At 44.7% G+C, this 119,369-nt stretch overlaps 6 protein-coding genes, 2 non-coding genes and 1 pseudogene across 16 annotated transcripts; 4 read left to right on the top strand and 5 right to left on the bottom strand.

Annotated features, from left to right (window-relative positions):
- The first annotated feature begins 9,123 nt into the window (after positions 1-9,123).
- Positions 9,124-19,257, top strand: SERHL2 (serine hydrolase like 2). Of its 7 annotated transcripts, none has more exons than XM_065855596.2 (13): positions 9,226-9,241; positions 10,379-10,538; positions 10,687-10,921; positions 10,994-11,107; positions 12,217-12,258; positions 12,983-13,002; positions 13,205-13,279; positions 14,948-15,057; positions 15,331-15,410; positions 15,751-15,785; positions 16,533-16,609; positions 18,059-18,152; positions 18,449-19,257. In XM_065855596.2, exons 3-13 carry the CDS (start codon positions 10,774-10,776, stop codon positions 18,563-18,565), a joined length of 912 nt encoding a protein of 303 aa, XP_065711668.1. In that variant the 5' UTR covers positions 9,226-9,241; positions 10,379-10,538; positions 10,687-10,773; the 3' UTR covers positions 18,566-19,257. The 7 variants fall into 7 exon arrangements, 6 of the variants coding, with proteins under 6 accessions (XP_065711677.1, XP_071657273.1, XP_065711668.1 ...); XM_071801179.1 differs by lacking the exon at positions 9,226-9,241 and adding an exon at positions 9,322-9,543; XM_065855605.2 differs by lacking the exon at positions 10,379-10,538 and having other exon boundaries at positions 9,124-9,241.
- Positions 19,258-20,167: 910 nt separating this feature from the next.
- On the bottom strand, positions 20,168-23,980 carry RRP7A (ribosomal RNA processing 7 homolog A). The gene is made up of 7 exons (XM_065848307.2): positions 23,870-23,980; positions 23,654-23,796; positions 23,341-23,466; positions 22,432-22,555; positions 21,697-21,794; positions 21,112-21,310; positions 20,168-20,630 (listed from the first exon to the last, which is right to left on the bottom strand). The coding sequence occupies exons 1-7, from the start codon at positions 23,919-23,921 to the stop codon at positions 20,545-20,547; spliced, it is 828 nt and encodes a 275-aa protein (XP_065704379.1). The 5' UTR covers positions 23,922-23,980; the 3' UTR covers positions 20,168-20,544.
- Positions 23,981-25,339: 1,359 nt separating this feature from the next.
- On the bottom strand, positions 25,340-42,376 carry POLDIP3 (DNA polymerase delta interacting protein 3). 2 transcript variants are annotated; one of them, XM_065840097.2, is made up of 9 exons: positions 42,225-42,376; positions 36,674-37,061; positions 34,207-34,284; positions 32,336-32,431; positions 30,310-30,492; positions 29,364-29,441; positions 28,604-28,733; positions 27,670-27,736; positions 25,340-27,346 (listed from the first exon to the last, which is right to left on the bottom strand). In XM_065840097.2, the coding sequence occupies exons 1-9, from the start codon at positions 42,329-42,331 to the stop codon at positions 27,172-27,174; spliced, it is 1,302 nt and encodes a 433-aa protein (XP_065696169.1). In that variant the 5' UTR covers positions 42,332-42,376; the 3' UTR covers positions 25,340-27,171. The 2 variants fall into 2 exon arrangements, with proteins under 2 accessions (XP_065696169.1, XP_065696180.1); XM_065840108.2 differs by having other exon boundaries at positions 34,207-34,281.
- Positions 42,377-42,643: 267 nt separating this feature from the next.
- On the top strand, positions 42,644-42,791 carry LOC136097392 (U12 minor spliceosomal RNA). The gene has a single exon (XR_010650781.1). It is a non-coding gene; the product is annotated as a U12 minor spliceosomal RNA (small nuclear RNA).
- Positions 42,792-58,905: 16,114 nt separating this feature from the next.
- On the top strand, positions 58,906-64,319 carry LOC136099794 (heat shock 70 kDa protein 12A-like; annotated as a pseudogene).
- Positions 64,320-69,814: 5,495 nt separating this feature from the next.
- On the top strand, positions 69,815-73,259 carry LOC136114208 (cytoglobin-1-like). Its single transcript, XM_065859535.2, has 3 exons — positions 69,815-70,069; positions 71,384-71,615; positions 72,827-73,259. The coding sequence occupies exons 1-3, from the start codon at positions 69,975-69,977 to the stop codon at positions 72,953-72,955; spliced, it is 456 nt and encodes a 151-aa protein (XP_065715607.2). The 5' UTR covers positions 69,815-69,974; the 3' UTR covers positions 72,956-73,259.
- Positions 73,260-80,075: 6,816 nt separating this feature from the next.
- Positions 80,076-113,917, bottom strand: LUC7L2 (LUC7 like 2, pre-mRNA splicing factor). Of its 2 annotated transcripts, none has more exons than XM_065838989.2 (10): positions 113,605-113,917; positions 103,676-103,770; positions 95,585-95,683; positions 94,597-94,707; positions 93,768-93,911; positions 92,502-92,678; positions 90,178-90,269; positions 89,288-89,317; positions 88,090-88,284; positions 80,076-80,989 (listed from the first exon to the last, which is right to left on the bottom strand). In XM_065838989.2, the coding sequence occupies exons 1-10, from the start codon at positions 113,663-113,665 to the stop codon at positions 80,797-80,799; spliced, it is 1,197 nt and encodes a 398-aa protein (XP_065695061.1). In that variant the 5' UTR covers positions 113,666-113,917; the 3' UTR covers positions 80,076-80,796. The 2 variants fall into 2 exon arrangements, with proteins under 2 accessions (XP_065695061.1, XP_071657251.1); XM_071801150.1 differs by lacking the exon at positions 113,605-113,917 and adding an exon at positions 105,430-105,500.
- A 2,907-nt stretch (positions 113,918-116,824) lies between these two features.
- FMC1 (formation of mitochondrial complex V assembly factor 1 homolog) lies at positions 116,825-117,451 on the bottom strand. Its single transcript, XM_065839010.2, has 2 exons — positions 117,200-117,451; positions 116,825-117,075 (listed from the first exon to the last, which is right to left on the bottom strand). The coding sequence occupies exons 1-2, from the start codon at positions 117,335-117,337 to the stop codon at positions 116,881-116,883; spliced, it is 333 nt and encodes a 110-aa protein (XP_065695082.1). The 5' UTR covers positions 117,338-117,451; the 3' UTR covers positions 116,825-116,880.
- Positions 117,452-117,913: 462 nt separating this feature from the next.
- On the bottom strand, positions 117,914-117,986 carry TRNAR-CCU (transfer RNA arginine (anticodon CCU)). Its single transcript has one exon. It is a non-coding gene; the product is annotated as a tRNA-Arg (tRNA).
- Between the last annotated feature and the right edge of the window lie 1,383 nt (positions 117,987-119,369).

Genomic DNA, 119,369 nt, shown 5'->3' with positions numbered 1-119,369 from the left:
CAGAAAGGAAAAGAGGTACAGAAAAGGAGAAGAACATAAAGGGGACTGGGGTGGGAAGATGGATGAACATGCTAGATGTGTCAGTACTGCTTTGCCCTTCAGCCCACAAACCTGTGAGTGGAAGCTCAGTATGGGCTGAGCTATCATCTCCAGATGATGAGTGACCAATTATTTAGGGGCTCAGTGCCTCACTGGTCCCCCAGCCAGACCCAGATGTGCTGTCACCCATCAGTGTGCACACTGGCTTTGTGGATAGCATGTAAGTAGGAGGTGACACCATCCTGGTGATGGGGCGATCCAAGTAGCCCAGACATAACCGGGGGGTTCCTGCCAGGTGGTCAAATGGGAAGACAAGGAGAGAAGAAAGCATAGGGCAGGGCTGGGTACCCTGGCATGAGAGATGATGCAGGCAGTGCATGAGATTTGGTACAGAGCGAAGAATGGGAGGATGCTTGGGGGGTGGGTAGGAAGTGACTGCCACAATCTCCTGATGTGCTGCAAGTCCAGCCTGCAAACAGTGCAAAATGTACAACCTTTTACTGCATACAGTCATAGGTAGTTTTCCCTTTTGACCCTTCCTCCCCTTTCTGGTGGTCCCTCTCATAACTTTCTTAAAAGCCTCCTTTTAGGAGATGCTCACAGTGAAGCATTCAGAAGAAGAAAAAAACCCAACACCACCACAGAAAGAGAAAGCCAGGAGGACAAAACCAACACACAAAAATCCTCCAGCCCCCTTCTTACCCTGCCCCCAGAAAAAAAACAAACAAACAAACAAAAACACCTTTCTGTGGTTTAGAGCGAGCGGAGGCTGTATTAGTTCGACTCCTATGAGAAAAAATTAGCACTAGTAGTGGTCCCTTTTCATGAAGCGGTGGCCAGGCCCCTCCTTCCCCTCCAAGAGCAGGCCTTTCTCAGTAATGAACAGAAACTGCTTTCCAGGAAAGCGAAGGTACAGGGGCTGCTCAGAGCTGAGTGGCCTAGCACAGCTGCGGGGAGCTGTGTGCCGCTGCTTGCAGGCTGCCAATCCCCGGCACCGAGCGGCTGTGCTCCTGTGCCCAGCAATGCTGCATGTCGTGGAGGGTGTGGGGCCGTGGCCAGCTGTGCAATGTGCACCCCACACAGTGCTGCCGATGTGCCTTCATTCCGGTCTGCAACACCATCTGCTGTCCTGGCTTCCCCCCACAGCTGTGGAGGGCACTGTGCTCGTGTGCTTCAGCCTGTGCTGCCAGCCCAGCATGAGGCTCCTGCACAGCCCTCGCTGGGCCTGAGGCTCGTGGAGCAGTGGGGAATAGAATCACTGAATCATTTGGGTTGGAAAAGACCCTCAAGATCATAGAGTTCAACCATTAACCCAACACTGTCACTAAACCATGTCCCTAAGAATCTCATCTACACATCTCTTAAACACCTTCAGGGATGGTGACTCAACCAGTTCCCTGGGCAGCCCTTTCCAATGACCAACAGCCCTTTCCGTGAATAAACTTTTCCTAATATCCAATCTGAACCTTCCCTGGTGCAACTTGAGGCCATTTCCTCTCATCCTATCACTTGCTACTTGGGAGAAGAGACCAACACCCTCCATGCTACAACCTCCTTTCAGGTAATTGTAGACACAATAAGGTCTCCCCTCAGCCTCCATATCTCCAGGCTAAACAGCCCCAGTTCCCTCAGCTGCTTCTCATAGGACTTGTTCTCCAGACCCCTCACCAGCTTCGTTGCCCTTCTCTGAACTCTCTCCAGCACCTCAATATCCTTGTAGCGAGGGGCCCAAAACTGAACACAGTATTTGAGGTGCATTCTCACCAGTGCCAAGTACAGGGAGATGATTGCTGCCCTGGTCCTGCTAGCCATACTATTTCTGATACCAGCCAGGATGTTGTTGGCATTTTTGGCCACTTGAGCATGCTGCTGGCCCATGTTCAGTCAGCTGTTGACCAACATCTCCAGGTACAGCAGGACAGAGAGATGCTTTGCTGGTGGCTGTTCAGGCTGCTGTGCCAAGGAAGGGTCTTCCCCATGCAAAGCAGGGCAGGTGGGCACAACCAGCTCCTTTCCCCACAGTCATGTAGGCCCAAAAAGCTGAGATGAAAATGTCCCCAATCTTCCACTTTGGGTTTTTATAATATGCACGGTTATTTCTGTGAGGACACAAGTCTAGCAACTCCTAGTATGTTTATTATTGCCAAACTCCAAAAGCAGAGGAGTGGAAAAAAAGGGAGGGCAGTTCCTGCTTGTTGCCAGTGCAGTTATGGCTCCATACATCCCCCTGGTTCATTTGAGGGAGGAAGACCCAGCAGTCAGTGACCTTCTAGGTTTTCAAAGAAAGCACCAGGCTGCATAGTCTGGAAGGTATTAAGGTCAGATTTAAGCAGCTGCAGATTAAAAAACCAGCCTTTTTTAACTGTACAGCGAACCACTCCCCCACCTCTGAATCTGGCCTGCAAGTGAAACACCCCAGAGCTGTAACAGAGGATGATCCATGACAGGGAGAGGAGATACCTTCACCAGTGGACTCAGTTGTGAGCTCCTGGGGGCTTTGTGTCCCCATAAATCTGTTACCACCTCAGCTAACTCCTCCTAATGTTGCTGCCTACCAGATATGGAGGGAGAAGCTCAGTTAGGAGTTTCTTTGTGCCCATGAGGCCTATTGCTACTCCAATGTTATCCCACATTTTCAGACCACATTCCTGGAGTGCTGTCCAAAAATGGTGGACCTTTCTTGGAGCACCCCTGCCCTTGCTTCCCCAGAGTTGTTCCCCCATGCTGAGATAGGAGTTGATGCTGAACCCCACTCACAGGAACCAGGCACTGAGTTCTGACCTGTGCCCACTGCTTTAGGGTTTTTCCAGAAAGAAACAAAAAACAGATGTCAAGAGGCCACCCCGAAGGAGTGCAGGGAGCAAACTAAGACACAGAACCCATGGCAGAAAGGTCCTAAGCTGGACCCAGAAGCTGGGGCTTCCTCAGCTGAGTAAGCTGAGCCTCTAAATGAAGAAAAACAACATTGAAGGCAAGAAGGAGTATAGCAATGGGCTATAATTTTGAGAGCGGTTGTAGCAGAAGCATTGCAGGCTGGTACCATCTGACAGCAGTGTCTGTTGAACTAGACTAATTTCCAGACTGGTCTGCTTTCCTGATGATCACAGGACAAAAGACTCTGTCACATTAATCATTGTTGTTTTGTTAAACATCCCGTCTTAATTCAAAACCTGCCAATGGCTGGGAATTTGCCACCACCCTAAGTAAACTGGTCAATTATTTAATGGCTTTCTTCACTATAAAATGTATATCTCATCTCTACACTGGTTTTTTTTGTACCATTGTTGGGCAGAGCAGCAATCTGAGGAGCAAAAACTTAATCCTACATAGGTGTATTTAGTCTTGGATCATATCAGTCCTAAGTGCTTCTCCTCCATAAGATGTCTTCCAATCCCTTAACAGGCTTTAAGAGCTCTTGCAGGAAGCCTCTCCAAGTTGTTAGGTTCCTCCTTGAATTGTAGGTGTCAAAACTGGGAATCCTTTCACACAAGTAACCACATCCATGGAATTAGCAGACACAATATAACCTCCTGCACTCTAATCTCATTACACCTGCTCCACATTCCCTGCTTATACATCTGAGGGTGGAATTAGACTTTCTGACTGCAGGGCTGCATGGGGAGCTCACAGTCAGCTTGCTCCTACACCATGAGTCAAGCCTTTGCTGGCGTCACTTCTTCCACAGGCAGAGCTGCCAGACCAGAAGTGTGGCCCACGTGGAATAACTTACCATTGGGCTTTTTCTAAAACACACGTTATGTGCTTGTACAAACTTAAACATTTTCTCGCTTGCAAGTCAATTTTCAATCCAATTACTACAAAAATTGTTAATTTGTTATCATTTTTTTAAATAAAAAATTGTATCATATTCCTTGCTGCAACCCTATTACATCAACAGCTATTACATTTATCAGCCAAATCCATAGCCCAAACCTATAACTTACATCTTCAAAAGTTACCAAGCAGTTTTATGGATTCTTTTCCATAAATACATGAGACTTGGTATTAACTAGAACTCTTCCCTTGTTTTAAATGATTTCTCTATGTGCTATTTCCTTATTCTGTCTGAGGTCACTAAGGAGCTGGTAGGCCTGTAATTACAAGTGTCAGATTACTTCTGGTTTTCGCTATTATTTTGTCTCAGCATATGGGGAATCTGCCAGATTTTCCAAGTGAAAGAAGGTTAAGCCTAGACAAGAGCTGGCTATAAACTCCTCTTCTTCTCCTGCTGCTTCAAACATTAAAATAGGTGCTTACTCTAAAGGTGTGTATGGGTTTTGGAGAGACCTGGGGAGTAGCTTGCTAGTTAACCAAAACAGGCCCAGGAGATGTGCACCAGCAGGGACTCCTGAATCTGTCCCAAATATAAAAGACTTTCTGATAAAGGAGGAAATGGAAAGCTGAGACAGGAGTTTATTTGTATGATGGGTGCTCATATATAATTTATACGCAATAAATGTTTCTAGCTACTTCATTAGTTGCAAATAAAGTGATACAAATGTGCACCACTTGCAGCTGATGGCGTGGTGTGTGCCTGAGGCTGCTTCCAGCTCAACAGCGGTGGTTCACGTGGGGATGATTTAACACTCCAGCAGTCCCACTATCCAAATTCTGCTGCAGGTTAATCCCTGGAGCAGATGCACGCCACTTTTTCAACTGCTCATAGCTTGGCTTATTAACTTAAACAAAGATTTCCATTTAAACTATCACATTGGCCCCAGACTGTGCTGGGTACAGAGCCAGCATCCATTTGTCTCTCTCGCCTTCTACAGGGCTGGAGAGCTCTGGGACAAGGAGTGCAACAGGCACCTGCCTGGAGCAAGAGGAGAGAAGCCAACTTAAGCCATCACAGCATTTTCTGAGCGTAAAATGTCAGCAGCTATTTCAGTCATCAGAAACTCATTCACCTCAGTGAAATTCAACATGAAATTAGGGAAAAAAAAAAAAAAAACCCACAAAGGAAAAGTGCACAACATGAGGTACCTGGATGAGTCTGCTGCTGTCGAGCAGACCCTTGGGTGGCAGAACCTCTTGGTCTGCAGAATATTTATATGCTACCTTAATTCTTCCCATGTGGGCAGCTCATTTAAACCCTTGTGACTCCCTGGGACCATCTCCAAGGCAAGCAAGGCTAGTGGATGGGGGTCAAGGGAGGGAGATGTCTCCTGAGAAATGTCTGCAGCGTGCAAACCTGTGGTTCAGCCCCTCATTGAGGTCTCTCCTTTTCACAAGTCCTGTTCTCCTTCCAGAACAAGTCAAATTAGGGGATAAAGTACGCAACTCTGCAACCTTGTGCAGGGGGCATGTGTGAGCAGGGAGCTTTCATCAGGCAAGGGGATATCAAGTAGTGTGCATGGCAAAGGGAACAAAATCCATGAAGGATCCATGCACTGGGGAGGTGGGGGCTTCCCTCTGGTCATTAAGTGCTGCTCTGCTCCCACCAACCCCACTGTGGGCTGCACAGGCAGTGCCTGCAGCCAACACCAACAGCTCGGCACCTGCCAGATTTCCCTCGTCTCCTTGCAGGGATCCTTGAGGTTGCTGGAGCAGGGAAGGTGCTGGTCCTTGTCTCAGAGGAGGAACCGCTCTGTGGGCCCCGACAGCACCCCAGACCTGTCTGCTGCCTGGGAACCAGGATGCTGGGACTGGTTATGTGATACATTTTGCCCTGGGATCACTTATTTTCCTGTCTGCAGCATATGCCCACAATGTCGGGCTTTATATAGAGGTACATAAGCCTCTATATATCCTCTGGAAGAAATCAGTTAGGCTGGCAATAGCATGGGTTTTTACTTGTATAAATGCACAAGAGAGTTTGGGGTCCAGGGCTATTACTAATAAATCACCATAAATAGATCAATACGCCAGTACTTCAGTGCTTGAATCCAACCAGCTACAGGGAATTTGTCCCTTGGTAGCAATCAATCTGCTGTACTTTAAGTTTCCTCACCAAATCTGCAGCTGGCACAAACCGATCAATGCTGTTCCAAGTCAGCAGAGCATAACAGCTTTGCATGTCCCAGCGTTCACCCTTGCAAGTCTTCTCCTCATTTGCAAGGACACAGAGGTTAAACTACCCTTTGCTAAGTACATGGGGTATCTCTAATTCCCAGTTCTTATCACCAGGCCAGTGCAGTCCAGCCAACACCCCAGCACCTTGCCAGGTGAAGTCTAATTTGCACGTCCACAGGCAGCAATTCCACTGCAAGTAGCCTGCGGCACTTCTTAGAAGTAAATGCAGCAAAATGCATTTTGTGAGGCACCCAAGTTTTGCCATGTATCTTGCACAGGGCTCTCCTCCTGAGGGGTGGTTTGCCAGTGATGCTGGGGGAGATACACAGTATTGTAAGATGCTGGGCTGCTCTTTTGGAGGGGTAAATAGCACTGCTGGAGAAGACATGAGGGACCTGGAGAAAATTTCAACAACCTGGCATTGGCTTATAGGATCACAGTCCAGGGCTGCATCCCAGTGCAACCTTCTCCACTTGGACCTCTATCCCCTATCACCTATTGCTGATGATTTCCATGAGGAATTTCTTCTTTTCCATGAGGAGGCTGATGGAGCTTCCTATGAGAAGTGACTTGGGTTGCAAGTCACAGGAGTCAGAATTCACTAGAGAACACACGTTTCCTTTCTGTGTGACCCAAAGCAAAGAGAGCCCAGACCCTACTGGCTGCTGGAGTAGGGAAGAAGGTCCAAGACCAGTGAATAATCATGCACATACTACCAGGGTCAGCACTTACAGCAAGATCCCCGGGTTATCCCAAACAAGGCTTGTGCCTGAAAATTGGTACTAAGCAGAGGTCAGGGTGCCAGATGAATTTGGTGACTACCACACATCCACAAGCTCTATCCGGAGCTCCAGGCTGTTAACAAGCTCCCTGGGACAGCTCTCAGCATGTAGGTCTCAGAGGATGTTGCTTGTGGGTACCAGTTCTCAGAGGTGATGTTCCCTGTGCCCTGGGGACATGTGGCAGACAAGGCCTTGAGGACCCTGGCGTGATATCCTGCACTGTTGCTTGCATGGCTGGCTGGAAAATACCACTGCCTTTGGTGGGTTCATTCTGCTGCTCGCCAGAGGTGGGCCTGGCTCGCAAAGATAGGCTGTGGTATTGTGCTTCAGGTCTATGTGCCTGATGCTCTCTCCTTTTCAGATTGCAGTTAAGTGGCAATAGATTTTCCCAGCCAGGGCCTGTTGTCCCACCAAGTGCAGAGGTTTCTGCAAGGGGTCTGCATCACTTCTGCTGCTGACACAGCATCCTCTTCCTCAAAATCCATGCCATAGACAGAAGAACTGCAGGCCTAGCAGCCATTGCCTAACAATCACTCTGCTTTCTCGTGGCTTGTTGTGAAGAAATCCCAGAAATTCACAGGAAGACCCTGACTTCCATAACAGCAACTGATTATTGAGCGCATTTTAGAAATCTGTTCTACCAAAAAAGAGCTGTCTTTTGCTTTTCATTTTCTGTAATCAGACACCCACCTCTGACTGTTGTAGGAAAGAAGCTGTAGATGGTACTGTGGCCTCTTTCCCTCCACATGGTTCTCCAGTGCTTCTGGTCTGCTTTCCTGCTCCTCCTCCATGAAGGCCTAAGAAAAAGCAATGCACTGGACTTTCCAAACCTATAAGAATTTATGTTCTGATTTTCTTTCTAATGGCTCACCTGGAGGGGAGGTTGTGAGCTGCACAGCTCTCTTATTTCTTCTCTGTGTTGAGTCCCCAAGGTTACCTTTCAATTACTGTGGTGCAGAGCCTATTTTTGCCAGGATAAGCTTGAGCTAGGCAGGAGAAACAGGCCTGTAAGCTTCTGTGCTGGTTTCTTTCAAGCTCTGCAGGCTGTTCTGAAAATGTATTGTGTAATTTAGGAGACTGATGTGCTGAACTGAACAGAGAGATTTCAAATGCCAATATAAAAATGACTCCCTGAGAACAGGCATTTGTTCTGCTCTATCCATCCGTTCCGGCGAGGCATCACACCGCTCACAGCGTGGTTTGACTTTGCTTCATTTGACTGCAAAGTCCTTGACTGAACGGCAATGGTTGTGGTCTGCGTTAGGCCTGGCAGACTCTGACCACTGGAGGGAACATGAGGCACCAGCAAGCAGTATTCCCAGCTGCACCAGGGCATCAACTTTCTTGCAACCTGGTCTACGCAGCCAACCCCTTTCTGGGCAACTAATGATGAAAGCTGTGTAGAAACCTCTCCAGCTGAGAGGGGTATGTTTTTTGGCAGATGAGTGGAGTGGCTGAGGCAGTGCTGGGTGCTGTGTCTCTGCCACAGCTTGGCCTAAAGCGCAGATAGTTCACTGCGATGGGTCAAAGTACAGGAGTGTGATTCTCGCCCCTGGAGCAACTTGATTCCAGCAGGAGTTCAGAAGACTTTCTCCATCAGAGAGTGACAGAAGCTCACCACTGGTGTCAAGCACTGAGCTTGTTTGATGCCACTGCAGTGCTCCTGGGTCACAGTTAAAACATCTCACGCTGCGATGCTGCAGTACAGGCAGTTTCCATTATCAGTAATGTGTCTTCTGAAGGTAGTCGAGGACACAGCCGTACCTCCATGACTGTCACTCCTCACAGGCCCCTGTCAAGGTTGATCATAGTTCCAGGTCCCATGGACATCATTAACAACTCTTACAGAGCCCCATCCCAGCACAGGCTCTGTGCGAGGCACCAGCTGCCTCTCCACATTCCTCCCTGCCCCAGGCACCCAGGGGACAGCTTGCAAGAGCTGGGTCAGGCCAGGGACTCCCGGGCCAGCTGGAGGAGGTGGAGGCTGCCATGATTTCACCGGTTTGTATGGGCAAGAGGCTTCAGGGTCTGGAGAATGGGGCAGGCTGGGTGGTTGCGACTGGGGAAACAGCCAGGCCAGGAGGGAAGCAAGCAGGAGCAGCGCTGTGGAGGGTCATGTGTGCCAGGATGGTCCCTTGCTGTAGGGCCAAGTGGAGGTGTTCCCCATACCCCCACTGCCCCGTTTCCCCGCTGCACCCCCAGCGCCGGGAGGTGATGCTGGCAGACAAAGATGGCGGCGTTTCCCCCTCCCTCCCCGGGCCGTGGGGCTCCGGGCCGGCGGAGCGGCTGGAGGCCGAGGCGCCGCGGGGAGGCGGGGAGCAGGGCGGTGCAGCCGGGCCGGCCCGCCCCGCCGCCGGGCTGCGTCCTCCTGCCGCGGCCTTGCCCTGCCGGCCCGGGCAGACGCCACGGTAGGAGGGGGCTGGGGCGCAGCGTGCGGGTGGCGCGGGGAGCGGGGCCGGGGCGGCCGCCAGCAGCCGCGGCGCTCCGGGGGATGCTCTCGGCGCCGGGTAGGGGTCGGTCTCCGGGCAGCCCTTCCCCTGGGTCCGGGCCAACTGCCCCAGGGCGCCCTGAGGAAAAAGCCGGGGTGTAGCGGCGCTTCCCGCCTGCCTGGCGAGGCCCCTACCCCGGAACCGCGGACACCCGAGGGCCGGAGCCCCGGCGGGCCTGCGGAGGCAGCCGGGCTCAGCCGGTAGCCCCGGTCGCCAGGCAGGTCTGTGCGGAAGGGGCAGCTCCGTGGTCACAGCAGGAAGTCATTTCAGGGTTGTCAGGATTAGGGCCGGCAAGGGCAGCCGGGGTCAGACACAGCCCCGGGGTCAGGCAAGGCCGCTGGAAACCCACAGCATTGCTGGGGCTGGTCCTGGTCCTGGGCTGAGCTTAAATAGAGCAGGAGGGAAAGGTGTATGGGAGGCCCCAGGGTGGCCGATTGGGACTCTTAGGGCCTGTAAGTGCTCCCAGGGCCCTGACAGCAGCCTCCCCTCTCCGCCCACCTCTGTTCTCACACCCTACAGAGGTACCAGCTCAGGAGGGACTTGCTGTAGAGTGATTTAGTCACTGTGGGGCCTCAAGGGGCTAGTTAAGGGAGCAGAGACCTGAGGTAACTCTCTGGGAAGGGGATATGGTGAGAGAGACTTGAGTATGGGGCCTCAGGGGTCAGAAGGGCTCGAGGGTAAAGGGAAGATATTCACCCCACCCCTGGAAGATCCCCAGAGCCTGGGTAGTGCTGGGGGGTTCACTCAGGAGCCTTGAGTTGTGTTAAGGCCAGATGTAGCCCAGTGATTGCCAGGCAGATCGGCAGTGATGAGCCACATTTGAGGTTGAGCAGGTGTGGGTTGTGGGCCTGTATCCTGTGCAGGGTCTCTAGCCCTGCAGAGTGCACAGGAGGGTGGCAGCAGTGACCTGCTGTGTGGCATCCAGCCAGCTGCTCTCTCAAAGGTGCCGACTGGTGGTGTGAAAGAGGAGAAACACCAAGGGAAACAAGGAGAAGGTGGTAACAGTCTAGTAATGGATGCAGCATCCTTATTCCAAAAATTGTCTTTTTGGTCCAGGACAGGTGCCTGTCTGACTGCAGCCAGCTGGGGGAATTCCGCATGGTTCCCTCTTGCCAGATCTCCTGCGCCTTCTGGTTGGGTTGCAGCTGCTGCAGAGACACAGAGAGGAAGGTTTCCCCTCCTGTGTAGGGAAAGCTTGTTTCTTCCTAGAAGCACTGTGAGTACGTGCTGGGAGGAGGATTCCCCAAACAGGCAGGCAGGGACAACAGCCTGAGATGCTGAATGGGGAGCTATAAATCACCAAGCTGCTAATTAAGACCACAGGAGGCTGGTGAGTTACTAAAGACCTTTATTACTGTTTTCAGAGCTCTGGGCCATTAACAAGATCCCTGGGACCTACTCTGAGCACGTGGCTCTCTAGGGGCATCACTTGTGAGCACTTTATTTTGGGCATGTTCTCAGAGTTGAAGTTCCCTGTGCCCTGGGGCCATGTGGCAGCCAAGGCCTGGGGACCGTCGGAGGGACACCCTGTGCTGTGCTTGCATGGCTGGCTGGACAACGCCAACACCTTTGACAAGCTCATTCCACTGCTCCCCAGAGGTAGGTCTGGCTTATCAGGATGGTTCTTGTTGTGTTGCAGGGCCTGCACATCTGATACTCTCTCCCTTTCAGATTACTATTATGTGGCAATGGATTTTTCTGGCCATGGTTGGTCATCCCACCGACCTGCAGGCTCCTCTTACCATTTTCTGGATTACGTGAGCGATGTGCGCCGGGTGGTGGCAGGTGGGTAGTTGAAGGGACCCTTGAGGAGATGTCTGTGGAGGGGGTGCTATATTGCTCCCGCTCCTTGGAACAAGCAGGCAGCATTTACTGCCAGGGGAGGGGTCAGTTCCCTCTGCTTCTCCCCAGCCTGATTTTAGCTGGTGATTTGTGACCACAGATAAAATAAGCATCCTTGTTTCTTACTATTTTGTGAGCAGAAGAAACAGTAAGCCCTGGGAAGCAAGTGCTTCTATACTAAAAAGCAGTAGCGGCAAAGTGGTAGATCCAGCTAAATAGTTCTGCTCGACTGACTTTTTGTAAGCTGCCAGTGACCTCTAACAAGTGTTAGGTGTAAGTTGGAGACTCTTCTGGTTCTCTCTGATGGCAGCTTGCTGCTTGCTTTGATATCATACAAAGAAATCTGAAAGCCAAGGTGTCTTGGGCTCCTGATAACTCCTGACCTAAGTGACCATCTATACGCTGATCTTGTGGGAGTTTGTGGCATGTGCAGTTTTGTATCCCTCATTCTGCATACAAAGAACCTCTGGAAGTTCTTTGACGTGCCAGAATGTAAAACACATCTTTCAGTGAGGCATATTCCGGATGAGCAGCACTGATGAAGCAGTATGTTCCTATAAGCCTTTCAGGGTGCCCTAAAAACAGACTGAAGAGCCTGATGTGCTAAATTGTGCAGAGAACTTTTACTTGTGAAATAATCATACTTTCCTCAAGGCAGCAGACCTGGCTCTGTGTCCTCAGGGCTCTTGCAGAATGCCCTGCAGGAGACTGCTCTGTCAAGGTCTCTTTCTTCCAGCAGATGCTGCCCAGTCAGGCTCTCTTGGTTCGTTCCAGTCTCGTGTCTGGCAATGAATGGGGATTTGCTGTAGGTTGTTTGCCGTACAAAGAGAGCTTGAGAGCTGCGTGACTTAACTACCAAGGAAATGAGGTGGTGGATGCTCTTTTTTCTTTAAAACTGGCCTACTTAGACACCTTGTTTCTGGATTAGGAAGCAAATTAAGCAGTGCAAAAGCCCTCCCAGGAGAAGGGGCCCATGTTGGTGGAGAAGCAGCGAGATGCTGCTGCTCTGGTTTCTAACGCAGCTCTGTCTGTTTTTGTCTGTTGCCATTTAGCCTTGCAGTGGAGACGGTTCACCCTGATGGGTCACAGTATGGGTAAGTGGCTCTTGTCCTTGTAAGCTGTGAGATTTATGGAAATAGGAGTAGATAATTAATTTACAAGACATGCTGCTAGGAGCTGGGTTGGAATATTTATGATGTTGTGTCAAGTAGCAGGTTCTTGCTTGCGTGGTTCAAAAATCTGTGCCCTTGTTTGAAATGCCTCTGCTTTCAAGACCCCGTAGTGGACCTTTCCCCTGCCCCAAGGAGAGAACAGTGGTGGGCGAAGAGGGGTGGTCTGTGGCAGGAGAATTCACAGCAGGCCTTTCTGGCTGATTCCCACAAGGCCACAAAGCCCGGGGACATCAGGGCCCTTCTTGGTGGGTCATGGAGCTTGCTGAGGGAAACGGGACTCCAGGCTCTCTCCCTTTGTGGCTGGGACATGATTGGGTTTTGCTGTGATTTGGGTTCTGCTCCTCAAGGCTGCTCTGGCCACAGCTCACAAGACCTGTATACCACAGAGTTTTGAGTAGTAACTCCTCCTTGGCTTCTGCTGCCTGAGGGAGATGTGGATGGTGCAGGACATGGACTGCAGCTGGGCAACAACCCTGCTCTCTGCCTGCATCCTGCCTGCTAGGCCGGCTCTGCTCTGTAGCTGAGGCTCTGTCCCTTGATACAACGTGCATTTCTGCTTCTGAGGCAGCTCCTGCTGTGGGGAAGGGGAGTTTCTGTTACTGGTGGGTATCCTGTGCATAACTGAGCATCCTTCTCTCCTTTGCAGGTGGGTCTGTGGCAGGAATGGTGAGCAAAGCATCCTTTCTTCATGGGATTTGTAATTTTTGCATCTGGAATAACAAATGGGAAAGGAATGGACAGGCTGTGTGGGATTTGGATCTCAGGGAGGAGAGGCCCTTCCCTGACCCTATCTCCAATGTAGCTGGACAAACACATCACTTGATCCTCGGCTTTTTTCTTTCCCTCATATTATTTCATCTCTCCTCAGTTCTGTTTCCTTTATCCTGAGATGGTGGACAAGTTGATCCTGCTGGAAAATCTTGGCTTTCTGCTAGCTCCAGAGGTTAGATTTCATGTTTCCTTCCCCTACCTTTCTAAAATAAAAAATAGATGTATTGTTTTCTTTCCCTCATTTGTTCAGAGAAAGCACTAATGTGACCAATTCCTGGCAGGTCACACAAGTCTCAGGACTCTTCCGTTTGGCAGGCACAGATCTGTTACTTCTTGCATGGACTGAGGTCCCTGCTTAGGGTGGCCCTTCAGAATAGTTTGGGTTGGAAGGGACCTTCAAAGGTCATCTAGTCCAACCCCCTGCCATGAGCAGGGACATCTTCAACTAGATCAGGTTGCTCAGAGCCCCATCCAGCCTGGCCTTGAATGTCTCCAGGGATGGGGCATCTACTGCCTCTCTGGGCAACTTGTGCCAATGTTTTATCACCCTCATTGTAAAAAATTTCTTCGTGTCCAGCCTGAATCTCCCCTCATTTGGTTTAAAACCGTTACCCCTTGCCCTGTTGTAACAGGCCCTGCTGAAAAGTCTGTCCCCATCTTTCTTATAGGCCCCTTTTATGTACTAAAAAGCCACAATAAGGTCTCTCTGGAGCCTTCTCTTCTTCAGGCTGAACAACCCCAGCTCTCACAGCAGAGCTGTTCCAGTCCTCTGATCATTTCTGTGGCCTCCTCTGGCCCCTCTCCAGCAGGTCCATGTCTTTCCTGTACTGAGGGCTCCAGAGCTGGACAGAGAACTCCACATGGGGTCTCACCAGAGTGGAGTAGAGGGACAGAATCACCTCCCTTGACCTGCTGGCCATGCTCCTTTTGATGCAGCCCTGGATACAATTGGGCTTCTGGGCTGCAAGCGCACGTTGCCAGCTCATGTCCAATCTTTCATCCATCAGTACCCCCAGGTCCTTCTCCGCAGGCTGCTCTATATCCCTTCACCTCTCAGCCTGTATTGATATGGGTGGTGCCCCAACTCAGGTGCAGGACCTTGCACTTGGCTTTGTTGAACCTCATGAGGTTTGCATGGGCCCAATTCTTGAGCTTGTCCAGGTCCCTCTGGATGGCATCCTGTCCCTCAGGTGTGTCAACTGCACCACTCAGCTTGGTGTCATCTGCAGACTTGCTGAGGGTACACTGGATCCCACAAGACACTTGGTAGTTCTCCACATCCTGCAATCCCCTAGCACCAAAATTCACTTTTCTGTGCCATGCCCTTGTACAAAGGGAACTGGAACCTCTGTCAGCTGAAGTTGTCTTTTTGCCAACAGCTTGTTGGGTGACCTGGGTGAAAGATCAGTGGATTTCTTTTTCTGTTCCTGGCAGGACGTAAAGCTACATTCCCAACCTGCCATCATCGCTACCAGATGCTAGGGCTTTGATTGGCAGAAGTGGGACAGAAGCTCAAGGTCAGAGAGACAAAAACTACCAGATTTTCCTTGTTCTTTCAAACAGTTGTCCTTTAGTCAAAAGTGAAGTAGGAAGGGGTAGGAAGATCGCAAAGTTAAAAAGTTACTAAGTTCTTTACAGCAATGCTTAGCTTTCTGTTCCTACCTTGCCTTTTAAGTATTGTTCCTTTTTCCCCAGAAACAGGCATTTTTAATATGATGTCCATAACTGGTACCAGTTCTGAGGGATGTTGAAGGGTGAAATGCCCTCTTTTACCCTCTGATAGGGGGTAAAACGATTCAGAAGAGGGGTTATTCCTGTTCCCTACCTCTCTTTGTTTCAGGACACTGAGGCGTGGCTGAAATCAAAACGGATCATGATTGACAGATTACTGAGTCTAGAGGCAAAGCAGCAAACTCCCAAAGCACGCAGCCCTGAAGCAGCATTGCAGAGGTGGGTTCCCATCTGTCCTCTTCACCTGCTGCTGGCCCTCACCTTGGACAGAGTTACAGCTGTATGAATGAGAAGTGGAAACTGTCTGTGTGCTTCCCCTTTCGAGTCCTCTGGAATCTTTGCAAGACCTTTTGCTTCTGCTGCCAGAAGCTGCTGCTTCTCCCTGCTCTTTTCTGAAGCAGCCCGAGCGCTCGCTGTCACCTTGTCATGCCATTTTCGCTTCGCTTCCTCCCTTTTCCAGCAGCACAATCTCTCTGCCGTGTCTCCCCCCAGGCTCTTAGAAGCAAACAGACATCTGACAGCAGAGGGTGGGGCAATCCTGCTGCAGAGAGGAGCAACTGAGACACCCGCTGGTAAGGGGCTGCGCGGAGACAGGGCTCATCACAGCACTGGGTGTGGGAAGGGAGCGGTGCCACCAGCCATTGTCCTCCGCAGGGTACAGGGTGCCCTCCCTACGAGTTTACACAGCCCGAATGGGATAAATTAGGTCTGGAGGGAGAGCTCTCCACTCCCAGCAACTGGCATTGAAAAAGAAAAAGAAATATGAAAAGGAAATCTGAATTAATCCTATTCCGCTCATTTTAAATAGTCTTGGGCGTATCCCAAAGGTGAGGAGAAGGAGAGCAACTCCTGCTTCGGTGAGACATGAAAACTTCTCTCGTTTTTTGTTGTTGTTGTTTTTTTTTATTCCAGGGCTGGTGTATAACAGAGACATGAGAGCCCGTACGGTGAGCATTGCTCTTCTGATGTGTGCCCTGCTGCTTCTGAGCCCTGAGCTTACAGAAAGCTCAGAGATAGTGAAGGCCCCGCTCACTGACCCCAGGCCCTGCTTCCATAATTCCCACGCCTCTTTTAAATGCCACTTTTAGAAGAGCCTGCACTCAATCATTAACTGACTCAGCTTACAGAGTCACTGGAAAATGTTAGGTTTTTTTTTTTAGCAGTTACTCTGTCCCAGGGCCTCCTGGCCACATTTCCCTGCCATTATAACTTGTCAGGCAGCAGATGGATGGATGCTTTCAGTCAGCTGCTTTGTCAGGTCACCCATATAAGATGGGGGGAGAGAGTGGAGCAAAGTCCTTACATTGGATATTTTGATAGCTTTGTGCCACTTTTGAGCAAGTAGAGTCTCCTCTACCTGTGCTACTGCCAGGCTGTGAAACTCAGGGTAGTGAACTGTCTCCTTTTTAGTAAAAGGATTTTTGAAGCTTTTCTCTGCTATGAGATCATTCCCACATGTGCTGCATCCCAGCAGGCAGCGTTGTTGGCAGCCCTGAAACGCAGCTGGACAGAAGGAGCCTTTGCAGAGCCAGCTACTCTTCCACGCAGCCTGGCCGCCTCTCATGTCCCAGCACAGCAGCATCCGGGCCGCGGCTGCTTCTGCCTTTAGAGCCACTAGCGCAGCGGGGGTTTGGGACGCCCTCTGTCCCCAGCTGCTGTCCCTGACCATTGCCGCTCTCCCTTTGCACCTGCAGCAGAATCAAGAGTTCTTCACGGTGGAGCAGTGCCTGAAGCTCCTGTGGAAGATTCAGGACCGTGTTCTCATCATTCTGTGAGTGAGGCGCAAGCCAAATCAACTCTCCCTGCAGCCCTGGGTGGAGGGGATGAAGGTTAGAAATGAGTCCTCTGCTATTCCCTCCGCAGCGGCCACCCAGACCTTCAGAGCAGTTGGCACAACAGTACAGCCTCATATGAGAGAAGCATTTCCCAGTTCCCCACCGCTGCCCTGGGCTGGGCTGGCTCCTGGAGCAGGCAGAGAGCAGCCAGCACGTCTTCCTCCTAGCCTGGTGCTGCACTCTGAGGCTGGGCCTCCTTGGTGCAAGGCTGGCTGAGGAAATGCTGGACCTGCCCTGTCCTCCCCGCAGTATCCCACGACTTTCTGTCTCTTGGCCCTACAGCAAGGGGCCATCCTGGCAAACACGTGACCCTCCACAGCATCGTTCCTGTTTGCTTTCCTCCTGACCTGACCCCCCAGTCACAGCAACCCAGCCTGCCCCTTCTCCAGACCCCAAAACCTCTTGACCTGAGCAAACAGGTGAAATCCCAACAACCTCCACCTCCTCCAGCCAGTCCTAGAGCCCCTGGCCTGACCCAGCTCTTGCAAGCTGTCCCCTGGGTGCCTGGGGCAGGGAGAAGCTGTGGGGAGGTAGCCAGTGGCTTGCACAGAACCCTACAAGCTGTTAAGCTGTCTGGGTGGGTAGCTGGTTCTGTCAGTCCTCTGCATTTTTTTCCATCTCCTTGGAGGGCAAGGTGTGCCAGGCTCTAGCTACCTTAGGTCCTGCATAGTGCTGTTAAAAAAGATTCTCTAGAAAATGAGAGGAAGTGCTGGAAGTTGAGAAATGAGGCGCAGTTTTGGATTCCCTGGTCTGTTGAAATCATAAGAGCTTCAGGATTTTCCTACTTGGCTAGAAATGCAACATCACGGTGAGGACAAGTCATCTAGGCCATAGAGAGTACCCTTTGAGCCTGCAATGTCACCTTGTCCCATCGCCTGCAGCATGGTAGGCGACAGCATGATCTTAGCTCTGCAGGAGGTCTAATGCTGGCTTTTCCTGGAGGACCTCCCTGGTACCTCCCTTTCCAAGCAGGGCACACCCTGTTCAAAGCAGCAGCACGGAGTGAGGAAAGGGACAGAGGGGAGATGTTGAAGCTGGCTGGAAGGAAAAAGAGCAGAAGACAGGGTGGAGGCAGGGAGGGAAGTACTCAGACCAGTTAAGGAGCAACTGGGGGGATAATGTTTAACTAGTCTCCACTCTGATACACTTAGCAATCACCCAGGGTTTTAAACAGATGGTTTGATAGAAAATGGCTGCTTGCCAAAGCTGTGCAGTGGTCCTCTGGCTACCAGATGTGACCCTGTGACCCTGTTCATGAGCAGCCCGGAAAGGGCAGTTGGGTCTGTCACCCCACTGTCTTGGGGACAATGCTTCTGCCCCAGAGAGCAGCAAAGACAAAGGGAGGCACGCTGTGTGCTGTATTGAGCCTTGCCCTTGCTTTTCAGAGCACGAGATGGACTCTTGGTACCACGCAAGCTAGACCGCAGCAGTCACTATGTGAAAGCCCTACAGGAGGCATTCGAGTCTACCCTCAAAGAGGTGAGAACAGACTCCATCCTTGCATCTCCACTTTATGTACCACCAACCTGGGAGCTGCAGCAAGGAAGCAGCTCACCTTGGTGGATGTTGTCCTGAACCGCACAGCCTTCACATGGGGGGAAGCCAACTTTGCCCCTGCTGCCGGTCTCAAGTCAGTAACTGCCCCCTGGACCCAGCTCTTCCCTAGTCCCCCATCCCTGTCCTGCTTCACCCCCCACCAAGTGTCACACAGCAAGCAGAGCTTGCCTGAGGGAACACCTTCCTGGTCCATATCTTATTGTGTCTTCTCCCTCCAGCACATCCAGCTCGTAGAGGTGCCTGGGACTCATTTTGTGCATCTGAACGAGCCTGAGGTGGTGTCTGGGATCATCAGCAACTTCCTGACAGCGCAGAACGCCAGAGCCAGGCTCTAGGAAGCCCTCACTGCTGCAGCAGTCCAGGAGAACAGGGAGCTACAAAGTTGGCTCTGGAGAAATCATCACCATTCCTACCTCATATCCAACATCAGCTTCATTATACCCTTCCCTAAGCTCACCTCACTGTCACTGCAGGGTGGAAACAAGCCTGCTGGGGGTTCCCTGGAGGAGAGCTGAGCAAAGTATCTCAGTTGTCAAAGAGAAAAATGAATCCCTCCTCCACTTGCAGCTCTGAGAGTGCAGGGATAGATGCCCAGAGCAGCCTTGGCAGTTGCTCTCTCCTAACTTGCACCCTGAAATGGAACAAGAATGAGGCAGGGGAATCCTCTGTGGGGGGAGCAGCACCAGCTGTAGCATTGTGAGAGACATGGCTCATGTCACCTCCTCCCTTAGGTTGGTGTGACCTGTCTCCTTAAACCTACTGAAAAAAAACAAGAAAGTGTTCTGCTTCTCTCCATGGGTGTCTGAGCTCAGAGGGCCTCAGTGTCTGTTCTGCTCTGAGAGCTGCTGCTTGTTTAAAAATCTTCTCAAATAAGAGCTCACCTCAGCATAGAAGGCCATTTCAATGAACTCTGAGAGAATGAATCACTAATCCTCTAGCTGAGGCAGCTAGAGAACTACTAATAATGAAAAAGGTGGCAGAGATGATTTCTGTCCTTCTAAATAAAGATTAACCTCCCAGTTGTTAACTCTGTCTTCTTGACTGTATAGGAGTGAGAGAACCTCCTTTTGGGTTACTCACCCAAGCAGCTACAACGCCAGTCTTCAGACAGTGATTTTTACATGCATTCTGCTTTAGATGTGTCATATTAAGGATCCATCTGTCTCCTTAGTTAAACTGATGCAAAAACATAACTGAAGCAAGTAGACCTGGCAGTCTCACCCTGCAATGGAGGGTAAATGCATTTTAGCTCAGGTCTGTGGAAATTACCAGCATTTCCACCTTAAACTTCCTCTCAAACCCACATTGAGGCTGCAGACAGTAAAATGAATGAGTAAAACTTGGGGGTGAGTGGGTTACAACCCCTTTCTGATCACAGTGTATGCTGGGGTGAGCAATCATTAGGTCCAAGGCTGCACAGATGTTACGTGGGCAGAACAAAACCACTGCCCTGCAGCTGGATGTGTCCATTGCCATCCCTACCTGCCTTCCATGAGGGGCTGGTGACAGGTTAAGTGGAAACAGGCCTTGGAGAGGCTGGTTTCTCCCTCCAAAGCCAGGCTGATACCTCATTTTTTTCTAGTGATGGTGTTGAACAGCAGAAGTTCCCATAGGCCACGGCAGACATGGCTGTAGAGGTCCAGGCACAGCTGCAAGGCTGGACACCTCAGCACCTGGCTGAGAAGTAGCTACCTGGGAGGGAAAACCCGAGGGAAGGGGTAGGGCTCTGTACCACACCACTGATCTTGGCTTGTGACAACAGGTCTGAGAACTCCCCAGCTGGGCTTTTCCCAAGGTCACTTCCCTCCTCTTCTTCCTCACCTCCAGAGAACATGAGGAAAGGAGCTCTGGCATACAAGCCATGGCTTTAATCACCACATTGGCACGCAAGCAGCTGTCCCCCACAGCACACCAAGGGCAAGAGAGACGCCCTCCCCTGTTTTTAAAACATAGCAGCAGTTTATTTACAGTTCTTTCAGCCATTCCCTGCCCCTGCAGAGGCTGTGCTGGGTCAATCCCAGCTCTTGCCACACTTTAGGAGGCTTAAGGTGGCAGGGAGATACAGGTTGTCACAGGATGTGCCTCAGCCCCTCGACCTGAGCACTCTGGGCAGTGGTGCTGCAGGGCTGGACTGTGGCCAGGAGAGCAGGATACTGGTGTGAGTGAAGAAAACTCCCCCTCCAGCGGCAGCTGCTGGGATCTCCTGTTTCAGATCCAAGTGAGGGGACAACATAAAGCTGCCTCAATTCCTTGAAATCCTTTGGCACGTGGAGTCCATAGGCATCTCTCCAGCACAGGTCTCTGAGAAAACAGCTCAGTACGGCCGGAACTTGCGCTGGGCTCGCATCAGTGCGATTCTCTGCTTGTCCTCCTCAAATTTCTTCCTCAACTGGGCAATGTCTGCAAAAGGCAAAAAGAGGACAGGTCACACAAGAGCAGTAGATTTCCCTCTCCTGGGGAGCTTCACTTCCATGCACCGGGAGGGGCTCAGTCCGAACACTTGCAAACATGCACTGCCCAGAGCAGGTCCTTTTGTGCCAGGGCTGAGTGCCAAACTGGGGCTCTGGCTGTTCATCTCCAGCAGTGCTGCAGCTCCCCCTTGGGGACCAAACAGGCCAGTTTTCCCTTTCAACTGCTGCCTTCGTGCAGACTGAAGAAACACCTAATTGGAAAGCCACGATTTGTGCACCCTCCTATAAAATATTCCAGCAGCCTTTGTGAGGAGAGGTGGTGGCAAAGTGTTCCCCAAGAGCTGGTGAGGCCATTCGCACAACCACCCAGCCAACCGGTCACCTCCACTGAAGGAAGAAGGAGGCTCTTAGGGACACAGGGTGAAAGACAAGAGACATGGGCAGGGGTAGGAGAAGACTTGGACACTCACGCTCTCTCTTGGACTCGCGATGCTGCCAGGCATAGAAATTGAGCAGCTCTTTGCGGGCCCTTTTCTGTTTCTCCCTCTCCAGCACCCGCAGGTTGGCAGCCTCTGTCCGGGGCAGGCCAGGCTTCCGGCCCTTCCGCGTCACCTTCACCCAGCCTTCCTCATCTGGGACACCCTCCTCCTCGGCAGCTTTGGCTTCTTCCTGTAAAGACAGGAGGGTGATGCCTGAGGCACGCTTCCCACAGCCCTCCTTATAGATGTGCAAAGTTACAGCTCCTACTTCTGCACAAGATTTGAAGGAACATGTAGGACCAAGGGTGCAGGCATTCAGCCCTCAGTCACAACACTGCACACCAGTCAGGACACTGTTTATTTGTGATATCTACTGTAAGCCCTGGGTGGAAGGGTCAGGTGTTGTGGACCAAACCAGGGCCTGATTGCTCACCAGCAACTGGGAGCAAATCAACCCTGGCAACCAGCGTGTTTCCTTCTGCCCTTTTCACTGAGGCCAGGGCACCAAAAGACCCTGTCTCCTCCCTTCTCCCCAAACCACCTGTTCAGATGGGCTCCCCCTCAGCCTGGCCTCACCTCTGCTATCTTTTCATCATAGTCTTGCATGTAGGCGTCCACCTCAGCCTTCAGCTCCTCCTGATCCACGACTGAGGCCCCATAGTTGGCAATCCACTCTGAGACAGAGAGGGCAGAAGTCAGCAGTGGCCCCTGTTGCAAGCAAGCCCTGGTGCGATGCCTTTGGACAGCTCTAGAGAGAACCGCTCTGGGGATGACACACTCTGTTCCCATTCCTGTTCAGCCTCCTCAGTGCCACAGCTCCATCAACTTGCGGCCCAGGCCACAGCCAGTAAGCGGTGGGAAGAGCTTGAAACCTTCTCAAGCAGGAGTGGACCAGCCTTGAGCCCAAGAGATAAAACATTCAGGGCTGCACTCCTGTCAAGGGGTTACATCTGAAGTGCTGTCATCTTGACAGACACCTGGTGCCTGTTATTGAGGCCAGATTCCATTCTGAGGGCAAGACACAGCCAGTTTCTTTGAATCTATGTGATACTGAAAAGATGTCAGGCAAAACTGCCCTTCTGGTGACCCCATTCTCCCATAGGGTCACTGGACCAGACTACAACATCCAGTACAGCAAGATTGCTACTACCTTGTGAATAATAAAAGCAGAACAATGAAATGCTGGATGTCTCCTGGCTCAGTACAAAATGGTGAGAATTAATCTGGGACAGGCAGGGCAGGATTCAGCAAGGAAGTGGCATAGTTTTCCCCCAGCACTAGCTATCAGGACAATAGCTAGGCCTGACTTACTGCTAATGCCAGTTTTCACGGGGTGACTCTCTGTTGATATCAGCAAGGGACCTTCCTGTGACAGGGCCTTGGCTGCCTGGACACCAGATGGCTTCCTGAACACCACGTATGCTACGTGAAATCCCTAGAAGAAAAAGACACCCAGGCCCATCAGATACACCAGGGAAACTGATGACGCAGCAAGAAGCTGCAGTACAAATAAGACACAAATAAAAATGAAACCACAAGTTGTAGTTGGATAGAAAAAAAAAAAAAAAAGATGATATAAACTCAAACAAGTAATCATGTCACCCAGTCCCCCAGATGGTTTTCCCGTATCGCAGAATCACAGAATGTTAGGGATTAGAAGGGACCTCAGAAGATCATCCAGTCCAATCCCCCTGCCGGAGCAGGAACACCTAGATGAGGTTACACAGGAATGTGTCCAGGTGGGTTTTGAATGTGTCCGGAGTAGGAGGCTCCACAACCCCCCTGGACAGCCTGTTCCAGTGCTCTGGCACCCTCACTGAGAAGAAGTTTCTTCTCAAATTTAAATGGAACCTCCTGTGTTCCAGTTTGTACCCACTGTCCCTTGTCCTATCTTTGGTTGTCACTGAGAAGAGCCTGGCTCCATCCTTGCGCAGCTCGCCCCTTACATATTTATAAATATTAATGAGGTCGCCCCTCAGTCTCCTCTTCTCCAAGCTAAAGAGCCCCAGCTCCCTCAGCCTTTCCTCATAAGGGAGATGCTCCACTCCCTTGATCATCTTTGTTGCCCTGCGCTGGACTCTCTCCAGCAGTTCCCTGTCCTTCTTGAACTGAGGGGCCCAGAACTGGACACAATATGTTCCAAACAGTACCAATCAGTTCTTGTGATCTTTTCCTGTTTGACCATTAAAGCATCAGCATCCCGTCTTCTGCGAGCTTTACCGTTACTGGTTTGCGGTTGAAGTATTTGGATGTCAGTTTTTCTTTTTTCTCTCCTGGCTCTGGCTTGTCACAGACATCCACTGACTGGACGTGCCCGCAGCGGGCAAACAGCCTCGACAGAGCGTCCTTCACACAGAGAGAAGAGAAAACGAAGCGCACAGTAAAGCAGGAGGCATTCCTCCATTCCCACCCAGCCCCCCAGCACGGACTCCAGGGGCACCGGAGGTGCTCCGGGACCCCCGCCCGCAGCCTCCCCGGCCCGCCCGGGCCCTGGGGCGGTGCCCTCGGCCTCCAGCCGCCCAGCCCCACTCACCGGCCCGCAGTACGGGGGGACGTTGAGGACGAAGAGAGTGCGGCGCGGCGGGTGCCCGGCGCCGGCCCCTTCCCGCACCTGGTGCTCCTTTACCAACAGGTAGTGGGACGCGCGCTGCCGCTCTCCGAACTTCACCGCCAGAGCTGTGGGCGACGCACCGGTTAACGCCTCTGCCGCCACCCCGGTCCCTCCCCGCCGCCCCGGCCCGCTCCTCACCCGTGTACCCCGGCGGTGCCGCTCCGGCCACACGCGGCACGGCGGCCGCCATCTTAGCGCGGCGGGAAGCGGCAGTGCGCAAGGGACGCCGGGAGATGTAGTTCCCGGCGGCGCTAATGGCGGCGGCCGCGCCCTCTGGGCGGGAAGAGCCGTGACAGACTCGACACCGCCCGCTGCGGGAGGGAAGAGGAGGCAGGCCCGTTCCCAAACAACGGTATTAAAACAAGACGTACAAGGCGAAAAAACGTCAGTGAAAGTAATGAATTACACAGAGAGCTGACTCACCAAATCAACACTATCAGAAGAAATGGTACACGCAAGAGCCATGAAAACGCACCAGACAAACTCGCACGTTGCAGCATTGCTTTCAAGTCGGCATGTTTTGGAAAAAAACAAAGGAAAAAAATAGAGAAATGCTGTGACAAATTACCACCTGTCCTGACCAGACATATTGAATTAGTGGAAGCAATCAGCACTTCATATGCAGGTTTATAATTTCTAACAGTCCGGGGGAAAAAAAAAAAAAAATCACAAAACTTTACAAACTTGCTGCATGAGGGCAAATGTGTACAGATGTGAGGGCAGAAAGTGGTAGGTGAGCTCAGGGGAACGCAAAGAGATCATGGTGACAGCCAGGACAAAGGGGAACTGCTGGAAAAGGACTGGGAATAACTGGTTCCCCTTCTGTCGCTGCCCAAAGCCACCTTATCAGCTATTAGAAGACCAAGGTAACTTTCCAGACCTGACTTTAGGAACAGGCAGAACAATGCACACCAAGACATTGCTGTACGACAAATCATGGAGTGGTGTTTAGATAACCATTGACTTCACCAATTAAAAAAAAAAAAAATACTGCCATGACCACAGAGCTAGAGAACAGAGCCATTCCAAGGAAGTTTGTCAATGTCATCGTGATTTCTCAGATCACTTAAACACAATGCACAATTTAACAGTAAGTTACAAAGTGCATTTTGCTATTTGGCTTTTGGAATGGACACACAAAAAAATATCCTGAATGCTCAAATCTCCCCATTCTCTCAGATACATGCTCACAATACATGCAGTCCTCACATTTTCACAGCTTTCTACACAGCTGATAATTATAGTACCCTACTTCACTTAGAACAGTTATCTTCATTTTACAGCTCTAGTTTTGTTTTATAAAATTACTTTAAAAATTACTAAGTTGTCAATAACAAAGGCCATTCTTTATTTACTCTAACAACAAAATTGGAAGCAGCTGGGGACACAAATTGCTCCCACTTAGTAGCAAGAATCAGCTACTAATTTCAATGATCCAGACCAAGAGGCTTATGAGTATCAGTTCTCTCATCCATATCCCTCTCACTCTTCATGACATTGTCCGTTTCAAAGTTCCTACATTGTTGTAAAAGCAGGCTTGATTCAATGTGGAAACAACTCCACCTATCTTTAGTTCCTTCACAGCATCTAAAAAGGCTTAGAGTCCACTCTCTGTATAACAAATGTTTATTCAGAAACAGATAATACATTATCTCCTCCAATCCCTAAGTTTCCTCCCCCTCCCCACATTTTTTTTTTTTTTTAATTAAAACACAGGTGTTTGATGGACAATCTAAAAAAGGAGAACAATAGCTGTCTTGGGTCCCCTCCCCTACAAGCATCTGTTTACATGAAGCACCTTACCACTAATGATGGTGTTGGCTTCCAAACCAAAGAGAGTACTCAGGAAAAACAAGTCCTGCCAAGTCCTCAGTTATTTCCATGGCTAAAAGGGATGCAGTGAGATAGAGGAATGGTTTGCACGAGCTAGATAGAGCAAAGGGTTCATACAGAACAAGAAAGCAAAAGAAACAGAGGGCTGACCAAGAAATGGAATCTGGACCTACAATGGTTACAGGGAATTGATTAAAGTTCAGTGGAGCTGAACAGAATGAATCAGGTTAGTCTCCCAGCTAGAAGGATCAAATTCAAACCCCAACTAAATTCTGGAAGTGGCTTTTAGCTTTCCTCTCTTATAATACAATTTGAACAAGTACAAAAAATGGGGAGCTACTGGGACTCCAAATAACCAATGGCAATAACGTTGTGCTAACAAAGTACTGGAAATGCCATCTAGTGGCCTGTGGCCCGTCACAAGACACTCACTGGTCCAAGGAACATCCTTGCTGCTCTGCATGAGACTTGCTTAATGCTCCTCTGCGTGTTCCTTACAGAGCGCTACCTGCTCTCCTCTGCAAAACCTCTCCCTGAAGCCATGGAGTGCAGCGATCATCCTCCAAACCCACATGTGAGCAGCATGACCGCACAGCAGCCAAACGCTGTCCAAGTGACATCTCAAGGAAGTGAGTTCTCAGGTGCAAGGGAAGGCTGCTTCCGACACACTAGCATCTGAAAAAGGCCCCAGCTCATTCCTTTGTATAGGAAACTGGGTAGGTTAGAAGGTAAGAAAAAGATTAACATGCCAACATGAGCAGGAGGATGCAACACAGCCTAATGGGAGCGAAACACCTGGATTTCCTCTAACTCTGAACACAAGCCTGGTTCTTGTTTTTCAGTCCAGGAAGAACTGAGCTTGATCCTACAGGGCTAACATACTCATTGTACAAATGCCAGGGCCTTTTTTGCACCCCCACACCTCTGGATTACCAGAGTTGAGCCATCCCTCCCACAGCACAGCGAGGGGTGCACTTGTACATATGTCCTGTCTCTCTGATGCCTCCATTGGCTGGAATACACAGCAAGAAACTCAGTGTTTCACACTTCTCAATGTCTCAGCTGCTGAGCCGAAAAACATCCAACAACCAAAATAAAGTAGTATGTTACTGAGTGCACACAAGTCGAAGTCGCAAGATGGTGCTTCCTGCATGAAGCCACACCTGACTTTGTACCCAGTGCAGCAATTTCAAAACCACCGTGGTGTTCTTGCCTGTCAACAGTCAAGAGGATGCACCTTTTAGTTAAAGGTCAGTCAGAAGAAAAGAGAAGAAGGTCACTGCTCCTTCCCTCTCAAAGTCTATGTGCACTTTTAATGGCCACTAAGGGCTTTGGAGTAAAGGAGGGAGTTACATGGTATATGCTTGGTAATACATTACTGGCAGAAGGGGGAGGTTATCCTTTTGGAAAAAAAAAAAAAGTCATGGAAGAAAACTCCAACTATGAAAACAGAAAGTACACACACAAGAGGAAACACTATTGTACAGTAAGGTAGCGATCATAGAAAACAAAAAAATTTAAAGGCAGGCAAATGCAAAAAACATCTGCACTCCTGCACTTCTCTCATTCCCCAACTTGAATTCCAGTCCACTGCTCGCTCTCCCTTCTCAGAGTTTAATTTTGAATTCTGTAGGCTGCACAGAGGCAGAGACCCCTGAGGATTTGAAGAGTGCCTTCAAGATAGTGTCAGGGTCCACCTCAGCTGGGGGATTTGAGGCGGTGCTTGCACTTGACCGGCGTGGTTCCCCTTCCTTCTTCACTGAGGGGGTATCACTCAATCGGCTGGAGGATTAAAAAAGAGCAGTATTTAACTTCTCATTATGAAATAAAATCTAACACTATGTCTGCATTTACTGTTCTCAGTGTTGCCCCCTTCCTAATATTAGAGATAGAGGTTTTAAATAGTCTTTCCTCACAAGAAAACCTCCTTGTCCCAGGCTTGTTTTAAGTTTCAGCACTGACAACACTACAGAACACTACACTGCACCCAGCTCAACATATTCATGGGACAATAACTTGCCAACAGTTTTCCTTTCCTCAGGTTCTTTTCAAAACAGAACCTGCAAACATGTTTGGTTCTTCCCCCCCATCCAAAGGACACTTACAGCAATATAGGTTGATCTGAGGTGATGACATTCCCATTCATATGAAGATTGCATTTCATTGGTTGACCTAAACGAACACAATTAAAAAAGCCCTTATATCAGAATCGTGGTAAGGCAAGACCCCAGAATTAGTACACATCAGTGTAAGCAACAGAGTTTCACATGCAGGGGAAACATGGGAAAGAACACCTGGTAACATCTTCTGTTGCAAAAAATCACAGCAATACAAGAGCCACTGAAACACTCAGTACATTATGAAGACTCGTGCTAATTAAGAAGTTACATATAGCTGCAAAACCCTTAGCAAGAACACAAGAGAATCTCCCATTCAACTGTCTGCTCCTCATCTGACATTTATAAGTCGTCACTCATCTAAAGAACTAAAAAGCATCTATTTCCAGCTAAAGATTAACACCAAATTTCAGCCTATAACAACACTGCAGGTGGATCCATACTAAAAACTGCATTGTTCAAAGTTCATGGAGAAGCTGATACTAACTGTTTTACAGGCCTGACTCCAAATGCCTCTGACTACCCTTTGAGAGTTTTACAAATATTTGTTTTACTTGTACCTTGCAAACAGCTATTCCTTAGGCAGGTAAAGCCTTCCTAAGGACTATCTAGCTCTCAGTACTAGATTAGAAACAAAGGAAATTTAATCTGGAAGTCACACCAGTGCAATCAGCAGGGCCTTGCCTCTAGCTTTGCTCACTCTAGGAATTTTTTTAAAAATTTATTTCCCTTAGATAAACTGTGCATATATTCAGCTAGTTACATGGAAGCACATTACATTCTTTAGCTCTTGAACTGATTTTCTGGCAATCTTCTCTTTTGGTAGCATATAGGCATTTCAGATACTTTTAAACTCTCCGTTGAGGTGGAAAAATCTTTGTTGATTTATCTATCATAAACCCAACTCTGGTCTCAAACTTACCATCTAAACACCTGTTGTTGTATTTCTTATACGCTGTGATAGCATCTTCTTTCTTCACAAATACTACCTCAGCCACTCCAGGGTGCACCAGCCGGGCTCGCTTCAGAGCGCCACACACACAGAATAGCTCCTGAGGGCAGAGAGTTCATCATGACCATGGTCACGTCAAAGGCACCACCTCAACTGAAGACACTGAGTGAGAAAGGCTTCGTTTCCTAACTGCACTGCTTATCCAGCTTCGTAAAATACATGGCAGAATCTTGCCACCTGTTTTATTTTATGTTTGCTACGGTACAAGTACTTTGCATTAGTAATACAGGTTGCACAAAGCTCCATACTGCTACCAACACAAACAGAAAAGTTCAAGGCCAGTAGTCTATACTTTTTGTCATACATGAAGACCAGGTTCATTCTCAGCCTGCTGAGAATGGAAGAAATTAAATAATTTGGACAGAGGTATAAATTCAAGGACAACACCAAGCATAATTTGGCATAAATTATTCTAAGTTACACCAGATATCTCAGTACACCCTAGAAATGGTATTTTGTCCCAACTTCTTAAGTATGCACTTTTTAATAAAATTGAACAAAAAACAGAAGAAAAAACAAACCAAGAACTCTCAAAGTTTTTGCAAGGAAAGCAAACCCATGTCACACCCCACTTCACTGCATTCACCATAGATCAAGTGATTTATCAAATGAGGTAGGATAAGGGAAGAAAGCTTCACTCATCCACAGTTCGGCAGTATGCAACACTCACAACAATGTCTTCCTCTGTGACTCGAGGATGCAGATTGTTTACGGTCATCTTTGTGCCTTCCAAAGGACTGAACGCCAGCTGCCAACACAAACAAATGCATCACATAAAAAAGGTCAGAAATGCAGCAGGCAAGACAGCACAGCAGAGACAGCATAAAGAAGTCACTAAAGGGATGTCTGGAAATTTCTGTACACACACACACAAAGGAGTGAGCTACAGCTAGTAATGGGAAGTGCATCAATGCTTACAAAAGCCCAGATCATCTGATGGTGAAGAGGTGCCCCTTTTCCGTGCAAATTTGCTTCTGAAGTAACTTTTCTCTTTCATTCTCATAATCCATATACACACACAGGACTCTGTGGTCATGCTCACATTTTTAAGCACACATCTCTGCTGCACTCTAAACCAGCCAGCAAACCCCAAAATATGGCTTTAGCCCCTCAAGAACATGCCGAACTCATCATGCCTGGGAACACATGGTGGGTTACCTGTACCAAACATCAAGCAGTTTGGCAAAGCAATTCCAGGCAGGCTGTCTACAAATTGCCCAAGAGGTCTTGTGTGTACAGCAAGAAGCTGTATTTGGGAGAACTGTGCTTTTCCCCTCGCTAACAGGAGCAGACAGAAGACAACATAGCTAGTAGTGTTAAAACATTCTTCGCCACCAATGACAGGCCAAACAACAACTGCCACAACCCAGTAACACAGATGCCTCCAGGATCATGTGCTAGATAGTTGAGAGAACTTCCCAGTCTCAAACACTGAAGAACAGGATGTTTAAACAGGTTTTGAACTCTCAAGACACGGGTTGCAGTTATCAGAATCAGCTTGATGGAGTCCCAGAAATAATGGTGGAAGGCAGGCAGAAATGAGTTGCTTGCATAACTGACGAACAGCAAGTTTCAGGGACTTCTATAAAGAGCATCTCTCAATTCCCTGAGCTCACCTCAACAGGCGCCGGTTCTTTTGGAGGCTCCTCCTTTGTCACTAAGGTTCGGGACATGTTTGTCAAGGCCTTCGTCCTCATAGGTGAGGGAGGTGCAGGTGGAGCTGTGTACGTATCATTCTGGACCACTTTAGTCAGGGGAACAGTCTTGGACAGAGAGAATTTATTGCCACTCAGCCCAGTCTGCAGGAAGAAAGAATAATGTACCTCTGAGAGCTGCAAGCTACATGAATCATCCTTCTTTTTCAAGCACCAACAGCAGGAGAGCATTACTAGCATGCACTAAGAACTGCACGTCCTTCCCAGTGCCAAAACCACTACAGCACTGGAGACTTTCAGCTTTGAGACAAAAATCAACTGAAGTTTCTAGGCACTAGTTTATTCCAAAAGAACACTTCCCTCGGTGACAGAGCACTTTTTAATTTCATATTCTACTTAGATGAACTTTACTAGTGGGACTTGAATCTGAATCCAAAGATTTTTAAGTTATTTACAAAGAGTTCACAAAAATTGCTCATTAATGATAAGATTGAGCTGCCCTAGTACAAACAACAATACTTCATCAGAAACACCAAGCTAGGGTACACAGGATACAAAAAGACACAAAGCGTAACCTTCTAGCTGGAACTACCCAAGTTTAAAGCCAGACAAAAAAATTATGCTTGGTAGCTGCTGTGAACACTGGATATGACACATATACTCCTGAAGTAAAAAAAAGCAAAACAAACCCACAAGAAACATAAGGCTGTTTTTAAGCACGACAAATGACCAGGAGCTCTATTCCAAATAACCACAGGAGAAAAAAAACCCACCACAGGTTAATCATTGCACTAGACTGCCTGTGAGATGGTAAAACCACATGAATTTGCTTTCTCAGAACCACAGAACAATTTAGGACAAACCTATGTCCAATCCCCATGTCTGAAGCAGGGCTAACTTCAAAGACACATCAGGTTGGCTCAGGGCTTTATCCAGTTAACTCTGAATAGCTGAGAACAGCTATTTCACAACCTCTCTGGGTCCCTGTGCCAGAGGCTGACCAATACCCTGAGAACTGCACAACTCCCCCCTCTTCCATAAACAACTAGAATTTCTTTTGCTGCAACACATTTGTTGGCTCATCTTCTACCTGTTCACTCCCAAAACAGACGTCGGTTATGCCTTTTCTATGACCACATGTTAGACAGCGAAAAAGAGTGGACAGATCTCACTACAGCCTTCTTGGTGTTAGAAGACACTGCTCTCTCACCCTTCCCCTCACACATCATGCGCTGCGGTCCCCTGACCACTCTGTTGTGGAAGCTCCAGCCTTTCAGTGTCCTTCATGTATCACAGAGCCCCAAACAGGCACAGTACGCCAGCTGTATTCTCAAAATACCAAACAGATGGGAATAATCATCTTCTTTGATATGATGGCTATGATCTTACTAATACACAATCTATAGTTGGTCTTGGTTTCTGCAAGGATGCACTACTAACTCAAACATATCACCCACCAGGACCCCCAGCCTCTTTTCCTACAAAGCTACTTTCTAGCCAGTCAGTTCTCAGCTCAAGTTGGAGAGGGTTATCCCACCCCAAGAGCAGGACCTAGCATTTGTATTGAAATTTCACTTCTCCAGAGTACCACTACTCCCAACAAGCTGTCAACTAAGATTTTGCATGGCAAGAGATTTCCTGCTTTGATGTCCAGTCTCTAGAAGCAGCAGAAAGCTTCCCCTGCTTGCCTGCTCAAACAATAATGAGACAGGTCCAAAGCACCTCCCCAACAAGAAGAAAGTCAGGAGCTAACATGCAGCAACCTGCCAGCAAGGAAGAAAGCACAGATTGTTAGCCTAAAAGAACTCTGGTCCAAAAATAACACTAGAAGCACGGGCACAAAGGGAAGGCTGGGGTGAAAAGCAAACATTTCAGGAGAAAGCACTGTTTACATACTTAAAAAGAATATAAGCCCTGTAAAGCCGCAGCCTGTGTGTCCACCCAATGTGAGCATGGCCTGGTGGGGACTGTTCAGATAATCCCTTACCGCGTTGTGCAGGAAACTGTTTGTGGTGGTGATTTTCATCTGTTTGTTAGGAAGGGGAGAGACACTTTCATCATCATCTTCCATGTCATACAGACCCTGAAGAGAAGCAAGGTAATAGTTTACAAGCAAGTAGATTTAATCTAGACATCACTGCCAAAATAAGTAGTTTTCCCTGCCTTCAGCCTTCTTCAGGTAATTAATATGACTACATTGGACTTTACTCCTGTCCTTGCAGCTCGGGGACACAGTGCTGAAGGTACGCAAGTCCATTTCAAAACACCAGTGTAAAAATTATCAAATTTCTTTTCCAGAAATACCACAGTAAAGCTATTTCCCTAGACCTCATCAGTTCTGACAAAAACACATCAGTGCAATAAAGCCTCAGGGTCTTACTTTCTTGCACTTTGCTACCTTTAAAACTGAAGCTTGTGCATATGATTTTTAATTACTTTTTAAAAATGAAGCAGATGCCCGCCAAATACATCTGAACAAAACAGCCCTTTTGAGTAGCCTGGTTTCCTCAGCACAGCACATATCCATCTGGCACTAGAAAACACTGCACTAGGAGTTTTATTGAATGAATAATTAATTGCCCAGTTCGACTTAATGCTCATAGCCCTGCCTCAAAATACTGAGGCTAACTCCTACACAAGTGTTTTTTTCCTAGACTCTAAACAATGTTAAGAAAAAGTCTATACACATATGGCACTGCCCAGAACATAAGTCACAACTCAAACCAGCTTCACATTAATTCAGTAGAAAAGTGAAGAAAGATGGAGGGATCAGCAATGAGAGCTTGCAAAATAAGTGGGCTGTCCCAGTCAGCAAGATTCTGATTTACAAACAGGGAAGTTGTTCCAGTCACAGAAATGCGAAGAAGGAGAGGGAAAAAAAAAAGGGATGGTAGAACAAAGGAGAATTGTGCAGAAAATAACTGGGGAAAACGCTAGCCATCAGGACAATGGACTTGAGTTTGAGATAAAGTGAAATGGATTCAAGGTTTATGGTGATGAAGTCAGAATAACGAAGACACTTCTTTAAGTGACAGTATCTGGGATGGGTGAGGGCTGCAGGTCAATGTAGAGGTAACGGACAATTAGCTGAGGCAAAAAAGCCCAGAACAAAAAAGGACATGATGTTGTGAATAACAGTTTTCCAATATTTCATATAATGCTTTCTATACACACACACAAAAAAAAAGAGTAAAATAAGTAATAAAAATGTGTAATTCCTCTCTGAGGCAGTAAGGTGGCTGAATGGCTGGGGCTGTGACAAAGGCCTTTAAAACTGACCCCAGAAGAAGCAGTACAAATTCTAGGGTTTTCTTCAAAGTCTGACTGATAAGAGATACGGCAAATTTGATAGTACAGCAGAATACCAGTTAACATAATTCACTATCAGGTTTCCAGCAGGGGCCCACAGCTGGGATTTCACAGGAAGGTTATACCCTCTCCCACCTCACTGTAGAACATTTGACCATGTACAATCGTATCCATTCTCTGAAGCAGCTGGCAGGATGGTGAATCAAAACAACCAAAACTTGATCTCATGTGGTGTCACTGAGAAATTTATAGAACGATTTAAGGGCTAAAGGTCACAGTCTCTAGAAAAAAAACACATTAGCGCATACAGATAAAAATGTGGAATATCTGCTTAGCATTCACATAACACAAGGAATCAAAATCCATTAGACTAAATAAAAACTTCAATTACCACGGAAGTATCTTAACCACACAATAGGGAGCTAAGCTGTTAGAGAACTTCCAAACACTTATCTTTCCCACTTAAATGTTTTCTTTGAACCTGCCAGCATTTATGGATACCTTCCCCCCCCAGAGATAACAAACAAAGAGCATGGAGCAGGCACACACCTGTTTGTGTGTATGGTTGTTCACCACATTGATCCTCATTCCTGCTGGATGAGAGTGTCCAGGAACCGGAGCTTTCTGCTGCAGTTAAGAGAGACAGAACCAAAGTGTTGAACACTACAGTCCACCAGATACCCATTTCAGAAGATCAGAGCTGTTAGTTGATATCCTGAGACCACTTAAATGGAACTCACTTCACTGCTTTTGAAAAATATTACCACCTTCCAATTAGGTATTCTATGCTTCTATGAATATTCTATTAGATAATGTCTATATTTCCTGTAATATGTTCAATATGAGACATTTTCACTTAACTGAAGAAATTAAAATCTAAGGCCACACAAAGAAACTGACTGGAGTTTTAGTCCAAGGTTAGTCAGAAGGGGACTTAACTCCAGCCCTGCCAGCACTGACTACATATACATTTCTGCCGATAGGAAATCGTGAATGTGGTAAATCAGTAAGCTTAGCTTCTCTCATGCTACAGGGAACCACAACACTTATTTCCATCAAACTCAACAAGTTAGGAGTCAAATCAATGTAGTTATTCTCCATTTCAAATGAGAATTAGATACTGTCAATTCACACCAGAGCCAGAATAACCTGCAGTGGAATAAAATGTAGCTGACCCTTCTGCAGCCTGCTATACCATGAAACACAGAAACCACAACAGAACTGGTCAGGAAACGTAGCTGTACTAATCAGCAACTGAAATTAAGCAGCAATGCTCTCAAAAATAGTCTTTTGGTTTCTAAAAAAGCTGGAAGCTGGCCATTACAGAAAATAATGGGTTGTTTTACAAAAACACTCCATACAGGCAGTAAAATCTTCAGATTTGCATTTTCCCTAGACTGTAGCTTACACCATGGCATCCTCATGTTTCAATCTGCTAATCAATTCAGAAACAAGGGTATCTGTCCTACAGAAACACCAGCAGAGCTGTTTGGTTTCAAAGACTTTCCTTGCTTTATGAGAAACAAGACCACAGTACAGGACATTAGAGCTGTGTGCTGCATCTCAGATTAAGATACTTTAGTTTGATTCTTCTCCCACATTTGGGAAGAGAGGAGGGCCATGGGATATTTTGAATTGCAGTATAAATTTTTTTAAAATTATTAAATAATCGCTGACACATACGGTTTGTCTACAATCTTAATCACTATTATACAATATTATTTGCTTGCAATATATTGTCTAACTGTAGGTCAAACCAAGTCATACAAAAAAAAAAATCGGGTCAGAGCAAACCGCTACAGTACCAAGTTTCTGGAAACTATTTTAACTCCTAGAAACTTCATAGAAAATGTTCAACTCCTAATGGCTGATGGTGGTGATTTGGCTTAGAAGGACAGCATGAGTATTAATCACCCTACTAATTAAAGACTACTGAACAGACTGCCCTATTGCTCTGTGATTAGCCCTTCTTACTACCACAAGAGTCCTTTCTCTTTCTTAGGTCAGCCCAGCAGTAAACCTGCAGAGTAATGGAAAATTTCGTAGGCCAATTTACAGAAGAAATATGCTTAATGCTCTTGACCAAAACTCACAGCTGAACAGAAAGCAGACTCATCTAGGCTTCCAAACTGATGAGAACAGGAGATTTTCTGGGTATGTGTAAGTGCATTGTTGACCTTTGGGAGTAGGAAAACAGAAGAGATAGGGCTAGGAACTTCAGTTACATGCTTGCAGAGGTGAGGAACAAAACCACTCCTCAAACAACAATCCTGACAGTCTGGAAACTTCTCTTCAGACTCTACCCACTGTACCTAACACACTCATGGTTCAAAAGTAGTCATGACTCAGAGAAGTTTGCTCAGAATCAAGTTACTGTGCACACAGTAAAGTGAAATTAGAAAACTGGCAAAGGAAAACAGCAGGTTAGCATGATCAACTGATTATATTGCAATTGAAATAAATCTTAAGCCTCTGCAGGAATCCATCATGTAATCAGGCAACTCCCTGGAAGCCAGGGCTTTCCTGAAAACCAGAGAAATAGAGAAATTGTAGAAGGGCTCACTGAATTTTAGACCATCTTATATACAAAGATAGCTGTATATTCTAAACTGTTATCCCACCATTAGGATAAACCTTCTATCTAGACAGGACAATCCACCACAGACTTGCAAAGAGGGGTGGTATAAGAATGACAAAAAATGCATACATTTTCTTTGTATTTAGGTGGGAGACTACTTAACCATTCAAGACAACCACTTTAACGCTAACAGGAGTGCTGCTTTAGTCTTTTTGGGCCCAAAATTCAAATGAGAATTTAAATGAAAGCTGAGATTCTACAAAAAATCCCCAAGCAGCTGCAGGGACCCCCAGAAGGCTCCAAACCCTGCCCTACAGGCTGGACTCAACCGCATCACCATGGTTTTCATTGTAAACATGTGAACATATCCATGTAGCATCATTTCTACTGAACTGCTGTAAAATAACTGTGGGGTTCAGAGGTGGCTTCTTGACCTACTTGGATAGTTTTGGTGATTTTCACAGCTGGATTTACTGTCCCCATCGTTGGGCTGATAGCAGCTGGAGTGCTCCTTTTTAAGCTGATCTTCTCTCTGGCATCCACCACTTTGGTCACTTTTTCAGCAGCAACACTTTGCTGCTTACGGGAATTCAACATCTCTCGAGCATCCTGCACCTTCCCTTTGATTTTGAACCTAGCGTCCTTTTGAATCAGTTTTTCACGGGCATCTTTAACCCCCAGTTTGTGACGGGCATCAGCGAGTCCTATCTTCTGCCGGGCATCAAATGTCCGCTGGAAGCTGACAGCTGGTGATGACCTATTGAGAAGATTTTGCTGGATCCCAATGCGAGATCTTACACCTCCGAACACTGGCCTTGTGTTAAGTCTGGGGGAAAAAAAAGTTTCAGACATTGTAAGATGTGTTACAGTATCAATAAAAGTATTTGTGTTGCTGCAAACAAAAGTTCATTATTATTGCACAGAAATCCACTCAGGTTTGATGTCCAAATACAATAGTAAAGCCCCTAAGCTGTTTTATGCTGGATTTTACTTTGTACATAAACAGCTAAGGAACTGATTTCCAAAATCCATTCTTAAGCTCACATTTACAAACTTCAGCTGTGCTAAGTACATACTACATTTAAACAAAATTTTTCAACAACTTAGTTACTTTGGGGAGACCTTTGAAGACAAACAGAAACAGGACAGAGCAGTTCTGCTAAAGTATCTTTTGTAATACAACAGTAAGTCCTGATACAAAAGAAACATGGAACTACATGTGATTTCAAGGATTCTGGGCAGCAAGTTTAGATTCGTGGAAGCATAGAGGCTTGGGTTTTAGGAAGTACAAACACCAGTACCAATCTCAGTTCAAAGCCACCAGTTTCCAAGTTTACTTACTGCCAGCAAGAATACTTATCAGTCAAATTACTCCTTAACATCACTGTCTCTTCTTTAATCTACTAACAGAACTGCAGTAATCAATGTGCTTTACTTTTTAAGCACATCAACACAATACTGAGCACAGAAAGATAATAGCCCACACAAACAGCAGCACTTATACTTGGACACAAGTATTACTAAGAAGCAGTCCATTATGTAGTGAAAGCTGAAACTAGCTTCTCGTTGCAAGTCTAATTCACTAGTTCAAAATCTCCCCTAAAAGGAAACAGCTTGTCTAATTTTTTAATACAGTTCTGCATTTAAGTATTTTTTAAGGATTTTATTTTTTCCATTTGGCTTATTAAAAACAGAACTAAACAAAAAATATGTCAAAGTGGCAAGAGAAATTTTAAAATTCAGGTACTGAAAAAATATTCCTGCTGTTGCCTTTTTAAAATTCAAATAAGCTAAAGAGGGCTACAGTGTTCACCTGCTTTCTGAAAGGTACTGTCCAGTATTATAAAGTCTAAAAGTAGGTATCTAGCATTTGTGTAATACTCAAAAGGTTTTGTCACAAATTCAAATGATGATGCAATTTGAATCTTTCCTACAGCTTTATATCAGCATTTCCTGATCTAACCCTACAATCCTAACATATTTACAGTCATGTATTTTCAGTGGAGAAATCTGTAAAAAAGAGGTGAAAGACAGAATCTCCACTTCTGTTTCTTTCATTCCTGTGCCCAGACAACCAGAAATGTAGGACTGGGATCCCATCTTGTTATCTAGCAAAGAATCCTATGGCTGCTCATACAGCCAAAGCACATTATGTACAAGAAACAAGATTATTAAGATCATTTATTTAAATATACTCTGAATAACACGGAAGACTAACAGTACCCATAAAGCAACAGCCACAGAACAAGACTTACCCTGCAATTTTAAAAAGCATTAGCTTAGCAATGTTAAAAGCATTCAGTCCTTTTGGTGCCCAATGTGGGGCTCAAAGAGTTTGTGACAACAAGAGGTTTGATTGGAACAGGCTAGATTGAATTTATAGGTTCCACTGCCATTTGGCTCCTGTGCTTGCCATGGGGCTTGTTCACCTTACTGTAAATTAGTCTTGTGCTTGTCAGTGGCTGCTTGCTGTACTGCTTTTCATCTTACTCTGCTGTGCCTGGGAATGTTACAGTGATAGCGATGCCTGGGCACTGCTGCTGTTTCTGTGCTGCTGTACTGGACAGGCTGGAACTCCAGTGTGAACTCAAGTCAGAACAACTCTGCAGACACAGAGGTCAGTGCAGAAGGAGCAGCAGGAGGTGCTCCAGGTGCTGGAGCAGAGATTACCCTGCAGACCATGGTGTAGAACATGGTGAGGCTCGTTGTTCCCCTGCAGCCCATGGAGGTCCATGGTGGAGCAGATACCCACCTGCAGCCCATGGAGGACCCCACAGCAGAGCAGATGGATGTCCAAAGGACCATACCCCATGGAAGAGACACACATTGGAGCAGTTTGTGAAGAACTGCAGCTGCTGGGAAGGACTCTCATTGGAGAAGTTTGTGGAGGACTGTTTCCCATGGGAGGGACTCCACACTGGAGCAGAGGAAGAGTGTGGAGTCCTCCCCTTAGGAGGAAGGAGCAAAAGGAACAACATGTGATGAACTGAGTGCAACCCCATTTGCTGTCTGTGCTGCTCAGGGTGGGGAGGAGGTAGCGAAACTGGGGGTAAAGCTAAACCTGGGATGTGAGTGGCATGTTCTGGAGTTACTATACCAGGAACCCTTTCTTGCTCACCAGGCTAGGAGCACAAGGAGGAGTTCACTGGAATGTTAGCCCTGTAACCCAGCCCAAAGGAACTAGGGGTGGAGATTGTAATGGAAATACCTTTAAATTGTTGTATGTTACAGGGAGTACTATAGCAGGAACCACCTGAACCAATGGAGGACAAGCCTTGCAAGCAGCAGTGCAAGTGCAGCAGTGACCTGACCCAAGCTGGCTTTGGTGCTCAGTAACTCCACACAATGCACCACCTCTCTTGTCCTGAGTGACCACAGTAACAGGTGGAACTCAAAGTCATGGACTACATGATTTCAATCGACATTTTGTGTACAGTTACGGACACTTCACAAGGGCAGTCCATAGACCAAGGGAATTATATCTGTGTATTATACCAAAGGATGGGAAGGGTGATGGTGAGTAACAAGAATGTATTGGATAGTTTGAGACCCGAGCATGATATAATTGGTATGGAATAAGGGGTGAAGAATGTGCTGGTTTTGGCAGGGATAGAGTTAATTTTCTTCGCAGTAGCTAGTATGGGGCTACATTTTGGATTGGTACTGGAAACAGTACTAACACAGGGATGTTTTAGTGACTGCTGAGCAGTGCTTACGCAGAGTCAAGGCCTTTTCAGCTCCTCACACCACTCCACCAGCGAGCGGGCTGAGGATGCACAAGAAGCTGGGAAGGGACACAGCTGAATTCAGCTGACCTAAGGAATATTCCACACCATATGACATCATGCTCAGTATAGATACTAAGGGAAAGAAAAAGGAAGGGGGGAATGCTTGGAGTGATGATGTTTGTCTGCTCAAGTAACCATTATGCATGATGGAGTGCAGCTTTCCTGGAGACGGCTGAACACCCACCTGCCCATGGCCAGTAGTGAATGAATTCCTTGTTCCACTTTGCTTGCGTACACAGCTTTTGCTTTACTTATTAAACTGTCTTTATCTCAACCCATGAGTTTTCTCACTTTTCCAATTCTCTCCCCAATCCCACCAGAGGGGAGCAAGCGAGTGGCTGTGTGGGGCACAGTTGTTGGCTGGGGTTAAACCACAGCAGTGCCACAGAAGGGCTGCACAAGTGGTTCTTTTTAATCAGCATAAAAGAGGTCAAACTAAAACCAGAAACGCACGTATCAGCATTTAAGCCAGAACCAGTTAAAACTGTTAATGACACAAACTAATGAAAATAGTTAGGTAACTCTGTACTGAAGATTACATCATCTCTTAAGATTTGTGTTTATCCTAATAAGCAACTATCTTCTGTATACAATTGCTTACCCTGTAACAGCATTAACTCCTTAGGATTTTTGACACAGCATCTGAAATACAGGGGAATCTCAAACATCTAATTGACTTTCACTTACTCCAAGTTCCGTCTTGACTATTTTGTGGATTAGTACATTTACCAGGTGAAGACTTTTCTGTTATTTCATCTATACTACTGAACAGCATGGATATAATGATTTAAGTTTATTCAGCCTTCACAAAGTCAAGTTAACCACCTCAGAGATCTTATAAGGTGAGCTAAACAGGACAAAGAACAGAAATGCAAGGCACAAGAATTCTTACAGTGCTGCTGAGGGATTATTGTTCAGCAAATAAAAGCAAGAAGAATTCTTGGAAGAAATGCAAGTTAAGAAGGGATTTAACAAAGGAGAAATGAGGTACTTGGCATACTAAGCAGTATAAGACTGTTCCAAATACACAGGATAACATGAATGAAAGTGAGAAGCCAAGGCCTTGTCTCGACTAGGATTTATATATGTTTGAATGTTTTGCCAGTATATGTTAGCAGATAACTTTCAAAGTACTACTCTAGACACACAAGTGCAAACAGAGTTAAAGCCTCAGATTTCCCAGTGACCATTAACTTCAAATAAAAAAGGCACACTTAGCTAACACAGATGGGGAGAAATCCATGGACAAGACCTTCAGAAGCATCAAGAGACTACAGCAAAAGGGAAGCTGAAAAGCTACCAAGGGACAAGGCAGATAAAGACTGCCAACAGCTGCACTAGAGGAAATGGCCCAGTCTATACTGGAGCACCGGCCCTACAGAGCCTAATCTTGTAGCTAATATGTAACACACTCCACATCCACACAAGCATTTCAAGCAACCTGTCAGGGTATCGTCAACCACGCTACAGAGGTTACAGTTTCCGACGGCCAGGCAGCAAGTTTGATGAAGTCCCTGCAGCCTGGCCTATGCAGATCCCGACCAGCTCTGCTACAGTCACCGCTCCCGGTGGCAGAGTCTCCCTCCCACGGCCATCCCACAATGCACCGGCCTGCTCCTCCAAGCACCGCTCCGGGAGCTGCGGGGGACCCGGGCACCCCCGGGGCGCTGCCCGGCAAGGAGCCGCAGCCCAGCAGCAGCTCGGGGCGCAGACACGAGGCAGCTCAGACACCAAGGGGGCTCGGGGCACCAGCGCTCGGCTTGGGGAGCACCACTGGGAGAATCGGCGGGGAGAAACAGGAGGAAGCGGGGAAAGCACAGGACGGAGGCTGTGGCACAGCGATGGGCTGTGCCCGGTGTCTCGAGAGAGACGAGAAGGGCCCGGGAAGGGAAGAGGGGGCGGGCGGGGCGGCCCTGCGGGGCCGGAGCCCACAGGGCAGCGCCAGGAACAGGAGGTGAGGTGGGGGACAGACCCCCGCCCCAGCCCAGCCCTGAGCGACAGCCCCCACCGCCAATCGCCGCCAGAGGCATGGCCCCGCAGAGCGACGCCTGAGCCAATGGGAAGGCGAGAGCGAGGAACAGGGCCGGGCGGCGCTGAGGCAGGCGGTGGCCCGCAGCCTCCGGAGCGGAACGACCAGAAGAAACAACATAGGAGCCACCGGAGGCCGCCAGGCCCGGGGCGCGGCCCTCCCGACCGCTTACCTCCCTTTCACCATCACACCGCGTTTCCGTATAAGCTCGTCCAGAGAGAGGTCCGCCATCTTGTCGCGGGGCCCAACGATGAGACGCAGCGAGCGAGACCCGGACATAACATCACACTACTTCCGCTCCTCGCCCCGCCTCCAGAAGTAAGACGGTCCCCGCCCGAGTGCGCGATGAGGGGGGCTACGTCCCACAATTCTCAGCGGCGCCCGGGCTGCTTATTTACATACGCCTCGCAGCACGTCCCGTCCCGGTTCGGCCCGCAGCAGCAGTTACGCGGAAGGGGAAATAGACTGGGCAGTGTAGTCAAGAAAACGAAGACTTAGCTTGTGCATAGTGGAGTCCCGCGGGGAGCTGCTCGCCCTGATCTATAGAGCTAGCGCGCAGGGCTGTCCCAACGGGGCGGGGAAAAGCGGGTTATGCCTTAAACTTATGAGTAAGGAAAATAACGACCCGGGGTAACGCCCGGGTCCTCACTGCGAATGTGAGATGAATTTTTGCGCGGGTACAGGTCGCCCCTGGGTGGCCCGCTTACTTCGCGGGGTGCCCGGGTGTGTGATCTGCCCGACCCTATGTGCTGAGCCTGTAAAGAGCAGAACCGGGGCGTTAGTGATTTGCCGCCCGTGGGGCGGAGCGTTGGTTTGGGGCACTGAAGTTTTGACACTGGGCTGCCGTAGGAGGGAGCCCTGACCCGCCGCTTTCATCTTTTGGTGAAGTTCAAATCGCTATAAACAAAAAAAAGACCTTGTATCTCCTGTGCCTCCCGCCCCCTCTCCGTCCGGTTTGTGCTCAAAGCCGCCTGCCTGGGCTGGCCTAAGGGCCCTCGCGAGGCTTAGCGATACATCACCGAAACCCTCCTGACGTTCACGTGCCTGCGGGAAGTGATTGCTTTTTTATGCTTTTGTGGGAGGAATTATGCCATTTAAAATCAGACCAAGTAAAAAAAAAGAAAACCCCCCGAAACAGCGAAAGGGAACAGCCGCCGTGCACAGGTTTGGGCAGAGCTGAGCTGCTCGGTGCTTTTCCAGCATTGCCTCCTGCCCTGGCCTGCCCTGACACATCGCCAAAACGCAGCTTTTTGCTCCTGCCCGCAGCTCTGTCTCCCCCCCGCAGCTGTCAGGAGGATCTCTTGTGCGGTTCCCCTCTGTGCCATCCCTGCTCTCTCCCTGCCGTTTCCCCACCGCGGTGCCCCTGAGCCACGGCAGCATAGGCAGCAGCACCCACCATGTCCCCATGGAGCTGCCGGCCCGTTTGTGGTCTTTGTGCCACTCACAGAGAAGGCCCTGAGAGGAAGCTCTTGGATGCCAGTGGCTGTGCACAGCTGGGAGACCTCAGGATCCCGCAGCACAGATTTTTCTCTTAGGAGCCTACGGTCATACCAGTAGTGATGCCAGGCTGCCGCTTAGTTGTCCACTGGTACTTGGTCCAGATCAAGGGTAACACATGACTGCATCACTATCAAATTAGGCTACACAATAAATAAGTTTATGCCCTTTTTGTGCCACCTTTCTGAAGCTGTTGAGATGGTAGATCTAGCTGAGCTGATGGGAGTGGATGATGTATGACAACCACAAAGTCTGCTGTTGCAAAACGAACAGGTAGCATTTCTTTGAGCGAATTTGGATGACTGTAAGAGCAGCCCAAGTGGTTCCAGACCCAGTATCCTGTCTCCAACCTGCAAGGAACCCCCAATGGAAGTCTCTTCTTGACACCTGTTCAGATGTCCCATGGACCTCAGTGGTATTTGTGCAGCCTCAATACCCTTTGACAAGGAGTACAACATGTCCACTCTCTGCTGCAGGGCGAGCCATGTCCTCCTGTTCATCATGTTTCCATCAGCCTAGTTCTTGCAGCTGAAGGCAGAGAGTGCACGTGTAGCTCCTTTCCTCCCTCTTGTCCCCCTAAGTCATCTTCAGGCGAAGAGTCCAGACCTGCTCACCCGTTCCTTAAGTGAAGCTCCCTTCCCTCTGCAGGCACCCACCTTCCCATGCACAAGTCTCTGGGAAGCTGCTAGGGGGCATGAGGGGTTTAAACCTCAGGATCTTCCATTCCTGGTGTTTATGGTGTTTTTACTATTGCTGCAAGACGTGACAAGCTGCAGCTCAGCTTTCACGGGTCCCGCCTGGTTCCTCATTGCAGCTGTGAATAAGATGTCAAATATTTGCTCAGGCCTCTGCTTCCCTTCTGGGACTGGGAGCCGGGGGGGAAGGTGCGAGCAGCAGCAGAGAGACCTCCCTGAGTGTGGGGGTCCCTGCAAAGGGCTCCTTGACCTAATGTGCTGGGAAACTCCCAGGCCTGCCCTTGGTTTTTCAGAGGCAGATTCCTTGAGCATGTCTCCTTCATCAGCTGAGACCCAGGACACCAAAGTCAGAACAGAGGAGATCATTTCCCTGTCTCACACCAATTTCCTTTTAAAAAATATTAATCAGGAAATCATGCAAAGGACGTCGCATTAACCTTGGAGTAGTACGTGGCACAGCATCCCGCTTATATTACCCTCAGTGAGTCATACAGAGACACATGAAGCAGCTAAGAGCAGAATGACATGGACAGAAAGAATATCTGGTAAGTTGTTGTGGAGCAAGGTCACATCATTACTCAGTCTAGATAAAGTCCGTCTGTCATGATAACCCATCACAGCATTAGATGTGTTTCCTTGCTCTTCAAAAGACAGAAACCTGCCTGCCCCGTGTGTCAGAAACCAAGTAACCTTGCTAGCAGACTTCAGATAGGAAAGCTCATAATCAGCTAGGCTGTTAGAAGCCTTAATTCTTCTACATTAATTATAACAAAACTATTAAAAATTGAGTGTGTAGGCAGTACGCTCCCCCTTAATTGCATTAATACCATCACCATAATAATTGCCTTGACACAGAAACATTGTGTGTGAAAACAATTAAGCAATTTTGTAATTAATTTCAAGAGGGAATTATCTGCCTTAGGGGTAATTTTTTCTATATCAGTTTTTGTACACTGAAGTAGAATCCTAATTATTACAATAACAATCTCCTGACTTCTCATAGATTTCTTTTTTGTTCAGATTGAAGACATAGAGACATTAACGTTTTTGGAGGTTGTACCAGGAATGTCAGTTCATGTGAGTTCTGTTTGAGTTCTAGTGTTTGTTTATGTCTATAAACTGAGACTTTGATTACTTTGTTAATTATTTATTAAGAAGTATGTTTCCTAGCAGGAATAAATTTATTTTATAAAAATAAAAACAGAAAAGGAAAAAGGACCTAATTTAGGATTAGATTGGACTAAAACAATCATTTGCAGAAATAATGAGATATTCTTATTATGGTAAAAGTCTAAACTATAAGCAAATAAGCAGGACCAATCATCTTCTCTTCTAATTTCTTCACCAGAGCACTTCAGTTATTTGCTTTGGACGTAACCCAGAACAGAACAGGACCTGTTGTGTTGTTCTTGTTTTTTGTTCGGGTTCGACATGGGTGCTGCTGTGGAGAAGGTCGATCCTCAGAGCCTGGGTGCTGGCTGCCAGGGCATTCCTTCTCCTCTCCTGCCCGGCCAGAGGAGCCACGTGCTCCCTTCCTCCAAAGCCTCAGCTCACAGCTGGTTGTGTTAATGTGTTTGTCCTGGCATCAAACACTGACACTGCCACCAATTCACAGAATCAAAGAATGGTTGGGGTTGGAAGTGACATCTGGAGATCATCTAGTCCAACCCACCTGCTAAAGCAGGTTCACCCAGAGCAGATCGCACAGGAATGTGTCCAGGTGGGTCTTGAATGTCTCCAGGGAAGGAGACTCCACAGCCTTTCTGGGCAACCTGTTCCAGGGCTCTGGCACCCTCAATGAAAAGAAGTTTCTCCTCATGTTTAGATGGAACCTCCTGTGTTTCAGTCTGTGCCTGTTGTCCCTCGTCCTATCAGTGGGGCACCACTGAGAAGAGTCTGATCCCATCCTCTTGCCACACACCCTTGAGATATTTATAAGCATAAATAAGGTCCCCTCTCCACCTTCTCCAGGCTAAACAGACCCAGCTCTTTCAGTCTTTCCTCACAAGAAAGGTGCTCCAGACCCCTCATCATCTTTGCAGCTCTCTGCTGAGCTCCCTCCAGTAATTTCTTTTCCTTCTTAAACTGGGGAGCCTAGAACTGGACACAGTGTTGTAGATGCAGCCTCACCAGGGCAGAGCAGAGGGGGAGGATCACCTCCCTCAGCCTGCTGGTCACACTCATCCTAATGCACCCCAGGGTACCGTCAGTCTTCTTGGCCACAAGGGCACATTTTTGACCCATGGTCAACCTGTTGTCCACCAGGACTGCCAGGTCCTTCTCTGCAGTGCTGCCTTCCAGCAGGTCAACCCCTAACCTGAAGTGGTGCATCTGTAAGCCTCTCAATAAACATTTTAAAATTCTGAACTTTCTTACTGAAATGTTCAGGAAAATTGGTCCCTATACCATGTAGCTGTCCTTAGAGTTTATCATTACAAACGTAATCCAAAGCAGCCTGAAAAGAGGAATTTTAGTCTTCACTTCCTAAACTGCTGTTGCCTCTACTTTGTCATTGTGTTTTAGGAGCATTGTGAATGAAGGAATCACTCAAGAATAAAAGCTCATGGTTTAGTGGTTTCCATGCATGTGGAATTTGAATTGCACCAGCATTTTGTGTTTGTATTTATCACACTTTCTACACTGTTTAATTCTAACTAGATTTACTAAGCTAGGGCTTGGTAAATATGTGAGTTGTCAATGTCTGTGAGATGAGTCAAATAACTCATAACACAGATATTTTCTCTGAAGCACAGCTAACCCTAATATAAAATACCATACGTTCATTGGCACTATGCTGTTGATGTTATTCTTTTAGTCCTTCGAAAAACTGGATGATGAACTATGCATTTTTTGGCCAGTTTATCTGTTTGGTCTTTTGGTTTGTGTGCGTTTGAGTGGGGGAGCTAAAGTGGACAAGAAAAGAAATGTCAATCCACGAGCAAAAGCTCATGGGTGAACAGTCTCCCAGTCTGTTTTCCCGTGTTGTGGGAATTTGGTTTCAGTAACTTGAGACAAGCCCTTGTAGAAAACTAAACTGCTTGAAACATCTCAGCTCCAGCTATGAAAGATCTCAGCATTGCTTCTCAGGTCAGTTGCCCAGTCGTTCCTTCAAAATTGCCCATGTTGGTATTTGAGTGATCTTAATTCTCACAGGAGTCTGTCATGAGGGATATCAAATTTCTAAGGAAAATAGCTGGTGAAATAGCTGCTATTTGCATTCCCAGGTACCCCTCTGGAAAATGAGCATGTGAGATGTATCTCCCTGCATTTTAACCAGAGTCCGGTCATCACTTTCAAAAGTGAAAAACCTTCTAAAGAGAAGTTAGTGGTATAATCCAGGTAGTAATTATGTGGTGTTGCAAGATTTGGGAAAATACAGAACTGCTGCCCAGCTGTGGTGGCGCCTGTGTTTGGGGTCAGGTTTTCTTCCTCTGAGGGGAAGGCACAGCGATACGTAAAATCAGCAAGTTAATAAAGTCTTAAAACCATGCTTTTGGGTTTTAAAAGAAGCATTTCTTTATTCAGTGATGGGTTACGGCCCCCTTCAGTGATGGGGGTGTCCCTCCATAAGTCTGCCACCGACAGGTTGGTTATACATGGCTTATATTGACGGAATAATTACATATTCATTACAATTCTTTACACTGATTAACATATTTCATACCTATTCTAACACAACCCATCCATTTAAGCAATGCTAAGCAACAGTCGCACATTTCTCAGTTACTTCTCAGTTACCTGTTTTAAAAGAATATGTTGTAAATCTATGTTAATTTTAAGAGTAGGGTATGATTACCAGGTACAAAGCTTCTATGGTTATAAGGTCTGCTTATACAAAGATTATATGGTTACAGGGTTGGTTTATCTTTAAAGGTTACTACCTTAGTATTTTCCTGAACTATGACTTCCATAATTCCTTAAAATAAAGTCTAATAATTAGAAATACAGGTATCACAGTGGTGGGATTGGAGCTTCTGGTGTGTCTATGAAGTATTTGCTCTGGGATAACTAAGCGAGGACATCTTTCTTGCAGGACCTGTAGGTTTCATTATCCTCATATTGACATTTTACACCATAAAAAAAAAACCCAAGACCCTAAGGGTACAACTGACAGCACTGACCAAGAGATACAGGGTGGAAAAAGCTGTGGGAGAAAAACATTTCAACAGTAGCATTTCTCCAAGTCTCTTAATGATGGTGTAGAGCCGAAGAAGGAAGGGAAGACAACTCTGGGCTATTTCGTGGTGACATCCTGTACAACACAGAGGAAGGCAGGATGCATTGGTGTGACTCGACCTGTTCTTCAGGGACATTCTTCTTTGGAGGCTTCGGGCTACCTCAGGACAGCACAGCAGCAGCCACCACCGTTATCCCTTGCCCCCAGTGACCTTCCTAAAACAATGGTGTTTTGTTGGTTGCTCCAAAGTGCAACCACTCCTAACTAGACTTAGCCAGGGACATTTGAGACTCAAATCCTTCATCTCGCTTTGCTGGTAGAAGTGGTTTAAGGAACGCAACCCACACCAGATGTGTGACCTAACTCACCACACTGGTGCACTGGATGTTCAGCCCAGGTGAAATCTCACCCTCAAAACATCAAGAACTGGGAGAAGAGTTTGTGTTGGCTGGATGTTGCTGTTTGCAGCAGGAGATGTGAGAGTCTGGCAAGAGGGAAATTTAATGCACCGAGACACTGTGTGGCAATCTGTGGACCTTTGTTGCCTATGGATGACGTACTTGGTCTGTTGTGAGAGGTTAAAAATCCTGTAGCTGTGCAGGATTTGCTGTGTCAGGGCTGCTGCACTCTAGGCCAAATGGCACCTTTTGCAAGAAAGGGGAAATTGTTGCTCCTTTGAGATGAGGTACAACCGTGGAAAGATGTTTCAGCAGTACCTCAGAGCCCAAGTCTGATGGATTCTGCTGCCTGCTGTACAGACAGAGCAAAAAGTCTGATCCTGCTGTTCAGAGAGACTAGGGAGTGTGTGTGAAGCCTGCTAGAAAGGATGCAGCAATGCTTGTAGCCTTCTGAGGGCCTTTAAAGAAACCTTTGAAACAGAAAGCTTTGTAACTTGAGTGTTTTGGTGTAGCCTTCAGAAGGTTTTAAAATCAGCCTTTGAAATATAAAGCTTTATAACCTGAGTGTTCTTGCCTAAAGCTAGGGAGGAAAAAAATAAAAAAAGGTTAAAGAAAGAAAAATCAAAGGAAAGGACAATACGTGAGAAGCTGATGAGCTTCGGAGATAAAACTGATCCACAGAACAGGACCAGGTTGACTCAAGGAGCCACAGGATCTTGAAGATTAGCCTCACAAAATTCCTAAGCAAGTAACAAATAGAGCCTGGCAGCCTGCTATATATGTACTACTACACCTATATAATCACATGGCATTTGTCTCAGAGTCACTGAGTCCTACTTGCTGGTACTGAACAAATTCCCTGTCATTTACCTTCTAAAGCCTGGACAAGATGAAGTGTTAATGCACTGGCCACCTTCATCTGCAACACCTTATGAAGTATGAAAAATTCGCTATTGTAGTTCTTTCTTTTTGTGAAAGTTGTGAGAAATATGATGCATATGTAATTTTAACTCACCTACTCTATTCCATAATATTTCTAGTAAGGGTCTTTTACAGTCATTTTCTCAGAATACTCTGTCTTTTTAAAAGCCAATTTTCTTGCTGGATCCCAGCTCATGTTGTCAGTGACCTGCAACATGCTCACAGAATAGTGGATTCCTGAGAGAAAGAGAGCAATTTGCTTGCAGAGAGCTGCACAGAAATTTGTCTTTCTTTCTGGGGCCCTCAAGAAAATGCCAGGGAATTTGTGCAGCCAAGGAAACTACTGGACTAGAAAGCAGAATGGGAGGAAAGGCACAAAGCAGGATTTCCAGTCTTTTTTATTTGGCCAGTCTCAAGATTCTCGCTGAATATTTTGTCCCACAAACACATAAAGACACATTTGCCTCCCTGCATCCGCCTTACACTGTGAAATACGACTTTTAGAGCACTCTGATCAGTCAAAGAACTGTGGCAGGTATGTAGCTGAAAGGCTGAGGAGCGGTAAATTGTATAGATGTGGGAAAGCAGCTGAGTACTAACAGAGAGGTGGTGTTTGTGTGCACACAAGTGGCCTTTTGGCACCCTGTGCACACCAATCTTCTGAGAGTCCATTGTAGCCTTTACAAGCCTTGTATTTTAGTGCCTTGGTCTCTTTCTCAGCTAAGTACATTTTTAGCCAAGAAGGATACCTGTTTCCCAAGAGGCCACCTTCATCCTTGCTGCTTTAATCATTAGCAGAAAGCACAGGCCCACAGTCTGGGTACCTGCTGTAGAGGCAGGGGAGTGGTGATACCACTGCGGTTGAGGATCCTGCAAGGTGTTAGGTCCACCACATGCTGTTGGTGAGGAGGCAGGTGCCTCCACAGGGTGGCTGAAATCCCCACTGTTACCTGACGATGTCATGAATAAGCATTTGTGAAGAGCAGGTAAGGTAGGCTGGAAACACAGATTCTTTTTCTGTACAAATGCCATTTAGAGACAGCAAGGAAGAAATGTTACATAAAATTTATGCATGCTGCTGAGGCAAACATCTTCAATTTTTAATACATGTTTGTAAATAAGGATTTAGCCTGTGTGTCCAAACCAGGACCATCTAACTTACTAGCTCTGAAAAGCAGGCAGTTCGTGGGAGGCAGAGGAGCAGCACGTTGTGCAGCAGCTGTTTCATCTTTTTATGGTCATATAAATTAGTAGGTTGACACTTGACTTTCCCAGACTACACCTTTCACAATGACTTGTTCCCCGCATTTCATTATAGGCCAGAGACACACTGGTTTTCTCCAGAGCTCCCTGTGTGTCTTGTCCACGTGCTCTAAATCTTGCCACGGACTTTCCTTGATCTTCCACACAGCTTCAACTGGTGGTTCCTGAAGAAGCAGCAAACAGTAAGTTTTGCAGCACTTCAGTGCGAACTGTTTTTGGATGGTAGTTTTTATATCAACACCGGATTGCTGAAAATGAAGTGAGAGGAGTTTTCAAAGCTTTGTAATGTTATGTTGATGTGATGTTACATTGCCTCCCTGCTCTTGCTCTGTGTAGCTGCTCCACCTTAACTAAGCACTGAAGAATTTAATCTGTCAAAACTAATGGTATTGTTTGAGTGGGATAGGCAGAGGTCCCAGGATCACTTCAAGGGTTCTTTTGTTTTCTAAGTATGGGCTTCTGGACTGTCCCAGCATCCAGCAACTGTTTCTATTTCCTCATAGAGAAATCTGTAAAAAGCTTGATAAGGCTGAGCTTTTGGAAAGGCCCAACAAGCTGCAAAAGGAAGAAGCTGCTCTTAAGGGGCTTCATATATGATCTCTATGACATGGTTATCTATTTCCTAGAAAAAACACCCTCACTAGATTATAGCCTGTTTGGCTAGCGAGTGTCAGGGCTCTGTACACACCAACAGTCTCTGCGAGCTTTCCCAACAGTTTGGCTGCTTGTGCTCAGGGTCAGCTCTGATACAGCGTGGCCACGTAGCCTTAGATTCAACTGCTGTGGAAACAGCTAAGCTATCAGAAAGGGTGGGGTGAGAAAAACTTATGAGAAGACTCATCTCCACCCACAGACCCTCCACCACTTGGTCCAGGAGTTGATTCAAGCTCAGTGGTGGCAGGTGATGGGGTGCCTGTGCCCAGCCTTGCTGACCCTGACCCACAGACCAACTTCCCATCTCAGTCTGGACCTGCCTGGTCACTGTGGGTTTGTCTGGTGATCACTGGTCTACGGCTGACCCTGATCACCACCACTGGTCCTGTTCTTCGCACCGTGTTTGGGTTGGGCAGGACAGTGCCCTTGCTGGTGTGGTCATGGCCCTGCCTGTCCTGCTGTTCCCCACTGCTCCTGGTGGAGCTCAGTGTCTCCCTTACAAGGTTACATGTACCTCTGTGCATGCCTGTGAGAATATTTGGGATGGAAGACTCTCACCACAAGTTGAAAAGAACCCTAAGCAGAAGGGAGACCTCCCATTTCTTTTAAATACCGAGCTGCACAGACATACCAGAAAATTGAACCACCGACCCTGTTCCTGGGCTGTATCTCTACTCACCATGATAATTTTGCGGTAAAACTCAGAGTCATTTTTGTAATAGGAATACCTGAAGACACTCCTTATTGCTTGCATCAGCCCCTATAAACCAAGCACAACATGAAGCAGACTGTTAGCATGTCGTGTGACCAGCAGTGCAGTCCCTGAGTACTGGGAACTTTTTTTCTCAGATGGTGTCAATCAGCAATGGAGAAATCACTAATTTCAAGCTTTGAAGGAAGGTCCCATAAGAGCAACACAGGGCTGGAAAATGTTTTCTGCACTCATACATGCACTTCAGCCAGTCTGTGTCTGTGTATCATGGGACACAGAAGGGTTGCTGGAGCTTTTTCTTTCCACACCTCCACCCCCCTCAGCTCTTAAGTTATCCCCATTGTCATTGCCAATACATTTTGAGCAGTGTCCTTAGCAGAAGCTAACTTCTAAATGAATGGCAGAGGTAGATGGCCCTTTTATCCCACTGCCTAGGTCCAGTTATGCAGAAATATAAAATACCTGTTTGCTGTTGGTCATAGCATTATTCGAAGGTGGAATGCCAATAACTTCAAATATTTTAGCTGTCCTCTGCTGTATATCTTTCTCACAGGCTTCAAACAGTTTCTGCAGCGCAAAGACAACAGCTGGTTATAGCAGCAAAGACAGTGGAACAAAAGGCATAGTGTCGAAAGTATGTGCTGAAACCACATCTGCATGAGTGTAAATTATAGGGCCACTATTTGATTGAAATATGTCTTCAATACCTCGGAAATACACTATTTAATTGAGCTGTTTCCATACTGAAGCCCATTCTTCAGCATCTGCAGGGCCTTATCATCACAACTGATGCTAATAATGGCCTTGTCTCAGTCTTGTCCTTTAAGGTGTATAATTTTTGTCTTTTCCTTCAGATCTACCCAGCATCAGAGTGGTGAGTCAGACATCAGAACAAGGTCTCCCATCCAATACTTAAACATTCACCATAAGGAAACAGGACTCTGTTTTCCCACTTGTACTTAACATGGTGTCCTGGTTTTGTTAAAAACAAGTTTCTCTTTTAGTGAATTTTGCCTGTCAGCTAAAGCCTTCATATTAGCTGCATTTTCCTGGAGAACCAGACACATGTTTTGGTAAACCTAGCAATGGAATGCAAACTTATTGATAAGCACGGATGGGCATCTCGCGAGGGGGGCAACGAGAAACTGGTGACCGAGAGACTGACCAATGGTGTATAACATGCCATTCACGTGAATACTTCATATCAAAGTGGGAGATCACGAGGATCTCGTCCCTTTTTCCTTCCCTTTTTCCTCATGGCTGACGTTAGGAGAGGACCTTGATGGTCGTCCCTGTGAACGGAGGCCTAGTGAGAGACTGGATCCAGCTCCGGTTGGCTACAGAGTCTAATCCAGGACTTTGGGTGCTGGCTCTGCAGTTGCTGAGACTTTCAAGATTGGTTTTGTATATTTTGTATTATTTTCTCTACTCTCATTAATAGCATTAGTAAAACATCTTTAATTTTTCCAACTCTCTTCTCTCTGTCCTTCTTTTCCTCCCGATCACCTGTCCTGAGTGGGAAGGGGGGAGAGGGATGGAAAAAGGGGGAAAGTGGGGGGGGAGGGGAGGTTAACAATACATCTGCCAGGGTTAGATTGTCACCCCACAATCTTAACCCTCGACACGTGGGTGAGATATGGGATTGGGATTTGAATGTGTGGGAGGAAGCAGGTTGCTGCCAGTTTGCTCTCTACAGCTTTATGCAGGCTCTGCTGGGCTGGAAAACCAGAGACCCAGACTTAGTCCCAGCCCCGTCACGTGCAGAAATACTCAATACTCAAAGCCTACTATACTGACTGCACCATATTGATCTGGTGAGAGTCAAAGCGAGAAAATGGACATGAACAAACCTCAATTATGCTTCTGCCTCTTCTATAAGTCAAATAAGATGAACTCTTGAATTTTTCCCAGTCATGTAGCCTGAGCATCTCATACATCCTCAGCAGAGCAGACAAATGCGAAGGTTCATTTATGTTCTCAGACTTCTCATGCATTCCCATCACTTTAGACAAGAGTTGTTGTAGTCTAGGGCAAGAAGGATATTAAAAAACTTAGCTAAGACAAGATGAAACAATGAATAAGTGTAACTATTTCACAGCATGTTCTAAATCTATAATGCACTTCTCAACTATATTATATAGTTAGCAAGCAGTTGTTTTTTTTTTTTTTTTTGTGGGAAATAGTGCTTTCTCAGCTCAGTTTTGCATGATCACAGTGGAATCTGGTCAAAGAGCAGTATTTTTACTATGACATTGTAGGATGATTTCTTTTATTAACATGTTCACCCTGGGAAAGTCTCCTTCCCTTTTCAGAACAACCCCAACCATCTTCCAGAAATCAGTTACAAAGAGATGCTGTCAAATTGAAAGTCTGGGGAGAAGCTGTCTAGGCTGCCTGTTTGGAAACAAGGAGTCCCTAGGGACTGGAGGAAGCAAAAAGTATGTGGCCCTTCAGTGTAGAAACACACATTTTGTCAGAAATCTGAATAAATACCTTACCTTGTCTCTAGTTCCTTGTTCTTCTCTTTCACCTTCTTCAATTCCTCATTCTACTGAAGCTCTTTTTGGATCACCCCTCCAGGAAATGCTCTGAAACAGATTTCTCTTGTGAGATCTCTTTATTTGTACTTGGACACGGAGACAACAGTGGACTTGCCCTTATTGAACTGTCTGAATTCTGGCAAAAAAAAGCCACGAGGTGGGAAAGCACAGAGCACCCACAAAAAACTCCAGGGGAGCTTAACAACCTCCCCTGAAAGCCTCCACCTAGGATTTATGCTCAAATCAAGGGGAAAGTTATTTACATCAGAAGAAAGGGAGGTGGAGTTGTGAGGATCAGAGGTCAAAGGCTTGAGGAAAACACAAGTATTCTCCACCTATTAAAATCTACTCTCATCTTTTCTCTATTTTTTTTGTCCATCTTTAGCAACAAATCATTATCACCAAACATTCCATACTCTCCAGAGTTCTGTTCTCCTGGATTCCTTTCTCCACAGATGTCTGGGTAATGTCAGTCTCCTGTTCCTCCTGCGGGTGAAATTCTTCTGTTCCCAGTGCCTGCTCTTTAGGTGATACCACCAGAGCTTTAAAAAGCCTTCTCTACACCGTGACCCTAGGTCGAATGCTGACTCACACCCCAAAAAGAGCTGGAGGTTTTTTGCGTTGTTCACTAGATATTTTAAATGATCCTGTCTTCTTCTGTATTACAGATCTCAGAACAAGTACATGTAGCCCTAATATAAGGGAGACCCCTTATCCCATGTTTCTTTCCTCTCCTTTCAGATTAAGCCATACCATCTTTTATTACTATTTTGATCTTGTGAAGGACCCCATTGAGGTGCTGCTCTGTCAATTAAATTACCTTCAGTACTGCACACAGAAATGTTGTGTTCAGAGCTTGTCTAACTTTGGAGGTGGTAGACATGTTATGGGGGAAGATGAGTGGCTGTGGATGAAAGGACAATATTGAGAAGACAAAATTTCAGGAAAACCCAGTACTCACTCCTTATGTCTTCTGTGTCCCTCCCGGTAAGGAGGATCAGGGTTGCTGGTCTGTTGTGGCATGTAATGATCAGAAGCAGCATCCTGGCTAGAGATGGAAGAAAACAAACTAAGAATGAAGACCTGAATTTAGGACGTGTAATCTGGATCTAGACTGGTTTCCTGACAGTATTCTGTAATTAGGCAAACAAACTGAGGGAGACAAGTGACTGAGCTTGGTCATCATTTGAGTCTAGAACCACTGTCTGGGAACCTTTGCCTTACATCAGCTCAAGTCTCACACTTGAGACACTGCAGAAGAAAGCTCCAAGGCTGCAGAAAGTCTGAGTATTCCTTCACTACCAGGCTATTCATGACTGCACACCTGCAAACACTTCATGACACTTCATGACTTCATGTGAGCAACAGCTGTGATCAGAAACTAAAATACCACAGTCTGTCTTCAGAAAATCCCATCAGGAAAGCCTCTTCTCCTCAAAGCTGTTCAGGAAGGGCAAGGACAACCAGCTATTGTATTTGAAGTTAGTTCACTCCTGGCCTTAGTCACTGAGAATTATTTATGTTTGCAGTTTATGCCCAAGATGCCATTCATCACGCTATTATTTCTTTTTCTTTCCTCCTGATTAACCATTTCCCTCTTTCCTGCTAGTATTCCTGTCACTATGTCTCCTTTCAGTGCTTGCCTCGTTCTTAAGAGGACAGATTTCACAGCAAAAAGCCAGGACAGCCCCTGCACATCTGCTCAAACTGTCCTCAGAGTTGCTTTTACCACCTCCCCTTTCTATATTAGGCCGGATGCTTTTATTTTAAAGGCTGGTGTTGTTAAGGCAGCCATTACGTATTCAGGGAAGTATTCACATGGAAATGAAAGCTCATCGCACAACATGATGTTTTGTCATGTGCCCTGGTCACGTACCCTGATCTGCACCCCAAGACAAACCTGCTTCAATGGCAGCTCATGTCTGGCCAGGACAATGCAGCCGAACAGGAGAATGGAAATTTGATCTGTCCTGCAGGACAGGGCTGTGATAACTAAGGCTTTAGTATGTTTCAGTGACAGCTGCAGAAACATTTAGTATTATTTTCCTCACTGTCATGGTTTAACCCAAACTAGCAATACAACCACAATAGCCACTCACTCACCCCTCTCTCTCCCCACCGCCAATAGGGGAGAGAATCAAAAGGAAAGGGAGAAACTTAGATTGAGACAAACACCATTTAATAAAATAACAAAATACTAATACACAACTAGTAAATAAATATTAAAAATAGAAATAAAAGATACTTAAGGCAATTCCAAATGAACTCCATCCACACTAAGCAGCCAGTCCCAGGAAGTGATACCCCAGTCCTGAACAGCCAATCCAAAAGAGAGAAAAAAGAGGAAAAAGGCAGAAAAGCCCAGAGGCCTCTGCAAAATGGTAAAAGGCCAGACTAAATGTCCCAACCAAAACTCCACCAGTTCCGGGAAAAAAAAAAGAGCTAAGAAAAGAACCAATGCATGCAAGAGAAAGCACCCAAGAGTGGAACATTCCTTAAATCTGAAGCATGATGCTAATGGGATGGAATACTCTCATTGATCCGTCTGGATGTCAGTCAAGCTCTGCCCCATCCATGCCCACTTCTTCAATGCCTCACACCTGTGAGCAGAGCGCTCAGAATGTCCTTGGCTCTCAGACCGGAGCAATTAAAACATTAGCTCTGTGCTGGGGTGTTATCTGCTTCTTCAGTCAAAATAATGAGCATGCTAGCTGCAAAAAAGAGGTTTCTAAGTGCATGAGGAAAATTAACCCATTTTCAGTCAAACCAGCACACCTGCTTACATACATTCTTAATATAAAGAATCATATTACCTGTGCCAGCTCTCCAGAAATTGTAGTTGAGAATCAACAGACTCAGAACAAACTCTTCCCTGGCTGTCCATCCATCCATTTGGGGAAGAAACAAATAATAAACCCCATTAGAATCAGTAGGTAGGTATCCATTAAAGTCCTAAGAAATGCCCAAGCTATCCTTATCAGCACATAAGGAAAAAAAAATCTAGACACCAAAACTTCTCAAGGCTGTGCTTTGCCAGCTGGGTGGGATCAGTACCAATAGTGCAAATAAAATACTCTGAAAATGCAAGACCTGCATGTTATATGCTGCAGATCAAACAGCTTCTGTAAATTGTCTCCGGGTTCCCAATATGGCCCAGACAAAATTTGGTGCTAAATCAGAGCCCTCCCTACGTCTGGCTTGTTTGTTATCTTCTGTCCAACCTGTCTCAGTGTACACCAGCTACAGCTGATCATCAGGGGCCACACTAATCGCTGTAACTTCTGGTCACCAGACTCACGTTTGTTCTTTTTCCACCCACGCCAGTCTTTCTGCCAGCTTGTGATATGAGGCCTCCAGCACTGAAATCCTGTCTTCGAATTTTTGATGGTTGGTGGTTGATGATTGCAACAAGGTGTCAGATGTTTGTCTGAGGAAAAAAGAAAAGGGAATTCTTACAATGAAGGGGGGAAAAAAAATCACATACTCTGAACAGGTACCTTATAAAATACAACCCTGTGAGCAGAGGCTCCATGGCTACATCCATGCTACATCCAGAGATTAGAGCCAGGACAGAGCTGCTGCAAGGGACTGTCCTGCTCCTCTCTCTCACCACCTCCCCTCTCCTCTCCCACTGAAACAGATTTTAGTTTTGTTTATTAGAATGGACTCCCAATTAAATCACTTTGTTTCCATTCTTTCTCTGAGGACACATTGTGTTTTGTTTTTTTTTTTTCCTTGAAGCTCAACAATCCAGTCTAAAATCTGCATTTAGGTTAGCTTTTCTCTGCAAAACTGATGAGCTCAAAGACCAACTCTCCCCAAACCAGGATCTGTGTACACTATTTATACCAATCTTTCCAGTTTCTCTTTCCCATACATGCATTTAAGATCTGCCTCACCCTTTGGAGCTGAACTTGAGCTGAGGAAATTAACCATCCCTGTGACAGATACGAAGTAGAAAACAGAGCTTTTACTAAAATATTTGACAGTCAGGAAATGTTAAGCTTGGTAAGTTTAGCCGGAGACATCCCCTGTGCAACGTACCTTCTACCTCCTGCAGTCACATCTTGAGGGCCAGCGCCCCTAGAAGGTACTTCAGGCATCCATATTCTGGTGTAGGGAGAAAACTTGGTGGCGAGGGTTAAGATTGCGGGGTGACAATCAAACCCTGGCAGATGTATTGTTAACCTCCTCTCCCCCCCACTTCCCCCTTTTTCCATCCCTCTCCCCCCTTCCCACTCAGGACAGGCGATCGGGAGGGAAAGAAGGACAGAGAGAAGAGAGCTGGAAAAATTAAAGATGTTTTACTAATGCTACTAATAAGAATAGAGAAAATAATACAAAATATACAAAACCAATCTTGAAAGTCTCAGCAACTGCAGAGCCAGCACCCAAAGTCCTGGATTAGACTCTGTAGCCAACCGGAGCTGGATTCAGTCTGTCACTAGGCCTCAGTTCGCAGGGACGACCAGCAAGGTCCTCTCCTAATGTCAGCCATAAGCAGAATGGAAGGAAAAGGGCAAAAGGGACGAGATCCTCATGATCTCCCACTTTTATATGAAGTATTCATGTGAATGGAATGTTATACACCGTTGGTCAGTCTCTTGGTCACCAGTTTCTCGTTGCCCCTCTCACGAGATGTCCATCCGTGCTTATAAATAAGTTTGCATTCCATTGCTAGGTTTACCAAAACATGTGTCTGGTTCTCCAGGAAAATGCAGCTAATATGAAGGCTTTAGTTGACAGGCAAAATTCACTAAAAGAGAAACTTGTTTTTAACAAAACCAGGACACTTGGGGGTACTCCTGACTTCACAGCAGCAGCAGAAAATGTTTGCCAAAATGAGTCGCAGCACAGGGGACTGTGCTGCTCAGAGTGTAGGAAGCTATTGGAAGTGTCAGGCACGTCCTTGCTTTCACAACAGGACTTTCCTGCTATAAATAACAGAAACAAGCCCAGCCTTCTATAGGAAAAGGCACTTTTTCTTTGCACCAAGACTAGTATATCACTTTTCTAGGTGATCAGGTTGTGAGGTGTGGCTTCACCTGGCAATATCAACTGGAGCAGTTTCATTCTCTTCGCAGCTATTTGCTTCTCTGTAGCTCCCCGAGCTGTGTGTCTCTGCGCTGCCTCTGGCCGCGGCCACCAAGTCAATCTTCATCGTTGCTATAGGTTTTGGCACGTCCTGCAGTGGGTACTGCTTCTCTCTCGCTTCAGGTACCGACCAAGTCCGCCAAGTGTACTGGGGGATGGAGCATGGGTTCAAGACCCCAAAGACGCCCACGTGCATCTTGTTCAACCAGAATCAGGAGTTCAAATAGTTCGGCTGTGATACTGTGATGAAGTACAAGAGCCTGCCCCCCGGCGAAGCTGACAGCTGGTACTTCTTCCAAAACTTCAAGATGAAGCTGTACAACACAATAGGTGGAATGGTTACTGTTAATGGGAGTCAGAGCTACTCATTTATTTGAGGGGTGGGGGTGGTAGGGGAATTGGTGAAGAGGGCTGAGTAGTGTGGCTGGTGAGGATGAATGAATGGACATCGAAGGGCATTTGATGAACTGAAGCAGAAATTCTTGATTTTCTTGATTAGCCAAAGGCTTTACAGGCCCTTTCTTTATCATGCTATTCGTTGTCAATTAAAAAAAAAAAAAAAAAAGAACAAACTATAATGATAATGATAACTGTAACTATAACTAAACTATAAACAAGTAGACAAATAGCAATAATAAATAAATAAGAAAAATAAATAAACCAATAAAAATAATATAATTTTTTAAAAGACAATGAAATCTGACTGCACACCTCAGTGAAGCCAGGCATTTGTTCTTAACAGAAAGCTGCCCTGCTTCAGAGCATAACAGAGAAACTGGCCTGCCTCTGGGGCTCCCTGTCTCAGTCCTCCACAGGGAACAAGTGAGGCCCCCTGTAATTTGGAGGAGGTGCATAGGTCTCTTGCTGAGACTGCCATGTGTGACCCTGAGACCTTTTATTTTGTAGAAAGTCACTCCTAGCATGACGCTGGAAGCCAGAAATGGAAAGACGCTTCCCGCCCTGACGGTCTTTTCCGAAAGCCTGCGCTACCTGAAGGATCATGGCCTGAACACCATCCAAGAGGCCTCTTTCCAAACCGTCTGTGACCTGGAGGAGATCACCTGGGTCATTACTGTCCCAGCCATATGGAGCGTGGCTGCCAGGCAGTTCATGCGGCTGGCAGCGAAAGAGGTAAAAGCACTGGTTATCCCACCCCCTCAAATTGTCTTTGGAGATTTCTTTACCCATCAAGGCAGAGGAACTCCTCAACATTTAAACAACCTGTATTTAAAATTTCAGTCTACCAGGGAGAGAAATCTCCCACATTGAGGGTGATGGGGGAAAGGATGTCCCAAACTGCTGGTGGCAATCTCTCTGCCCTTTCTCTGTACCGCTGTGCAGAAATGAGCCCCAGGGAGATCACCAGTGCAAGAACCACCATCCCATTGTGGGCTCCTGGGGTGAGAACAGCCTCCCTAGCAGGTGGCATTCATGCAGTTATCTCACCACCTTTCCTTGAACTGATACTTCTCTCTTGTGATTTTAGGCAGGACTTATCTCTGACATGATCTCTGAGAAGCTGATCCTTGCCTTGGAGCCAGAGGCTGCATCGCTGTGGTGCAAACAGCTTCCACAGGAAGGGTTTATGGTAGACAGCAGTGACAAGAAGAAGTTTGAAGACTCTCCTGGGATCCAGTATATCGTTGTTGACTGTGGAGGTAAATTTTCCCTGTTTAAGAAGTACCATCTTTGCTGGGCATGGAGCGTGGCTGTTTCTCAGTGTTCCCAAAGGTCTGCAGTACAGTCCCAGAGCTTGGACTCCACTGCTGTGCTTGTCATGGGGTTTTTGTTTTTATTTCTCACTTATTGAGATCCCATGAGGAGGCAGAAAAATGGGAGGAAAGGACAGGACTGCTAAAGGCCTGCTCCGTGGCAAATGGAAGTCACTGTCTCATGCCGTCATGTGCTTCAGGCCAGATGGTCACAGTGAGAGTTCCTGCCATCATGTCCAAACAGCCAGCACCATGTCCCAGCATCACCGTCGACGTGCACCTACATGCTGCTGCATAGCTCGAGCTCACACTTAGAATCATAGAACCATAGAATGTCCTGAGTTGGAAGGGACCCACGAGGATCACAGATTGCAGCTCCTGTCCCTGCATAGGACAACCCCACTGTTCACACCATGTGTCTGAGGGTGTCTTCTCTGTGGGAGCAAGTGTAGTGCCCAGTGACCTGACCAAAGAGATTAGCTAGCAGGCCCTGTAGAGTAAATCATTAGGAATATTTGATGGAACACTTCTTAGCAATTCCTCTAGTTTCCTGTGTGAGGTTTTTTTGGTGTGACATGAATTTCCTGCCAAGAGCAGTCTGGTGATTGTGAACAAGTACTGAAAAGGCATCAAGAGGGCCATGAATTTCTGAGAGTCTCACCACTGCTGTTCATCTTAACTCAGAGCTTGTATATCAGAAGGCAAGAGCCAGCTGTCTATGTGAGGAGGCCAGTTTCCTTTAGTGATAAGAAAGGACATCAGCTTGTGCAGGGAGCAAGTCAGAGCATCCAGCTCTCATCAGCAATTACTGTAGGAGCCCTGAGAGACCAGGCTTCTAAACAGAAGTGCATGAATTTAGGAAATCTAAAGGTGTGTAGGCAATAGGGGAGGAGTCAGGATGAGAAAAGAAAGCAACAGAAAAGCAGACTCATGGACCAGGAGTTCAGAAGGTAAGATTATATTCAGTGGAAAGTAAGGACCTCATGTACTTTAAAGAAAAGAGCTAACTTCAATGGTTGGACTCAACAATCTTGAGGGTCTTTTCCAACCAAAATGATTCTATGATTCATATGTTTTTGTACGTGTGTGTGCAGGTGGAACAATAGACATCACAGTACATGAGATCCAAGAAAACCATCACTTGACGGAGTTACACAAGGCAACTGGAGGTGGATGGGGAGGCAACAGAGTAGATGAAAACTTCACTCATTTCCTCAAGGAAATATTTGACGATGGTGTATGGGATGAATATGTAAAGAACCATCCTACCGAATTACAGCATATGCTGTACAGCTTCAGTCTACAGAAATGCTCTGCTAGCAGGGAGGCAGTTTACATACATTGCTACTACAACTTGACCAGAGTGGCAAACTCCAAAAAGGACATCTCCCACTTCTTCAAAAACGCAAAAGGAGCTGTGTGGTGTAATGGGATGATCATGATTACATATGAGAAAATGAAGAGCTTTTTTGACTACAGTATCAAAAATATAATTTGTGCTTTGAGGGATATTCTTGGCAAGCCTGAGACAGCCAAAGTCAAGTACATTTTGCTTGTGGGGGGCTTTGCATCTAGCATCATCTTGAGAGATGCAATCAGTCAGGCCTTTGGTGAGAAGTATCATATCTTTTGCCCACTGGAGGCACAAGTAGCCGTTGCAAAAGGGGCTGTTTTATTTGGAGTCAATCCAGATATTGTTGCCTCAAGAGTCAGTGCTTGGACACATGGCCTAGCAGTAACTCAGAAATTTGATGCTACCATCCATGACTTCCATAAAAAAAGGGTCTCAAAAGTTGATGGCTATACTTATTCAGTAGATATCTTCAAGAAATCGGTGGCACTTGGGGAGTCAGTGAGTATAAATGAAGTTGCCCACTATGATTTTCATCCAACAGAACCAGATCAGACAAGTGTAAACTTTTCTTTCCATGGTACAGAAAAGTAGGATGCTCTGTATGTAGATGAGGAAGGGATAGAATGTCTTGGCTCCTGTACAGTGCCAATGCCAGACACAACGCTGGGGAAGAAATGCAAACTGAAGCTGGATATTAAATTTGGGCTCACTGAATTTAAAACCACATGTACTGATGTTACTTCCAACGAAAGTCGGACAGTGATGATAGATTTTTTATCTGTGTAAATGCCCAGTACATTGAGTAGCAGGGACAGCAACCCAAGGGAGAGCATGGCTTTAGTGGGAAGCAATAATTATGAGAGTGGAGAAAGTAAATGGACCACAAAGTCCATCATCCAGCCTTCTGTTCACATAGGTAACAGTTTGCTAGTCTGATTCTCTGGTTCCTTCCATTCCTCACCAACTACCCTTTCAGTCCAACACCTCCTTCCTGTTGTATCTGACAGCAGGTTTGTCTGATACTTTATCTCTTGGTCTTGTAGCTTAACCCTGCTGCATCTCTGAACACAACAGTCCATACCACCAATATAATCTGTATTCTACCTGTGTTTGATACAAAGTTTCTGGACTGGTGTCTAAATTCCATATATACCACCTCTTAACTATTTATTTTAGCCTGATGTCTTCTTTCAGCTACATCCTCTCTTCCTCTGATATCAGGTCTCCTTACCTCGAGCCCAGGTTTAACTCTGCCAGGGGTGACATTCATTGGATTTGTGGTTTCTTCAGAACATCACTTAAGTAGATTATGTGTAACTGAAGAGCTGTTGTCCCAGTCAAGATACGCTGTGAGGCAGTAACTCAATGTAGTCCAGTAGCTTGTACCCAAAGCCTGTGGGAGTGTTTTTTCCATTAAAACATTGGGCGATCTGATCTCATTAGCTGGGCAGATCTGAATGCTAGACTGTAACATCGCAGATGTGAATAGTGCTTATGCCGCTGCCTGAGCCCCTCTGTCCAGCTGTGGCTACTCTCTACATCTCTGACTCGGGCTCGATATTTTCCATGCCTGTAAAACCTCCTTTCTTTGCCTCCTGCCTACAGCTCCTGTGTGCAGGTTCAGCACAGCGTGGCCCATGTGAGCCCAAATTTGTCTGAGAGAAAGATGTGATCCAGCAGTGTCCTGGGTCTGCCTGGGGTGCAGTTAACGCTCCTCACAGCAGCCCTTATGCTGCCGTGTGATTTATCACCAGCACGCCATTGACAGCACACTCATGCTTCAGAAATAGATGAACAAGGCTCGCACAGTGACAAGGCCGCCTGTTTCTCACTCTGCCTCTGCAGTGAGGAAGCTGGCAGGAGGGGCCGAGGGGCTGGGAGAGGACACAGCAGACCCCAAATGTCCAAGGGGATGTTCCATACCCTGTAAAGGTGTGATCAGCAATAAAACTGAGGGGGGGTTTATGCGAGGTAGCTATTGCTTGGAGACAGGCTGAGCAACAGCCTGGTGGTGAGATGGTGACTAACTTTGCCTCACTTGTTGGAGGGTTTTTTGTTTGGTTTTGGTTCTGTTTTTTCTTTCCTTTCACTAAGGGTGTGGAGTTTTCCTGCTGAACACTGGCCTGTCCCAATGCAAATACTTGGCTGACTGGATACACTACATGAAAACTCAGCACTGGCAATGTTATTAGCTGTAATGACTGGGTCAGAATCACTGCTAGCCGTGTACTTAATGCCGTTAATTATTAAAGCAGCATGCAGAGGATTAACCTGTATTTATACTATGCCCTGTGATAAATAAAAGCTGAACTATTCTGAATACATCACCTTTGTTTTCACATTTAAAATCATATGCGCACAATAAAACTATTCACAACAAAAACCTGTGTACATTTCTATCGTGCCAGGTGGTATTTCTCTGTAAACTATATCAGGACCATTCTGGGTGGCTAGGTTCCAAGAAACTGAGTATTCCAGCTTTTTTCTTACCCTTTGGACTTGGGACTTTCACCAGTGCAAAGTGCAACACGGCTCCATCCCAGGTCACTGTCCCTCTCTGACTGCAGCTGGGAAAGCTGTGTGCATCTGCTCCAGGTCTTTCCCATCCGTGTGCTACGTGAGCTTTGACACTCAGACATTGACACCAACCATCATGATTGCAGCTCCTAATTTGGCTTGTTCTGAAGAGCTGGAAATGTTGATAATTTCAGATACGGAGCATGGAGCAGATGCAGGTGCTTTGTTGTTTGTAAAAGCAGCACTGAGTGTCAGCATCTCAAGCTAAGTGTTGGAGAAACCTGGGATACCTATGGAGGGGGCTCTAACCTCAGCCTGACAGGACAGAGGATAATGGGGAAATAAGATTTATACCTGCTGAGCCCTTTCCAGCCGTTCTCTACAACAGGCACGTCTGCTGAGCTGGGCATTAACCCCTGTTGCATAATAAATAGGGTGATTTATTTATATTAAACATCAAACTTAGTGATCACGGACTTTCAGGAAGGAAACAGGGCCAGCTTTGCATTGCCAGTGCCCAGGGCAGCGTCAGGCTTGGCAGGCACTCAGCGCTGCCAGGTCCTAAATGACTGGGTGAGCAGAAGGTATTTGTTTCTCAGCCACAGCTTGCTGGCTGCTTTCTGCCTAAAGCATGTGGTGTCTTGGAAGCTGGAAGGCAGCAAACCCCATTTCACAGAAACGCCGCTGTTTCCCCACACTGTGGCGGGAGACACGTCCTCTGCTTCCCCCGCTGGGGACAAATCCAGTGTAGAAAGCTATCCTGCAAATGTAATAGGCCCAGGCAGGATCTCTTGGCAAAGCATATTTTAATAACGATTTTGCAGGACCGGGTGTTCTACCTAAAGGCAGGCACACCGAATAGGGCAAAAAGCCCCTGCTTATATTTCCCCAAAATCCCGGCCGCAATTTCCCTCCCCTGTTCCCCATTGGTTGGGTACTTCAGGGTTTACAGACTATCCCGACGCACACAATACCCTTCCCTTATCAGTCTATTTAAGATATGGATTCCTGGTACTTTGGCTACACTTCCCCCTAAATTAACTTATCAATACAGGTATCGGTATGTATACAGGTGTCAGTACATATTCCGGGAAGAGACTGTGTATTACATTAAGAATTCATAGTCCGATGTCTCTCAGTCCTTCCCCCCTAAATTAACTTGTAAATACAGGAATCAGTATGTATACAGGTATCAGTATATATTCCGGGAAGAGACTGTGTATTACATTAAGGATTCATAGTCCGATGTCTCTCGGTCCTTCCCCCCTGCTAGGGTCAGGCGCCAGGTCCTCAGTTATGTAAAAACAACAGTTCTTTGTTAAATGTTCCTTACATCCAGGAAAAGTTTGGCCGCCATGCACAACCCAAAATACCAGAGCTGTGCTCCCTGCTTAGGATCTCCCAGCACCTTCTGCCCCCCCAGCCTGACCCTGCCTGCTGAGGAGCTCCCCATGTGGGGTCCAGGCTGTCTCTGCAGTGCTGCCCAGCACCCCCGCTTTAGAAAATATTTCTTCCCGTTCAGCAGAAATTGCACTTAGGAACATTCGCTTCCTTCAGGATATTCAACAAAACAAACCCTGGGAGGGGGCGAGAGAGTGAGTGTTGGCAACAATGTGATGACTTTACAATTAAACTGAAAATTTCTCATAAGGATACCATTTCAAGTCCAAAAAAAAAAAATAGAAAAAAGCTTCTGGAACTTTTTTGTTTCAATCTCTAGAGACCTCTGAGGCATTGTACAGATGTGTACAACCCTATTGGAGATGTCAAAACTTTATAAGGTGTTTCTGTGTGCCTTTTAGAAGGACTTGGCTAATAGTGCAGGGGGAAAATAGAAGGTAATTTTCCAAAACAGTAAAAGTAACACCTGAAGCTGAAAGGAAAGAATTGGAAAGCATGTCACAGAGAGCCTGGTGACATGCTTGATGGCATCGTTGTTCATTTTGTCTGTGCAGGAGGAGATCAGTGCCCAGTGATGCACAAAGCTGCCTCACCACCAGACAAAACTGACCCACTGCACCCCAAAACTGGACAAGCCAGATGAGTTTACAGTGCCTCTGAAGAAACATGTTTAAGAAAGGGCAGTGAATGCTGAAAAAGGAGAGACAAGGCCAGGGCTGGTACAGCACCCAAAGGGACAGTGGCTGGGGGAAGAGCCCATGCTGAAGCAGTTGAGTGGGACACAAGGAGCAGCAAGAGCAAAGGGACCCACCTGCACCAACCCACAGCTCCTGCAATGCCCCTTGTCTCACCAAAGGGCCTGGGGGTAACATGGCACAGAGGTGGGGGACCAGGATCAGGGGGAAGACAGGTGTCTAAATGCTGGTTGATATGTCACTTGGCAATAAATTAGTTTGATTGAAATTTCCCAAGTCAAAATGGGTATTTTTTGGGGTCATGACAGGGTGGTTGACAATATATCGAGTCAATGATCGCCTTTGTAGTACAACGTCCCAGATGAGTTCGAGAAGATCAGAGAAGTGAATCTGAGGTTTGCTTGTGAACTCCTGCAAACGAGCAAATGAACAAACACAAACAAACAAAAAACCCAAACGAGACAACAAAGGGGATGGAGAAAAAAGGGAGGTGAAGAATAAAGGGCTAAGAAAGCTGAGAAGATGCATCCTTGAGCAATGTGCATTGCTACCATAGCTCAGGTGGGAGCACCAGGCTCATCACTATGCTCCAGTTTCTCCCAAGGAGAAGTGTCCGCAGCAAGTCAGGGGGCACCAGGATCCATGAGGAGAACATGACACCTACAGAGAGGAGCAAAAGCTGTGAGTAGTTGTACACATTCACATCCCGACGAAAAACCAGCTCTACCTCCATGCTCTGGACCTGCTGGAGGCCCTTTCCCTGTGGCTAAAACTGGTGCTGCTTTTTTTTCAGGAGCTCACTCCCTCCCAAGCCACCCATGGCAATCACCCATTCTGCTCTCAGGCAATATCTGTTTCCCTTCAAAGAGTCAGCGGTCCTGGCAGCATAGCCTGTCTGCCCTCCTCTGGGCTCTCCTGAAATCTGGGGCATTTTTCTGAGGATTTTGGGATGAGAAAGCAGGAGGCTGTGCACCATGGAATCAGACTGCTCCTTCTTTGCTGTGGTGGAAAGGGATAGGAAGGGAAGTGGGGGGGATAGTTTTGGTGAAGTCATTTGAGACATCTGTCACCAGTGGTGAGACACACGGAGACTGCGACTGATCAGTCTCTGTGAGGTTGCAGGCACCCCTTTCCTTCTGCCTGGGGTATAAGGCTGTTTTTGCTCCCTGTGCAGCACGTTTCACCCTTGTGCCTGTTCCTTTCCTCCTCTAAACCAACCCAAACAATACGAGGTTTTGTCTGCGCTCAGCGTCCAGCAGCAGTTCCTCAAGCCCCTTAGCCCTTATTCTGTCTGCGTGCCCTGGACTTAACCAGAACATTCCTGACAGAGGTTAAGCCCAGATGCTGTGTGGATAATCCAAGATTTTTTTTTGCCTCCAGTTCCAAGTGACTGTGACAACAGCAGGCCCATACGCACCATCTGAAGCTCCACACTGGCCCTTCTACTGCCCCTTATCTCCTTCTCTCTCCCAAGCAGGTAGGGCTTAGGGGTAGGACAGAGATCCTGGCTACAAGCCAGGAGGATTAGGGTAGCAAAACGTCTGTGCTTCCAACCTGGGTGTCCTGCACCCCTTTATCTCCTGAGTTAAAATGACATAGCTTGCCAGGGCACAGATGCTGTGCCCATGCTGTTGTCACTGTCCCCACAATGGTGTCGCTCAGGGCTGGTAATGCCTCCCACCCGCCTGGTACCAAGGCCAGGAGCAGCCTGGGGTGAGCCTCTCCTAAACCAGAGCTGCAAGGAAAGCAGTGAGCGTGGCATCAAGGCAGGACTGGAGAGAGTTGCCAGAGCTGAAAACGCGATCTGAAGGAGCAAGAAGTGCTGGGAAGAGGGGATGGCGGGGGACCACGGTGCCTGCAGCACAGCGGTGCTCTCGGGAGCAAACCAGGAAAATTAACACTTGGGCAAAGATCGCCCTTGGGAAAGGCACCGAGCACTAGCCTTGCCAACAGTGAGAGAGGAGAGCCGATCTTTTTCTTCCTCACTGAAAACTCCCTTTTTTTCTCAGACAGCAAGAACTTTGCTCCTGTACCTGACGCCACAGCAAGAGTGCTAGTCCTCCCTCCTCATGTGGTTGGTTTCTTTCCTGATTAAAAGTGATTAGGCAGCCCTAAAGCCTGTAGAAATGTGACTGAGGGGAAGGGAGACAAAGACTCCTTTCAAGATCTCTTAAATCCCCAGGACAGTATTTAGGGAGCCCTGAGGAGAGAGCTGGAGCAGAACCCTCTCGCCAGGTCCTCCTTGTCCTTCTCCCTCCCATTGCACCCTTCGTTGCCAAAGTCTCCTCCACCATGTCGTTCTCTGAAGCCGAGGTGCAAAGTGCCCGTGGCGCCTGGGAGAAGATGTATGCGGATGCTGAGGACAATGGGACAACTGTGCTGGTCAGGTAAGGAAAGGGCCCATCCCGCTGCTGCCACAGAGGGTTGACGGAGGAACAGCAAGATGGATGGAGTTGCAACCTAGGAACACGTCTTGATGTTTTTCATGCAGCCCTTGCTGGGAACATTTTGGTTTGCTGTGGTTTATTCTGCCTCAGGGAGGAAACAGGGAAGAGGAGAAATCCACACAAAGTAAAAGGAAACTGGGAAGAGGTGGGAAAGGAAGAAGAGATGGGAACATTTCTTCTACTCCATCATTTAAAGGAAAGAAAAGAAAGTATGGTATGAAGGAGAATGGGAACAAAACAGGTCCAGGGGGATCTTATAAATGCATATAAAAACCTGAAGGGAGGATGCAAAAACAGAACCAGGCTCTTCTCAGTGATGCCCAGCACAGGACAGGAGGCAATGGGCACAAAATGAAAGACAGGAGGTTCCCTGTGAACACTGGGAGACACATTTGCGCTGTGAGGCTGACAGAGCACTGGCACAGGTTGCCCATGGAGCTTTTTGAGTCTCCACCCTTGGAGGTACTAAAAAGCTGTCTGCGCATGGTCCTGGGCAATTGGCCTGATTGGGGGGTTGGACCAGATGACCTCCAGAGGTCCATTCAAACCCAACTGTTTTGTGTCTCTGTGAAATGCAATCTGGAATTTGCTATTACTGTTTCAGGTGGATAACTGGTTTAACCAATGGAGTAAACTGCTTTTTTAAGAGTTTGACCAAGATGGCTGTAAAGGCAATTCCTTTACAAGTGGCATTGAATTTTGTTACTTTTGAATAAACAAAATGAGCAGTACCCAACAATCCATCACAAGCAGTTAAGAAAGCTCTGGGAAGGACTCTAGGAAGGTGTTAATTAACAGAAGCAATAGTAGGGTTTCTCCATGGAAACATCCACCAAGAGCGCAGTGGAGATTTCTGCTGTCCAGAACATCCCTGGGAATATCATGCTGTCACACCTGACCTGTGTGAGCACGTTTCCTCTTCTCTGTGGCTTTTATACCCACCTAACAGAGTCAATGCTGAGGAAATGTTTACTTCAGATGCAGCAAAATAAATTCAGGATAGGTAGGTTTTAAGGTCGAGTGAGCAAAGGGAAGTGACCTGGGATGAGGGGAGGGAGGGGACAGGCTGCTGTGGGCACAGGGGCTGTGCACGGCTGGGAATGGCAAAGGACAACCAAGAAATCCAGGGGAAAGAGGTCCTAGTAAAGAGAAAGAAAAAGGGCAATAAATACATAAGACAAGGCCTGGAACATGAAGCCATATCTGCATGGATGCCTTGGTCTGCAAATTAAGATATCTCTCATTTCTCAACAGGATGTTTACTGAGCACCCAGACACCAAGTCCTACTTCACGCACTTCAAAGGCATGGACTCAGCCGAAGAGATGAAGCAGTCAGATCAGGTCAGGGGCCACGGCAAGAAGGTTTTCACCGCCATCAACGACATGGTGCAACACCTGGACAACTCCGAGGCTTTTCTTGGGATAGTGAACCCACTCGGCAAGAAACATGCCACCCAGCTGAAGATTGACCCCAAAAACTTCAGGGTGAGCCAGCAGCCCTCTTCCCAATGGGGTGTAATTGTGATGGGAAAATGTCTTCCCCTTGGAGGGGAAGAACTGAGGAAAAACAGGCTTCGTATATATAAATATTTATGTAAATATATATATACTACAAAGAGTAGACATGGTGGAAGGTGAGGCAGTTGATGGTAGAAGATAGCAGGAATGATAGATCTGGAACCTATCGGAAAGAAGGCTGTGCAGAAGATGCAATGCAGGCAGGTCAGCTCAGGTGGGAGCTGCAGAGCTGCCCACCGGTTGCAGTGGGTTTTTCCAGTGCAGCAGGATTCCCATTCAGTTCTCTTTTAATAACAAGACACAGAAAAGCAGCTTACACTGGACTTCAGTCCGCAATGTCTGTTTTTTCTCTAGTAACAGGAACTGAGCTGATATTGAGCAACAATGGCAAATACAGTAAATACAGGATCACATTATTTGCCCAGGTCCACCTAAGGTCACCAGCAGAGTGCATTTATAACTATTTTATCTGCCTTACACAGCACAGAATGCAAATAGAGGAAGCTTCTGGCAAAGGTCACTCAGGCACTAGGAGGATGGTTCCCAAAGCATCAGGTCCAATTTCAATAAATGGGAGAATAAGTGAGGATTTCTGCCTGGAAGGAGCCTGAAAAGACATTTTCAGGGTAAAGTTGCACACAAAACAATAAATGCTGCATAGAAAAGCAGCTGACATTTTGAAGTGTACTATCTACCTAGTGACTGTAAAGACAAACTCTCATTGCTACAGAGTGCTAGATGGCTAACGACCAGGAAAAATTAGGAAGAAACCCCCCCAAACAGGGTATTCCATAAGTGTCCAACACAGGGCTCCTTGTGGCCTCTGAACATTTGGGACAGTTCACTGCCGGGGGAAGGATTATTGCAGTAGATGGACCAAGCAAACTGGTTCTGTACGGCAGTCTCTAAATGACTTTGTATATGTATGCAGTCAACATTAACCAAATACAGAATGGTTAAAAAAAACAACAACAGTGACCGCATTTTTAAAAATTCTATAATGCACCTAATTTTCCACAATTTATTTCCAGCTCTACATGCTGTATGTTACTAAATTGCTCTTGTACCCTCTTTCCACCCTCTAAGAATCCCAACTAAAAAATATATATATATTGTTCTTATGCCTCTACTGTGGAAGAATGCTCACACTAATTATTTCTTCCCTTCTCCCTGTTTAGATTATCTGTGACATTATTTTGCAACTGATGGAGGAGAAATTTGGCGGAGACTGCAAATCTTCCTTTGAGAAGGTGACCAATGAAATCTGCTCTCACCTGAACAATGTCTATAAAGAGGCGGGTTGGTGAGGATGCGCAGCCTCCAGGATCTTCAAATGTCTTGCCAGCACTGATTTGCTGCTTTTGGGCTTCCAGCCACAGTTGGAAGAATGAAAAAAATTAAAAAAAAAAAAAAGAAAAAAGAGCAAGAAACAGGCTTATATAAGGTAGATATTAATGTTAATAATTTCCTTAGCAAATTGAGTTTCTACAGTTAAATAAAACCTGCAGATACATCAAAGCCAACCAACAAATCCTGACGTGCTTTCCAGCTTGGGTGCTCCAAGTGGGATCCTCTGGCCGCCGTCCTTGAAGACTAAGTTTTAAGGCAATGACTTTCAGCTTGCTATTCCAGAAAGACTTGCTTCTTCCAACAGCACCAGCCCAGAGAGGCACCAGTTGCTCTTTATCTCAGCTCTGCCTCTTCATCCTTATGAATGATGAGCAGGAGACCATTTTGAAGCATCTCCAAGGACTTTGTAGATGTCATTATTTAAGAGATAAGGGTGTTGTTTCCTGTTTGAACTAAAACCATGGGGAGAGTGGTGTATGGGAGAGAGCACCATCTCAGAAAGACCTATGGAAAGTCCCCTCCTGTGTGAGCCAGCCGAGTTCTCCAGCCTGCGGAGAGATATCTTGGAGCAACTTTCAAGTGCAAGGGTTCTCACCACTGAATTTGGTCACCACTGGGTCCCTCTGGGCAGGGATGAGCATCTCCAGTGCATGGATTTCACGGCGCTACTCCCAGCATATTGCTCTGGCCATGTACTCAGGAGAAGACAATAGTACCAAAGCTCACTAGCTCCTGTCCTACTCAAAATGCATCCGAGGGAGGTTTTGCTGTGCTGCTGAGTGGGCAGTGTGGCCAGCTCGGTCAGGATGGGATTTCCACAGCGCTGCCCTCATCCTGTCCTGTCACACGGCCTGAGCCTCCCTTCAGCGGCGACCGAGTCCCAAACTGTTTAATTGCTTTTCCTTGTATTCCTTAGGCGTGGTGAAATCATCAGCTAATACCTGCAAATAAACACATGCCATTTCGCTTCAGTGCAATGCAATAAACACAGAGAAAGCAGATGCGTCCTCTCATTTGTAGCACTGAAAAGGCACGCATGATCCACAGGAGCAGTAACTGGTTATAGTGCATGGTTAGTGGAGGTACCGGGGGGTTTACCAAAACCAGCTCAAGCTCCCACCCAGGCACCCATCACACTTGCAGTAACCTGTCTGCTTGGGTGATGGGAAGAGAAGCTTTTCACTTGACCATGAAACAATAATTTTGTAAGCAGCTAAAAATGCAGAATTCTCCTTTGCTCAAGGTATAGTTTCCACACCCATCCCATTTGTTTGGGAAAGCGTGCTGGAATCCCAAAGTCTAGAAGACGAACTCTCGCAGGAGAGGCAGGGTGGGGCAGGCTTCTTGATTTGATTCGGTATTTTGTCCTGCTTGGGGTGAAGATGGAGCATATTGCACAGCGTTGTCAAGTATTGCAAGAAAAGAACAACACTTGTAAAAGTCTGGTTTGAGCCAGTTCAATGTACAGTTATACTGGTCAGAATCAAACAAGCCTAAGACACAGAGGAGTGGTTTTTTCCTGGTGTGAGCCAGCAGCATCCTAGACTGAATCATTTGCTTACTCAGTGAGGACAGTAGAAATAGCAGCCTTGTTGTACCACAAGAATATTTTGTACATTTGCCTTGGAGAGCCCAGGCTTCTGCTTCTGATGTCCCTGGAAGCATTTCCCCGGGAGGAAGCATCACTGTGGTGTCTCTCTTGGTGCTTCACCTCCCTCTGCACAACCATGTGGGAGCAGATCAATCATGGACACACTGCTGGTGATGCAGGTGCTGCTGATGCCCACCCAGCCTCCTCAGGTTGCCCACCAAGGACACCCAGCGGCTGCTGATTGTGGGCATCAGGCAGAGCAGGCTGATCCCCACATGTCCTGGTTTTGTTAAGAACAAGACAAGTTTCTCTTTTAGTGAATTTTTGTTTCAGTTAAGTCCTTCTTAGTAACTGCACTTTTCTGAAGTTGGATACATGTTTTGGTAGGCGTAGCAATGGAATGCAAGGTCTCTGATAACGATGTACATCCCGAAAGCGAGAGGGACAAGGAGGAGCGAACTGAACAGGTGACTAAAACTGACCAACTAAGTATTCCATCCCATTCACATGATACTTCATATAAAAGCGGGAGATCATGAGAGTCTCGTCCCTTTTTCCGTTCTTGAACTATGGCCGGCATCTGGGACGGACCCTGCCTGCCATCCCTGCAAATCTGAAGCCTAGTGACAGCTCCTGCATCCTTGAATCCAGTTCCGGTTTACTGCAGAGTCCAACCCAGGACTTCCGGGTGTCTGCTCTACTGCCGCCGGAGCAGCCGCTGTTGAGTTGACTGGAATTTCAAGATTTGTTTTGTATATTTTGTATTATTTTCTCCATTTTATTAGTAGCATTAGTAAAACATTTTTAACTTTTTCTTTCCAACTTGCTAGTCTGTCTCTCTTTTCCTCCTATCGTCTCTCCTTAGTGGAAAAGGAGGGGAGAGGGGTTTATTGTTGCCCTGCAACCAAACCTTGACACCACATCACACTGACACTTCCCATCAGCACGGGCCACCAGCAGAGCTTTGCACAACGTTAGAAGCAGAGGCAGAATTTTGGGACAGGGAAGAGAACATCTGTGAAACACTGGAGCTGACACCTGGATTACGGTCTCAGTCTTCCTCAAAGTAGCAGCTGCCCTTACCTGTTGGAAATCAGCAGGTCTTTGCTCCCATTGCTCTCTTGCAAACTGGTTTGAGCTTAGGAAGATATCACCACTTTAATAAGTTACAGTAGTTCGGTGCAAAGTCCCCAACACAAATCTTGAGGGTCTTTTCCAACCAGAATGAGTCTATGATTACCTTCTAGTGATGGATACACAGAGGCTTGAGCAGGCCTTTGATGCTGGTGGTGGCCTGACAGCTGGTGCTGTGAAAGTTGGCAGCCCCAGGAACAACTTCTACCCTTTGTGCTCGTAACTCAGCATAACCACCAATACTTTACTACAGTCAACATTCACCAGACCGTTTCAGCCTGGGGAAGGGCTGTACAGCCACGGCAGTTCCTGCTGTCCATCAGGCCCTTTTTGGCCTTCCCCGGGGCCAGACCGGCTTCATTGCTGGCTGGTCCTGACTCCACAGCGGTGCATTTCCTAGGATGCTGCTCACCTGTCATGCTCTGCACAGCACTACTGAGGGCCTGGGGATGTGGTCTGAGATGTGGTTTCCCCAGCAACAGGAGATTAAAAGCCAGAACCAGGAGAGACAAGTCATGAGAGAGTTTTTCTAATTGCCCACTGACTGTCCATCAGGTGCCTGCAGAACAGAAACCAGGGAGAAAGAGGAAAGCCTAGGCTAAAACGAACATTCCTTCCTCTCTCCCTCTCTATTTCCAGCTGCTGGAATCCCCTGCCCAGCACTCTGCTCCTTCCCAGTTTTGCAGGCTGCAGTGAAAGCCAGATCTCCAGGTCTTGCTAAAAATAAATAAAGAATTGCATAAGCAGCAATGGTGCAAGAATTTATTAAGCAGCGAGTAGAAAAAAGTGATCAAAGCAAAAAAATTGCAAGAACCATACAGGACTGAACAAACATTGCATTTACACTTTTTATAAGCCACTGCAGCAGACGAAACTAACCTCTACAGTTTGCTGAACAAAGGACAACTGTACCAAGTAAGGTGGGATGTGAAATGTCAGATGGAGGATAGTAAACTGGGGGGGTTATCAGGCATTTAGACGGTGTTTAATGTTGACTGAAGCTGCCATCTGCTTGAATCTATACCAGTCCTGGAGGAGACAGCACACGTGCCACACACATCTCACTGAGTCCCCTTCAGCACCACAGGAGCTTCCTGTTGCGATGCTGTGTGTGTTCCTACAGCTAAATCCATTTGTTTGCATGTACCCCCCATGCTTTTAGCTGTCTTTCCTTGGCCCCAGCTGTCTTAAGACAAGTTGCTGTCATTGTCCCTTCACCTAAATAGAGGATTCCAGCCCCAAGGCTATTTCAGGTTTACACAGTCGTTCATTTGCATTGATTCACTTATGGGGTTGGTTCATGTATTTTCTCTTGCTGCCCCTGGAGCAGGATGGAACATGACTCAAAGGCATGGATTGGACCTGAGGGAATGGCAAGAAGATGTGTCAGGAGAGGTTTAGGTCAGACATTAAGAGGGTGTTGTCTGAGGGCATTGTCCAGTCTCTTCTTGAACACTGTCAGGCTTGGGGCCGTGACACCTCCCTGGGGAGCCTGTTCCAGTGCTCCAGCACCCTCTGGGCGAAGAACCTTTCCCTAATGTCCAACCTAAAGCTCCCCTGGCACATCTTCCTGCCATTCTCTTGGGTTCTGTCATTGGTCACCAGAGAGAAGAGATCAGTGCCTGCCCCTCCTCCTCCACTTGTGAGGAAGCTGTAGCCTTGATGAGGTCTCCTCTTATTCTCCTCTTCTCCAGGCTGAACAAACCAAGTGACTTTAGCTGCTCCTCATACGGCTTCCTCTCCAAACCCTTCACCAACTTTGTAGCCCTCTGCTGGACACTCTCCAGCAGCTTTATATCCTTTTTATCCTGTGGTGCCCAGAACTGCACCCAGTGCTCCAGGTGAGGCCGCACCAGTGCAGAGCAATGGGACAATCACCTCCCTGCCCGGCTGGCAATGCTGTGCTGGATGCACCCAGGACATGGTTGGCCTTTGGCTGCCTGGGACACTGTTGGTTCATGTTTGACTTGCCGCTGACCCCCCAGAACCCTCTCCACAGAACTGCTTTCCAGCATCTCGTCCCCCAGTCTGTATGTACAGCCAGGGTTGCAGTGTCCCAGGCGCAAAATCTGGCACTAGCCCTTGTTCAACTTGATGTTTTCCTTGAACAGGACTGTCCTTGAGCGATCAGGCGCTCTCAAGGACCTGCAGAGCTGTGAGACCTGAGCAGGGAATCAGTAGCGGTACAGATCACTACAGGTGCTGCCAGTGACGTTGCTGCACAGCAGCAACCCCCACCCATCTCCTGAGAGTCCAGCACCCACCTCTGGCTGTCTCATAATAATCAGCAGCTGAACAAGCCATCAAAAGGGGAAAAGCCAGGCAAACAGGCTCTGTGTGGTAAGTCCCAAGTACAGTGCAGATGGATGATACTCAGCGTGCTGTGAAGGCAGAAGGTACATCCCTGCCTGTGGGTTGGTGGGTTGAGTGGGTTGGTCTGAATGACTTCACCATTGTATTTCTGATCTGGTTCTAGATCAGAAGTCAGGTTTAACAATTGCTGAAGCATTTACTGAAGGCTGGGAAACAAAAGATCACAAGTAATGAAGCCCAATCTATGTGATTAGTGTCTAAGCTCTTTCCCTTATGTGATGCATCAGAGATGGACAGAGATTTATCTCCCAAGACCCTTTCATCATCTTTTTGACTATGCAAACTAATGTCAGTCAATACCACTCTTCAGCTGTCCAGCAGGAGATGCAGGTGATGAAAACCTCAGTTCACCCTCCTGGAAATAAAAGTAGCTTGGTTCTGATGGAAGGGTGGAAGATCCTGACTTATCTGGGCACAACTAATAACACTCTCCCTTACTGACAGATGTTCCAGATCTCCTGCATCAGATGATGTTTCATCAACTGCCTTAGTTCTCTTTCCAGCTGCACTCCAGTCCTCATTTCAGACATCTGACATGTATTTCTACATGTAATTCAGATTATTTTATCAGGACACCAGAAGTAAGACTTACCTTCTCTGCTTAACACTGGTGTGGTACTTGGATACTATGAAGCTCACCACCCCATGAAAACCTATAAATAAGGAGAGGCTCAAATCCAATCACCCTTTCAGAATTAAATTTAAAAGCTTTTTGTAAAATCAATGGCATATTGCCCAGAATTTGCTAGCAAGGAGTCTAAGCAGTGTTTTGTCACAGTATGCAAATTCCCAACCCACTGCCACCCCCTCTTATGGTTCAAAATTTCTAGTAGCTGGCTGCAGGGGCAGACAGGTCCTTGGTAATTCTGCAGTATTTTCATTCCAGAAAGGTATTCCAAAGGAGTTAGGAATCCATTCACTGGCAATTCTGCCATGTAAGATGCACCTACAAATGACTGGTCACCTTTTGTCACACCACTAGAACTCCACTAACAAAGGTGTGATAATAACACAGTGTACTCCTATCAGATAACAAACACTGGTAACTTACATCCATGACACAGCTGGGCCACACAGGAAATCATAAAGCATGCTGAGGAAAACTCATCTTCAGATTCCCAATGGATAAATAAAAAAGTCTTAAGTACTTAGCTGCCATTACCACTGTATTTTTTTAGGAGTTTAAAATGACATGAATTCCAAAGTGGAGGGTATGTACGATGCTGGATAGAAATCCCCACTGAAATATAAAGGTCTTGTTCTGGCCACACTGAAGAGGCTACAGAAAAGACACTGAGGAAAAATGCACACAGTGAATTTACAGTGGTATTATATACCCATTGTTAGCAGGCCTGCAGAGGCACTTGGACTAGGGAGACACAGAGGAGAGTCTGCAGAATCTGCTGAAAAGTCAATAAATCAAGACAAATGCTGCTATGAAGCATCACTGTGAAGGATCTCAGGTGTGCTATCTTGAGAACTTACCAATCTCTAAATTCTGTGTGGGAATAGGGCATATCTGAATTATTTATGTGCCCCACAGCACTTTCAGTCTGACAGAATCGACAGCAACCCCTTTATGTAAAGGCAGCTTGTATCTAAATGAAATACTGCTTTTTGAAACTGAAGTCATTTAAGAGTGAGTGGTTGTGCCATGATCATTATGATTCCCAGAGCTTTTTTGCCTCTGAAGATCTTAGGATGGTCAGGATTGTAATCAGAAAGACTGCTTCTCCTGGAGCACATCTGCATATTAAAAACTCTAATAACCAAATACTAGTTTTCAAATGACTGAACTGCTAAGTAACCACCTTAAGAGACCAGTATATATATCCTTGTGAAGTTATCGGACAATGTGGTTTCCTTTTTTTATTTTTTTTTTGTTGTTATTTTTTGTTTGTTGTTGCTGGTTTTTTGTTTGTTTTTAATACAATTAAGGAAGTGCCATTTATACCCCACAAGAAAAAGCAGAAAGAGTCTTTATGGAAAAAACAAATATATTGAACACATACCAATCAAATGGTACAGATATGGGACTGGCTTTGATTTCAAAATTTAAGTAGAAATAAAAAAAAGATGTAATGCAACAGCTGTTCAATTTCCAAGTCTAAATAGGCACTGCAAAAAGACATTTCTGTTTTCTCCAGCACACATTCCTGTCTAAATGCTCCCACCGTAATCAACTCCTAGGTTCCCAAACAAAAACATCACTGGGAACATAACCTTTGAGTAAGTTAATATCCATCCACCCACCCTCTTACAAAAAAAGCAAACAAAAAAAATCCCCCAAGATACAACCTTTCAATGCTGCTGTTTTGACTGGAGCAGAATTGGAGAATTTATAAAGGTTCAAAAGCACCCGAGGCAAGTAGTACAATATAATTTGTTCACTAACTTGTATTGGAAAGGAGATTAAAAACATTGAGATCTGCATCTTGGTACATAAAACTGTTGTCCTGAATAAAGAGAAATCTTTCAGAAAAGTTTTACAACTTGGTGGAAGTCCAGGACCCAGCTTTAGGCATCATTAATTGATGGGGTTTAATTCTGACTTGGTTATAACCACTTGTATATACTGTACATCTACCCTAGTTGGATCAGTGTCTGGAACTGCTCACTGGTGTCCCTTTGAACAACTGTAAACTAAACCATATTACGCAACATCATAGGAAGCTAGAGATCAGGTGAATATACAGCCAGTTATATCTCCCCTGCTTCACGCTCCTCTGAGCTCCTCGGGTCTTCTGATCGGCCATTAGCACTTTCGTAAGAACGTTTCTTGTCTCTGAAATCTCGTGGTGACCTCTCTCTTGAGCTTCTCTCTTTATCACGTGATGTTCTATCACGATCTCTCGAACGTTCTTTGTCTCTGGAAGATCTTTCTTTTGAGGATCTGAAAAAGTGCAGTAAATGTGAGAACTCAAGTTAGTCATGAATCTGTAGCTATTAAACAGCATTTTGATTTTAGTATTTTTCTTCTTTTTCCAACCCAACTTTAGATTTATACAAATAGAAGTTTCTGAGAAGACATCAGAAATCATTCTACTCTTCTCCTTTTCCTACTTCCAATTTCAAAAGACAAATACTGAGAGAGGCAGAATTTAACCTATATTTATTATGGAACCCAGATTAAGGTCAATGTCCTTCACTAAATTGCTTATTTTCAACATCCACCCTCAAAGCTTGCATTAACAAGAAGCTTAATCGAAACTTCTCATCTGTAGGATGAGAGGGTTATTAGGGGCAGTCAGCATGGCTTTACCAAGTGTAAGTCATGCTTGACCAACCTCATAGCCTTTTATGAGAATGTAACAAGGTGGATGGATGATGGCAGAGCGGTGGATGTGGTCTACCTTGACTTCAGTAAAGCCTTTGACACAGTCTCCCACAGCATCCTCACAGCTAAGTTGAGGAGGTGTGGTCTAGACAATAAAGTAGGGAGGAGGGTTGCAAACTGGCTTAAGGAGAGAAGCCAGAGAGCAGTGGTCAATGGTGTGGAGTTTGGTTGGAGGCCAGTATCTAGTGGAGTGCCTCAGGGGTCAGTGCTGGGGCCAATATTATTCAATATATTCATTAACGATTTGGACGAGGGAATTGAGTGTACTATCAGAAGGTATGCTGATGACACTAAGCTGGGAGGAGTGGCTGACACGCCAGAAGGCTGTGCCGCCATCCAGCGAGACCTGGACAAGCTGGAGAGTTGGGCGGGGAATAACCTGATGAAATTTAACAAGGGAAAGTGTAGAGTCCTGCATCTGGGCAGGAACAACCCCAGGTTCCAGTATAGGTTGGGAAATTACATATTAGAGAGCAGTGTATGGGAAAGGGACCTGGGGGTCCTGGTGGACAGCAGGATGACCATGAGCCAGCACTGTGCCCTGGTGGCCAGGAAGGCCAATGGCATCCTCAGGTGTATTACAAGGGGGGTGGTCAGTAGATCGAGAGAGGTCCCTCTTCCCCTCTAATCCGCCCTGGTGAGACCACATCTGGAATATTGTGTCCAGTTCTGGGCCCCTCAGTTCAAGAAGGACAGGGAACTGCTGGAGAGGGTCCAGTGTAGGGCAACAAAGATGATTAAGGGAGTGGAGCATCTCCCTTATGAAGAAAAGCTGAGGGAGCTGGGTCTCTTTAGTTTGGAGAAGAGGAGACTGAGGGGTGACCTCATTAATGTTTATAAATATATAAAGGGTGAGTGCCACGAGGACAGAGCCAGGCTCTTCTCAGTGACAACCAATGACAGGACAAGGGGTAATGGGATCAAGCTGGAATACAAGAGGTTCCACTTAAATTTGAGAAAACACTTTTTCTCAGTGAGGGTAACAGAGCACTGGAACAGGCTGCCCAGGGGGGTTGTGGAGTCTCCTTCTCTGGAGACATTCAAAACCCGCCTGGACATGTTCCTGTGCGACCTCACCTAGGCGTTCCTGCTCCAGCAGGGGGATTGGACTGGATGATCTTTTGAGGCCCCTTCCAATCCCAAACATACTGTGATACCTTGAGAAGAATGTCTAGCCTACCTCAGATATACAAATCACAAACTTACAAAATGTATTTTAAAAATGGGAGTTTGATTAAAAGCAAGGGGAAATTAACTTGCATTATTCTAGAGTGAGGCTATTACATGATAAATATAAAACAAATCTGGAATCTGTGCCACGATTATGTTTTGTTAGAAGAATTATCCCTTGTGTGATGATATTGGGGTGGTGTTACTTTTAGATATTTTACTCCAATAATAAGCATTTTCAAAAACTTTACAATGAAGCCAGAAAAGAGCTTTTCTATTAAACAATCCACATAGTTTTCAATGAAATAAGGTATCTGCACTGGAAAAAAAACTGGATTAGACATCCTTCTCTATATTTCCTCACAGAGTACACCTAAGCATGTTACTGAAAGGCATCGCATTTTCATTTTAAGATGTACTGTAATCATTAAACTAGTCCAATACATACTTTTGCAGAAAAATCTTAACATCATGCTGCAAAGGCAGTTAATAATTTATTGGTAAAAAAAAAAAATCTGGTGTACTGGACAGCAAGACTGTACTCTCTCCATTTACTGAAAGTTACTGTCATCACCTCAAAGCTTCAAAACTGAAGTCTGCATCATGCTCCTGCACTAATTTCCTTTCACAAGCTTACGAAGAAGTGCCCTTTCATTTTAATTCCTTTGCTGGAAAGATTATTTTCCCTACAATACTGTATTTGCAGACAGTAAGATCCACAGGCATTGCTCCTATTCCACAAAATACATGTCAAATAAGAAGTTAATACTGGAGTTAATATAGCTGTTTCACAAGCATTTTGCACTGCAAGTCCCCAGCAGAAGTTACAATGCTTCCAAACTGGTCGACTCAGGCTGACACTAGTAATTAATCCTAGAATGGGCAGACAGACAGGATGAGATGCCATTCACAGCATTTTTGGAGGAATTGAAGACGCATTCATCCAGCGATCCCATCTCTCTACAGGTGTCTCTAATGAGCTGACAAGAAGGAAGACTGGCTTTTATTAATCACAGCATAGTGATGCCAAAGTTTCTACAACCCCTTTAGCAAGCAGTATTACTACCAGAAGACTTTGAATTAAAATACCATTCCCACCTTTATCAAGTGCATGGTAGAGCCTTTTGAATCAGAACCTCTACTAGATGTACATAATCTAGAATGCTTGGAGAGCATGACTTTCTAACTGATCAAGAGGATTCTTCAGCAGAAATAGATTCCTTCACCAGACATGTGGGAGCATCCACACTGTCACGTTCACCAACTATGAATCGTGTTATAATATGTGATACTGGTTCCAAGACAGTATCTGTGGATGCCTGCATCGGGCCTGAGAACAAAAAAACCCCACAAACCTAAGTAGCCTTGGACAAAAATCCTAGAGCAGCCAGTCAGACCTAGGAAAGCAGGGAAAGATGTAGCTGCAGTTTCAAACTTTCCAAGCGGTGTTTGACTAAATGGGTCTGTGCTCATCCCTCCTCAACAGAAAAAAAAACACACAACAAAAACAAACAAACAAAACACAAAACCCCCAACAACAACAAAAAAAATCACCACCTCCCCCAAACAACCAACCCCTCAAAAACCCACAACCAAACAAACACAAAACCCAAACCAACCAAACCCACAACAAAATCAAATCAAAGCTAAAGAAAGTGAACATGGATAGAATATTTTGTTGTCCACCAGGATATGAAGGATATTTAAAACAAATAACAATTGTCTAAATGCTTAGAGTGGGAAATAATTGTCTAAATGCTAAGAGTGGGATCTACCTCACCCAGCTTTAAATGTCTGTGCTGTAGACATCTAAGCTAATCAGCCAGATTTCCTTAACAGTCAGCAGAAGAAATAAGATACTTTAAGGCATGATTTGTCTCATCTTACATAGACATAAAATTATGTCAGATGAGTCTGTAATGAGACTCAGGAGATTTACATCTGATCCAGTCATCTAAAGCCAGGTGAAATGAAGTCTCATCCTATGACTTCAGGTATTTTATTTCTCTATACAATGTCTACATTAGCCCTTATCACACGAATTCTTCTAAGTGGACTCACGAATACTGACCCAATTTCCCCACATTAGGTCTGCTGTCATGACTGATCTTATCGTTGAGCATGCATCTCAACACCTAACTGCAAATATTCACTTTTTGATTGCCAATCAAGCACAAAATATGTATTTTGTTTCTAATGAGATGAAAGATGATTAATTTAAGTTATTTGGAACTTATAGCTAACTGTGAAGAAAACAGGACTTTATTTAGACCTGCTCTTGATAAACCAGTAACCCAAGGCTGCATAGACCTAGGGTTCCTGTTACCTTAGGCATGCTGCTGTTATTACCAGGTGGGTTCCCATTATCTTAGACACACTGCTACTATTTCCAGACGCTTTGTATACGTTCAGTTGGGCCCACAGAGTGCATAGGTCCGCTCCTTATATTGATAAATTTGAAACATCATCTCAGCCACTAAGAGATTTAAATCTACCCATCTCTTCATAAGGTGAATGATGATCCAAGATTAAGGAAAACATGTCTGTCAGACAAAATTATATATTAGTAAAATATCCTCAGATACAGTACAGAATAAGTATTCCTTTACTTTCAGAATGAGGAAGTACCTGAGGAGTGGCAGCTTTTCATTTTATGTGAAAGGCTCTTTATAAAATACTTTCTGAAGAAGAGTGGACAGGAAAACCAGAAGCAGCTGCATGGTTTGCTGCAAACAACAATACTCAGCACAAGTTTGTCTGTGGTAATGTTATATAGAACAAAACGGGAAAATGACTTCTAGGAGAAGCACATCTAGAGTTTCTCCAGTGAGGAGTCTAATCGTCTAGTATGCTTACATGTTGAAACCATAATGGATGTAATAAAAACTGAAAAAACCCCAGACACATAAATAGCTTTTACAGCAGGATTCAGCAGCCTACTATAAACGATGCAGCTCTTCCCACACAGCAACCACAACTCCACGCTTCTCTTAAGGTCTTAGAACTAGGGGCACCACAGGCTGCCACTGCTGCAGCTTTCAGCCGTCTTTCTGTTGCTTCTGGTGTCACACTCTGCTCTTCTGCAACAGTCTGGCAAAAACACCATGTTCCACAGATCTGAATTTATTTGGTTACTCAAAACCAAAAGGCTATGACTCCTTCCTGAAGAAGTTAACTTGTTGGAGTTTGTTGTATTTTTGAGAGTATTCTTGGACAATAATGTTTTGAGCTTAAGGAAGACAAGTTTGAATAAAAGTATTTCATATCAGGATTTTAAGAAATTCCTAAAAAAAATATCTTAAAATAGGATTTGGCAACAAACACTTTCCTAGACTAGAAAAGAGTTATAGGAGACAAGGAAGTATAATACATTCGGGCCTGCAAGTTCAGGTTTATTTTGGATTCTGGCATCAACAGCTGTGTTCAACAGAAAGACTCCTCCCACACTGATGTGAAAAGCAGCTCTAATGGCTAGAAGGGCATCCCTACACAGGAGGCATCCAGCCTGGCTGCAAGTTTCATAGGTACCCTGGTCCCAGTGCAGCAACATCACGGCTCTAAGGATTCTTCAGTCTGTTGAAAACTCAATACACATACTTGAAGAGGAAAAATTTTGCTTGACCTCAGAGAAATAAGAGGTATGAGCTGCTAATTAATGATGGCAGAGCAATATTTTTTCCCCCGAAGTTAACAGTAATGCAAACCTCTTATTTGCACCAAGGATTCTTCCAACATAGGCGTGTGTCATTCCTTCAGGGCAGGAACTGATATAGTGAGAAAATATTTCCAGTACCAAATACCATAAGACTAAAATCTCATGCCCTGAAGTACATAATCTTTTCAATGTATTCACACAAAACAAGGCTTGAAGGGTTTATCCTTTAACAGTATCTTGCAAGATGACACTAACTTAATCTTCACATCACCTTGTGCTTTTTCAATTCACCTTTGGCAGCTGGGAATGACAGGTTTACTGTCATATGGATAGCACCAACTTTTCACATCATTTCCTTGTTCTTACATATTTCTCTGTCAATATAGAGGACTGCATCATTTGCATTGCGCATACCATACTGGACAGTTTGAGCAACTACAATGCAAATCCCAGAAAAATCAATCAGCACTGTTTTCTTTGAAGGATTGAAACTGGGTCTTGCAAGGTCAGACTTCAAAGCTGAAGAATTAAAGGCAATTTGAGCATTTCCTCTATACAGTGGTTCATCCAAGTTCACAAATGTGTTGATTCAAAGGCAAATGTCTATTTTAAGACTGAAAAACTATAGGTTTGAAGAGTTAACTAATCTGCCATTGTGGATGCCTCAAAGAGGCAGGCTTTTTAGGATAAGTGTCATGACAGGCTACAATCAAGATGGAAATTTCAGAGTCTAAAATGTTGACTTCAGGATACTAAAGAACAACACCCTGAAGAATTTTAAATATCAGACACTACTGATTGTATCAACTAAAGTGCTGGAGACTGAAGTTTCATCCATCTGCAACAAAAATAAGGAAACAAAAGACTGGGCCCAACCCTGTCTTTTATGCTCTCTTACAGAGCATAATGAGACTACAGTCACCTACCTTCTCCAGGGAGAAAAAAAAGCTCATTTTTAGGGCAAAGAGCCCATGAGATACTTGAAAACATTCAGCACATATTTCCTCATCCTTGGCCATTTAATTCCTAAAATAATGTCAATTATAAACCCAACATGTGCAGCCACTTCAAAACCAGATCTTTTCTCTTCTTGCAAGTCAACAGTCTGACAGGGTTTTAAGACTGGGCACCCTGTCCACTGTACTGCACTCAAATCTATGCCACACTGGCTGACGTATACCAGAAAGGAATCCTGGTTATGAGCAGACCTCCCTACCAGATGCCTCGTTGTGCAATTCCAACATACTTCTAAATTGTGCTTACCTCACTCATCTGAAATAAACCAGCAAATCCTCAGGAGCAGACAGCAACTGAGTCATTCAAAAGCAACAGCCCCACACTGCTCTCTGCAGTAATCCTTCCAAGAGAGGTTGAGCCACTTTCCTTGTAAAGCAACATCTCCAGATGCAACGCAACAAATTTCTTTTCAGGCATATCTAAATCGGTTTTTATCTGGCACAGCCAGCAGACAGGCTCCATTGCTGGGAACAAGAGCCCAAGGAAAGAACCAATTGTGTCACAGAAAGGCAACCGCTGATGCCCGTGGGCTCAAATGAAGATCAACTGTTTCACTTTCTACACTGCAGGAAGCTGGTAGTATTATCAACTTGACACCTCATATCACTCCTCCATAACCCTACTATTTTTATTAAGAAAAAAAGAAAAAATCACTACTGTATGTGAAATCATAAACGTGCTAATGGTCTAACTGAAATCAGAGACAGTCTCAAAATGTGTTTAAATTATCAAGTGCTAAATGTAAACTCAATTCAGTAAGAAAATTCTCAACACACATTTAGGAAAAGCCATTTATTTCTTGTCCAACACTTACCTCTTTTTGGAGCTGCGTTCTCGGCTCCTCTCCCTGGAACTATGCCTGCTTCTGTGGTGGCTGCGACTCCGGCTGCGGCTGTTCGAGCGAGACCTGTGACGATGGCGTTTCTCACGGGATTTGGAGCGAGTTCTCCTCTTTCGTTCCCGGGAGGTTGAGCGAGACCGATGTCTGCGGCGATCTCGGGACCTAGATCTAGGAACAGAAAGGACTTAAACCATACACTGCATTCACCTACCTACTCTATCAGGGTATTTTGAATATTATGCACTCTAAGCATAAACAAATCTGTAGAGACAATGATCTGCAGTGTTCAGAGCTAATCCATTGTCCTATCACAGGCAAACATAAAGCAGAAGGCAACATTAGAAATCTTACAAAACCCTTTGTAGGAGTTTGCAGACAATTTTACAGTTAATTCAAGACTACGCATGATTACAGCATAGCCTATTCAGGGTTCTGAAAGGAATTAAAAATCTGGGGGAAAAAAATCTACTTTTAGAATTTTAAAACCTTCTCTTTATCAGGCAAAGTTGTAGAACTTCTTAATGCAGTGATAGGGATCATCTGCCACAACTGATGTATGATGATATTTGAAGAAAGTAGGACTATAGCCCTTCATATAGCTGCTACAATCAAACTAATCTGGAAGGTTCTAAACACCATACAAATTCTGTAGGTTTTTTTTTGTTGTTGTTTTTTTGGTGTTTGTTTGTGGTTCCCCCCCCTCCTTCCTTTTTTTGGTGTTTGTTTTGTGTGTTGGTTGGTTTTGGTTTTTTTTTAAATAACTTTGCAATAATACCTCACTGGTGATCTTCAGCTGTGTAGGTTAGGAAGAAAACCCATGGGTGGCCTGTTGGGAATTAACCTGGCACTTAAGATTTAAAAAAACCATGGGTTTTCAGCAAACGGTACAAACATTAAGCTTCTGTTTTGAAGAAAGAGCAATTATCTGTGTTGCAAGCATTATTTCGGACAAAGAGTTGCAATGCAATAGCCACAAAACAGATATACACATATAGGCTCAGTAGCATGGTGATAAATGTTGTATAAACACACAAAGAGACAACTATGTAACAGAATGCTTTGCTTGTAAAGACAGATGCCTTAAACGAATACTGCTAGACAAACTTATAATGTTCCAGCTTGCGAAAGGATGGCTTCACTGATGGTATTCCTTGTCCACAAATCTACATACCTTTTGGCATGCCTGCTGTGGGATCTGGAGCTGAAACAAATGGAAAATAATCAATTTTTCTTACAGAACCTTATTATCAAATAGAGCACAACTTAATAATTATAAACCAAACTAGTTGACCTGTTATTGTATTTCTTTCTTTACTGGCAATTATTTAAAGGCCTTTTCTTTGATATTAATATCTTTGTAACATATTTAACAGGAAATACATCCCTCTGAAAACTGTTGTGTGTTTGTCACATTTCTTCATTTATTTTTGAGCCTACCATGCTACAAACTCCAAAGAATACCTAATCTGCTTTTTTATTGCCACCACTCTGACAGAAAAAGCATTCCCTTATTTCTTGTCATACACATATTATCAGACTGCAACCAATTTCAAAGTTTATACTGTTAACCTCTGAATCTGACAAGTGAAGAGATCTGCAGTTCAGATCCCATTTGACTCCAGTCCCACAAGGCCTGGAAGTAACTAACAGAAAAACAGGGAACTCCTTTCCTCAGTCATACATTCAATTACTTCCAGTAATGAAGATTCCTAATATCTGTAAAGAAATAGCTGACACCTGACAGATGTTAGAAACCCACATGTGTGTAAGCTTACATCTGTCAGGTCTCAAAACAAAGTACACACCTGAGAATTACCTCATTTAAAGGCCATTTGTTCAAATTGATACAGACATTTCTATCTGTAGTTTTCAAAAAAGGTTTCTATGAAAACAACTCGGATTATAAGAGTTAGACACAAATTTCACTCTTGACCCTTTTAAGTTTCCAAGGAATGCAGACTAGTGATTCTGCAGATGCAAAAATGTGTATGAACTACATCATAGTTTCCCCGTTAAACTTAAACAGGTCATTATGTATATGCAATCAAAATAGATCCCTACCTCCTTAGTTTTTCCCTTTCTTCTCTTTCCCTCTCCTCTCTACGCTTCAGACGTTCCTGATTTCGTTTCTCCTGTTTATCAGCCACAATCCTCTAAAAGCAAAAGGAATATATTAATTAAGTTACATTTCAAAATTTCTCAGATGAACGTGCTATAAAAATAATCTAGACAGCATTCAGTTCTTTCCCTTGTGTGTATTATTTCCTTGCTCTTCCTCAGTATAAATAAATATTTTTTTTTTCTCTCCAAGAAATAGAAGTTATTGCAGAATAGCTGCAGCAAATAGATGGGTGTTACATGAAGACCTGAAATATGTAGAGTTATATTAAGCTTCCACAAAGGGGAATTCAGAGCAGTAAGTCATGCCTTTAATGCGAGAGTTTCCATGCCAATCCTATCATACTTTGGCCACTGGGGAAAGGTAGAAAGGAATCAGAACGAGGAGAGTTAATTGTTTTATTAACTCCTTCAGCTACGCTGTGACATAAATAAATCCTCAGTCTTAAATGACTTGGTTGGGTTGATACCTAGTTTTGAGGCTACTTGTTTCTGTATTGTGAACATGAAACATTAATTAGAGAGGACGCTTCAGCTGATGGCCCCCAGGTTGAACTCACTACTACTGGGGACAAGGCACGCTCAGTAGAGGGCCCTCAGATGTGGAACTCACAACTGGAGATCTGGCCAAACCCAAGTCTCGCCACCTTCTGGACATGATGCAAGAAATTCAACTCTTTGTAAAGACCTTCTTCTGAGATGTGGAATTGCCCCAGCAGCATCTTGATTAGATCTCTGAGGAGAGCTCTGAGGAAGGAGGGGATAGTTATTGTTTTCTTTTTTTGTTAGCGAAATACTTCAAAAGATTATTTTATTGATGCTTTGGGAACGTGAAATAATTACCCATGCATTTTTTTCTGAATGGTGTAATCAGTTATTTCAACCCTTTGTCAAACTATATCTATACTTCCTTGTACAATATCAGTAACTTAACCACAAGTAAAGTTTCTTGTTCAAGTGACTCTGCTCAATTTCATGGAGGGATGAGAGGAAGCACACGATCTGTTCTAGCCATCTAAGTTTTAAGTTACACCAACTATATTTAGAAGCCTAAGTTGCCAATATAGTCAACGGAAAGAGTTGGGCTTTCCAAAGGGCAAGTCACAGTATCCATGCAAGACAGCTGGAATATTATGAAATATAAATCAACCCAATTTTATCGAACTCAGTAGCAGCATTTTCTGCTTTTAGGGCTTCAACTCCTTCAGCTATTGTCTTTAGTGATTTCTCCAGTTAAATGCTTAATTGAGCCTTGAACTCCATATTTTGCATATTAAGATCATAAATAGCTTCAGTGTACAAATCCATCCTCTTGAACACCAGAAGTCTAGACTATAATTCCAGTAAGTCTTTCTTCCAGCACACAATTTATGGTCAAGATAGTGTTGTTTAGGGTAATATTCCAACTGGATTTCAAATCTTCAGGCTATAGAGAACATGCAACCTCCATGTAACCATTACTTTAATGGCTACCCTGACTTCAAGATATACATCTTTTTTGTATTCTGACTTTGGATATCTACAGCCTTAAGTTGTTGGAACTTATTTATTTCATCTATTGTCAGTTAAGTTTAAAAGCTGCCAAAAATTACTTAAAACTTTAAAAATAAAATCTTCTTAGTTGTTGGTACCTACAGAATTCAAGTCACCTCCTACTCTTTGTCCAGATAAAATAAACTAATTGAGTTTTAGCCTTTCACCAGAGAGCAAGCTGTTTGAGCCCCAGGCACTTCTGTAGATCTTTTTGGAAAACTTTGCCATGTTATCATCCTCCTTATGCAGAGGTACCAAAAGCAAGGATTTCAACACCAGCCCTATTAACATTTTAGCCTACTTAAATATCACTCATTTCAGCCTACTATATGGTCTTGTATTTTCAAGGATCTCATTATTACTTTTAGCAAATCAACTGGTTAAAAGTCAATTTGCCTATCTCCTATGACTGGTGAGTATGTTTCAACATGACTTTTGTTCAAAATAGTTTTCCGTTTTACAAGTGGAATTGCACCTCTCTGTTCCCAAGATGCATTAACTTTGAACATGTTTTAATATGCCTCCGTGTAAAACAGGTCATCTTATCAAATTATCCAGATAATTTGTATTATATTAGAATGTTTAGTGATTTATAGATGAATGAAATTCCGAATTTTAAAGTAATATGAAAAAAATTCACATGCCCAGAAAGAAATATTCCATTTAGGTGGCCTAGCAAATAATTAAGTAGGAGCATATGCATATACACACACAAAAATGTAAGAATTATTTACCCTGAGTTCCTCAAGCTTCTCTCTTATTTCAATAAATCCTAAATGTAGCTTTCCTCCAAAGTGGTCAGCAAGTCGTCGGTCATTGTCATGAAGACCAAGATAAGCCGAGCACACTTCACAAACCCGTAGCTTCTGCTGCTGAAAGCTAGAGGCAGGCATAGAATTCCGGTATACTTCCTAGAAAAAAACAACCCAAACCACAATTTGCTAGCTGTTATTTCTGAATGCACAGAAAAAGATAACACTTTACCAAAGATACACTACAAATGGTAACTGAATTAGATGCACACCAGCACACCCTTCAGTTAATTCACACTATTCATAAGCCAGCTGTCTCATTAAGATACAACACAGGGTCCTTATTTTGAAGGTTGGACATATTTAAAAGCAGGACATCAGCAACTGGTTTTGCAAATTAAAAGGTGGGGTGATTTTTACCTTATGATCATACTACTAAGAAGGATGAACAACTTTCTCATACACAACAACGAATACACGTTAATACTACAATTACTATGTTAAGGTATTATGAAAACATGACACCAGTTTTCATTCTGAACTCAGTTTAAAACAGTAGTAGTTTCCTAAAAAATCTACCTGCATTTTAGACACTAGTTAAACAAGTTATCTGAGCAAAATTAATCTAGACACTCAGATGACAGATAAGCAAGACTGTCAGCAACCCCTCTGGTACCATTAAAACAGCTGCAGATTTTTTTTCTATAAATTTAATTATCTTGGTGAAACACAGTATCAAAGAGCTCTTGGTGAGTTCTGCTACTTAAACATTAAAAGGACAGTTTTAACTTGCACGATACACAAGCCACAGACTTATTTCTTTCCATGAAGACAATGGTTTGTGTCACTGAAGCTTTCCAGTATGTGCCACATCAGCACAGCAGGAGGCACAACAGGGTTGCCACAGCAAGAGCCACGAGACTGAATGAGATACGTCAGTCCAACAAATACAGACACAACTGTTTGTTGTGTTCACAGGCACAACTGTTGTGGCACAACTGGCCAATACAGCTAAACTAAGACAAATGCATCGTCCATGGAAGCAAGAATAATTTTAATAGTATAGGAGTGTATCTAAAGGTAGAAACTTTAACTATACAGGATGCCACAAGCAAATTCTTAGGTTTATCTGAAGCAATTAGTTAAGGATGTGACAGCAGATAAGACATTTTGCATTACACAGATGCCAACCAATTTAATATCGGACACTGCCCTTTCCCTCACCCAAGCCTTACACAATCAACTTACTTCAGCTTCTCTCTTCTTTACCCGAGCCTTCTCCACTTCATCCATTACTTTTTGAGATTCTTCCACATTCCCATCAGCTCCAAGCTGTTCTACTTTGGCCAGCAGTTTCCCAATTTCTTCATTCAATTCATGAACTCTTTCAGCCTTGAAAGACAAGGAAAAGCTTAACACAAGAAAGGCTTTTAAAGTATGGAAAACAATCTGAACTACTGCTGAGTTACTATACACACCATCAGTATGATAAAATTAAAATAAACATGCAGAGATAACTTCTCCAGGTAAAAGCGAAACAGAAGTTGCCTCATGTAAAACACACAGAGAAAGGCTGAGTTACCAAGTCTATGTACCAACTGCAGAACAGGATTTTGTTCAGAAACTTCAAGTAATTCCCACTGTTGTCTATACCACAGTCTTGCAAAATTAATATTTATACAACCATTCCTCCTAGTATGTGCATATATGGGCAGAAAACTGATAAAAGTGGTTTTTGGGGTTTCTTTCTTTGTCAGTTAGAAGCCCAAGAGAAAACCACATCAAACTTTGCTTATGGGTAAAGTTTTTGATCAAAAACGTAAGAATTACTAACATTTGCATCGCATGGTATCACAGAGAGTCAAGTTTCCTGAGCACAAAAAACATGACAGAGGTCTCTTCCGTATGTTCTCCTCTCTGTGCTTTAAGGGCAGTTTTGGGAAGGACACAAAAAACATCTTATTTTTCTCCTCCTCAGTATGAATTATCAGATTGGATAGATTGCCAAAGCCTTAAGTTGGCTCCTTAGAAAAAGAGACCTTCAAAGAGACTTCAGTAACTAGTTTTACATGCTTACTTTAGCTGCAACTTCAGCACTGATCTCTTCTTGGGTTTCTGCTAGTCTTTTCTTAGCCACTTCTGTTCTCCTGTCACAGTCTGCAATAAATGACTGCAGGTGGTCCATTGCCTAAAACACCAATAAAAACACTGATCAATGCTGTCAAAAACATGAATATTTCATTAGCCTTAATACTTTCCAGGTTTATTAAGACTTAACTTTCAGAAGTTTTTATTAGTGAAACCTTGGTAAAACAATAATCTAGTAGCTTATGGTGACTAATCACATATGTTAATACATAACATTTTAAAAATCATAGTCTACATGTTGTCATAGCTATAAATATTTGTAGAAGCAGTATAACAAATAATCCAATAAGCTAAGGCAGTCTACTTGCTAACACATGCATTCAAGTTCTTCAAAAGATATTCAGGTTCACCTCGCCCAGTTAATACATGTAATACTGTAACTTTTTCCACCAGGATTTTAAGGTATTAAGCATATTAACACCATTCCCCCAAACAGTAACAAAAAAAAGCCAAACCTTTTTGTCCTAGTGAAGACTAACTTCCTAGTCAGGAGTTCAAAACTGTATTACCCAAACTACGTTATACTAAGGTCTAGCATATGATTTGTTATCCCAAATATAAAATGACTTTCTTCAATAAGTGTAGAATTTAAGACTCTCTTCAAAGCATACACACCCTTAACATTTGCTTGCTACTTGATAACACTAAGACACCATCCAGGATTACAAGAATTGGTTCTGTGGAATGCTGTTAACAGTTCTACCTAGAAATGATTACCAATGCAAACTAAATACTCACATATAATGATAAAGAGGTAGGTATCCCTTATGTAACTGCGCAATGGTTTCTCCACCTCTTCCTACAGAATTACTTTCCAAAAGTTTTCATTTTGTGTGTACCAAAACTTTTGTTTTTCAGTTTATCCACCTAGGTACATAAATTACACTTTCTCTCCACCATTAAAACAAAATACATACATCAAGCTCAAAGAAGAAGTCTTGATCTTTGGATGCTATTTCATAGTCTGCTCTTAATGCCAGGTCATGTACTTTCAGACATTCTCCAAGGTCCATTCTCTGAAAGAGACAGAGGTAGAGTGGTATAATTTTTCAGAAGTGTTACAAGGAATTAAGGTAACATGATTTTCTTTAACAGTAATTTTCTGAAGCAAATCATCTTCCCTGTGGGACTGAAAGGACAGTTTAATAAAGCTATAAGACAACACCAGATCTTTAATAAACATGCATGAATAAGAAAATAAAAGCAGACAGAGTGAACAACTTATCATGATGGCAGTTTGCATTACAGAGTATCATTAACATCCTGCAAGAACGCTGTTTTACTAAAAAACCATAACCTGAAAGGATGGTAATCACTCTAAGCCAGCATTACTACTGCAATTTTCTGTTCTCCCGTTATCACTGTGGTGTGGCACCTGATGCTGGCACATCTGCCTGTGCATTTGAACACAATCTGGGTATTGACTGGGTAAAACATATCTTAGCAAATCAAAGACAGAGGGCATCTTCAGCAGTGTATCTTTGTCCAACTTGTCAGGCAGCCACACAAACAGACGTGCTGACAATATGTAGGGGGCAATGTAACCGGGGACTGGGGCAATGTAATAGCAGACTTCAACAGCTAGGATCTTCTAGAGTATCAAGATGTCACTTGAGAAACTCTTGAATAATTTCAGTAATGTTAGGAGCAATTTGGGGGGATGAGGGAGGTGGTTAGGAAAGATTTCTTTTTGTTAGGTGTCTCTATCAGGAGACAGGAATTTTGCCTTTCCTTCCCCTCTTTGATCCAACATAGTACAGCCTTATAAATACTCACATAGCTTAACAGACAGGGAGCAAGAACAAGCAGGTACAAAAGAAAACGACTCTTTCTCGTTAGCTTTGCTGCTAAAAAAAATTGCATCAGTGGAACTGCTCCTTAACACAGCCTGTTCTAGTCTTGGCTAATCCCTTGAAAGCACCTTAACAGAAACATTACTACTAAATGCCTTTCTTAGAAGCTCCATTAGGAAATCCCAATGTAAAGAGACATTAAAAAAAAAAAAAAAAATCAGGCTAAAAAAGCACATCTGCTGGTATTTAAGCAACATTAGGTAAAGACAATTCATCTTTGGGTTGATTCATCACTGTCAAGTCTATGCTGGATCAGGATTGCTGAGGACCTTAATAAACACGGAACACATTATATTATAATCTGTCTTATATGATTAGCTGCAAAGTAGATGAACAGCAGATGAAAATGGACAAAAGATACAGTAAAACATTATTTTCATTTTCTACATGTCCACCTTGCAATTTGGTGCCAAGACATGTCCTTCCCCAGAGGCAAAGAACAAGCATTGGTAGTGAGCCATGCAAAGATCAATCACATTTGAAACAGAAGATGGCTATGAAGAACATTAATGTTCAGACATTGACCTATCAATGAATGCTTTAAAAGAATGCACATAAACAGGTTTTTTTTCCACTGTTGCTACACTGACTTTCAGACAGACTTAACACTAAAAGTGATTTACAGAGCAGTCCTGATAAATAAAGCAGATAAAGAAAGGTGAGAACATCCAAGTCCCCAGGCTAGATATAACCAAGGTTTATTGAATATGTGAAGCCACGCTTTGGGGGTTTTGCAGTTACTGCACTTTTCCTCAAGACTAAAATCAGAAAAAGGCCTACACATTTAGAGAATCTTTCTTACAATTTAAAGTTAGTGCTGAAGTTTAGTACAGAAAATAATCTAGGCAACCACATGCAAAGCAGGATGTCAGGAGTCCTTTTGCTATAGTTGAGCTCTGCTTAAGAAACTAGTGCCTTTTACTAACAACTTGCTAACCACTTTCTGCAATACTTAATTTCTCAGTGATTGATAGGTGGGAAATTAAAGCTACTTGATTTCCCAGAGCTGAGTTATAGACAACTGGTCTGTCATCCCAAACAACCTCATGTTGAAATGATTTACTAAATCATTTTTGTCATCCCATCCACAAAACTGATAGAATGCCTTTAGTGCTAATACAGAAATAAGGATTACATAGATTCAGTTTAACAATGATGCACAGCTCTGCTCCAATCAAATCAGGCAGCAAAAAAAAAATAATCACATGAGTTAAATATGAATAGACAAGGAAGAGCTGGCCAAGGACTCAGGCAATAGAGAATGTGAAGAGTTTATCTGTAAAATAAATGTGCACTCAGAGGAGCTGACACTAATAACTGAACCAGAGACAAAACTCTGATGTGATGTTGTTTCTGGAACATGAAATTAAGGTGGCTTTCTTTTCATATCTTGAACTATCTACAGTAAAATCCCCATTTTGGCACTTTTATCACTACTACACAACCCTTTGACATTAGATATTAGATTGTTAAATGTACTCTATATACAGTGCAAAAAAGAGCACAGAAAAGCCAAAGCTACTTAAAACACAAAGGGCTGATGTTGAGTCAAGTGTGACACAGTAGCACATGTTATTGATGCTTCTAAAACCAGTATGCACCTTTGATAGGTTTCGAAAGAAGATACTCTGGGTATTGTTTCTATAGAAAATTCTTTCTAGCTATAAAGATACCTATATCAAAGCAGTTCACATACAGCAAAAGAAGGGTTTTTTGTTTGCTTGCTTGGGAAGATCTGACAGGACCAAAAAAATTACATTGGAGGAAACAGATCTCTCCTTTTTTCAAATTGTCAAGGGAACTACTGGAATTTGTATGCAAACACCCTTGCTACTGATAAAATTGCATTTCTCTACTTTTTGCAGCACTACAGCAAATAATCACCCTTGCACACCTAAGCTTTAGGCATGGAAATAGCTCCACTGAACCACTGGAACTACTGGCAACTACACTCCAGACTAAACCACCTTACTAACACCTATTTGCAGATGTGTGAATTATTCAAACTTCTCTTCCTGGTCAGTGAGCCTAAATGGATTCAGCCCACCTTGAGAGGGATCCCCAGCTACAGGTGAACTGAATCTTTTTTACATTCCACTGCCTAGATCCATTCAGACTCCAGTGCAAGCTTTCACACCTAGCTCCTAAGTTCAAACCTAAATTTAGATGTCTTAATCTGGAGCTGAATTCCACCCCTAATAAGATTAAAGTTAATAATGTATTAAAGTATATTGCTAAACCAAGGTCTCAATCAATAAGGTTTCAGTCAGCTAGAGACCTGAAGAGCAGAATGCAATAAATTCCTGAGCACTGAAAGATACACTTAACTGCAGGACTGAGCTGATGGCATACTTTGATGTCAATACAAATAAAATGTAAAGGTAATGTTCCTCAACAAATACATATAAATACAAAGTTGATCCACTAAGCAGGAAAGGAGCTTCTCAACCATGGTTTGCAAAATTGCATACAGTATTTGTGAATTTTTTTCAACAGGGAAGCACAATCAAGCCATAAGAAAGCCAGATTGCTGCAGAAGTGTTGAACTGTTTAGGCTCTTCAAAGGTAGCTAGCAAGTTACTGTAAATATTCAGGACATTACTACCTTTAAAATTATTGAAAGCATTTGCTTTAAATCTTTCCACCTTGTCATTGAGTACATGGGTACTCAGCTATTCATTCAGAAAAAGATAGAGAAAACACATTCTTGTACATCTTGTAAAACCTGCTGAAGACAGCACAGAGCTTACCTCCAGAGAATGTTGCTTAATAGGTTCCTGCCATTACAGGGGAGTCAAGTGACTCCTACACATGTAGCTTCAGTACTAATCTCATAATAGAGACAAATACAAACAAATTTTTTTGTAATACCGATGCGAAATAACTCAAGGACCACAGTTAGGAAAAACAAACAAAAAGCCCCAAACCATACAAGCCTGATCATCAGCAACGATTAAGAATAAAAAAAGGTAAAGAGTGTTAATCCCTTAAGACCAAAAAAAAAAAAAAAGAGAAAGAAAATTGCTAACTTTAAGTGGTAAATTACTCAGCATGTCCCCATAGCTAAGGTTTCCAAAGTATTACTAATCTATTATTATAAAATTCTCAACTTGAAATGAATGAGTAAACTCTTAAACTCTTAAACCACTCTTAAACCAGTGCCCAAGTAATCATTATGAAAAAGCAGAGCGCCAAAACATGAAAAAAGCATCAGTTAAAAATAAAAGAGCTTTTGTGAGGGGCACTGTCAGAAGCAGGTTCTGAACAGACACAGCTCTACAACCTTGAATACAAAGTCACTTCTGTGATCTTACCAATTAGTTTACCATGTGCCTCACAGGAACTTCAAAACACATGCCAAATAAAAAGATAATCACAGAGCACAGCAGATTTGCAATTATAATTTAATAGATTGAAAGAGGATTCTATAATTTTATCTTTCTTTACATTTTTGATATTGGGACTCACTATTCTACCTATGTCTTCCATGTAGCCCATTATTCCCATTGTTCTTAGAAGCAGACCACAAAAAAAATCAAACCCATACTCTCCCCAAAGTGACACAAAATCATTTCCTGCAGGCACTAAGACACCTCTGACTAGATGACTTAGAATTTTTCAAGCTTACAAAACAAGAAAGCTAGTAACAAACAAAAAGGCCCTAAATAAAATGAAATCAAATAGGAATGTAACCAAAATCTCCTGACTTAAGTAGGTAACAACTGAGGTTCATTAACAGACAACTAGACAAATCTATCTAGAGAAGTGGAACAAGAGGGTAAGTGATATGGAATGAATGCTGTTGGCAACAGCAGCCAGGAGAAATAATTAAATTTCAAAATACAGCTAATTCCTATGGTTTTACACTCCAAAGTCAAATACTTACGGTTCCTTTAAATACAACTTTATTGTTCCTTTAAATACCAACTACTCAGAGGAAGCAAGACACAGAGAAGCGCAAAAGGAAGCTCAAAAAAGTAGGAAGCTGTGCATTGTTGCCAATCTAGACAATGGAAGTCTCCTAGTAAAACTCAAAACCTTACTAATTTGTACAGCTGCTTTTTTCCCCAAAATGTTTTCTATTGTTAACCAAAAGATACATCTGATCAAAGAAACTTGAGGAAAAAACCTACTGCAAGTGTTCTGGAGAAGTCTAGAAATAATAGAAGACTTCATACCATATTCTTAAAAATACACACACATGGCATCTTAACAAGAGAAGAGAGAATATATGCAGAAATCTGGACAACAAAGAAAAAGTCTCCAATCTTCTAAAAAAAGTATACACACACGTTGCTTTGACCAATACATACCGCAGCCTGGGGAACATGGTATTATTTATCAATTCATTGGCAGAGTTTTGAGTACTTGGCCGTTACAGAAAAGAACAAACTAAATTAACAGAGCCTACTCATGTGAGTCACTGCATTTGTCTTGTGTTATCTGTGAATGTCCTCGTTGAGGGCTTTTGAAAGAGTGGGTGTTTTGGAATAGCACACAAGTCTGCATTTTGCAGACTATAGCAGTAAAATGCACAGATTATCTTGTGACACAAAACAATAGCAATTCATGTCCAATCTTTTACTGGTAACCTAGTCAATGAAGATATTTAACCTCAGGAAATGTCCACAGAGTACATACTCTTTCAGAAGGATAAGATTCTGGATTTGAATTGAAATTTTTAAAACCCTTGTTACCTGCAGATCTTGAACATGAAGATGCATCAAAATTTTCCTATCAAAACTCGGAGAAAACTCCACAATCATTTTCCAAATCAATGATAAACTGTGTAGTCACACCACATGCTTCTTGTCCTTTTAAAAACTGTGCTATTAAGAGAGAAGGTCAATTTCTTCAAACCCAGGTCTAGGTCAAGAGCTGAATATCACACGGGTCAGATAAAGCCTGTCTCTTATGAGCCCCTTTCTACTACTCCCACTAAAAGGATTAAACAAGTCGCTGTTTTTCTGGACCCAGGATTACATAGTGGAACACATTTTGTGGTCTGATGACTAACTGCATCACAAGGAAAGAAAAAAAAAACAACCAATATTCACTAAATAAGCTTAGTTGAGTACTCCAAAAGCAGCGGCAGAATCCAGTAGGAGACAGATGAGAAGTTCTAGTGGGGACTAGAAGGCCCAACCTACAGGCTTGGTCTGCACCATAAGAGGCACTGTTGCCTGACAGCTATGACTTTAATAATTCTAAAGATAAATATTTCTTAATTGCTAAAGACAGTCATTCTAGAAATCTTTGCTTATAGAAATTAGACCACAACTAAAAACTGTCAAATTAATCTTTTAGTAGTATCTTCTTGTGGATTCTGACCAATGACTTCGTATGTTTTTATAGCTTACTGTTATGTCGCATCTCTTCCCCCAACCACAAGCTATTTTGCTCATCACACAACCAAAACACTGGACAACCTAACAGATCGGTGAAGAGAAACATGTTCTTCTCCCTTTTCCTCCATTTGATTTGGACAGTAATGCACAGAACATTTCAAAATAAAACTACATATGCATTGGTATACAAAGCATTAATATAACTTATAAAAAAGAATGACTTGAAGGTAAGGAAAAACGTGCAAGATGCATTATTTTCAGTGTGAATTACCTTCAGTATATGCCAAACACACCACATTAATTTCAAGACATCTGATTTTTGTGGTATGATAAAGCTTTGCAATGCAAAAGCAAAATGCAAGAGTGTCTTCAAGGATAGGAAAAAAAAAATTAGGAAGACATAAGACTTATGAAGAAGATCAATGTGTGGGCCTTTTCTATTCCATTGCCTTTTTTATTGAGGGAAATGCTAAGTTCTCTAGTTCTGTTCAACGGTTTATTTTGCCTCTTCTTCCTGTGCTTCTCAGCAATTACAGTTGTGCCTACTTTTGCAGGGAGGGACAGACTGTCGCTACCGGTCTGTCAGTACAAGTACCAAAATTAGTAAAACAAAATTTGTGTGTGCATGTATGTTTGAAGCTCTTTGATCAACCAAAAATGTTATGGTAATTTAAAATTACAGCTACTTGGAAAGCACGTTAGAGGCCAGGTGACAGGTAAATCAGTTATCAAGTCTACGTATTTCAGTTCTCCATTTTGCAAATGAATTTCATTCTATATTTCATTAAAGTCTCCAGCCAAGTTAACCATTTGGAATGATACAGCACAGAGAATCAATAATGCTTCAAATAATCCTTAAGACAGGTTTTCCAGTACTTATTTTTCCTTCTGCCACAGGATAAGAAAATGTGCCAACCTGAAGAAGGAAAGCCACCAAAGTGCAGCATTAAGAATGGCAGGCACACAAGACTCCGCATATTATAATACTATATATCTCTACTGTTCATTACTCTAACACCATGGAATAGTACGTTAAATAATCTATGCAATACAAACTCAGTCTTTCACAAAGAATAAACTATGTTAATCAGGTACCACAAGGTAAAGCATGGGCACACTGTCAAAGCTACTGGCAGGTGTCAAAGCCCCTTGTTTGCTGTGCTCAGGCAGAGGAACTTCTGCTCTAAAGGACACAAAATCCAAATTGAACAAGTTACTAATATGCCATAAATGGAGACTTTCAAATTGCCTTAGAATTTGTGGAAATGGTCCAGTGACTGGGTATTGTACAATAAGTGTCACTACCACCTTAAATATATCTCAGCTTCTAGATATGTAAGTATTTGAACTTTCAACTGTTTTTGCTAAAGTATTTCTGAACAAAGAAAAATCACCTCTCTCTCCTATACAAATATTTGCGTGGGATACCTTCTCACTACAACAAAGTTTTAAGAAAGTAACTTGAACAATTTATGCATAAATTATATTTCCTTTTTTTTTGCTACTAGTTGCAGCTGTACCAGTTAAAGCTGCTATAGTGCAATTCACATAAGTAACATTATGAAATTATTTATTTTTATGTTGTAGCAAACACTGAATTTGCAAATGATAATTACCATCTAGAATTTTCTAAAAATTAACTTCATAACCCATTAATTAGTTGCTCATAAAAGTTCCTCTGAACTACCTGAGAGCACTAGATTGATACTTGCTGAAAACTATGAAATTGAGAGAGATATCACAAAGAACAAATATCATTCAATTTCTCCATTCTTATCTAAATAAAACACAAGATTTAGCTACATACAGTTCCAGAGAGCACATCGTGAGGGCAGCAGTTGAGAAGGTGGCTCTTGCAAACTCTGTCATCACTGAATTTGATTCGCTGACGGGTCGTGTCACCTGCAATATAGAAACCAGCACATTCCAGGTTAGAAATCTGGGGAAGCCAGACATGTTCTACAGGTTACATGCAAAGCGTTAACATTGCCCTGTCACATAGTGAAGGCCTATGGAAACTAGAACTGTATGCTTCTTTGCCAAAAAACACCAATATATGTTTTAATGCTCTATAATACTATTTAAAAATCCTCTCACATTTCCCCTTGAAAAATGCAGCGTGAAAAGTGCTTGAAACCAGAAAGACAGCATTAGCTTAAAAACATTTTGCTACAACAGCATTTGTTAAATGAGCTATAGGACATTCTAGTCAGATTTTGGATGAAATAGTGTTGTATTTGTATGCAACAATTAGCATATAAAAGCAGCCTCACAAACACAAACTGATACACATTGAGTCTTCATCGAATCCCACCTGATATTCATTTTATGATTTTGCTTTTGTATGCAATGCACCCTCTTGCTTCTGATGGGAATAGCATAGAGTTGGCAGAAGAATGACTTTAAATGCTTACAAACCTGAAAAAAGCCAGTCAAACATATGGACATAGCCTATATGCAAAATTATTTTACGGATGTTTGCATATCTGTATCCATATTTTTTTTTCTTTTCCACATGCTGTTTGTTGGGCTGGGAACATCTGAATTATATCTTCATCATGGCAGGTTGTAGCTCCTGCATCAGCAGAAGCATCAAACCGCCCACACACTGAGGTCCAATTGCAAGTTTAAATAACCCCATCTTGGAGCAAGACCTAAAGTCTTCAGAATAAAGTAACCAGCTGGTATTTTGGGGATGAGGGTGGGAATATGTTTTCCTTCCAGTCATAACACAAATGTCACTATTTGAGATTTGGAAGAGCGATCACTGCTACGGCTCTCTTGTTGTTAAGACACAGGCATGATAAAACACCTTAATTTCTCTCAGGGTGTATCTAATTTTTTAAAACATAACAATTTGTTAAGATGTCTAATCATTGAAAACCTACTGGTGAATTACTGAAGCAAGGAGGGCTGCTGGGAAAAAAAACAGACATACAGTGAGTTCTGATAGCAGCCTTTTCCATTTCATCAAATATTTTAAAGAGTGTAGATACATTTTGCAGTTATTAAGGTTTATGGCTTCATGACCTGAAACACTGAGAATTTTGAATCTACTGAACAATTCAAGAAGCCAAATTCATTATTGAGGCAAACACAGAGGTGAACAAAAACCCCCCATATCTTATCAGTCAAGCCTTTCCTACTATTAAATAATCAGATATTTAAATATAGTTCTATGCATAGGATGCTGATATATAACATTTTCAGATGGGCCAAGTTTCAGATTATTAAGCAAACAGACGTTTCCAAAATCACCACATGCTTAATTTGCCTGGGGGCTACAACAGCTAAAACCTGTAATCCACAGGCTAAAGACAGCTTCAAAGCAGTTCAACAATAGGTTTTCTAGAAAGTGACCTTACTGCTTAGTTATACTTACACTACTAAAAATTTAGAGCAATCCCTTTATAATCATGCCTGCTACTGCAGTAAAGAGTTTTGCCTTTTTTTTTTTCTTTTTTTGTCCTCTTTTTAGGAGGTGGATCTATATTTTTTTAAACACATAACTGCGTTTGTTCCACATTCATTAACACATCTGAAAAGTTATTGATAACTCACGGCTCGGCGAATGCGGGGCCTTTCTGACACTCCCTTGCAGATTGATGTAGGCAGGCAAAGATACATTGAACCTTTATAAATAAAACAAGGGGCCAGATTGTTCAGTTTGTATAGAATAATAGACTCTGCCAGCAATTTTAACACAGCATCTAGAAACACATGTTGACTGTAAAGATTCTTCTATATAAAGACACACAAATAAAAATCAAGAAAAGTATTTTAAAAAATACAACTGATAGCCTAAAAGCACTAACCCATAAGGAATCAAGGAGTTATCAAGACTAGAAAATTGCTCAGACTCATGGTTCCTTACGTAAAGTTGGCAAGTAGTATTTTCAGAGATGTTACCTCAGCATTTAGACGTAGCTTTTTCCACACCTCTACCACAAGGAACTGATGCTACAGCTACAATACAGTCTCTTTTTCATCTAAGTGGCTAGTACAATAATCACAATTACCAAACTGAGACAAGACAATATAGAGGGGTGAAAAAGAAAAACAAAAGAGGTAGCAGAAACTGACCAATGACAGCCTCAAGAACACGTTCCATATGTACATTTTAAATGCTTCTTTCTGCACTGTGCCTTTGGTCTAGTATTTAAGACTCTCTGGAAGGCTCCCACGCACAGAACATTCAGGTATTTACCTTTTCCTTCCTACGAAAAAGCAGTTTCATACATTTGCATTTCTTTTTGATCTATGTTATTTCAGAAAGAAAGGTTTGGCAAAAAATTATATACTATGTCCTAACAGTGACTGAATTTTGTGTCCCTCTAACAGCTCATTCTGGAGTCTGACAGCTGCAGGAAATGCTTTTATTTCCTTGTTAATTTTGTGAACTCTGATACTCCTAAACAGTGCAGACTTGTTGGCAATGACAGAAGATGAATTCTGCTGCTGACTTACAAATGAATCATCTTGAGCAGGTGATGACCTGTGGTCTACATGGGTTGCCGAGGCAGGGAATGCGGAATAAAATCTTTTCTAGAAATCCGCTATACATCTGACATTCAACCCATAGTAAAAAAGACTTTCGCAGGTGCCTTCTAAGAATTAAAACAACATGAACAAATGTGTCCTTAAGCTAAGAACTTCAGTGGTATGACAGATAATGAAGACGCTACTTCTCATTGTCAAACTATACTTCGGCTTATACATCCTTTTAGTGGTCAAACAATCAAGTGAATGCTGAACAATGTTTATGAGTATCTAAAAAAAAAAAAGTTTTATATATTTTGTAAGAGAATAATACATCTAGGTACCAAGTAGCTGCAGTCATAAACATTTAAGGATACTTCTGAAATTTAGATAAAGGGGATACTATCATTGATATTTCAGACCTTCTTAGAAGTTCTATTTTAATAGATAAATAATTAAATTAGCTAAGAATAGCAACTTATTTAACCCCGGCTCTGAAGAATAGCAGAATATTCAACTACTTGATCTTTAGGACTCATGCTCATTAAAGAAATCAATGTAATTTAGCAGGGCATTATAGGAGTCAACACCTATTACTATAAGGCATCCCTATTTTTCCAATTAGATATACTCCATTAAAAAAATCATATGATTGATGAAATTTATATGGAGATACAGAAAAAAAAAATTCCTAAAGAAGCAGTAGCTTTAGTTTTACTTAAAGTACTGTCCCAAACCACATTTCTATAAAAGATTACTTTTCAGATGAATGGAAAACTTTGAAACAGAATTGGAACCATTCAAGAAAAAAAGCCAAACATTAGGAAAATTTTACGCTTGTATCTCTCATATTCTTTACAAGCATAAGAAAACTGCATGTTAGAAACAAATATTAAAGAGATGACTGCAGTAATGTAAACTTTTTTGAAGGAAATTTTCTAGTTTGTGTTAAACATGCCAACTGCATGCATCACAATGTGCATCACAATGTGCACTTGTACTGTACAATCCACTTTGAACTTCCAAGTCTAACTTATTAACAAGCCTCCACAATGTCACTTCTGTTCAGTATAACTTAATCACAAACCAGCAGAATGAACACTTACATACCAACTAGGCTTAGCATTATAACATGCTCATAACAATTATTTCATCCAGTGTGTCTTGCTATTCTGAGGTATCCTAATATACTACTGAGAACAATCCCAGCGCACTGATGAGAATTACCCTTTCTAATCCAACTGAAACCTCCTATCTCAAACCGATGGTGCAATCCATCCACAACAATGGGCATTTTCATGCTGTTGACTTTCTGCGTTAAGCTACATCAATGAAAACCAGTTAGCTTTCCCCTCACATTTTTGAAGCATGAGTCCCAACATGTTGGCAAGGGACTCTGAAAGCTTTACTCATTAAGAGCAAGTAACTGAGTGGAATATCAAGTTAAATACTGTATATCAAATTTCATCAGCAAAGCAAGCCCTGTATAACAAGTATTCAACATCATTATTTAATTGAGGCTTACACAGTCACAGATGATCCTGTTCCTGCTAGACACTGAGCGGGCAGCTAATACTGATGTTCTCACTAACACTGGATGCATCTTGACCATAATACCTTTAGAATAATACATTTCTAAGCAGGATTGCTTCTGGTTTACACTATGGCTGAATTAATACTTGTAAATGGAGAACATAATGAAACCATTTATTAGCCAATGCATTACAACTTGAACAAATATAGGAAAGATTACCTATGAGGTATGAATATGCCCATTTGCTTTTTCATAAATGCCATTTCATACAGTGCCCCTAAACCAAAGCAGAAAAATTCCTCAGGCCCTTCACTGTTTCTCTCATTTTCAAGGGCTAAAGTACCAGAATTTAGAATGAAGCCAGCAAATACACTAAACATGACCATTGCTCCTAAAACCTTCTCATCATTCCCAATTGACAAATACAGCATCTTTTCACGAAGTTTGTGTGTTGCTACTATTTCCACGTTTCTGAGTTGATACTGAATTAACATTTTGGGTAGTTTTTGCAGAAATTCCTGTATACAAGATACTTTTTTCTGCCTTCTGTCAATCCATGTTCATAAGAAGAGCTTTCAGAGGAGGCTCCTGGCTCCCCAACCTGGCTCTCAGCACGAAGCTACTAAAATGGCCAGCAGTCCTCCAGTAATGGCCAACAACATATTGAAAACCAACTTCAAAAGCACATACCATCCTCCACCTCCAAGTGTAAAGCGAAGTGGAAAACAAAATCTGCGTACCCTGAAAAGAAAAACTTCAACACACCACTCATCCTTAAGTAGACAGAGAACTCTTCAATAATCTCATATGGTAACAAATTAAAAAATGGGTTACAAGTTCTAGACTACACCTCTGTTATCACATAAAGGGTGTTATCAAACCCAGGATGACTTCTAAGATAAGTGCAGGGGTGCCACTTCAACTCCTCCCAAATAAAGAGGAAAGAAAAGTCACACCTTAGTAACCAGTACTAAGGGTAACTGAAGTGGCTAGTATAGAACAGAAAAGATGTGAAAAGATGCAAAATGTTTTAAGTTTCAATGCCAGAAGACAACGATCTAGAACAAGAAAAATGTTTTCCTAGTAACAGCTTAAAGAACTGAGTTAAAGACTCCAAACACAGCAGTCCAACTCAAAAAGGCAGCAGGCGAAGCAAAGGAGGTGCTCATCAGCACTCCTTATATATGGGTTCTGTACAGCTAAAGGCTTTAAAGATTTTTCTGCTAGTCACATCGCATAATATTTGTTGGGATGCTTGGGAGAACATTTTCATGAACACATGTAAGTCTCAGAAGCACACAAAAACCTGCCTGTCTCTTAAGAAGAATCTAATTAACTTTGCTAGTTTTTCATATTTCCAGACTATAAACTAATTTTGATGTAATGGCAATCTTAAAAACAAAAACAAAAACAAGCCACCACCACATTTCTTTGCAACAGTCAAGTCACAGTAGTTTCAAGATGTTGTGTTGTTCCAGGGCCATTCTGATCTGCTCTGCCTCTGCAGTTCTGTCAGAAGGAATGGTTCTGCTCCAGCCTCTGATCCTAACCAGTTCCTCACACCAACTCTAGTGTTCATATGGCAAGGCACAGCAGGTAACTAACCAGGCAGAAGAGGAACCAGTTAAACAAGATTTAAGATACAACAGGATATTTACAATCAGGTCTTTTAAAAGACACTTGGCAATCTTTATTCATTACAGCCATCTTCTGAAAACAAAACAAAAAAATCCTGGGGTACTAATATTAATCCCTAGGATTTCAATCAATTTGCAAATTACTTGTTTAAAACAGCTTTGATCCTATCTGTAAGGATCACTCCTATTTTCTAGTGAACAGGGATGGCAAAAACAGGGTTTATCTAAGCATACTATTAAAAAAAATTCCAGTTGAAAAATCGTATTTAAAAAAATTAAAATCACATTTTTCTATCAGTTTAATTCTAATGCTTCTGTGAGAGAAATTCCCGCAGCTCTGGTCATTAGCAATAAAGTTGAACTAACCTTTAAACTATGGACATATGTAAAAAAAGAGTAGTTTAACTGCTAACAGTAAGAAAAAAAAAAAAAAACAAGAAAACCATTTGCATTTAAATACCTAAGATTAGCACCCAGTCTTCAGCACTCTTTATTTCTCAATATTTGGGAAACTCACATTTCTTCAGTAGCTTATATTTAAGCCTCTCTTTTTAAGTATGTCAGGTTATCAGTACTTGGAATGACATACTTCAGAGAAGATTTTTCTCAGCCTGCAGTCATTACTATATTAAATTAGTCCAGCTTTTTACTAACATAAAAATCTAAGCCTTTTTTTTTCCCTTTAAATTTTGGCGTGGTCCACATCCAATCCGGTTTCCTACTTCTTACCAGAAGAGTGTGTGAGAGAAGTTTAAATTAGGTATATTTCAGGTATTAAAAAAAAAACCAAACAAAACCAAAACCAACACATTTGCTTTTAAATATGTGCTTTTCCACATGTGAAACAGAACCATACCTGCCATTTACAGAACTATTTCATTGTACGGACATTAACAATACAACTGCTTTTTAGACATCCCAGATGAATTCTAGGAACTGCAACTCACTGGAAACACTTGAAGAGCATCTGCCAAGTCCCTTCTGCTTTGCATCTCTGTCAGGTGTCTGTCACACGAGCAAAGGCAAGCACAGAGCAGGTGGGCAGCTGGCAAGAGGCTGCCTGAACAGCACCACATTCGTGTGACTACAAGTGCATCTATCTTGCTGCCAAAATTCAGACAAGGCAGGAAGGAGGTTGCCAAAGCAAGCCACAAAGCTTTTCGTTCTCCCTGCCCACGAGCACAGGGCCCTCTGGGAGAGGACACAGCCAGGGGCAGGCCCAGGGTCGCATACCCAGTTTGAGACAGCCACACTCTGGGCAACTCCATTTGAAATTGGAAACCTTACTAACATAGCTTATATTTCATAGATATTCCTGCAGCAACATTATGGCTCAGTGGGTGTTTTTTGAATCAATTTGACCAATACAGACATGTGCTTTCAAGGTATTCTCAGAGCTCAACAGCAAATCCATAACAACATTTCATAACCACCTCCTTCAAGCTTCTTCATTCTGGCCCCAGGGACACGAGTATAATGAGTGTGCACGAAGCTCCACAAATTACAGCCTACAGCTCATCTCCTAAAACCATGTTTGAGCATCTCATTGTGGAATTTTCAAAATCATTTTCAGAGCATGTTCCAGTTCTCTATAAATGACATTATAAGCTCCGAAAAATTAATACAGACTACAGACTCAGGCAACACCACTTTTAACTTACAGTTTGTTCTATTCTCACTTAAGAAATCAAATGTTTGACTTCTACCTTTTCTAATATAGGCAAGAATTTTAAATTTGCACAGTCCGGGCTCCTCAAAAAAAATCCAACCAACCAATCTCACCATCACCAAAACCACCCCTCAAACTACATAAAGTACAAAATTCTGTTAATCGGGAAATGAAAAAACACTTTGGTAATCTTGAACAACATAAACCACACACATTACCCAAGAAAGATTATTTCTTTAGAAACATTTTAAACTCAATTGTGCTGCCAGGCAGAGTAAAATCAAAGACAAAGGGGATAACTGCTGAAATGAGAGCTATGATCTACCAATAAGTGAAAAAAATGCCATATTTTAATGAAAAGCTGCTATTTACATATTACTAAAAACAGAATATTTGTCAAAGGTGATAGGAACATAAAAACCCAAATGACCTCAAAACACACTACCCTCAAGGTTAGCAATATTTAAACGACCTTGAGCCTGGCCTTGAATTTTTTAACAAGAACCAGCTCTGCGGAAAAGGATGATTTTCAGTCCCTGTGTGTACTTCGGTTTAAGGAATGTTTCACTGGATTTTATATTTAAAAAAAAAAAAAAAAATTAATGGTGTTACACCAAGCTCCTCAATTCTCCACTTAGTCCAAAAATGAATGCCAGTTTTGCAAGCAGCCTTTTCTCCTTGTCCTTCCCCATCCTGACAATTTTTTTAAAATGCTTCCTCTCTAGCCAGCTAGTTCAGCAGATGCGATTTGAGAATTACAGGCTTGGGGAGGAATATGATTATCGATAAAATGACTTCTTTCTTACAATGCTAACAGCAATCAAGTCTGAAATTGCTTTTCCTCTTTTGGATCTTAGTCCCTTTGCATTTTTTAAGCACTTGCCACAGGTAAATCACATTCTTCTCCCACCACCCAACAGAAAATACATTCATAAATTGAAACAGCCTCTCCCTCTTTAAACCTTCTGTGTAGCCTTAGGTAGCTCCAAGATAGTGATCTATGTGCCAACACGGGGAGGACTTGAGTTACGTGAATGTTACTTTGCCAACCACTTAAGACACGTGCAGCCACCACATGAAGTATTTCAAATACTTCAAGACGAAACCACCTTAAATCAGGTCCTTCATGATGATTACTAACAAGCCTTGCTCTGGAAGGCGATCTCTGCAGAACAGTAATTTTCCAATAAGATTATCACACCTCTGTTTAAAACTACTGTAAGCACTTCGCAGACAGCATTCATGGTATACTGGATATGTGAAAACTAGTTACATTTAATTAAAACTCTAGATTGCAATTAAAAAAAAGCTATCAGATCACGTTACTCCAGTACCAACAGATAATCAGCACATACAAGGTACATCCCAGTTCATCAATTCTACTGAGTTAATGGGAAAACAGGTAACCATTTAATTCAGCATGAAGCTTCAGCAAACATGTAACACATCTGCAGGAGCCAAGTACAACATGCCAAACATTCAAATAATCTCTGACTGCAGTCTACCCTCAGGTGCAGCATTCTCTTGTTTATAAGTAAAATACTACACAGCATAACAGGAACTGCTCTTTTCTAGCAGTCCCCAAACCATGTGGATTTATGGATGAGTGCCAATTCAGACTTTCATGTTGATTGCCACGCACCCTGACAAAAAATTTTCAGCAGCTTTACACAGCGATAATCTTCATTTCACCAGGTAACAGCAAAGCGATTCAAAACCTGACTGTACACCTACTATCTCTCTCTTGGCATTACTGCCTCTAGATGTTAAGCTTTTAGTTTGCTGCTTGGGGCTTGTTTTTAAAAGAGTCTGATCACTTGGGTTAATGACACTCTCTCTTTCCGAATCCAATAGCCATACCCACCTGCTGACTGAAATGATGGTTTGGGTCAGACTTTAGAGAAAACTATAGTAACACACAAAAAAATTGATCTATTGAAGTGGCTGGTGCTTTGTGGGGCATTTTTTATTTATCTGTTTCCCCCTCCCCGCGGTCCCGATCCAGCCAACCGCCGTCCCCTCAGGGTGAGCCGCGCGGGAAGGCTCCGCGGACCGCCTTTAGCGGTGCGGTTCCGCTTACGAGCCCCGGGCACCGCGGGGACCGGATCTTACACAGCAACTGAAATGGCAGCACCGCCTCCCGCTGCCCGGACAACGGCTGGCGATGGCAGCTCCGCGGGGGGAGGCGGTGCCCGACTCCCCCGATCCCCGGGCGTGGTGGCGTCCAAGGCCCCCACCCGCGGCTGACCCATGGCCTCGCCAGGCCCCGCCCCGCGCGGGGGGGACGAGGGAGCGGGGCCCGCACCTGCCAATCACGGCGAACGGCCGGCCGGCCTGCCCGGTATCGCCGTGACCTCAGAGGCTTCGGCGGCTTCGCCCTCTCCTCCCCTCCCCTGTCCCGGCCGGGGGACACTTACCGTCCCGGGACGTGCCCATGAGCTGGTCCAGCATGGCGCGCATCTGGGCTTGCGCCGACATCTTGAGCGCGCGGGAGCCGGCCCTGCCGAATCACGCCGACAGCGGCCTACAAGGCCCGAGGCCCGGCGCGGCGCTCAGCCCTCCCCCTCGCGTCACTGTCGGGCCCGGGCGGAGCCGCTTCCCCGATGCCGCGCGGGGGGAAGCGGGCGCTCCCGGTGGAAGGCGGCGCGGGAAACCTGCTTCGGCGCCGCCACCGCCGCCTAGCCTCGCCTCCCCTCCCCCCTCCGCTCCTCCCGCTTCCTCACACGCCCGCCACGCGCGCGCGCCAGCGGTAACGGAAACCCGCGCGCACGCGCCCTGGGCTCCCTCGTCCGCTCCGCGACGTCAGCGCGGTCGGGCCTTGGTGCCCGTCGATTGGCTACGGCATGCGGCGTACAGCCTGTGACGCACCGCGCGATGAGGTCCCTGATTGGGCCGCCGAGCCTTTCGCCAGGCTGGGTCCCCGGGGTGCGCTGATTGGTCGGGCAGCGCCGCGGAGCTGCTGTGTCTCCCCGGTCTCCGGGTCAGCGCCGGCGGGGCGGCCTGGTCGGCAGCGGCCGCGTCCGGCGAGAGCGACACCGGGGCGCCGGCAGCTCCCGGCTCGCGTCCGATGGGTCCGTCCCGGGTTCTTGCCTCTCTGAGGGGAAACCCAGTGGAACAGTTTCATGGCGGTGATTTTAACATGCCAAAGCACGTGGCTGAGCTGAAGTTAATGCAAAGCAGGAGAGAAACCTGGGCGGTGTAACAGACATAGAACAGTTTGGGTTGGAAGGGACCTTCAAAGCTCATCTAGTCCAACCCCCTGCAATGAGCAGGGACATCTTCAACTAGATCAGGTTGTTCAGAGCCCTGTCAAGCCTGGCCATAGGGCATCTGCCACCTCTCTGAGCAACCTGTGCCAGTGTTTCTCCACCCCCATCAAAGGATGTGAGACATCTCACAGCCCAGCAGCGTGTCCCCACTCACTTGTCCCCAGGCCTGTCTCTCCCTGGGGTGCTCACCACGTGACAGAAGCACATTACAAACGTGGGTGTGTGGGTGCATCTGGTCTGGGTAGGAGTGGGGGTGAGGAGGTAGGTATGTCTGAGCTAGCACTGATGAAATACGCTTCTTAAAGACGATTATTCTTATTTGGCTGACATTCAGCACCATTTTAAAGCTCCATACTTCTCTCACACTGTCAAGTGCAAATAGTCACGTTGGTGAGAAAAGCCTCTCTAATATCCGCTTTTTAGAGAGCCTCCTTTAAAAGCGGAGGTGCTGTTCTGTGTCACAGCTAATTCAACTTACAGAGCACCAAGATCCAGTCTCAGGAAAAGTATTTTCACTATTTCTACCTATCCTAATGCCTGCATTTTGTGAGTATCCCTTTCTTAACCCTTGTGTTGCAATCTAGTGCACAAAAGCCACCAACTGCCACCAGGATCAGTTCTAGCTGTCAACAGCCAGGGTCACGTTCAACTTTCAAGGTTCGCTTAATACAAGAGAGAAAAGACAATGTTAAAAAACCCTAACCTCCCCTCCGCCCCACTTGTTCAAATTCTATGGATTTCACACAGGAAGATGTAGCCCTCAGACAGGAGTCCTTTATAACAAGTATAAAAAAATATTCCCTACCTGGTGCTTCTCAGCTGTGCAGAACATGTCCTGGCATTTTTTCTTTAACATATACATCTACTTTTGTTAGTCATTACGTTACTTTGGATTGATGGGAAAATAACTGGAGAGATACAGTTAAAAATTTATTTAGTACCATAGTATGTTTAGGGGAAATATAGACATTTTACCTACGACTTGTACCCACACCATACAACTTTTAGCTTTAGGTACTCTTTAAAGAGCAAAAATTGCTTTTGGCATCTGTTTCTGGCCAGATTTCAGCTTTTCTTTCAAAACTGGTTTCAGTGAGCCGTATAATTTTCTTCTGGAGCAACACACAACAGATTTTGGACGGAGCGAACCTTTAGTCCATCTGGAAAGCGCAGAATGTAGAGGCTGCACTAAATAACTCAGAGCAAGAAACAGGACACAGCCATTCTCAGGGTACAGTGACTTCTCATAATATTCTTCTACTGAGCTGCAAACAGGTTGGTACTTTCCCACCTGTGATGTCAGTACGCTGCTAAAAATCCACCACTGCTTAACTAGGAAGACACTACAAGAATTGCAGACTTTGGTCTACAGAACCTTAAAACTTGTGGTTCATATGTCCTTGCCTAAGTAGCCCAAATCTCCCCAGTTTTAAGGATATCTACTGTACTTTGGGAATTAAACTATCCCTGAGTTTTAAATAAAGGGGAAGGAGAATATACAGATTTAGATGAAAAATTCTATTTGCAATGCTTTTCTGACAGTATATTTTTTTTCCCTGGTAGTAAACAAACAAACCACCAAGCACTCTTTTGTTAGCCTTGCTCATGGCTCCTCCCTCAAGTAAACAAGCCTCACATTTTTAGCCATCATAAGTCATTCTTACTACAGATTTCTTACACATCTTGCATATAATTGAACTTTCTTCTGAGAAGAGGGCAGCAACAATTCAAGCCAGTATTTACTTTCTTCTAAAAAGAAATAGGTGTTCCAGATTGGAAGACAAGCAAGAAAATGGCAACCTGATTTGTGGATCTAGTGTAACTGGTGGTAATCAGTTCATTTTAGTTTTTTCTGAGATTCTCAGTGTGTAGGAACAGCATAGGAAGCCTACAGTCACAGAGTCGACTGCTGAGAGACACTGAGAAACGCCTAATTCAGTAATTGTTACCACTAGTGTACTAGCATGGGTAAAGTTTTTCAAGATGAAAGAGGTTTGTGCTACTGCAGTGCTCACCAGAATCCACTAATGTTCCAAAGAAAGCACCTTTGCTCTTGGTGGAGTAGCACATCCCCCACGCAGACAATGTGGCTGGAAAACGCCACAGCGAAGAGGCAAATTCTCCTACCTACAGATTTTGAGGGACAAACCCTTGCAACTCCTTAGACAAAAGAGTTTATCAGTGAAGGCACTGTCGTGTTTTTCCACTACAAAACTTCCTCTCGTTCCGTGGAGGCTGCCTGTCCTACCACACGTTCAGGCCAAAGCGGTGCATGACAAACCGAGTGAAGGATCCTCAGCTACGGCTCCCTCACACCAGACCGGCAACCTAAATCCGACAGGAAACACAAACGAGAACACCCAGAAGGTTTCCACAGTCGGGGATGTTTATTCGGGAATAAATAAGGAAGGAGACACGATCACGTTAGCCCTTCCCTCCGGGCTGCTGCGGCAGGCTGAACCCCACCAGCCCGGCGACCTCCTCAGGCGAGCGCTCCCCTTTGCCGTGGTACTCCTCGTGCAGGGCCGCCTGCTCCCGGACGCTGCGGAGCAGGCAGAGGTAGGTGGCGGCCTGGAAGTGCAGCTCCTGCTGGGCCCGGCACAGCTTCTCGCTGGTCACCTGCCCGGAGAAGGGAACAAGCCGCAGACACTTCACCTCCCGCCTGAGCCACGGGCTCCTGCGCTGGGCTGCGCGGCCGCGGGCAGGGCGGAGGAAGGAGGGGCGGAGGTGGGAGGGCGCGTACCCGGTGTGCGCGGAAGGCCGCCAAGATGTGCCGGTAGGCGGCCGTGTCCCGGTACGGGCGGCCGGCGGGGCCGCTGGCGCGGCGGAGCTCGCGCAGGAGCCCGCGCAAGGTTCGTAGCGGAGAACCCAGCGCCGCCATCTTCCCGCGCGCCGCCAGTCGCGCGCTGCGGCGGCCAATAAGGAAGCGGGTGGCGCGCACGGGCTTCCCCCTCGCGCCTCCGGCCGGGTGTCGCGAGGGGGCGCGGCTGTTGAGCGCCGAGTCGAACGATCGCCGCCTCCCCCACCCCGCAGCCAGCGCAGGTCACGTGCTGAAGGTCGAGCGTCGAAGCGAGGCTGGTGCGCGTGTCCCCCCCGCGCCTTGCGCTTGGCCGTTGCGTGAGGGAGGAGCGACCCGCCGCCGGCCTGTCCGCGGCGCGCGTGGGCAGCTCGCGCCGGCCGGATGGACCGGAGCGAAACGACCGGGGGGCGTCCGAGGGTCCCACGCCACGGTGGGAAGCCAAGCTGGGCCGTGGTTCCTCGCAGCCCACGCGTGTTTCTGAGGTGTCTGGTCTTAAAGCGATCTCCAGCTCGCTAGAAGCCACGGTGGACGCTCGGAAAGCCCAGGACACGCAGACCCGCCGCAGCCCACGGGCGAAGGCCGGCGCTGTTTAAGGTTCAGGGAGCTCCTGCTGGTTTCGGCTGTTCCACCTCAGCCGAACAAGGTGAAAAAAAAACCCACCCCAGATGGGACTCGAACCCACAATCCCTGGCTTAGGAGGCCAATGCCTTATCCATTAGGCCACTGGGGCTGCCGTGAAGGAGTTGTTGCGGTGTGGGTACTTCTCGCGTCTCCCCGCCCCTCTTCTTTTTTAGAACTTGGAGGCCGCTGACGGAGCAGCGACTCCTCGCGCGCGGCTCGCGAACCGGAAGCTGCCTGCCGCGCGGCCCTCCGGGAGCGCGGGACGGGTGTCCCTCGGCTCGGCCGTCAGCCCAGGGCGCCAGGCTTTGTCTTTAAAAAACGCACCCCGAAGGGACGAGTTCCCTTCTGTACGAAGCCTCCCACAGTTTTAAAGTGCTTCTCCGCGCTCGCAGTGTTCCGTTTGTCTTGTGATTGCCATGACTGAAGCAAGCTGTGGCTTCCTCTACCTCCCCCCCAACCGAAAACTGCCTAAAATATGAAAGAAACCCACCACAATTAAGAGCCTCAAACAACAGCCTTTCGAGTTAAACCTTTTTACATCTTTATTTTTGTGAGAAACCACAAGAAACAGGGCTAATATGTACATTCCTCTTTATTTAATACAGCACAGACACATAACACATTAAAAAAAGAAAAAGTACACTCATGAAAAAAGCCTGTCACTGTCAGGGACAGGGAACAGCTACGCCGAACTGAGTAAGGCTCCTACTGCAGAACAGGAGTCTGCCAGCAAGGTTGGATCCCAGAGTCTGCTGCCAAAAAAAAAAAAAAAACAAAAACAAAAAACAAAAAACCAAAAACACCAAACAAAACAAAAATCTTTGCACTCCTTTCAGGAAAGCAGAAAACAAAACGACAAGTTCCTCTCTGAAGAGGCACAAATGGCATCATCTGCAAGGTTTGCAGGATACGAACCCCATTACTTTGTTCGGACCAAAGCACTGTAAAATCAGAAACTGTATCCAACTGCTCTTGCAGAAGCCCAATAGTCCCGACCTCTGACAACATCAGACTTCTCAGGGATAGCAAACCTGAGTATCTGGTAGGAGTGAAGACATCAAGTAGTTACACAGAAGAGAGTTAAAATTAGTCTCCCTGATAGGGCTCTGCTAAGCCACAACTGGGAATGTGCAGGGGAACAAACTACTTCCCAAGTAACAAAAGACTTAACAGCCATTAAAACTGACCAGAACAATATACATGCTTGGAACTGACGCAGGCTTTTGTGGCAGCAGCTTCTTCCTTTTCCTGCTTCAGTTCAGAATGGAAATTAAGCAGGCACCAGTTCCTCTGGCAAAGAGCCTTACACATTTTTAAAAAATTAAAATACAAAAAAAGGGAGACAGGTGTATTTACAAAATCCATGGCTGGTACAGTACATCATTTTTAAGACACACTAAATGCTACAATCTTTCAGGTCCTGAGATTATTACAAAAAAACAAAACAAAACAAAAAAAAAAAACAAAACAAAAACCCACACAAACCAAAACC

This window comes from Patagioenas fasciata, chromosome 1, assembly GCF_037038585.1.
Source record: "Patagioenas fasciata isolate bPatFas1 chromosome 1, bPatFas1.hap1, whole genome shotgun sequence".
NCBI classification, from domain to species: domain Eukaryota; kingdom Metazoa; phylum Chordata; class Aves; order Columbiformes; family Columbidae; genus Patagioenas; species Patagioenas fasciata.
The sequence above is the reverse complement of the archived record's forward strand: the minus strand, read 5'-3'. Positions and strand labels throughout refer to the sequence as shown.

Bases quoted from the DNA above. Each gene is read 5' to 3' on its own strand.
- POLDIP3 (XM_065840097.2), bottom strand. From the start codon at position 42,331: ATGTCCGGGTCTCGCTCGCTGCGTCTCATCGTTGGGCCCCGCGACAAG. The intron at 34,285-36,673 runs GTAGGTCAAGAA...TCTTAACTGCAG, and splicing joins AAATCACCAAAACTATCCAA to CAGAAAGCTCCGGTTCCTGG. The intron at 27,347-27,669 runs GTAAGTGTCCTT...TTAATCCTCCAG, and splicing joins TCAGATCAACCTATATTGCT to CCGATTGAGTGATACCCCCT.
- LUC7L2 (XM_065838989.2), bottom strand. From the start codon at position 113,665: ATGTCGGCGCAAGCCCAGATGCGCGCCATGCTGGACCAGCTCATGGGC. The intron at 90,270-92,501 runs GTAAATAATTCT...TTTTGCTTTTAG, and splicing joins AGAAGCTTGAGGAACTCAGG to AGGATTGTGGCTGATAAACA. The intron at 88,285-89,287 runs GTATGTAGATTT...TTCTGTTCCTAG, and splicing joins CACAGCAGGCATGCCAAAAG to ATCTAGGTCCCGAGATCGCC.
- RRP7A (XM_065848307.2), bottom strand. From the start codon at position 23,921: ATGGCGGCCGCCGTGCCGCGTGTGGCCGGAGCGGCACCGCCGGGGTAC. The intron at 22,556-23,340 runs GTAAAGCTCGCA...TTTTTCTTCTAG, and splicing joins TCAACCGCAAACCAGTAACG to GGATTTCACGTAGCATACGT. The intron at 21,311-21,696 runs GTGAGGCCAGGC...CTGTCTTTACAG, and splicing joins ATGATGAAAAGATAGCAGAG to GAAGAAGCCAAAGCTGCCGA.
- FMC1 (XM_065839010.2), bottom strand. From the start codon at position 117,337: ATGGCGGCGCTGGGTTCTCCGCTACGAACCTTGCGCGGGCTCCTGCGC. The intron at 117,076-117,199 runs GTACGCGCCCTC...TTCTCCGGGCAG, and splicing joins CGGCCTTCCGCGCACACCGG to GTGACCAGCGAGAAGCTGTG.
- LOC136114208 (XM_065859535.2), top strand. From the start codon at position 69,975: ATGTCGTTCTCTGAAGCCGAGGTGCAAAGTGCCCGTGGCGCCTGGGAG. The intron at 70,070-71,383 runs GTAAGGAAAGGG...ATTTCTCAACAG, and splicing joins GGGACAACTGTGCTGGTCAG to GATGTTTACTGAGCACCCAG. The intron at 71,616-72,826 runs GTGAGCCAGCAG...CTCCCTGTTTAG, and splicing joins TTGACCCCAAAAACTTCAGG to ATTATCTGTGACATTATTTT.
- SERHL2 (XM_065855566.2), top strand. From the start codon at position 10,335: ATGGATGCAGCATCCTTATTCCAAAAATTGTCTTTTTGGTCCAGGACA. The intron at 10,539-10,686 runs GTGAGTACGTGC...TACTGTTTTCAG, and splicing joins TGTTTCTTCCTAGAAGCACT to AGCTCTGGGCCATTAACAAG. The intron at 10,922-10,993 runs GTAGGTCTGGCT...TCTCCCTTTCAG, and splicing joins CATTCCACTGCTCCCCAGAG to ATTACTATTATGTGGCAATG.